Here is a 101,471-nt window from a genome sequence, read left to right on the forward strand (position 1 = left end):
CTTTTAAATCTGGCCTCCTACTCCCCTTTAAAAATGCCCCTCCCTCCCCTTAAGGTAGTTTGGCCGCCTTCCTTTCCCCTCCCCTTTGAACTCAGGGTCCTGTTCACCTTTAATTCTCCCCTCCCCTTTAAACCCTGGGCTCCTGCCCCTCTTTAACCCTGTGCTGCCCTGTCTTGTCCCCAGGGCCAGGCGTAAGGGACCGGAGCCCGTGGTGGAGGTCGTCTGCGTCTCCCACATCATCCGCTCCACCCGGATCTGAGCCCCGCACAAGGGGGGCAGCTCCGGCCCCCCAGCCCCCGCTCTGCTGGGACACATGGGACCCCCCTACAGGCCGGTGCCGCCCCTCGGGGTGGAGGTCAATGGCCTGCGGGGTGGGGCGTGGAGCTGGCGCCTGCCACAATGGAGATGGGTACAACCCTAAGGGGGTTGTGGACTGGTGTCAACCCCGCCATGGCGCAAGGTGGGCCTTGCACGCGCCCCCACCGCGGAGAAGAAGCGGTGCGACCCCCCACCCAAAGGTGAGGCTGCGGAGGGGCACCTCCCAGCCCCGGGGTGCATCTGGCACGACTCAACCTGGCTCTCGGGCAGGGCCTGGGCATTAACACCCTCCCTTCGCGGAGGAAGAAGGAACGATTCTTCCCCCCGCCGAAATGGGGGCTGGAGTTACACTGTACAAACCTCTGCACCCTGAAGTGTGGGGGGCTCTGGACTTGAACCGGCCGCTGGAGGGGTGCGGAGCGGCACAACTCTCGCCCCCGTGCAGCCAGAGGCTGGCGGCTGGCGCCCTCAGGGAAAACCCGGCATATCCCCCCTTCCTCCACACTGCAGCCGTGATGTGGCTGGCTCGGGGTGGAGCGCCGGGGGTACTTCCATGCACCCTCGCTCCCTCCAGTTCTGCTGCTGCCTTTTGTAAATAAAGTTGTATTTAAAACAAAAAAACCAACAGCTCTCCAAACCCTGGATGGTGCCTCCCTGTTCTTGCCTCCCCCTGGGTCGCCCTGGCTGCATGGCAGGGTGTAGGGCTCAGGAGCTGCATCGTGCACGGCTGGGCCTGGGGCCCCCCATGCTCCTGTGGGCTTCCTATGTGTGTGTTGTCATGGGGGGAGAGGGGGGCCGAGGCCCCTGGGATCAATGCAGACCCCAACCATCCCTGGGCTGGTGGTGACCCCGATGGTAATCCCTGAACCCCCAACCCCAATCAGCTCAGGGCCAGCCCCTGCTGGTGGGTTGGCATGGAGGAAAGGAAGCAGCTGGGGAAGCCAGGGGGTCGCGTGGAGGCACAGCTGGGCAGGGTGCACCCTGGCCGTCAGGCCCCGCTGCCATGTCCCTGTGGTTCTTGCCCGGGTCCAGTGAACCGCTGAACATCCGTGGGGAAGTCCCTTTCCTGGACACATGCATCAGCCCCTTGCTGGGCAAAGAGAGCTCGCAGGGGCGTGGGAAAGGGGTGAAACACGGCTTGTTAGAGCATCCATCCGATCATTGATTGTCACCGTGGTAAGACTACCAGGCCCGACCAAGTGAAAGGTTGTTCCTGCTGGGTGCTGTGCACGCACGCAGTGAGAAAAATCAGGGGCCCTCAACCTGGGTGCAGCCAGGGACAGAGATGAGAGCCCTGCCCCACCCCAGCCACCCGGGTATAAACACCGCAGCCTCCCATGGCACACACAGAGAATTGAGCTTCTCGCCCCGAACGCAAGACAGCCATGCGGGCACCTAGGTCCAGGCCCTGCGCTGCATCTGGTCCTCCTGCTGGGGCAGGGGCTCCTCCCTGGGGACCCAACATGGCTCGTCCTGAGGCTCTGGGGTTTCATCCTGCCCAGCCTCCTTCAGGGGCATGGCCACAGGACGGGGTTGTGACTGTTCCAGCCAGGATTTAAGATATTCCCACAATGCCCCAGTGGGCACCATCTTGTCCAATGATATATCCTCAACCTTCACATGCATGGGGACCTGGGGACAAGGCAAATGTGTCACTTGGGGAGCCAGGAACTGGGACAGGCAGCGGTGGGAGGAACCATGCTCAAGACACATGAAGATGGGGACGGTACCTGGAGCTTCTCATCCTCCACCGGCCTCGGGTGGCCATCCTAGAGGACAGCCCGGTTGTCCTCTGTCCTGTATTGATACGAAACCAGATGTAATTGATGTCCTCTTGAAGAGAAAAATAGTACTTATAAAGGCTTCCAGCTTTGTATCAATAGAGGACAGAGTAGCAGAAAACTGGAATGTCCTCTATGACGGCCACCCCACTGTCATTGTCAGCGAAATGGGTCGGCATCTGGCTGGGGTCATCTGGCCCCAGCGCTCTTCCCCGCCCTGGCAGGGGGTCGGACTCAATGATCCGTTGAGGTCCCTTCCAAGCCCAGCATCTATGAAAAGTTTTGGGTTATTTTGGGCGAGCGTTTCTGGAAACAAGCGCCTCCGCCAGCGATGCCTGGGGAAAGCCCAAACATTTCCATGCCCAAAGGGAATTTGCCCTCCAGCGCGGCGGGGGATCCTCGGGGAAATGAGAAGGCGGGTGTCACCAGAGACATTCAGCACCTTCGATCTCCTCGCTCTCGCCTACAGCCCTGGGCCGAGCGGTTCGCCCACAACCTTCCCTGCGCTGATCCCCCTCCTGAGCGCTGGGAGCCAGCCCTGCCCGGGGTCTCTTCCTCCTGGAGACGAGTCGGAGCAAGGGCTTGAGAGCGAAAGGAGTTGCTCCCAAGATACACCTGGTGTTGGCCAAGCAAGGCAGTGGGGGCAGCTGGGTCCCACCGGGGGCATCGGCTGTGGGGTGGCTGGGGGTCTGTGTGCTCTGGGGACAGCAAAAAGGTGCAGCCACATGACTGTAGGACACTGAGGGGTTTGGGGCTGTGGAGCCTGGCAGGGAAAGTGGGGGCAAGGAGCTGTGGCCCATGTGGATGCTGCTGGGGGGTGCTCTGGGGCTGTGGGGGAGTGTGGAGGAGCCAGGCTGGAGAGCCAGGATGGGCCCTACGGGGCTGAGAGCCAGGCAGGGTCCTGCTGGGACAGGGCAGTGCACTGGGGGTGTGGGTCGCACGTGGCTGGGCGGTGCGAGGGGGTGTTGTGCAGCTGGGTGGGAAGCCACATGGGGCTGGTGGCACCCAGGGACTATGGGGGCAGTTCTCGGAGCCGGCCCACTCCCCGCACCCTGTGTCTGGGCTGGGTGGGGGTGTGGAGATGGGAAAGTGGGTTGTGGTCCTGCCTCTGCCTTCACAAGATAGTGTGTGTTGTCTCCTTTCCCACAGACACCCCAGGGGACAAGACATTGCCAACGGGCCCAGCATGGTAGTGGTGGGAGAGCGAGAGCTGGGCAGAGGTCTCCCCTGGCAGCAACCATGGCTGTTGAGCTGGGACCAGTGCAGCCCTTGGGCCCCGTTTCCAGCACTAGCACCAGCCTTGGTGACCCCACAGCTGCCAGCGCTGGCACAAGGCGATGACCCCCCCACCCCAGAGATGCGGTGCCGGCGCTTCCAGGGCTTCCTCTACCAGTACGCCAAGGGGACACGGGGTTGCAGCCGCCTGCGGGAGCTGTGCCAGCGCTGGCTGGAGCCCCAGTGCCGCAGCAAGGATCAGATGCTGGAGCTGGCGGTGCTGGGGCAGTTCCTGGCCATCCTGCCCCGGGAGACGTGGAGCTGGCAGCGGGGATGCAGCTGGAGACCTGTGCCGAGGCAGTGACCCTGGCCGAAGGGTTTCAGCTGGGGCAGGAGGAGGAGGAGAAGCTCCAGGTGAGAGCATTTTACCCTGATCTTTCATGCTGCCATCCCCGTCTTCACATGTCTGGGGACTGTTCCCTCTTACTCTGGGGTCTTCCTGTTCCTGGTTCCCCAGTGACATATTTGGCTTGCCCCAGGTCACGGTACGTGTGTAGATCAAGGGGGTGTCTTCAGACAAGATGGGGCCCACTGAGGCATTGTGGAAATCTGTTGATTCCTGGCTGGAGCAACCACCGGCCCATCCTACGGACATGCCCCAGGAGGAGGCGGTATGGGATACAACACCAGAGCCCCTGGATGAGCTGCTTCATGTCCCCAGAGAGGCGGACATACCCCAGCAGGAGTCGGGTAATGGGCTGCATACAAAGCAGGGCCTGCATTTGGGTGCCTGAGCTGTTATTCTGCACTGGGGATGAGAGACTCAAATATCACTCCTTCCTGGATCCCGAGTGACAGCTCATATCTTTACTAGTGCGTGGCTCGGGTGGGACAGGGCGCTGATCTCTGCTACTTAACAGCACTCAAATTGAGGGCCCCTGACCTTTCTCACGGCATGTGTGCAGCACCCAGCAGGAAGCTCCTTCTCCTTGGTTTGGCCATGTCGTGCCACCACGGGAGCAATTCGTGACTGCGTTTCAATTGCCCCACTCCCGTGCCCCTGTAGCCCTCGGTGCTCCAGAATGGGCTTGTGTAGGCGTCTGGAGAACTGGGTTTACCCAGTGACTTCCCTGGTTCACGTATGGTTAAGAGGCCTCCTTCCTGCCGCAGGTTCCCCTTACATGGAGGAAACTTGGGGTTCATTGGCACATGACAGCTCCTTAGGCGTGTGCCCTGAACAAGACTCTTCCCCAGGGGCACGTAAGGAGCAGCTGTTCTGGTCTTTCCAGTTATGAGAGGCCCCATCATGGGAATAGCAGGGCTCTTCCTCTGCCAGCGCCACCAGGTTTCACATGTGGATTCCCTTCCCCACCCCGCAGGGATGCTGAGCAAGGCTGAGCAGCGGGTTCCCAAGGAAGGTCGTGCCAACCTGAGCCTCTGAGGACTTCCCCAGGGAGACTGAGGGAGAGGGGCTTTCTGAAACCTCAGCCAGGCCAACTGCAGAAGAGGCGGGGCAGACATCCCAAGCAGAGGGAGAGCATGGAGGTGAGCAAGGGACCATGTGGAGTTGGGTGTGGGAGTGCAGCTGAGACTAGAAGGAGTGCGGGGATGAATTTGAGGAGCCTGGAGCCTAGAAGACAAACAAGCAGACGGTTCGCAGGAGCTCATCTAGTCCAACCCCCTGCTCAAAGGACCATCCTCAACTAAATGGCTCCAGCTAGGGCTTAAAAGCCTCTAAGGATGGCGATCCTACCACCTCCTAGTGAGAGAGTTTTTCCTAATATCCAACCTAACCTTCCCTTGCTGCATCCTGGTGCATCTGCCCATGCAGACAGCCCCAAATCATTTGGGTTCCTGTCCATGTCTGACTGTCTAGCACACAGACTTCCACCTTCCCCAACCAGGGGGAGCAGATGGGGGGGTCAATCTCCACAAGGCCAACAACGGGTGTTGCAGTGACTGGGACCCTAACGAGCCACTGACCCCATCACTGGGAGGTGCTGAGTGCCACTAAACACTGAGAGACCAGCAGCTGGCTGGAACCCCCCGCCCCCACCCCCCCTTTACTGGGCTAAGCACCAGGGCAGGGCAATCACCCAGAGAGGAAACTGCTTCCACCCATGGCCAGCCCTCACCAGCAGATCGCCCCATCACTGCAGCCCCTTAACAGGGCTTCTTTAGGGAACAAACTACCCCGTTACACGTCTCTGGAGCAGAGTGGCAACCCTTGTCAGCAAGGAGCTGCAAGGCTCCCTGGGCAGGCCTCCCTCCCCAGTACTGGCTGTTTTAGCTGGCATAGGTGGTAGAGCCCCCAGACAGCCGCCCTGGGCGAGTCTCCCCTCTCAACTAGGCGTTTGCTCCCCTGGGTTGGTGTCCAGTGGCTGCGGTTGTGAACCGTTTTGGATTTCAGTTCAATTTAATATAGTTCACATTTCCTTCCAAGCCATGTTTTTGTTTCCATTCCCCCTGCAATAAGCCCCATTTAGTTCAACATTTTTTTTTGAGACTAGGGAAGATTCTGCACATTAGAACAACCCGTTAAAATGTACTTTCCCAGGTTTTTAGGTGGGGGCTCATGCCAAGTTTAGAAAGTTGGTTTCAAACCCCTAAATTTGAACCCAGCCAGTAGTTACTGCCAGTAGTATAAGGGCACACCTCTGGTCAAACTGTTAAAATCCGGCACAGCGTGGAGCCAGCTTTAAGCTTCCCTCTTATTCCCTCCTCCCTTTCCCTTACTGTCAACTGCATTAATCAAAGGAGGGCTCTGAACTTTTTTTTTTGTGAAGAATGAAATAAAATGAAGGTATTAAATATATGGGGTTTCTGTTTCTTGCACTTTTCCTTCGCCGTCACGGGTCAAGGGAGAGACTTTTGCTCATCTGCTTTTTATTTCTAGCATACCCTTAGTGCTGTTGAAATCATCTGAAGTAAATCCTTTTAATGACATTACTAATACTAGCACTTTTAGTGGTGTGAATACCGACATATGAGTCACAAGATAAATCCAGACATTTCAAATAGGAATCCACAGTATCAAAAAAAGATCCCGACCTTTCTGAGATCCTTGCGTGGAGACAGCTGTTCTAATGTTTTTGCACAGTTAAACAGTGAGCGAAAGCTAAGAGCCAACATTACTGTCAAAAAGGACCTTGGCTGTGTCTACACGAAATGCTTTACTGTGCAGTAGAGCTGAGTGCTGCCTAGTAAGCAACACCACACACGTGCTAACCCTTACCGCACAGTAATTTCCTCTATTTGGCAGTTAATTTGCTACCTGCAAATGCAAGTAGCAAATTAACTGCTGAGTAATTACTGCACAAGTTGGCAAGTGTAGACGGCTGACCAGGAGTAAATTTGCTCCCCATCAGCTGGGCAGTAGGGGTCGGAGATTGCTCCCTGCCCCCAGGAGTTGCCTGCTACCAGAGTGGGCTGGAGTCAACGTCCCCCTGCCCCAGCAGTGTCCCCACTCCGTGATCATGGAGTAGAGGCTGGGAGCTTGTTCCCATCGCCACCTCCAAGATCAGCGAGCAGAGGCTGGGAGCTTTCTTCCCAGGGAGAGTTCCCTGCACAGCCTGGAGCTGTCCTGGTCAGGGGCAGGTCCCAGCTCTGCAGATTTTTCTCAGCCCTGTGCCCCAATTGGGCAATGGGCTGATGTTGGTGTTGCTACCAAGCCTGTCTGTCCTGCTCCAAAAACAGGTAGGGCCAGCAAAGTGTTTTAAACGGCCCATAGCTGGGACAATTTGGTCGCTCTTTGACTTTGATTCCCTAAGATCTTGAGTGTTGGGAGAAGATGCCAGTGGATAAGTTTACCTGGGGCTGAAAGGTGAGCAAAAGAGGTCGCCAGCTGATAAAGCATTCAGTAACATCTGGATTATTCTGAAAAGACAGCAATGTTCCTATTTGAGTGTGAGGCTTAGGGTCGAGCGGAAGGCCACGCCAGCTGTTGCCTGACCAGTCTTCCTCAAGGGGCCTCTTCCCTTCTTGACTGATTTGGGATGACATCTGTGGGCATGGCTAAAAAGCAAGGGAGCTTTCTGGCAGGTGAAGCCAGGAGAAAAGGCTGCTCTGGCTCAGTCCCCATGTGGGATGACAAACAGTGATGGAAGACCTTCAAAAATAACTAGTGGTGTATTTGAAGTCACCCAAGGCAGGCAGGGGTAAATGCAGGCATCCCCTTGGATACTAGGGCACGCCTTCTGGACTCCTGCCACAATGTTCAGCCCTGTGACATAATGAAGTTTTTACAACCTAAGACCCTGCCCCCTGCACCTGGAAACAGGAGGCCCTGTGGACTACCTCCAAGTCTTCAGTCCTCGCGGGAACCTGAATTCCTGCTCTCAGTGGGAATCAGCCGTGCGCCCTCCCAGGTCAAAACCTGGGACTTTCAAAGGCACAAAGAAGGAACAAAGGTAGAGGGAAGGTTTCCCCTCCTCTGAAGCTGGGGGCACAGCCCTCTTCGTTGGGTTTTTAAAGTGCATTTTAATAGCCCTTGCTGCAGCAGGACACTGGCAGCCCTCATCCCCCTGCTTTACCTGGGGCAGTCTCGGGTCCTTCCCGTCTTTGGGCGCTATGTCTTGTACTCCTGCAGCAGGGTTGATTGTGTAACTGTAGGAACAGGTTACACAGGGACTTGTCCAGGGTGTTTGAACAGGGATGTTCCTGCTTCAGGCAGGGGCTTGAACTATATGTGACTTCTGGAGGGCCCGACCAGCCCACCGCTCCGTGAGTCTGTGACCCCAGGACTCAGGGTCTTTAGCAACATCTCGAGATAACCAACACTTCCATTACTGATCTTCAGTACAATGAGGATCGTTGTATGTGCCCCAGGTCACTTGATTCCTTCTGTGAAGTGTATGAAATGGTTGGACTCGCCGCCACGTTCACAAAAACCAAGACCCCCTAAACAACTCCACACAAACCAGCCAGCCGCTCCTCCACATATTCAAATGAAAGGGAAATCTTTGGGAAATGTGGAACAATTCCTCTGCCTGAGTATCCACCTTTCCCAAAAAGTAAATCTAGGCCGTGTCTACATGAGACGCTGACTGTGCAATAGCGTCACACGGCAGGAAGCGAGGCGCTCAGTCATGAGCTACTGCGCAGTCAGCACCACGAAACAGCCGTTCCTCAACAGGACTGCGCAGTAACTCCGGTTACTACACGGTTATTTAGTACTTGTTTATACAAATGCTAAATGACTGCTCAGTAATGACCGCGCAGTCAGCATCTCATGCAGACATGGCTGTAGATGGTACAGTACTATGTAATGCTGGCTAAACACCGCAAGTGCTGCCTTTGGCTGTCTCTGAAACTGTCTTCAGTGATCATGAGATCAGGCCCAAACCAAACTTTTCCTCTACAAGGGTGTTGTAACCCCTACCTTCCTGTATGGAAATGAGTCTTGCACCATCTCTCAGTACCCAAGCATTGGTGGTTCAATGGTAGCATTCCTGCTTGCCATGCAGGAGATCTGGGTTCGATTCCCAGCCAATGCAGCTTCTCTAGGTGTTCAGTTGGGGTCCTACATGTCAAGACTTCTTTACTGTACTCTTGGCCCTTGTTTCACATGCTGTACACAGCTGAGGGAGTTGGCTGATAAGACTACAGAGCCACTGGACATCACTTTTGAAAACTAATGGTGATCAGGAGAGGTCCTGGATGATTGGGAAAGAGCAAACATAGTGCCCATGTTTAAGAAAGGAAAAAGGATAATCCAGGGAACTACAGACCAGTCGGCCTCCTCCGTTCCTAGAAAAATCATGAAGCAGATCTTTAAAGACTCCACACTTGGAGGTGGAAAAGGTGATTAGGAACAGTCAGCATGGATTCACCAACGGCAAGAAATGCCTGACCAACCTGATGACAGACAAGGTTCATAGATTTCATAGACATTAGGGCTGGAAGGGACCTCGGAAGATCATCGAGTCCAGCCCCCTGCCCAAAGGGCAGGAAGTCAGCTGGGGTCATAGGATCCCAGCAAGATGAGCATCCAGTTTGCTCTTGAAGGTATTCAATGTGGGCACTTGAACCACCTCCGATGGCAGGCTGTTCCAGACCTTGGGGGCTCGGACAGGAAAGAAATTCTTCTTTATGTCCAGCCGGAAACGGTCTTGCAGTAGTTTATGACTGTTCGACCTAGTCGTCATCCCTTGGGGCGCTCTGGAGAACAAACGTTCCCCCAGATACTGGTGAACATCCCTGATAAACTTGTAGGTGGCCATCAGATCACCCCTGAGCCTGCGCTTTTCCAGGCTGAAGATCCTCATGGCTCTCAGCCTGTCATCGTAGGGTCTGCTTCCCTGACCTCTGATCATGCGCGTGGCTCTTCTCTGCACTCTCTCAAGCTTCTCCACATCCTTTTTGAATTGTGGAGCCCAAAACTGGATGCAGTACTTCAGCTGCGGCCTCACCAAGGCCGAGTACAAGGGGAGAATGACGTCCCGGGATCTGCTTGAGAAGCATCTATGGATGCAAGCCAGCGTTTTGGTTGCTTTACTAGCCGCCGCATCGCATTGCAGGCTCATGTTCATCTTGTGGTCAATGATGACCGCCAAGTCTCTTTCTTCCATAGTGCTAGCCAGCATAGCACTGCCGAGCCTATAAGGATGCTGCGGGTTTTTCTTCCCAAGGTGGAGAACCTTGCATTTATCGGTGTTGAACACCATCAGATTCTCGTCCGCCCACTTGCTGAGCTTGTCCAGGTCAGCCTGGATCATCCACCTGTCTTCTGGTGTGGATGCTTTGCCCCAAGGTTCCTTGGGTGAATCTGATATCTTTTATTAGACCAACCCAAATAGCTAGAAAGTAATTATAAAGCAAGCTTTTGGGTTCAAAAACCCTTCGTTAGGCAAAGGAAGTGTCAGCAGTCAGTGTGTGCTCTTCCTGGATGGGATGAACAGTAAAGAAGCCAGCGGCTGGGCTGGTACGCACACAAGACAGGCAGTCAGTGACAATGTAGATTGAGGAGCCAATGGGTGAGAAACAGGCTGGGGTGGGGAGAGAAAGAGAGAAGGGGGATGAAAGTGGAGAGATACCTGGGGAGTCAGATGTCAGGCAGGTTGTAATGTGTCATAAATCCAATGTCTATGTTCAGTCCATGATCTCTAGTATCCAGGAGGTTGATGAAATGGAGCTCGTAGGCTCGTCTCTGGGAAGTGTTGTGTAAGTTTCCTTTGAGGATCAGGACTGAGAGATTGGAGAAAGAGTGGTTTTCTTGTGAGAAAGGTGCCCCACCGGTAATTGGGTATTTCTGTCTTTGCTAGATGTCCGGTGTGCGTTCATTCTGGTGCGCAGTTGTTGTTTGGTCTCCATTGGATTCCAATGCACCAAATGCCCCGATGGAAAATACATAGGAGAGACCAGTCCTGATCCTCAAGGGAAACTTACACAACACTTCCCAGAGACGAGCCTACGAACTCCACTTCATCAACCTCTTGGATACTAAAAATCATGGACTACATATAGACATTGGATTTATGACACATTATCTGACTCCCCAGGTATCTCTCCACTTTCATCCCCCTTCTCTCTCTTCCCCACCCCCCACCAGCCTGTCTCTCACCCACTGACTCCTCAATCTACATTTTCACTGACTACCTGTCTTGTGTGCACACCAGCCCAGCCGCTGGCTTCTTTACTGTTCATCCCATCCAGGAAGAGCACACACCGACTGCTGAAACTTCCTTAGCCTGACGAAGGGTTTTTGAACCCAAAAGCTTGCTTTATAATTACTTTCCAACTATTTGGGTTGGTCTAATAAAAGATATCAAATTCACCCAAGGAACCTTGTCTGCCTATGTCCTCAGACCAACAAGGCTACAACCTACACCCCTGACCAACCTGATTGCCTTCTATGATGAGATGACTGGCTCTGTGGACATGGGGAGACCGGTGCACGTGGTCTAGCCTTGATTTTAGCAAGGCTTTCGATACTGTCTCCTACAACACTCTTGCAGGCAAGCTACGGAAGTATGGGCTGGATGTAAAGTGGATGGGAAACTAGCTGGAGCATCAGGATCAGAGCATATTAATCAGTGGCTCAATGTCTACTTGGCAGCCGGTATCAAGTAGAGCACCCCAGGGGTCGGTCCTCGGGTCAGTTTTGTTCAATGTCTTCATCAACAGCCTGAAAGATGGCACAGAGTATTACGACCTGGCCAGTGGCACCTTTGGAAGTTATAGCAATGACCTTTGGGGTTACCAGCCTCGGGTCCTTCGCTGGGTGTGTGGGATGTTTGTCTCTGGCTTTTCAGCTACTCAAGCAAAAAGTCCACGGCTGCCCCCGTCTCCCCAGAGATACAACATGAACACACACTTTGTCGTTGTTTGTTCACTACTTGTGTAACTTTCTCACCCCAAATTGTCCAATCCCCTGGCGCTGTGCCAAGCGCTCTTTATCTGGTGCACCAGTCCTATCCTACTTTTGGTTATCTTTCCTTATAGGGAAAGCGTTATATATTCCTCACCTACAGCACTCCAGTTACAGCACTTACCTCTTCCAATGCATCAAAAGATGCTTTGTTCAGCTGTATTGCTTCGTTCTGGGAAGGCCTGGCCTATGGCTAAAAGCCTTATCATAACTAACTTTGCCCACTACAAGGCTGAGGGAACTGGGCTTATTTAGTCTGGAGAGGAGAAGACTGAAGGGGATTTAATAGCAGCCTTCAACTCCCTGAAGTGGGGTTTGAAAGAGGACGGAGCTGGGCTGTTCTCAGTGGGGGCAGATGCCAGAACAAGGAGCAATGGGCTCCAGGTGCAGCAAGGGGAGTTGAGGTTGGATATTAGGAAGAAGTTTCTCACTAGGAGGGTAGTAAAACACAGTAACAGGTTACCCGGAGAGGTGGTGGGCTCTCCATCCCTGGAGGTTTTTAAGACCTGGTCTGACTAGACAAAGCCTGGATGATGTAGGGGCTGGGCCTGCTCTGAGCAGGGGGATGGACTAGATGTGACCGCCTGAGGTCCCTTCCACCCTCATTGTCTGTGATTCTATGATTTTGTGAAACACCTGAAAGTTTTGGAAAGTTACCATCAATGATGCCTTTGGAAAAATCCTCCATCGAAACTGGAAAGACAGGTGAATAATTGCCAGCATTCTGGCTGAAGCAAACGCCAGCAGTAGTGAAGCCATGTTTCTGTGGTAGTGTTATGCACCAGGGCACGGGCAGTGTAGGATAGTGGCTAGTTACCCTGAAGCATGGGGGCAATTCAGAGCAGCTGCTCAGAGAGCTAGGGTCCAAAGGGGTCCGGTATCAGAACTGGAACCAGTAGCTGTAGCTGAAGTCAGGACGAGCCAGGGTAAGCTGCTGAAGCTGGAGAAAAGCTTGGGCGGGGGCAGGCATTTGGCACCCCCCCGCTTGAGCCCCTCCACAAACCCACCCACAGACCGCACATCCCCCTGCTACCCCTCACCCCCCGCCGCCACTCCTCACACCCCCCACCCCCACGTCCCTACCTACCCGTGACAGCATCCAGGTCCCAATCCTTGCTGCACTTCTGCTTGCCCCAGCATGGTAAGGGTTCGCGCCCCGCGTGCAGGGGCCGCAGGAGCGCCACAGAGACACTCTGGCCAGTCACCCAGAGCCATGGGAGGGCAACGAGCCAGGAAGCCCAGTGCTGGGTCTAGGCTCAATCACTTTCTGATGCTGGGAATGTTTGCTTTCTGGTGAGAAGTGAAAAAAAAAAAAAGGCACTGCTAGGATTTGAACCCAGGATCCCCTGCTTACTAGGCAGGTGCTTTAACCAACTAAGCCACAGTGCCCTCCAGAGAAGTGCTGCTACCCACCCCAGTCCTGTGAATGGGCGCAGCAGCAGGTCTTTGCACACACGACCCAAACCCAGCCCTTGGGTTACCTCTCTGTTTTCCACCCAGTCCGGCCTGGCCGTTTCACACCCGCTCCCAGCTCAGCCCCGCTGCCTTCTCTTTAGTGAGAGGGCTGCTACTTCTAGTCAACCCCCGCAGAGACCACAAACCCTGCACAGCTCTGCTCACCACGCGGGGTTTTTTAGGAGAGGGTTTCCTTTATCAGCGCAGTCGTGTCTGGCTGCTGCCCATGCGAGCTTCTGCTTCCCTGCGTGGGTGAGTCTCCAAAACAGGTCCCTGCCCTGCCTGCCTTCCCACCAGCACAGGCCAGGAGCGGCCTTTCCAGGTAGCCTGTTGGAGGTGTGCAACCGCGTGAGGAAAGTCCAGGAGGATTGCACATGCGCGTGTGCACACACACTGATGCACACGTGCACAGGGAGGCAAAAACCACTGCGCGTGCACACAGGGGAGCACAGGCACAGGCACACGGGCACGCGCGCACACACGTGAAGGCAGAAAGCCACATGCAAAGCATTGCACGTGCGCGTGTGCACGCACACTCTGATGCACGTATGCAGAGGGAGGCAGAAACAAGTGTATACACACTCATACACACACGCACACACACCGGACAGAGAGAACTGCGTGCACGCGCACACGTGCATAGACACGGGCAGGGGGGACAGAAACAAGCGCGCGCATCGCTGCCCCCACGGCCAGGAGCGGGTTAAACGCAGCAGCGGACTCCCGCGGGGCGACCACAGAGTCGCGGTCCTCCAGGGCCGCCAGAGCGACCGCAGCGCTTGCCTCGCCCTTACCCGGGAAGCCCGGGCAGCTGCAGGGTTGCGCGGTGACGTCAGAGCGCGGCCGCGCTGCCCGGCTCAGGGGCAGGCGTCCAGGCCGGGCGGAAGTGGCGTCAGGCGGGGCTGGACCGGGCTCCCTCGTGTGTGGGCGCGGCGATGGCTGCAGCGGGCCTGGCTCAGGTAGGGCCGGCGGGACCCCTCCCGCAGCCCCGGGCCCACGCCACGGGGGAGCCCAGGGCAGCACCTGGCCCGCTGCAAGACCCCGCAGGTGTTGGGGGGGGGTGCACCCCCAGGGCGTCACTTCCTGCCCCAGCCGGGCACGGGGCTGGTGCCCGCCCTTGCCCCCATGCCCCGGCTGCCCCGTCGTGGGGGGGGGCACCTGGAGGCAGGGGGACTCGCTACGCCCCGCTTGTGTGTGCAGCTCCGGGAGGCGTTCGAGGACGTGGCGCTGCGCTTCACCCGCACGGAGTGGGAGCTGCTGGGAGACGGAGACAAGGGGCTTTACCGGGACCAGATGCTGAGGAATTACCGCGCCCTCGTTTCCCTGGGTAAAGCCCCGCGCGCCGCCTCTGCCCCGAGCTCAGGAACGTCCCCGTCCTCTCCCCGCCGCCTGCCCCTTCCCCCCAGCAGACTTACCAGCCGGACGCTGCTCTCCCAGCTGCCAGGCTTGCATAGCATCTCCCTTTTCCTTCCTGTCGCCACACCTCTCTCTGCCTTCCCTGGGAGTTTTACATCCTTTATGTACGTCCCAGTCCCCCGTGATTCCTGTGCGATACGCCCCTCCTTCCACGTAGGTGGATGATAAGGAGCGTCACCTATGGAAGGCTTCTATCTGGAGCGCCCGCCCCTTGATGCTAAATGTTCACCTTCCCTTTTCCTTCAAGCCCCCCTTAGATTGCTTGAGTCCGTTGGATCCGTTCCCCAAATCCCGTTCCATCAGCGGATGGAGAGAAAGCAAGGATTACCACCATTGATGCGCTTGCTTACGCAGGGTATGGAGGTCCCGCGCCAGACTTAATCAGCCGCATTGAGCGAGGGGAGGTGGAGCTCTGGGTCTGTGATGATGAGGACCCTGCGTGGACTGAGGGCCTGCCCCCAGGTGAGTTCCAGGCAGTTCTGACACGTGTTGGACGTTTGCTAGTGAAATTTCTTTAGACTTGTCCCCAGATGCCATCATCAGACTGCAGAGAGGTTGCCTGGAAGCCCTAGGGGTGAGCCCTCAGCAGCCTCATGGGTGAATGTTCACAGCTGAGCATGGCAAGGAACTTGAGTGGGTTGGGGAGTGCTCAGTGCTGTCTTTCCCAGGATCTAACACGGCTGTGGTATAGACCTACTCTTAGCAGGCCTTGTGCTTCCTTAGAGCAGATGACTTTGGTCTCCCTTCAGTCCTAGATCGGAGGGCTACTTCAGTCCTGTGCTAGCACATCTGCCCCACGCGTGACTCCCACGAGAGACAGCACAGACTTAGCTGTTACATCTCTGAATGCTCCCTACTCAGATGGGGCTTGGATTTGAGACCAGAACTATTGGGAATCTGGGTATGACATTGAGTATCCAAGCAGCAAGGCTTTGCCCTGCCGTGGGACCCATCTCAGAACAGAGGAGTGGAAATGTTTTCTCCTTTTGCCACCCAGCAGGTACCGGGAAACAGAGCAGAGCTGAGCAGCAGCCTCCTAAGGAAGGGCCTGCAAACCTGGAGCTGCCTCCAGCCAGAAGCCAGCCCCTCATGCAGTGCGGAGAGAGAACAGTCAAATCCCAACAGAGTCCTGTGTTCAGGGAAGGATCCAAGGCACAGGGAAATGTGAGCCAGCAGGACAGCATGCACAGAGGGGAGCCAATGTATCAAGGTGGCGAGAGCTTCACAGTGCACGGAGGGACCAACGGGATTGAGACAGCCCATCCCAGCGCTGAGGGCAGAAAGAGCTTCTGGTATGAACACAGCCTCATTGAGCACCAGAGAATACACTTGGGGGAGCGCCCCCACCTCTGCCCTGAGTGTGGAAAGAGCTTCACCCGCCTGAACGGCCTCCATGTCCACCAGCGCCTGCACACTGGGGAGCAGCTATACCAGTGCCCTGAGTGTGGGAAGCGCTTCACCCGCTCAGACCACCTCCGAGTCCACCAGCGGGTCCACACTGGGGAGAAGCCATATCAATGTATCATATGCAGGAAGGCCTTCAGGCACAGTTCCACTCTCTCCCATCACCAACATGTCCACACTGGGGAAAAGCCGCATCAGTGTGCCAGGTGCGGGAAGTGCTTTGCCCGCCTGGACCTCCTCCAAGACCACCAGCGCCTCCACACTGGGGAGAAGCCGTACCAGTGCTCTGCCTGTGGGAAGAGCTTCAGGCACAACTCTTCTCTCTCCCAGCACCAGCATGTCCATACTGGGGAGAAACCATACCGCTGTGTTGAGTGTGGGAAGGGATTTGTCCATGCGTCCAAGCTTCGAGTGCACCAACTTGTCCACACCGGAGAGAAACCACACCACTGTGGCCAGTGTGGGAAGAGCTTTGCCTTCCCATCCAAGCTCCGCGACCACCAGCTCGTCCACACTGGAGAGAAACCTTACCACTGTGTCCAGTGTGGAAAGAGCTTTGCCTTCCCGTCCAAGCTCCGTGATCACCAGCGCGTGCACACCAGGGAGAGGCCTTCCCGCTGCGCCCTGTGCAGGAAGAGTTTTGCTGGGCAACATCATCTCCATGCCCACTGGTGTGACCCCTCTGGGGACAAGTCATCCCTGTGCACCAGTGGGAAGAACTTGCCATGCGCAACCCAGCTCCAAGCCCACCAGTGCCTCCATGCCAAGGGGATGCCATGCCCCTGTGCTGATGGTGGGAGGACCTTTCCCCACCCATCCGTGCTCCGTGTCCACCAGCACACGGGGAGAAAACTGCACCACTGCCCAGAATGTGGGAAGAGCTTTAATTACCCATCCAAGCTCCGTGTTCATCTTCGTGTCCACACTGGTGAAAAGCCACACCACTGCACTGACTGTGGGAAGAGTTTCAGGCAGAGCTCTATTCTCACCAGGCACCAGCAAACCCACAGACCAGCCCCTCGCCATTGATACTGGTCCGTTCCTGCTAGCTCTCATCTCCCAGCTTCTCCCCACGGCCTGTGACCTCAAGGGGGGGGCGGGGGGGGTCTGGTTGCACCTGGCCTGAAATGCCCCCACAACCCCTTCTCCAGGCACAGCAGTGGGGATGGGAATGTTCTCTCAATGGTGTCTTAAACGGGTTGTCGTGGAGTAACAGGCTGCAGCAGGGATGGAGGAGACGGGTGAGCTTGGGGCTGCCCTGCAGGGACACTGGTTTCTCCCAGGTCAGTTGCCCTGTTGGCAACATCCGGGGACACTGGAGGTTTGAAAGAGAGTATGAACCAAAGAGACTTTATTCCCTGCCACTTGGATGGTCCAGCCATCTGTACTGCTAGTTGTGCTAGTAATGCTGAATGAAATGTTTCCTTCTGTCTGTGTCCTGATGCTGTGGTCTATTCACACCCCTGTGAATGGGTGGTAGCATTCACTCATTAGCTGTGGTGGTAGCATTTGGAGTGGGTGTCATGGGGTTACAATCTGTGTGAACCTTCTCACCCGACTAACTTGAGCACAAGATGCATGGCGGGGGGGAAAGGGGCTGGGAAAGCTGCATTCGGGCTAAGAGGAGGGGCGGGGAACTGTCCCTGGGGAGAGCTGTGTTCTGCCAGGGACTGACCGTCTGTCAGCAAACACCCTACCTGGTTCCAGCTCCTTTGGATGAGTCGTTTCCCCCCACACCGTCCCAGGTCCTTTGTGCTAACTGGCCGCTCGTCTGCTCTCAGCAGGGTTTATATGCGTGTGTGCACTGCTCCCTCTGAAGGCGACAAGGACAGTAGTTGTTGCAGTCAGCCTTCGGTTCCTTTTCAGAAGGAGAAGTCTGGGAGGGTGCCACGTGACCCCATTACCACTATCCATCCCTACTGACCTCACTATATCCCTGGATGAAAGGGATCTCCCCCTGGTCCTCCAAGGGATCCAGGAATTTGACCTGTGCACAGATGCAAGAGACCGCTCGTGGCAGTCCTGTTCCACGGTCCTATATGGGAATTCCTGGGAACACCTGCCATGCTTCATCTTATGCCTTTGATCCAGAGAAAGCAGGGGAGGCAGCAGCTGCTGTGAAGTCCTCTGCAGCTCTAAGTTTACAAGCTCTTCCTCAGCTCTGCTCAGGGTCCCTGCACCTGCCGGGTAGGGTGGAGAATGCACAGGTTAGCACTGGTGCTACTGGCACGGGGAAAGCCCTGCTTTCAGCTGTACCGGCCTGTTACTAGGGTGGCCAGAAGCCTCCACATGTGGGAGAGCAGGAAGAAGGAAGACTCCAATTCCCCCAGTTCCTGCTAATGGACATCCACAAGCACAAAGCTGGAGATGAGCCCCAAGAACTCTGTAGGCAGGGACAGAGAGGAAGATTCTCGCCCCAAATGCAGGACAGTCGCTCCGGCCCCCAGACCCAGGCCCTGCCCTGTACCTGGTTCCTTACCTGAGTCCTGCTGCAGCAGGGGGTCCTCCCTGGGGACCCAAAGGGGCTCGCCGTCAGGCTCTGTGGTTTCATCCTTCAGGGGCATGGCCACATGAAGGGGCTGTGGCCGTGCCAGGCAGGATTTGAGATGTTCCCACAGTGCCACAGTGGGTACCATCTTGTCCCATGACATTTCCTCAACCTTGACACGCACGGGGACCTGGGGACAAGGCAAATGTGTTACAGTGACCAGGGACTGGGAGAGAGCCGGGGGAGGGAGCGTTCCCAGACACATGGAGATGGGGACGGTGCCTGGAGCTTCTCCTCCTCCGCTCGCCCCGCACGAAACCCCTCAGCCAGGACCACCGGCTCGGCGCAGGGCTCCCGCTGCACGCCCGCTCCCAGCTCCGCATCTCCCGGGGCAGGACGGCCAGGAACTGCCCCAGCACCGCCAGCTCCAGGATGCGCTCCTTGCTGCGGCGCTGGGGCTCCAGCCAGCGCTGGCACAGCTCCCGCAGGCGGGTGCAACCCCGCGGCCCCTCGCCCTCCTGGGAGCAGCACCCGGGACGTGCGGGCACCAAGTCTCTGCTGGGGGGGTCGTGCCCGGTGCTGGTGCCAGCCGGGGGGGGCACAGGTGGTGCTGGCCCCAGCTCAGCAGCCCAGGGGCCTCTGAGTCCCACCCTGTGTGCGGGGAAGGGGAAAGCGCCAGCTGTGCCCTGCCAGGGGAGAGCCGGACCAGCCCCGCCCTGGGTCCTGCCGGCCCGCTCCGGAAGGCCCGCGGGCCGTGCCCGGCTCGTCCCCTCCGTGCAGCGGGCGGAGCCGGGGCCGGGGCCGCCCCGCACGCTGCGCCGCGATCCCGCGTGCCGGGGGCGGGCAGAGGCAAGGGCCAGGCCGGGGCCGTCGGTGTCGGGGCAGCGCTGCGCAAGCTGGCAGCGGGCTGGAGGCCACGGCTTGAAATCCGGCACCCGGGCAGGGCCCTCGTCCGCCCGCCAGCCCCGGAGCCGGCGCACCGCCCGGAGGAGCCGCGTCCTGCCCGGGTGGGTCATGGTGCAGCGGTGTGGGTCCTGCGCCTGCTCCCGCGCCCCGGCTCCGCTCCCGGGATGGGAGGATGCTGTTCGCCGGGCAGGGGAGAAGGAGTCAGGAGGGAGCAGGAGGGGTCCCGGCGGGGTGCCCCAGACCAGCTCTCACAGCTCGGTCTCACCGTGCCCACCCCGGTGCCCAGGCAGTGCCACGCACAGGTTGCGAGGGGCCAGCGGCTGCCTGAGCCAGAGGGAAAACCCATGCAGGGACAACCTACGGGGCCGCGATGTTCACCCAGCCCCACGCGTGACGTCCGTGGAAGGGTCCCGCTCGTTCCAGATGCCGCGGGCCCTTACCTAGAGCACAGCGGCGTTGGGGCTTGCGGTGCTGCTGCGAGCAGCATCGGTACATTTGGGTCCCGCTGAGCACAGGGAGAGCAGAGCTGGGCCTTTCGTCCCAGGCAGATGCTGGCGCAGGGGGACCGGGGTGGGATGAATGTCGCTGCCTGGGGCTGGTCTGCCGACAGCAGTGCCTGGCTCGAGGGCACTGCACGCTCTCCCGTCACTCCCTATTGCTCCCTGTCTCTTGTGCCCCAGCGAAATTACTGTCTGATTTCCCCCCTCCTCCTGTGCTGCCTCTCCCTGCACTCTGCCCTCTTCCCCAGCTCACCAGCGGGCAGGGGCGATGTCTCCTTTGCAGGGAGCTGTGGTCGGAGGGAGCTGTGTACAGGCTCTGGGGTTGTGGAGGAGCCAGGCTGGAGGGCCGGGAGGGGCCCTACGGAGCTGAGAGCCAGGCAGGGTGCTGCTGGGACCGGGCAGTGCACTGGGGGGTTCACATGCAGCTGGGCGGTGCAAGGGGGTGTTGTGCAGCTGGGTTGGCAGTGCCCTTGCAGTGGGACGTCCCTGTGGGGGCCCCACGGGAGCTGTTCCCACTCCCCACACCCTGTGTCTGGGCTGGGTGGGAGCGTGGAGATGGGAAAGTGGGTCGTGGGCCTGCTTCTCCAGTCACAGGATAATAAAGTGTGTCGTCTCCTTCCCTGCAGACACACCAGAGGCATGACACCGCCACCGGGCCCTGTGCGTTAGTGGTGGGAGAGCGAGAGCTGGGAAGAGGTCTCCCTTGGCAGAGACTATGGCTGTTGAGCTGGCACCAGCCTCAGCGACCCCACAGCTGCCAGAGCTGGCAATAGGGAATAACCTCCCCACCCCAGAAATGTGGCGCCAGCTTTTCCGGGGCTTCCGCTACCGGGAGGGCGAGGGGCCGCGGGGGGTGTGCAGCCGCCTGCGGGAGCTGTGCCAGCGCTGGCTGGAGCCCCAGCACCGCAGCAAGGAGCAGATGCTGGAGCTGGTGGTGCTGGAGCAGTTCCTGGCCATCCTGCCCCGGGAGATGCGGAGCTGGGAGTGGGGGCGCGGCGTGGAGACCTGCGCCGAGGCCGTGACCCTGGCCGAGGGGTTTCAGCCGGGGCAGGAGGAGGACGAGAAGGTCCAGGTGAGAGCATTTCATACTGAACCTCGATGTCGCAGTCCCCATTCCCATGTGTCTGGGGGCTGTTCCCTCCCACCCCAGTCTCCCAGGCCCTGGTTCCCCAGTGACATATTTGGCTTGCCTCAGGTCACAGTGCAGGTGAAGATCGAGGAGGTGTCCTCAGACAAGAGGGTGTCCGCTGGGGCAGTGTGGGCACCTGTTGATTCTTGGCTGGAGCATCCCCAGCCCCATCATGTGGACGTGCTTCAGGAGGAGGCAGGACAGGGTGCAACCCCTCAGCCCCTGGATGAGCTGCTTCATGTCCCCAAAGAAGAGCACATACCCCAGCAAGACTCAGGTGATGTACCGCCTGGATCTTGATACCTGAGCAGCTGCCTAACACCGGGGATGCGAGACTTGAATCTCAGCCCCTGCCTAGCTCTAGAGTGACCGGGATTGAATCTGTCTGAGTGCATGGTGTGGTGGGGTGGTCTCTGTTATTGGGGGCACTGGCTTTTCTCACTGCATGTGTGCAGCACCCAGCAGAAGGGCCCTGTCTCGGTTGGGCCTTGCAGTGCCCCCCCGGGAATGATCCATAATTATGTTCCAGTTGTCCCCCTCTCATGCCCCCGTCATCCTCTGTACTCAACACTGGGCTAGTGCAGGTATTGGGGGAACTGGGTTTGCCCAGTGACTTTCCTGGTTTGTGTACACTTAACAAGAGGCCTCTCTCCTGCTGCAGATTCCCCTTACACAGAGGAGACTTGGGACCTGTCGGCACATGAAAACTCCCTGGGCTCGTTCCCTGCACAAGCGTCTTCCCTAGGGGCAGGTAGGGAGCAGCTTTCCAATAGCAGGAGGCCCCATCACATGGGAAAAGCAGCACTGCCAGGTCTAACCTGTGGATTCCCTTTCCCACCCCGCAGATGCAGGGATCCCGAGCGAGGCTGAGAAGCAGCTTCCCGAGGCAGATCCTGCCAACCTGGAGATGCAGAGGATTCCCCCAGGGAGACCGGGGGAGAGAGGATCCCTGACATCTGAGCCAGGCCTACTACAGAAGGTGCAAGGCCAGCCTCCAAAGTTGAGGGAGAGCATGGAGGTAAGCGTGAAACTGGCTTCGTTTGAGTATGGGAGTGCAGCTGGGGCAGAGCCGAGGAGGAGCCAGGAGTGCGGGGAAGAATTTGGGGAGTGCAGAGAGTAGAAGCCAAGTAAGCAAGACTGCATCCCCGCTGAGCCAGCTGTGACGGCCTCTGGCATAGCAGGAGCTCGCTCTGCAGGGCAGATAGCCAGGAATGCTGGCACTGGAAAGCCTGGCGGAGCCAGGGTTCGCAGCCTCTAGAAGTACAGCCTTAAAGACTGATTAAAATAGATTGTATGAAGACTGTAAAAACCAAGGAAAAGCCCCTCTGGGTACTCGGTGACACCAGCCAGCACCAGGGAGCACAGAGCAGTGGACACTACAGCTGAGTCTGATGCATCTAGGATTGCAGAGCCAGCCGTCTCTGCAGCTGGTCCCAGCAGGGTCCCTCCAAGTCACCCAAGGCCGGATCAGCCTCAAGGGCGGGTTGTTTGCTAGGAGCGAGCAATGTTTCGGGTGGCTAGAGGGAAAGTCAGCGTTGGCACTGATGCATCTAGGAATGCAGGGCGCAGAGAGGATGGCTGCACCATCTCTCCAGAGGAGACTGGCTAAAGCGGATAAATGAACTCCTCTTTCGGCAGAGCAGTAGCCACATCGCGTCAGCTGAGTACCGGGGAAGTTTGCATCCCTACCTGGCATGGCTAAGTTTGCAGATCTTTGTAGGACAGAGCAAAGGTCAGGGATGCTTGGGCTGGAGGAGACGAGAGCAAGGGATGCTGATGTAACGCTTGTGACTGCAGCTCCGGGAGGCCTTCGAGGCTGTGGCTGTGTACTTCACGCGGAAGGAGTGGGAGCTGCTGGGAGATGAAGACAAGGTGCTTTACCGGGACCAGATGCTGAGGAATTTCCATGCCCTCGTTTCCCTGGGTAAAGCTCTGGTTCTTGCTTCTCCGTGGAGCCATGCGAGCTCTGAAGTTTATTGTCTTCTCCGTTTTTCAACAGTCATGACCTTTTGGCGGGTGGTTTAAATCTGCTTCCTCTGCACTGCTCTGTCAGTGATCAGGCCTCTCTCCTGTTTCATGAGATATATATCCTCCTTCATTTGATGCAGTTGCCTTCATTTGAGTCGTCCCCATTATTGTAACTCCTGGTGCTTCCATATTAGCAGTTTCTTGGCTCTTCCCCAATTTGTCTAACCCTGGGTACTCCCCTATTCGGTAGTTCCTTTGCAAGATGATCTCCCTTAGGGTCGCCAGGGGACGGCAATCCTAGTTTAAAGCCCTGGGCATGCTCCGATTGTTACAAGTGTTTGGACGGGACACATGAAGCAGGAGAGGGAGGAGATCAGAATAGTTCCCCAAGGAACACCTCTGAGTGAATCTGTATACAGATGCTGGGAGCCGGGTCGAACGAGTGTGCTTCCTCTTCCCCGTAAAGCACTGGGTTTGGGGGTTTTTCTCCACATCCATCAGCAGCCTGTATCTTTGCCCACCATCAACGGTGCTACTATGAGTTCTGCGTCCTGTGTATCCTCCTGAATGGCCCACGCCTTATTTCATATGACGATGCTTCCAGTGACTGGCCCACTATCTATTCCTGGTTTCTGCCTGTCATGCCATTTTTTGAATCCTAAAAGTCCACTTATGTCCTCCTTTGCATCCCTAGTAGAGTGTTTGAATCCATCAGGTCTGTTCCCAGACTCCAAGCTGGTCCCAGATAGAGAGCAGCCAAAGATCACCACCCTTTCTACGCTTCCCCCAACAGGCTATCGAGGTCCCACACCAGACTTAATCTGCCACATCCGGCGAGGGGAGGTGGAGCTGTGGGTCTGCGAAGAGGAGAAACTTGGAGAAAACCCCTGGTCTGGCAGCTTGTGTCAAAGTGAGCATCGATACGTCCCCTGTCCCTACCGCAGCACAGCACCGCTCGATGCCCAGAGAGACGGGGAGTGCTCAGACCCGGGAAACCTGTCCTGAGCCGCGTCCACGAGTTCCAGTCAAAAAATGGCTGAGCCTGATCGGTGTTGTCCAGGCACACGTGTGTTCCCACTTCATGCAAGTCAGTGATGTTCAGCTAGGAAACGGTCCCCTTTTTCCTCCCGTACTTGGGTGCTGGGACATGAAAACCCTCTTCACCCCTTTAGCAATGTCTCCTATCATCTTTCTCTCTTGAGACGGAGCCCTGGGCCCTTTGCTGGAGGGCTGTCTTACAGGAGACATATAATGGTCAGGGTCAGCAGGGAGTCAAGGAGTCAGATAATGCTTGGGCCAAAGCTTAGCCTGCTGTCTCAATTTTACATACATCTTAGGGCCACCTGCAATTATACAATTGTACATTAATTATAATATAATAGTGCATATAATAATTATACACTAATTATACAATTTTACATATGTAGCGGGGACACCTGGAATACCTTGGGCTGCAATTTCCCTCTCCACTCAGCAATGTTCAAGTTGACACCCCAGCCCTATAATGCCGTGTGGCAGGGCAGGATCTGGCTTGAATCTCCCCATGGCACCTGTCATCATTGGCAGATGCCCCGGGGTTTATTAAGGATTGGACTAGAGAGAGACAGGAGCTCTGCTGTCCACTGCTGCTGATCCTATTGCTCAGTTTGAATGGGAAGTCCCATCCTCCCCTCTGCAAGGGCCAGGAGTAGAAAGGTTAGGTTTAATCAGTGCCTCAGGCTGTATCCTGGCTGCCGGGTGTGGGTGCAGTCCAGAAACTTTCCTGTTCGGGAGGCGATCAACAGCTCAGTGTTTCCACCAGAATTGCCCGTTTTCTGCTCCATCTTTCAGACAGATGTTAAAGCCATGAGATCTGAGACACCGTGCTCACTTGCACCTGGAGCTCTTGTTCTCCTGGAGTAACTTAAGGCCCGGCCGTACTCTGGGGCACATCCCAGCACGGGCAGGTAGCAGGGCTTTCCCTTTCCGAGTTGGACAGGGACTAATTCCTGGGCTCCCTTTTTCTCCCAGCAGATGCTGAGACATTAGCCAGAGCTGAGCCGTGGCTTCCTAACAAAACGTCTGCAAACCCAAAGCCCTTTCCAGCCAGAAACCAGCTACCCACTCAGCCAAGACAGACCAGCGAAGAGAGCCAAAGGAGCCCTGTATGCAAGGACAGATTCAAAAAGCAGAGCGACCTGAGGAGCTGCAAGGGCAGGGCTCACAGGTGGGAAGGGTGTTATATATGCCGAGAGTGTGGGGAGAGCTTTGGGGACAAAGAGGAGCTCAGGGCACACGGGCGAACCCACAGGAGGGAGAAGACCTACCCGTGCGCTGAGTGCGGGAAGAGCTTCCAGCACAGGTACAGTCTCCGCAGGCACCAGAGACTGCACTCGGGGGAGCGCCCCCACCTCTGCCCCAAGTGCGGGGAGAGTTTTGTCTCCCTGAGCGATGTCCGACGTCACCAGCGTGTGCACCGGGGGGAGAAGCCCTACTGCTGCGCCCAGTGCAGGAAGAGCTTCACCCGGTGGGATCGGCTCCAGGGTCACGGGCGCGTGCACACGGGGGAGAAGCCGTTTTCCTGCTCCCATTGTGGAAAGCGCTTCACCGAGAGCTCAACGCTCACGCAGCACCTCCGCGTGCACACAGGGGAGAGGCCGTTTTCCTGCACCCAGTGTGGGAAGAGCTTCACTCACAGCTCCACGCTCAAGCGGCACCGGCGCCTGCACACGGGGGAGAAACTGTTCTTTTGCACCCAGTGCGGGAAGAGCTTCACCGACAGCTCAAAACTCACAAGCCACCTCCGCGTGCACACGGGGGAGAAGCCCTTCTCCTGCTCCCAGTGTGGGAAGAGCTTCACCACGGGCTCAACGCTGACACAGCACCAGCGCGTGCACACGGGGGAGAAGCCCTTCTCCTGCCCCCAGTGTGGGAAGAGCTTCGCCCACAACTCCACCCTCACAAAGCACCTGCGCGTGCACACGGGGGAGAAACCGTACGGCTGCGTGGAGTGTGGGAAGTGTTTCCGGCAGAGCGCCGCCCTGACCAAGCACCTGAGAACTCACAGGGACCGGATCCTGCTGCTCGGACAATGGGAACCCAGCCGCAGGGACCACCCCGCTTCCTAATCCTGACCTGAACTGGATGCGCCTCTTCACTGACCCCCCATGGAGCCTCTATTTCAGGTTGCTGTGACCCCAGCCTGGAGGCCTGTGCTGCTTCTCCATCACAGACTCTGGTGGGCCTCTTATCCAGGCCCCCCAGCCTTTCCCCAGTCTATGCAGCGCTTCTGCAATCCAGGCGTCGCTGCAGGTTTTTGCCAAGATGAGCGCGGTGGCTCCTGTGTCTTTGAGAACAAGGTCCTGGGCCACAGCAGCACCAGCTGCTTCCAGAGTCCCACCCCAGCGAGCTCCAGTTGGCTCTGCTCCTTCATACGGGAAGGATTGCCACCCGCAGGCAAGTGTGGCAAGGCAGGTCACGTCCCCAGTGCCAGCCACCATATAGTGGTCAGCTGGAACGGTGCCGGCAGAGCCCATGCCAGCAGCAGGCTCAGGTCTCTTTGGGGTCCAGACTACCCCTGTCCTCCAGATCCCAGTTGTGTCCGTCCCTCCCCAAGCCGTTTTCCCCTGGATCCCTGCTCCTGGATGCACCATCCATAGAGACAGCCCTCAACTACCATAGTTCCTGTTGTATCCCCCAAGGATCCTTCCAGAGGAGAGCAGCCCTCGCTCCATAACCGAAGTGCGGACAGCCAGGACTGCTAAAGCACCTTGCAGGCTCCCTCCCCGCTTGGTTAAAGTTGACCCGTTCCTTCCCAGGGTAGAACAGCATACAAACACAGCGGGGAAACCGAGGCATGCCCCATGATGAGAGAAGTGGTAGAGTCGGGCGTATACTGCGAGGTGCATGGCGTGTGCAGGGCCAGGAGGGTGGTGCTGAGCTGCTGCCTGGTGGGGACGTCCCCCTGTAAGAGGGGAGCTGATGCACGGTGAGGACAGGGAAGCGATGGGGAAGGCCAGGGTCACCCACATCAGGGAGTGCCCCGGCTGCTGCTTCGCCCCCACCACTAGTGCTGCAGACAAATGCGAGAGATCGGAAATCTGCCCCATGGCCTCCCTGCCCTTCACCCTCCCATGGCACAGCACAGGGGGGCCCGGGCCAGGCACTACTACTACCACTAACTGAACAGAGAGGAGGGCAGAGCCTGTTGCCATTGCTACATCCCACCATTTTTTAACCTTTCCTTGATTTCTCCCAACCACATCAAGCCCTGTTCACCGGACTGCTTCCAGGCCAGCTTTCCATCCAGGCCATGGCATGGCCCAGCCTGCTCATGCCTGGTACCTGCCCACAGTCGGGGCACCATGCTCACCTGGTCTCACCCGCCATGAAAAGGAGCAGAAGCTGTGCAGGAGAAGGGACCTGCGAGTGTCAGGTCTCAAGGAATATCAGAAATGGTTACACCACCTGGGTTTTTAAGGTGACTCCGGATCTCCCAGTGGGGCTATGGGAAATGCTGAGAGCCAATTGGCAATCCTGGCTAGAAAGCCTGAAGCACGTTACTCTCCACGTACTTCTTAAGTGACTAAATCTGACTTTTCACTCTGAAAATCTACCAATTTTACAATTAACTCACCTTGAGTGCTTTTTAATAACCCAAGTGGCATCAGGGCAGTGTCTTTCATTGCCCCCCTCCTTTACCTGTAGCAGATTTGGGTGTTTTTTGGCCAATGTGTCTTGTATTTGTGTTACAGGGTTGGTCATATAGTTTTCGAAACAGGTTAGTCGGGGACTTGTATGGGATGGTTTGGATAGGGCTGACTGTCTCAAACAGGGAGTTTAATTACATGACCCATGGAGGTCCATTTCAGCCCTACTTTCCTTTTGCTTTTCCATGGGTTGGTATTGAACATGGTGTCTGTGTGGCCGGGGGAGGCACTTACTGAGTTTTGGTGAGTTGTTGCAGGCTGGGTCGGCAGTCCCCTCCCCTCCGCCCCCCCACACCAGCTCACCAAAACTCCCTAAGTGGCCCTCTGGCCCAAAAACTTGCCCACCCTGATCTAAGAGCAGAGGTGAGTGGACAGAAGTTAGAGGGAACTGAACCTTTGTTCCCCCCTTCTCCACGTACCTTCTCCCCTGTCCTGAGTCCGCGTCATGCGGCCAAGCTGATGACACTGTGTTCCCGTGTGCCACTTCGGGCCATGTGGGTGCAGCTGGTGTGGCTCCTGCCTGACCCAGCCACGTGCCGGGGACTCGGGGGCGGCTAGAAGCCGTGCCAGGGTTGGGCAGGAGCTGCTCCAGGGATGGCAGGAGCTGTGCCAGCTGCTCCAGCTGTGCCCATGTAGCACAACCCAAAGTGGTGTGTGGGAACACAGTGTCGCATCACATTAGGTGTGCCCAGGCCCTGGCCCAGCAGAGCCCTCTTCCCCCTGCTCGCCCTCCCCACCAGCAGGGAGAACCTTACTTGAGCTTCAACTCATTAGGGGCTGGGCCCTGGTCTGTGAACGACCGCAGGGTCAGAGCCGCACACTGGGCAGAAGCCCAGCTCAGTGCCCCCTGCCTCAGAGCGTGCACCGGGCACTGGGGAGGGATGTAGCTGCCGCTGCTGCATGGGCACGTTCATGGACCTTTGCTCCAAGCTCGCCCCCCTGCTTCAGCACCAAACATCGGGCTTTGATGCCCCACGTCCATGGAGACAGGTCATAATGGTAATCTGGAAACTGGCAAATCCTGACAGCATTCAGTGCTTGGCCAACCAATTTGGTGTAGCGAACACACGGGCAACGCGTGCCATGCACAAAGCGGGGGAGGCAATTCTGCAGCAGCTGGGGCCTCGGATGCTTTGGCACAGGGATCCAGGTGTGGTGACTGCTGCCTTCAAACAGCTGGAGTTCCTGAACTGTGTGCAGGCCATTGATGGGACCCACATCCCCATTCTGTCCTGCCCTCACCGTGCCTCAGCTTACGTCAGCAGGAAAGGCTTCTTCTCCATCATCCTTCAGGCTGCTGTGGCCCAACAGGGCTGGTTCACCCTTATAAATGTTGGGTGGGCAGGATGAGTGTTTAGAAACTCTGGGTTCCCCTGGTGCTCCCACCATGGAGCTGGCTGACCTGTCCATTCTCCCTGATCATCAGGACTCCAACCCTCCTGCTTCTTCCATGGCTCATGAAACCGTACGCTGGAAGACTGGACCCCTGGAAGGAGAACTTCAACTATCGACTAAGCATCTGCCACATGGAGGTCAAGCATGTCTTTGGGTGACTGAAGGCATGCTGGAGGGCCCTAGGGGTCCACCTTGAGATCTGGCTGCAAAATGTTCCCACCTTTGTGGCTGCAGCTTGCATCTGGCATATGAGCAAGTTAAGCGGGGAAGCTTTTCCAGACACCAGGGTGCTGGGTGCTGATGCCTCCAGGCAGCCTCTTGAACCAAATGCACATGGTGGCTCTGGTGAAGGGGGACCCCCAGTCAAGCACCATGGACAGTCCTACCATGAGGCCACTCTTATCAGGGAGGCCTTGGAGGAGGGTGTTGCTTTGCAGGAGGGGCAAGACAGCCAGTGGGACTAAGCATTGAAATGTTCACTCTCAATAAACGCCCTTCATTTCAGTGGTGCAGTGTATGTTCCCTGAGTGATTCAGGGGGTCAGGGAGGGGGGTTTCTGGGGAGCTGTAGTTGCGGGGAGGGGAACGAGGCCTTGGGGGCTGGCCTGCTCTGGTACGGGCAGAAGGCATGGGGCAGTGGCCAGCGCGCTCATTGAGGCATTCCTATCTGGGGCTTGTGGGGAGGCTGTCCTTCCAGATACCCCATGGAAGATTTCCGAATTGTTGGCATTGTGCTTGCAGTTCATGCCTCAAAGCAACCACCCCACAATGCGCTATGGGAGGAGGGGGTGGGAGGGTGTATCTGTTGGGAAAGAAGTCAGGCCGATAGTGAGGCCCTTCAGTGCAAGGGCACTTCAGTGCAAAAGGCACACAACTGTCCACTCGTTTCCTCCCCCTCCGCAACCCACCTAGCTGCACATGCAGGCTGGAGGGAAGTGTACAGGGAACTTGTGAGGAACATTTGGGACCTTGAGCTGGAGAGGGCACGTGGGCTGGAAGTGCACAAGGAGCTCAGTGCAGACACGTAAAAAAAAGTGCAAACTTTATTTGTTCCCAATAAGCATAAACAAAGCCACGCACGTGCAAGCTGCAAACTATGGTGCAACCTGCCAAATAAAACCATGGCATAGCCAGGGGGCTGGCTACCCCTTCCCCTGCTACTTGGGAGAACTGTGGCACGCTGGCTGCACCTCCCCTGAGCCTGATGTGAGAGGCTGATCGGAGCTTGAGCTGCACCTGCGTGGCAGAGTTTTCTGACTGCACTGCTGGGGAACTGAGTCAGGTCTTCATCAAAGCTTAGCAGCCATCTTTTGATGGCGCTCCCCGGGGTGCAAGCACCTGGGATGCCAGTGGTGTTCCCTGCCCGTCATGGGAAGGCAAGCGCTGCTCCTTTGCACGTGCCTCTCAGACCCATGCTTCCTGCTTGCCATCCTGTCATCCTGGGGGGTGATAGTATCGCAGATGTAATGTAGGAAGGCATGCACCCAGCATGCCTGTGGAGCATCCCTATAGTCGCAGCAACCACTTGGGGCAATTGCCAGCCAGGGATGGAAGGCAGAAATGGGGGGACATGGCAAGACTCCATGGCAGCTCAGGCCAGCTGGAGGCTAGGACCAATGCCTGTGATCAGAGGGAAGGTGATAGGCCAGACTTGCTGTCTGGGTGCAATAGCATTCCTCCATGGCAGAAGCTATCCTCTCTGTAGCCACGACCGTGGCAGCAGCCACCACAGGCACTGCATTCGCTACCTGAGCTACAGCCGTGGCCTTGGCAGTAGCTGCCTTCTCAACAGTTGTGGCTGTTCTATTGGTGGCAATGGCCGCATCAACCAGAAAGGACTCCCACGCATCTACAGCATCAGACGACCAGGATGTTACCTGCTCCTCCCCAGCCTCAGAAGACTGCTGAAGAGCCTGTAGAGCGGGTGCTGTCTCTTCCTGCCTGACCCCATAGGAAGAAAGCCAATGCTCAGCAGTCTCTGCTCGGCGTGCAGATGAATCTCCAATGTCATCAAGGAGTTGATCGCGGTACTCTCTCCGTCACCTGTGGCTATGGGATATCCTCTGGGCTGAAGTGTCCACTTGAGGCCATGTGGCACCATCTGCGCTGCTAGATGCAGAGGCCTCTCTCACCTGTATGATTTCCTGGGGATTGAGACAAGAAAAAGAAAGAAGCAATGGCATGGAGACAGTTTCCAAAGGTCTGGCTCAACCCTATGTGCTGGCCACATGTGTATTCAGCCCTTCAATCAGTCCCCCACAAATGGGACAGGTGCCCCGACATCAGTGCATTCACATCAGGATTTCAAAACACTACAAGTTTTAAGACAGTATGAGGGGTAAATTCTGCTTGCCTTGCTCTGCCCAGGCACATTCATGGGAACAGCAAGACCAGAGTGCAACTCCACCATGGTAAGTGCCCTCCTGGCTACCAACTCTACCCAAGCTGCTCCAGGGGGTCTGAAGGCTGGCCTGCTACGTCACAGGACACCGGCTGGTCTGCGACACGAGGCCAGAGATGCAGGGTGAGTAGAAACAAGTCTGAGACTGGATTAGGCTTTTCCACCCTGGGACTGCTAGGAAATAGAGCTGCAGCTTCTCTCTTCACCACAGCCCAAGCAGCAGAGGCATGTTTCTGACTATTGTCAAGCCCATCCTGAAACCCTTGCAGCCCCAGGGAACAGGGAAGACTGGTGCCCAGCCCTAGACATCCCCAAGACCTGGCCTGGTTCGGCAGAGGCCTGGGCTCTGAGTGAGCAGCCGCCTCGGTCAAATTCAGTAATCAGCACTAAGGGCAAAGGGCAGGGACGGTGGGGGAGGTTCATGGTTGCACAAGCTTGGGGGCCAGAGCAGCGCAAGGTAGGATTCACAAGCAGCGCTTGCTATGAAGGGGATGTTTGGCCAGGTAGGGGGATGACCTCTGAATGAAATAATTTACCCTTGAACAGGCCTGGCTGGCAGTCCATATAATGCATGGGCGTGCTACTGATTGACACCACTCATGCACTGGACACATCACAAAGCCTTCGTCCTCCTGGTTAAGTGCTGCAGTGGGGGTCAATCAATCAGCACGGCCTGTAATCCCAGCTCCTAGCTAGCCCTGGCATGCAAAGGTGAACACCCGCAAGTTAGGATGCCAAGACATCCCAAGATGAGACCCCATCCCAAAGCCCAAGCCCACCCCCAAGATCCCATCTGTCACCCTCCAATGCCCCCAAACACCACACCAGGCCAACACCATGCATCCTCTCCCCCACCCAAGCCCCGACTTACCGAAGAGGTTTCCTACAGGGTGCTCAATTTCTGGGACCTCTGACTTGCAACCATCCTGTCCTGGGGCCACCTCCTGGGTCTCCTGCGTTCCAGGTTCAGCGATGGGGCTCAGGATCAGGGCCATGGAGGACACCAGGTCCTCACAACTTCGCTGGTGGGCAGAAGATGGCTGCTGAGAGGAGGCTGCCTCACCGCTGTCCCCCTCTTGCTGGTCACAGCAGACGGGGCCCAAAACTGTGCACTGGACTGTATGGTGAGAAGCCACAGCATGATCCCTCTCAAGGATGTCTGCAATCTCTTTGTGGAAGGGGATCGTGTTCTTGGCTGCCCCAGGCATCCTATTGGCATCCCTGCCTCTCACATAGAGGGATTTCAGGGACTTTATCTTGGTCCTGACCTGGAGCCAGTCCCGCTGATGTCCCCGTGCCACCATCTGCGCCGCAATCCTCTCACAAACAGCCTGATTCTGCCGGGTTCCTTTAGTCCCCTTTGCTGCAGCTGCAATGGCTCTCCTCATCTCTCCCCATATCGCGATCAGGTCCAGCACCTCACCACGGCTCCAATTAGGTGCCCGCTTGACAGAGTCCAGGGCGGGCATCTTTTGGCTCATGCTGGCTGAGTGAGCTGGAGGTTGATGGAGGAAAAGCTTATATTTGTAAGCTGGCTAGCTGGTATGTGCTCTACAGGCTGTTTGCATGGGGTTGTACCCTGATGGGGGGAAGGTGACACCCCTGGGAGCTGGCTTGGTTTGAGAACTGCTCCCTGGGCAAGAGAGTTCAGGGAATGCAAAAGCTGGTCCACACAGACGTAAGGGGGTGGAGAGGCATCACTGTATCTCAGGATACTGGAGGACTTCAACTTGGATGGATCATCTCTAGGGAGCAGCCACAATTTAATGGATCAGGAGCTGAGTAGTGCGGATCAGACATAATCCTGCACTAGAGTGGCCTAATTGAGCCTCATAATGAGTGCTTAAAACATTTGAAGGTGTTAATGAGAGAAAAATACAGGGGTTAAGAGCTCCAGGAGCTACCCAAAATGACTGGGTAGCAAAGCCCTTACAAAGATAAGCCATTCTGTCAGCCCTTGCCCTCAAAGACCCCTTTTGGGATGGGAGAATGCGCAGCTAATGAACCAGGCTTGAAATTTACTCTCTCTTCTGGAAGAAGCAGAGCTCTGCTTCCTACCTGCTTGCACTGAAGGGCCAGATCCAGGGAATGAGCCCACAGAGCTGTCCTCTGCCAAGCAGTCCCAGGCATCAGAGAAATCTGCACCGTGACAAAGACTCTGGGGTTAAACTGCACGTGGACTCTAGGTCTCAGGCTTGTGGCACTGGAGGCCTCAGACATGTAGCAGAAAGAGGGAGATTCCTGTGCAGACCAGGAGGGATTAATATCCCCAGAGCAGAGCACAGCATCCCACCTGCATCTGGGACCCAGGTAATGGGTGGAAATCCCCAGTCACTCTACAGTCCAATCCCAATGGGATCCCTGAGCTCCGGACCACCAAGACCATTGCTAAGGGACAATACAATACCACTGAGTCACGGTATCACCTCTTACGCTGCACACTGAAGGTCCACTTTCCGTTCCATGGTTCCCCAAGGATACCAGATTTGTACTAAATATTGAGAGGTGAGGTAAGGCTTTGGCCCTACCACTGCATTACTTCCCTGGGATTAGAGATGACCCCCTGTAAAGAGATCACCTGAAAAGGTTGTGGCAGGAACCTCCAAGTTCATTTTTCCCTCCAGTTAACCACAGATATTACCCTGTCGTCACCTGCCTCATCCTGATTGAAATTTAGCCCAACAATACATGCTCCACATTGTGCAATGAACTGACTAAATGTAGTTTCCTTTGAGATGGCCAACATGTAGCTATAGCATGATAACAAGCTCAAACTATAAAGTTACACCTTGACAAGGCGTTCTAACTTTTGCCTGATTGCAAAGATGGGAATAGGGATGGCCCATGAATGAATGAAAACATTTACCCTTGAACAGGCCTGGCTGGCAGTCCATATAATGCATGGGCGTGCCACTGATTGACACCACTCATGCACTGGGCACATCACAATGCCTTCGTCCTCCTGGTTAAGTGCTGCAGTGGGGGTCAATCAATCAGCACGGCCTGTAATCCCAGCTCCTAGCTATCCCAGAGTGCAAAGGTGATCACCAGCAAGCTAGGACCCCAAGACACCCCAAGATAAAACCCCATCCCAAAGCCCCAAGCCCACCCCCAAGATCCTATCCATAACCCTCAAAGCCCCCAAACACCATACCAGGCCAACACGAGAGACACTCTCCCTAACCTAAAACCACAGCTTACCAGAGAGGTTTCCTGCAGGATGCTCAATTTCTGGGACCTCTGACTTGCAACCATCCTGTCCTGGGGCCACCTCCTGAGTCTCCTGTGTTCCAGGTTCAGCGATGGGGCTCAGGATCAGGGCCACGGAGGACACCAGATCCTCAGACCTTTCCTGGAGGGCAGCAGGAAGCTGCTGGGAGGAGGCTGCTTCACCGCTGTCCCCCTCTTGCTGGTCACAGCAGAAAGGGCCCAAGGCTGTGCACTGGACTGTGTAGCGAGGAGCCACAGCGCGATCCCTCTCAAGGATGTCTGCAAGCTCTTTGTGGAAGGGGATCGTGTTCTTGGCTGCCCCAGGCACCTTATTGGCATCCCTGCCCTTCACATAAAGGGATTTCAGGGACTTTATCTTGGTCCTGACCTGGAGCCAGTCCCGCTGATGCCCCCGTGCCACCATCTGCGCTGCAATCCTCTCACAAATGGCCTGTTTCTGACGGTTTCCTTTAGATCCCTTTCCTGCAGTTGCAATGGCTCTCCTCATCTCTCCCCATGCCGTGATCAGGTCCAGCACCTCACCACGGCTCCAATTAGGTGCCCGCCTGACGGAGTCCAGGGCTGGCATCTTTTCACTCATGCTGCCTGAGGTCAAAGAAGGAAACGTTTAAGCGTGCTGGTTCGTATGTGCTCTGCGGACTGTTTGCATGGGGCTCCATCCTTTAGGGGTAGGAAGGTCACAGCCCCGTGGGGTGGGCAGGGGGATTGGCTCGGTTTCAGAACTACCCACTGGGCAGTAGATTTCAGGGGTGGGATTTTTGTCCACACAGAAGAGGGGAGTGGGAGAAGAGCTACTTCATCCTGGGATACTGGACTCAAACTTGGGTGAATCACCCGCAGGAAGTGACCACAGCTTAATGGACCAGGAGCTGGGTAGTGCAGACCAGAGATAATCCTACCCTGGAGTGACCTAAATTTGAGCCACATAATGAGTGCTCGATAATGCAGCCGCTTGAAGGTGTTAGTGTGCGGACAATCCAGGAGCTAAAAGCTCCAGGGGCCACCCACAATTACCACATAACAAGGCCCTTACAGAGATAAGCCATTCTGCCAGCCCTCATCCCTCAAGAACACCTTTTGGGATGGGAGAACGTGCAGCTAATGAACCAGGCTTGAAATCTGCTCTATCTTCTGAAAGAAACAGAGCTCAGCTTCCTACCTGCTTGCACTGACGGGCCAGATCCGGGGAATGAGCCCACAGAGCTGTCCTCTGCCAACGAGTCCCAGGCATCAGAGAAATCTGCACCATGACAAAGACCTTGGGGTTAAACTGCACATGGACTCTAGGTCTCTGGGCTTGTGGCCCTGAAGGCCCCAGAGATGCAGAAGAAAGAGAGAGATTCTGGTGCAAACCAGGGTTTCTATCCCCCACAAAAGGGCATCCCACTTGCATCAGGGACCCAGGTAATGGGTAGAAAAGTCCCAGTCTCTCTAGAGTCCAATCCAATGGGCTCCCAGATCCCCTGACTGCCAAAGCAAGTGCTAAGGGATAAAACCATGCCCTTGAAGGGGTATCAGCAATCACATTCCTGACTGAAGGTGCATGTTCCAGTCCATGGTTCCCAAAGATACCAGACATGTACTGAATATTGCGATGTGAGGTGAGGCTTTGGTTCTACCACTGCATGACTTTCCTGGGGATGGAGATAACCCCCTGTAAAGAGAACACCTGCAAAGGTGGTATCCCTAGCACAGGGATGGGCAAAATGCAGCCCGCGGGCTGGATGCAGCCCACCAGGCCATTCTATCCAGCCCACAGGGCCCCTAAAAAGTTTAGTAATTTAATATTTATCTGACCCTGGCTGCCTGTCATGCAGCACTTGATGGCTTGCCAAAACTCAGTAAGCGGCCCTCTGCCCAAAATAATTGTCCGCCCCTGCTCTAGCAGGAACCTCCAAGCACATTTTTCCTCCAGTTAACCATGGTATTGTCCTGCCCACACCTGCCCCATCCTGATCCAAATGTAGGCCACCATTACATGTTACAGGCATTATGCAATGAGCTGATTTACTGTGTATATAGCTTGAGAGCAGCTACAGATGTAAAGTAATTATTACACAATAAAAAGCTCCACCCAATTATTAAGCTACTCTTCAAAACTCTGTTCTAACTTTATGGCTGACTGTGAAGATGGGGATGAGCCTGGCCCCCGAATGAAATCTTTTACCCTTGAATAGGCCTGGCTGGATGGACATCGGGGGAATGGATGTGCCACTGCTTGCCAAATCATGGATTGGGGACATCAGAATGCCTTCACACTCCTGGCTAAATGCTGGCGTAAAGAACAACCAACCAGCATCGCCTGTAATCCCAGCTCCTAGCTAGCCCAGTGTGTAAAGGTGCGCACCCCCAGGCTCGGGTCCCCAAAAAACCCATCCCAAGCCACCCCCATGCTGCCATCCAGCACCCTCCAAAGCTACAAAACAGCACACCAGGCCAACACCAGCCACCCTCTCCCCCATCCAAACCCCAGCTTACCAAAGAGGTTTCCTGCAGGGTGCTCGATTTCTGAGACCTCTGACTTGCAACCATCCTGTCCGGGGGCCACCTCCTGGGTCTCCTGCGTTCCAGGTTCAGCGATGGGGCTCAGGACCAGGGCCACAGAGGACACCGGGTCCTCACAACTTTCCTGGGGGGCAGCAGGCAGCTGCTGGGAGGAGGCTGCTTCACCACTGTCCCCTTCTTGCTGGTCACAGCAGACGGGGCCCAAGGCTGTGTGCTGGACTGTATGGCAAGGAGCCACAATATGATCCCCCTCAAGGATGTCTGCAAGCTCTTTGTGGAAGGGGACTGCGTTCTTGGCTGCCCCAGGCACCCTCTTGGCATCCCTGCCCCTCACATAGAGGGATTTCAGGGACTTTATCTTGGTCCTGACCTGGAGCCAGTCCCGCTGATGCCCCCATGCCACCATCTGCGCCGCAATCCTCTCACAAACAGCCTGTTTCTGACGGTTTCCCTTAGTTCCCTTCGCTGCAGTTGCAATGGTTCTCCTCATCTCTCCCCATATCGCGATCAGGTCCAGCACCTCACCATGGCTCCAATTGGGTGCCCGCTTGATGGGGTCCAGAAGGGGCATCCTTTGGTTCACGCTGTCTAAGTAATCTGGAGGTCAATGGAGGAAAAGTCTAGGCTCACTTGCTGCCTAGCTCTGCAGGCTGTTTGCACGGGGTTGCACCCATGAGTGGTGGGAAGGTCACAACCCTGGGGGCAGGATGGGAGTTGACTTGGTGCCAGCTCTGCCCCCGGGCAGTAGAATGCAGGGGGTGGAATGTCCACACAAAAGAGGAGGGTTGGAAGAGGGGCACTGCACCTTGGGATACTGGAGGACTCAAACTCATATCTGGGGAGGGGCCACACCTTAATGGAACAGGAGCTGGGTTGTGCAGAACAGAGTTAATTCTGCCCTGGAGTGGCCTAACTTTGAACCACATTATGAGTGCCTACAACCACTTGAAGGTGTTAAGGTGCAGACAATCCAAGAGCTAAGAGCTCCAGGAGCAACCCAAAATTACCATGCAAGAAGGCCCTTACAGAGAAAAGCCATTCCAGGTCAGCCCTCATCCCTCAAGGACACCTTTTGGGATGGGAGACTGCGCAGAGAATGAGCCAGGCTTGAAGTGCGCTCTCCCTTCTGGAAGAAGCACAGCTCTGTTTCCTACCTGCTTGTACTGAAGGCTCCGGTCCAGGGAATGAGCCCACAGAGCTGTCGTCTGCCAAGGAGTCCCAGGCATCAGAGAAATCTGCAACATGACAAAGACCTTGGGGTTAAACTGCACGTGGACTCTAGGTCTCAGGGCTTGTGACACTGGAGGCCCCAGAGATGCAGCAAAAAGAGGAAGATTCTGGTGCAGACCAGGAGGGGTTCACATCCCCCAGAGCAGAGCAGAGCAGAGCAGAGCATCCCACCTGTGCCTGGGAACCAGGTAATGGGAAGGAAAGCCCCAGCCCCTGCACAGTCAATTCCCCACAGGCTTCCAGAGTCCCTGACAACCAACACAATTGCTAAAGGGTAATACAATGCCATGAAGCGGTGGTATGACGTCTTACATTGATGACTGAGGGTGGACATTCCAGTCCTTGGTTCCCCAGGGATACCAGATTTGTACTGAATATTGAGATGTCAGGTGAGTCTTTGGTCGTACCATAGCTGACTTCCTAGGGGTTGGGTGGAGCGGCTCCCCCAAAAATACAGACCCCATCTTCAAAGGGGGCTGTGGTCGCCTCCAAAACCATTTTTCAATCCAGTTAACCCAGGGTATCGCTCAAGCCTCAGCTGCCCTACGCCGAGGGAAACTCAGGCCACTACTACACGTTAAAGGCATCATGCAAATAACCGGTTAACTGCGCATTTACCTTGAGAGCAGGTACACTTGGAAAGCACTTATAACACAATACAAAGTTCCAACCACCTTTAAAATTGCACTTCAAAAGCTGTTCTAACTTTCTAGCTGGTTGCAAGGATGGGAATCGGGATGGCCCGTGAATTTAACCTTGAATAGGCCTGGGTGGCTGGCCATGGAAAGCATGCGCATGCTACGGATCGACAACACTCATGCGCTGGGCACATCTCAATGTCTTTGTCCTCCTGGCTAACTGCTGGGGTAGGGAGGCCATCAATCAATGTGGCCTCTAACTCCAGCTCCTAGCTAGCCCAGTTTGCAGAGGTGCCCACCCCTAAGTTAGGGCCCCACAACACTGCAAGCTAAGGCCCCATCTCAAAGCCCCAAGCCTAGCCACAAGCCCCCATCCATCATCCTCCAAAGCCACCAAACACACCAGGCAAAAACCAGCCACCTTTTACCCCATCCAAACCCCGACTTACCAGAGAGGTTTCCTGCAGGATGCCCAATTTCTGGGACCTCTGACTTGCAACCATCCTGTCCCGGGGCCACCTCCTGGGTCTCCCGCGTTCCAGGTTCAGCGATGGGGCTCAGGATCAGGGCCACGGAGGACACCAGGTCCTCACAACTTTCTTGGGGGGCAACAGGCGGCTGCTGGGAGGAGGCTGCCTCACCTCTGTCCCCCTCTTGCTGGTCACAGCAGAAAGGGCCCAAGGCTGTGCGCTGGACTGTATAGCGAGGAGCCACAGCGTGATCCCTCTCAAGGATGTCTGCAAGCTCTTTGTGGAAGGGGATCGTATTCTTGGCTGCCCCAGGCACCCTCTTGGCACCCCTGCCCCTCACGTAGAGGGATTTCAGGGACTTTATCTTTGTCCTGACCTGGAGCCAGTCCCGCTGATGTCCCCGTGCCACCATCTGTGCCGCAATCATCTCACAAACCGCCTGTTTCTGCCGGTTTCCTTTAGTCCCCTTTCCTGCAGCTGCAATGGTCCTCCTCATTTCTCCCCATATCGCGATCAGGTCCAGCACCTCACCACGGCTCCAATTAGGTGCCCGCCTGACGGAGTCCAGGGTGGGTATCTTTTGACTCACGCTGCCTGAGTGAGCTGGAGGTGAAAGAAGGAAACATTTCAGCTTGCTAGTTCCTTTGTGCTCTGCGGGCTGTTTGCACGGGGTTCCATCTCTTAGGGGTAGGAAGGTCACAACCCTGCAGGCTGCGGGGTGGGGAGGGAGTAGGCTTAGTTTCAAAAATGCCCCCTGGGCAGTAGAATGAAAGGACAGGGTAATCACGTCAACACAGAGTTGAAAAGTTTGTCCACACACAGGTTTTTCCACACAGAAGGGGGTGGGGGGAGGTGGGAAGTGGCCACAGCTTAATGGACCAGGAGCTGGGTAGTGCAGAACAGAGATAATCCTACCCTGGAGTGGCCTAAGTTTGAGCCACATGATGAGCGCTTACAGCCACTTGAAGGTGATAGTATATGGACAATCCAGGGGCTAAGAGCTCCAGGGGCCACCCAAAATGACTGTGTAACAAGGGCCCGACAGAAATAAGCCATTCTGTCAGCCCTCATCCCTCAAGAACATCTTTTGGGAGAACGTGCAGCTAATGAAACCCGCTTAAAATGAGCAATCTCTTCTGCAAGAAGCAGAGCTCAGCTTCCTACCTGCTTGCACTGAGGGGCCAGATCCAGGGAATGAGCCCACAGAGCTGTCCTCTGCAAAGGAGTTGCAGATTTCTCTGATGCCTGGAACACGACAAAGACCTTGAGGTTAAACTGCACATAAACTCTAGGTCCCAGCGCTTGTCACGATGAAGGCCGCAGAGATCAGCAGAAAGAGGGAGATTCTGGTGCAAACCAGAAAGGGTTTATATCATGCAGAGCAGAGCAGAGCAGAGCAGAGCATCCCTCCTGACCCTGGGAGCCAGATAATGGGTGGAAAAGCCCCAGTCCCTCCAGAGTCCAATCCCCACTGGCTCCCAGACTTCCTGATCACCAAGACAACTGCTAATGGATTACACCATGTCTCTGAGTGTAGTATCACATCTTACATTGCTGGCTGCAGGTGGACAGTCCAGCCCATGGTTCCCTGTGGAGACCAGATTTCTACCAAATGTCAGGTGAGGTACAGCCATACCACTGTACGACTTCCCTGTGGGGGAGGGACTGACCCCCATGAAGAGATAACCTAAAACAGTGGCTATGGCACCCTAGCAGCTGCCTCCATGCCCATCTTTCACTCCACTTAACCTAGGATATTGCCCTAGCCTCCCCTGCCATATCCTGACCGAAACCTAAGCCACCACTACGTGTTACAGGCATCATCCAACTAACTGGTTAAATGCACAATTCCCTTGATACCGGGTACACGTTCAAAGTATTATTTCACAATAAAAACTCCAACCAGGTATAACTTACACCTTGAAAATGTCTTCTAAAATCACTGGTTGCAAAGATGGGGATGGCCCATGAATGAAAACATTTACCATTGAATAGACTTGGCTGGCTCAGCATGAAATGCAGGGGCATCACTCATGCCCCGGGCACATCACAATTCCTATCTTCCTGGGCAGTGCTGGTGTAGGGGGGGCAATCAATCAGCATTGCGGCTAAACCTAGGTCCTAGTTAGCCCAGTTTGCAAAGGTCCCACCCCCAAGCTAAGGCCCCAAACACTGCAATAAAGGACCCCACCCCCAAGCTCCCATCTATCACCCTCCAGAGCACCCAAACACCACACCAGGTGAACACCAGCCACCCTCTCCCCCATCCAAACCCCAACTTACCAGAGAGGTTTCCTGCAGGGTGCTCAATTTCTGGGACCTCTGACTTGCAACCATCCTGTCCGGGGGCCACCTCCTGCGTTCCAGGTTCAGCGATGGGGCTCAGGGCCACGGAGGACACCAGGTCCTCACAACTTTCTTGGGGGGCACCAGGCGGCTGCTGGGAGGAGGCTGCCTCACCGCTGTCCCCTTCTTCCTGGTCATAGCAGACAGGACCCGAGGCTGTGCACCGGACCGTATGGTAAGGAGCCACAATGTGATCCCTCTCAAGGATGTCTGCAAGCTCTTTGTGGAAGGGGATCGTGTTCTTGGCTGCCCCAGGCACCCTACTGGCATCCTTGCCCCTCACATAGAGGGATTTCAGGGACTTTATCTTGGTCCTGACCTGGAGCCAGTCCCGCTGATGTCCCCGTGCCATCATCTGCGCCGCAATCCTCTCACAAACGGCCTGTTTCTGACGGTTTCCTTTAGTCCCCTTTGCTGCAGTTGCAATGGCTCTCCTCACCTCTCCCCATATCGTGATGAGGTCCAGCACCTCACTGTGGCTCCAATTGGGTGCCCGCCTGACGGAGTCCAGGGGGGGCATCCTTTGGCTCATACCGGCTGAGAGAGCTGCAGGACAATAGAGAAAAAATTTATGCTCGCTAGCTATTACATGCTCAGCCAGCTGTTTGCGTGTGGTTGCATCGCTGAGCAACATGAAGGACATGGGAGGGGGAGTTGGCCAGGTTTCAGATCTGCCTTCTGGGCAGTAGGGTTCAGGGGGTGCAAAGTTTGTCCACGCAGAAGAGAAGGCTGGAGAGAGGCACTGCATCCTGGGTACCGGTGACTCCAGCAGCCACCCAAAATTACCAGGTACCAAGCCCCCACCAGAGAAAAGCCAATCTATGTCAGCCCTCATCCCTCAAGGACACCTTTTGGGACGGGAGAATATACAGCTAGTGAGCAAGGCTGGAAATGAGCTCTCCCTTCTGGAAGAAGCAAAGCTCTGCTCCCTACCTGCTTGCACTGAAGGGTCAGGTCCAGGGAAGGAGCCCACAGAGCTGTCCTCTGCCAAAGGGTCCCAGGCGTCAGAGAAATCTGCAACATGACAAAGACCTCGGGGTTAAACAGCACAAGGACACTAGATCTCAGTGCTTGTGACACTGAAGGCCCCAGAGACGCAACAGAAAGAGGGAGATTATTGTGCAAACCAGAAGGGGTTTATATCCCCCAGTGCAGAGGAACCCACCTGCCCCTAGGAACCAGGTAACGGGTGGGAAAGCCCCAGTCTCTCTATAACCTAACCCCACCTGGCTCCCAGAGCTCCTGACCACCGAGACAATTGTTAAGGGATAATCCCATGTCCTTGAGCAGGAGTATAACCTATTTACACTGGTGACTGGAGATGGATATACCCATCCATGGTTCCCCAGGGTTATTTTATTTGGACTGAAAATTGAGATATCAGGCCATACTACTGCATGAGTCTCCGGGGCGTGGAGCTGACCCCTTATAATGAGACCAGCTACACAGGGGGCTGTGGCAGCCCTATTAGCCACCTCCAAACCCTGTTAACCTAGGGTGCCACCCTGACCTCAACTGCCATATCCTGATGGAAATGTGGGCCGCCTCTATAGGTTACAGGCATTGTGCAACTAGCTAATGTACAAATACCCGGAGACCAGCTACACATGCAAAGCACTTATCTCATGATAAAAAGCTGCAACCAGCTATAAAGGCAAACTTTGAAAATGTATTCTAACTTTATAGCTGGTTGGGAGGGTGGGAATGACCCACGAATGAAATCATTTACCCACAAAATCAAAGAATCATAGAAAACTGGGATTGGAAGGGACCTCAGGATGTCATCTATTCCAACCCCTGCTCAAAGAAGGACCATCCCTGACTATACCACCACACCAAGGCTTTGTCTAGCCAGTTCTTAAAAACCTCAAAAAGGCTGAATAGGCCTGGCTGGCTGGCCCCGTAACGTATGGATGTGCCACCGACTGACATTTCTCCGGCACTGGGCACATCACAATGCCTTCATCCTTCTAGTCACTGGATGGTGTGGTGGGGCAATCAATTAGCATGGCCTGAAATCCCAGCACCTAGATAGCCCAGCATGCAGACATTCCCACCCCCATCTAGGTCCCCAAGACACCCAAGCTAAGACCCCCATCTTAAAGCCCCAAGCTGCCATCCAGCACCCTTCAAAGCCCCCAAACAAACCAGTCCAACACCAGCCACCCTCTCTCCCACCCAAACTCCAATTTACCAGAGAGGTTTCCTGCAGGGTGCTCAATTTCTGTGACTTCTGACTTGCAACCATTCAGTCCTGGGGCCACCTCCTGGGTCTCCTGCATTCCAGGTTCAGCGATGGGGCTCAGGATCAGGGCCACGGAGGACCCCAGATACTCACAACTGTCTTGGGGGGCAGCAGGCGGCTGCTGGGAGGAGGCTGCTTCACCGCTGTCCCCCTCTTGCTGGTCCGAGGCTGTGCACTGGACTGTATAGCGAGGAGCCACAGCGTGATCCCTCTCAAGGATGTCTGCAAGCTCTTTGTGGAAGGGGATCGTGTTCTTGGCTGCCCCAGGCACCCTCTTGGCATCCCTGCCCCTCACGTAGAGGGATTTCAGGGACTTTATCTTGGTCCTGACCTGGAGCCAGTCCCGCTGATGCCCTCGTGCCACCATCTGTGCCGCAATCCTCTCACAAATGGCCTGATTCTGCCGGTTTCCTTTAGTCCCCTTCGCTGCAGTTGCAACCGTCCTCCTCACTTCTCCCCATATCACAATGAGGTCCAGGACCTCACCACGGCTCCAATTAGGTGCCCGCTTGGTGGGATCCAGGGGGGACATCCTTTGGCTCATGCTGCCTGATAGAGCTGAAGGTTGAAGGAGGAAAAGTTTATGTTCATTAGCTGGCTAGCTGGTATGTGCTCTACAGGCTGTTTGCATGGGGCTGCATCCCCAAGGGGTGGGAAGGTCACACTCCTGGGGGGGCAGGAAAGGAAGTTGGCTTGGTTTCTGAGCTGCCTGCTGGGCAGTAGGGTTCAGGAGATGGAAAGTTTGTCCACAGAGAAGAGGAGGGTGGGAGAGGTACCACTGCATGCTGGGATACTGAAAGAGTCCAACTTGGGTGGATCATCTTTGTGGAGTATCCACGCCTTAACAGAACAGGAGCTGGATAGAGATAATTCTGCCATGGAGTGGCCCATGTTTGAGCCTCATGAGTGTTTAAAATCACTTGAAAGTGTTAGTATGTGGACAATCCAGGGTTAAGAGTCCAGGGGCCACCCAAAATGACCATGTACCAAGGCCCTTCTATGCAGAAATGCCAATCTATGTCAGCTCTCATCCCACAAGGGCACCTTTTGGGATGGAAGAACATGCAGCTAATGAGCTAGGCTGCAAATGAGCTTTCTATTCTGGAAGAAGCAGAGCTCTGCTTCCTACCTGCTTGCACTGAAGAGCCAGGTCCAGGGAATGAGCCCACAGAGCTGTCCTCTGCCAAGGAGTCCCAGGAATCAGATAAATCTGCACCATGACAAAGACCTTGAGGTTAAACTGCACGTGGACTCTAGGTCTCTGGGCTTGTAACACTGAAGGCCCCCAAGATGCAGCAGAAAACGGGAGATTCTGGTGCAAACCAGGAGGGGTTTATATCCTCCAGAACAGAGCACAGCAGCCCACCTGCATCTGGAACCCAGGTAATGGGTGGAAAACCCCCGGTCTATGTCCAATCAGAGCTCCTGACCACCAAAACACTTGCAAAGAGATAATACCATGCCCTTCTGGGAGGGGGGAAGTATCAGCAATCACGTCCCTGACTGAAGGTGGACGTTCCAGTCAGTGGCTCCCCAAGGATACCAGAATTGTAAGGAATATTGAGATGTCAGGTGAGGCTTTGGCCCTACCACTGCACAAATTTCCTGGGGGTGGAGCTGACCCCCAGAAAGAGACCACCCGCAAAGGGGGCTGTGGCACCCCCAGCAGCCACTTCCAAGCCCATTTTTTGCTCCACTTAACCCAAGGTATTGCTCTGTCCTCACCTACCCTATCCTGATGGAAACTTAAGACACCTCTACACGTACAAGGCATCATTGAATTCACTAGTTCATTGCTCAATTCTCTAGAGACAGGTACTGCAAAGGTACTTATCGTGTAATGAAAAGCTCCAACCGGATATGAATTACACCTCAAAAATGTGTTCTAACTATATCAGTAATTGCTAATAGCTTTAACTTGCTTGCGCAGCAGTGTCTCTCTGGTGGCTGGGACCCTCATCACCCATGGACTCCCAGCCATAGGGATGCACCTTGCCCAGTTGGGGCTGCATGCACTCAGCCCCAACAGCTACAGACTCTGGGTCCCAGCAGCAACCCACAGCTTCCAGGACCCAGCCTCCCACAGCTGGGGACGCTGGGTCTGCGCAGCATGACTCCTGGAGCTGGGACCCAGCTGGTCCCAGCAGCCGCACGGTGTGACTACAATCTCGCAGCCCCTGGGGGGCATGAAATATTGCAACAACTAAATCTCCTCTGGGCTTTCCTGCACCTCAGGGCCTGGGGGAATCACCACATCTTTGTTTCCCAGCCACAGTGTTGCGTGAAGTGCCCCCATGTCTTCAAGCCCCTCAGCTGTGGGGGGCTGCCGAGCACAGGGTCTTACTCCTTGCCAGTGCAGCCTGCACCATCAAGAAGGTGCAATGGGATCCCATGAGTTATCTCTCAATCGCACCTCCTGCCACACGCGTGGTATGGCAGGAGGCACTATTGAGTGAATCGCACATTAGATCCCATTGTACCCTTGCCTCCATGTGTAGAGGGGCCTTCATGGAAATTTTGGAGGCTGCATTCAGATTACTGAAGTAAGAGCTTAGGTGCCCCACTCATCGGGTCACCTCACTCTGGCCCGGTCCTCTAACTCTTTCTCTGAACGTGGCATCTTTGTCCCTAATTGGCCTCAGACAACCTGCTCCCGCAGTCTATACCTCTGAAGCCCCCTCAATTGTCAGTCCCTATGTGGGACTCTCTCTCTAACCAACCCCTCTCCCCAACTATCTGTCCCTATCCAGGTCTCACTCATGAGAACCCAGTCCAGCAGCCAGGCCAGGCTTATAGAGTCTGGGTCACTTTGCCTCTCCCTCACCAGGAGGGCCCAGGTGTTCCTCTTTTGCCTTTAGTAGGTTTATTGCTCTGCAACCCACAACCTGCAGACCTCTAACAGGTACCTGCAACACTGCAGCCTTAGGGCACTGCCTCCCTCCAAGTAACAGGGGTTGAGTTCTCTGCTCCACCCTCCCACTGAGACCGAAACCCATGCCAAGGTACCTGAGGCTCAGTGTCCACAGGAAGGTAATAGGAAGCATTGCTGAATGGATGAATTTGGATTTCATGCCCCTTTTTCAGGGAAGAGGAAAGGAAGAGTTGCCTGTGCCCACGTCACTGAATTGCAAGGAGTTTAGACACACACCAGCCTGGATTAGCACTGATTAGGGTAAGCTTTTAGAGGTCAGTCATTCAACTGGAGCTCAGGGCTCATTTCCAAGGTACCAGCTCCCCTTGTCATTCTGGTACTGAGCAATGCTATGGAGATGGGGGAGGGGGGGTTGACAGCACTCACCTGGGGACAGGTTCTTAGACCACGCGGTTTCTCCAGGGTCCTTATCATCACAGACCCAGAGCTCCACCTCCCCTCGCTGGATGCGGCAGATCAAGTCTGGTGTGGGACCTTGATATCCTGCGTGGTGTAATGCAAAGACAGGTGATTATGTCTGGCTACTCTCCATACAGTGTCCAGTTGGGATTTGGGGAACAGATCCAATGGAATCAAACATTTTAAGGGACCCTGAAGGAACAGAGACGGTGGACATATAGCACCAAGGAGACACCACTGCAAGCAGAAGCCACCAAAAAGGTGATGGTTTTTGTCACCCAGGCAAAGTGGAAGTATATCACATGGACTATAAAGCATCAACCACCCGAGTATATAAAGGGTATAAAACTCTTTGTAGTACTACAGAAGATGAATACAGGTGCAGTGACCTGTGATGTTTTAGGAAGACAAAAAAGAAAGCTCTCATTTATTTGCCAGTACCAAAAGTACGAGAGAGAGAGAGAATGGACATGTATAGATAGATATGACTTGTGTGATTATCAGGGCACAGAACTGGAAATAGAGTTATTCTCTATGAAGTTTGGAGTGACCGCTCTTGGAAGTGAAGAGCCAATGATAGTTGGATGACAATGAAACCTCGTATGGGAGAGAAAAAGCAATTCGCATCAATAGGGTAGGGAAGATGACTTTAAAATAAGTGTAGAGGCAACTATATGCTGACCCGCGCTACAGTCTGAGGGACCAAGGTAGTTCCAAGAGACTTGTCCCAGCAAAATTAAGTAGTCCAAAACGAGGATTTATATGAAGACTTTACTAAAGCCTTTACGTTATAATGTGTAAATACAGAATTTTCTCAAACTACTGTTATTCCAATTCCAACCAAAAAGATCTTTTTAAATTTTGACGAAAAGAAATGATTTCCAAATAGGCTATGGAACGAAGGGAAAAAATGGTTATGCATAAAACAAGATGGTTATACGTCTAAAAGAAATAAAGACTTCAATTCCCGGGGGAAAAGAAAAAAAGTTACATATTTCCTGAAGTCTAAGATTAAAAACAAAAAACCAAACCCACCAACAAGCAGACAGTCTGTTAAGGCCATCTACTTTACCCGAGTTACTGAGACTACATTGAGAAACCAGGGGTATCTAGTATCTGCAGATGGGTTCCTCTACCTGAACTAGATTTTGAAGGAAAAACAGACAGACCCGCATTTTCATTAGGCAATTAATGATATGAAGTGGCCTTAATGTTACTATCAAAAGCAGGCCTTCTATGTTCTGTTCTGTTAATTTGCAATTAAACTAAGTACAACCAGGTGAGAGTGAACTTAAACCCTTTCATTTCTGTTTTTTCATGTCCTTGTAACCCATCTCTCCTTTATCCTGGTTCTACACATTTCGCATGCTCCTTAAATCATTTCCCTTCGTCAAACTGCTTGATGTTCCTTGACCTCGCTATTTGTAGTCTACTCTTATCAAGCAACCAAATGATTCCTCAAGTCTACAAACAGCACTCTCTCCATCCAAGGGGAGATAACAGGAGTGGCTATGAATGCAAGATTCGTAAATACTGCAATTTGGATGATGCAGTCCATCTCACTGATAGATATTGAAAAAAAAGACAGGGTGACACACATTTTTAGTGGGCAAAAGCCCACAGTGTGGAACTGGTCAACACAGGTTTCCAGAAAAAAAATGGGCATACAAAAAAGAGGGTCAGTTCAATACGAGTAGACTTCACAATGACTAGAAGTGGAAGAACGGAAGGGAGTAGTATAGGGGGTCCAGCTTTTGTTGAACTCTTATCAGACCTGTCAACCTTTAATGACAATGTTATAATTATATGGAGGAGGAGCTAAAGCCAGCATTAAAGGTAGGTGGCTCTAGAGTCAACATTAAATGCAGGCCGAGCTAAAGTGACAAGCACATAATTAATAGCCTATAATTTCACCATTTTACTGTGATAGAATCATAGAAAATGAGGGTTGACGGGACCTCAGGTGGTCACATCTAATCCGACCCCCTGCTCCAAGGACCAGCCCCAACAAGAACCTCCCAGCCAAGACTTTGTCAAACTGGGTCTTAAAAACCTCCAAGGATGGAGATGCCACCACCTCTCTGGGGAGCCTGTTCCAGTGTTTTACTGCTCTCCTAGTGAGAAAACTCTTCCTAATATCCAACCTAAACTTCTCTTGCTGCAACCTGAGCCCATTGCTCCTTGCTCTGTCATCTGCCGGCACGGAGGACAGTCCAGCTCCATCCTCTTTGGACCCACCCTGCAGGGAGCTGAAGGCTGCTATTATATCCCCCTCAGTCTTCTCTTCTGCAGACTAAATAAAACCCAGTTTCTTCAGCCTCTCAAGTCATGTTCCCCAGCCACCCAACCATTTTTGTTGCCCTCTCCAAATTGTCCACATCCTTTCTGTAATGGGGGACCCGGAACTGGACACAGGACTCTGGATGTGGCCTCATCGGTGCTGAATAGAGGGGAAGAATCACTTCCCTTGACCTGCTGGCAATGCTCCTACCAATGCAGCCCAGGATGCCGTTGGCCTTCTTTGCAACAAGGGCACACTGCTGGTTCATGTTCAGTTTCTTGTCCACTGTCACTCCCAGGTCCTTTTCTGCAGAGCTGCTGCCCAGCCACTCAGCCCCTAGCCTGTCCCAGTGCATAGGATTGCTCTAAGCACAGGACTTTGCACTTGTCCTTGTTGAACCTCATGAAATTTCTTTTGGCCCAATCTCCAATTCATCTAGGTCGCTCTGAATCCTAGCTCTACCCTCTAGCGTATCTACTACTCCCTGCAGCTTGGTGTCATCTGCAGAGTTGCTGAGGGTGCGCTCTGTGTCATCTTCCAGCTCATTGAAGACGTTGAACAAAGCCGGTTCCAGGACCGACCCCTGGGGCACTCCCCTTGATACCAGTTGCCAACTAGACATGAAGCACTTCAGCCTTTTCTGCATCATCTGTCACCAGGTTGCCTCCCCCATTCAGTAAGGGACCCACACTTTCCCTGATCATCCTCTTGTTGTTGACATACTTGTAGAAACCCTTCTTGTTACCCTTCACATCCCTTGCTAGCTACAACTCCAACTGTGCTTTGATAGAAAGATGGCCACATTTTTATAGGAGTTATTTTAAACTGATGGCTGCAATATTGCATTAAATAACATTCTTTTGTGCATTTCCCATGCAGTCAGAGCCATCTTATCAGGACTGAGAACACTTTTTGGGTACGGCCAGACTGGGTTCTCACCTCCACCACAGCAAATCAGATTTGAGAACCCATCCAGGGTCCATGCCCTAGCCTCCTGTGGTACCCCAGATGCAGAGGCTGGACTTGTGGTCATGAAGCCTGCAGTGCTCTCCCATCTTCTGGTTGGCAGTTCCAGCCTGCCAACCCATAAGTTATGAACGGATCCCTGTTTGAAAGCACCATTTTGTGAAATCAGGTGAAACAAATCAAGATGCCCACAAGTTTTTCCTTAGCAGCATTTGTCCATCACCCCTTGTTGAGAAAGAACTACCTTAGTGACAGCACGAGGAAGGAGGGGGAAGTCATTGAGGGCAACAGTCCTCTGGCCCAGCCATAGCTGGACACATCAGAATCCAAGTATAAGAGCAAGGTCCCAGCTCCTAGAGCAGGATTTGAGGCATCAGAAGAAAAATGAAGCTCTGAAATCATTGTCACCAAGTCCATTATGAACTTAGGAAGTAAAAATCTAAGTGAGGTGAGGAGTGGCGGAAGTGGTAACAGCGTGTGCATGTGCATGTGTGTGCATACATGCACATGTGCACATGCCCGATTTTTAAAAGTAATGTTAGTTTTGACTGAATTTATCTTGCTTGAAATTTGCTGACAAAAGAGATACTCTTGTAACACGCATCTGGAACAGAATCCAGGATTTTTCTGCTCCAACATGGGATATACGAATCAAGCACCCCGAGACTGGGAAGCAGATGAGGAATTTGCCTGCTTAAGATCATTAGGTAGGCAGACAATTATCCTGGGGTCCATGTTGGGAAAGGGGGGCAGGGCTGGCAGGGGTGAACCTCAAGGTGTAAGGATGAGTAGGGGACCCCTGGGGGAGGCAGCACAATATACAACCATTGCTGCAATCAAACAGAGTTGCCAAATTAAGACTCCTTTTTTCAACTGATAATCTGCAAACTTATTATTGGCAACCATGTTTTCCCTCCTGTGGTTGGTGTTAAATCCTTGTATTTGAACCCTGCCCTTGTCCAGGGCCTGGCAGAAGGGTTACATTTCCATTATGTAGAACATGTGTCAGTAAAAAAAAAAGGGTTGTCAGTAAAAAGTTGCATATTGTTCTTGGGTTGGCAACCCTGAACGAATGGTTCTGTTTTTAGCTATGCAGTCAATATAACAGTGCCTAGCTAGGGGTTGGTTGTCATTTAAAAAGGAATTTAGAAAGCATCCCTTGGTCAAATTTAATTTGAGAACTAGATAAACAGGTTTATCTAGCTGGTGCTACTGGGATGTACGAGGGAAATTCTTCATTAATACATAGTATATTTTCAAGACATTCAGTGAAACTAGTGCTTCGGCCTAGATGTAGCAACATGGGAAGACAAAGAAGGCTTTCATTATTAACTTTTTTTTTAATAGCTGTAAGCTGTTCTTCCAGCTCCTACAGAGTAAATTGAAAGCAGGTCATTGAGGGAGGGGGAGGAACGGTGAGGGTTGCCAAAATATGGACTGGACTTCCAAGGGAGGTGGTGCTTTGCCCTACCTTGGAGGTGTTCAAGAGGTGGTTAGATAAGCACCTGGCTGGGGTCACTTGACCCCAGCGTTCTTTCCTGCCCAGAGCAGGGGGTCGGACTCGATGATCGAATGGGTCCCTTCCAACCCTAAAAATCTATGAACAAAGGCAAAAATGACTGGGCAGCTGAAATAATCATTAGGATAATCTAACAGTAGGGGGTGTTATAAAAATGAGGCTGGCATGTGTCGCTGTAAGCCGGTTGACTAGACTGCTGGGTTCTGCATGAGTTGTGCAACCCGTCCTTTGCCAATAAAATAGTCTTCGAGCAGCAAACAAATGGACAAGTAAAATAAAACCCTTCTGTTCCCGGCACTAAGAGGGGAGTCCTTTGGCTCTGGCCCCAGCACAGCTTGCCTCCTGCTTGTGAACTGTTCGCTCACCATTTCTTGCGTTTCTGCTCTATCCCCAGGGCCAGCGGGGCACTCCCTCATTATCCAAATCCCTGACACCTGGGGTCTCTCAACAGAGCTGATGGCTGCCTCTTAAAAAGGGTAGACCACCTTATTACAGTGTCTTTTGCCAGTCCTAAGTGACTAATTTACTTTTTTCCTAGTTAAATCTAATCTAACCAAGATGGGAGGCTAAAGTTAAATAATGTTATAAGACACGTTTTATTTTAAAACTCTAATTATTTTTTTTAGGGATAGCATTACATATCCAGGCAGGCTTCAGGTTTTTTTTTTTTAAACAAATGTATGTTTGTATTCTTAACTTTCTGATTATGTGTTTTTACTAACTGTAGTTTATATTTAAGTGTAGACACTATTATACATATCTGATGAACCTGAAGAAGAAATAGTCATTATGAACAACATTATGAAATAGTCATTATGAACACTTGCTTTATTTAAATTCAGCAATTGGCATAATGCTTGAAACAGTATTTTTTTTCGGTGTCCTTAAATAGTTTAAACAGGGCTGGCGGAAAGCAAAAAGATATTGAACCAGTGAGCTTTTATTTTGTGGTTCAAGGTAGTTTAAACCCCACCCCTCCATCAGCACATGTCTAGGTAAGTCTGTGTCTAGCTTTAGAGTCTGCTAAAAGACCCTGCTTATCCTACAATGCTGTAAAAACAAGAGAACACACCATGGCAGAACATGAATACATTAAAAAAAAACCCAAAACGGTCAGCAAAGAAGTCTCTGTTACCAGTGCAGACTGACAAACATACATGACCTGGTAATTAAACCTAATACATACACTGTTTTAACTATCGGTACGGGTGCACCGATAGAGATTTTTTGGGCTGATACCGATAGCCGATTTTTAACGAGCCGTATCTGCCGATACCGATCCGATTGCCAATGTGCAGCCCGGCAGCTTGGAGAGCAGCGTCCGGCTGGTGAATCTATTGCGAGGGAAGCAGTGGGGGGGGACAGAAGGGGCGTGGGGGCAGATCGAGGCCCCCACAGTGAGGAAGGGAATGGAGCAGGGGCAGGGGCTTCACAGCTGGGGCGAGATGCAAGATGGAGCCACGAGCAGCTCATCCAGGGGGCACAGGGGGGGCAGCTCCTCCCACTACATGCACCCTGGGAGGACACAGGGAGCGTGTGCCCTTGGATCTGTGCATGGGGCGAGGGTGGCTAGAGCCTGGGGCAGCACTGGGCTCTTCCCAGCAGCGGACTGGGCCGGGCTATGCTTGGGGCAGTAGTGCTGGGAAGTGGGGCATGGGGGGGGCTGGAGCCACCCCAGAATTCACTGTAGCCCCCCACCCAGCATCGCCATCGCCACCTGTCCCAAGCACAGCCCAGCCCAGCCCCCTGCTGGGAGGAGCCCAGCACTGCCCTGGCCCCAGCCCACAGCAGCAGCCCACCCTTGCCCTGCACAGATCCAGTAAAAACACGACCTTTCACAAGCCCAAAACACATGTCTCAGGGACTATGAATAAAAATCCAAAGCCTGAAAAGACATACGTTGTAGAAAACTGTAACCTTACAACACTAGACAAGAGTGGGGTACAACAACCACAAAACGCACTACACTGAAACACCGAGCCGCTACGTTAAAGCTGAAGAACAAGGAAGAAAGACTATACAACTCCCTCTGGTTTCTCTGAGATCCGGGATCTGGGCATAAAACACAACTGATCACAAATCCAAAACAGATGTGTGTGAAAAAAAGAGACCTAAAGTTGCGTGCACACGTTTTATAACCTTGTGTAGGGCTGTGATAGATTTTCCTATAGAAGCGTTACTAGAATCTGTCTTAATAAGCTGTTGGGGATGTATGAAAACTCAGTCAGTCAACTACCTTTTCTTACAAAAATGGAGATGCTCTTGAGAGCTGGGAAATCCCCAAAAGGAGTTTATTACTTTAATACTGCAACCATCATTTAAAAAATTCTACAAACCGTTATCATGGTAATGTTATCAAATTATAGGCTACTAATTATTTATCACTTTAGCTCTGCCTACATTTAAGTCTGATGTCATCATTAAAGTCTGACAGGTCAGATAAGAGCTTGACACAAGCTGCAACCTTATAGTACTGATGTGGAAGGTTAATATCTTATGAGAATAAAGAGGGCCAATACAGTTCCCTACTTCCTGACTTCAGGCTTTCCCAAAGAAATAATACAGCATGGGAATCCTAGGGGAAAAGATGAAATGGTGAAAGGGTTTTTTCAAAACTGGAAGCCAAGGCTTCGTAATAAAATCAATTTACAGCCTTGTTATAACAATAAAGAGCTTGAGGCAGAAACCGTTTTGGAATACAGGGAAAGAGGTTGTACTTATGACATCTGAAAATGCATTAGGATTAGGTGATACCAAGTCAAGTAAAGAAAACCAGTGGGAAACCTGGTGGTGAAATATTGAGCTTTACTGAGCTACTGAAGAAAAGAGAGGGCTTCAATAAATAGAAAAAAACGATTTTGATCAAGTTGTTTATGGAAAAAAAAGACAAACGCTGTAAAAAGGAGAGTAATAAGAGAAGCAGCATTAAGCAACAGACTGAACTGAACATAACAGAAGACAGGATGAGAGAAGAATTGGTACATTGGCTAAAAATCCACTCGTCATGAACAAAGGACTTGGATAGAAATGTCTCCAATATTATTGGTGATGGGAAGAAGGGATTAACAGTGCAGCTAAAATAAATCCTTCACATCCAAAAGACAAAGTTTGAAAATCTTCTGATTTTTACCCCATCGAGGGATTGATTTCACTAGCTGAGGGTCACAACTCAGAACAGGCATCCCGTTGGGGTCCAAAATGTGAACAGCACTAAAAGAGGAGGCCATCAGTTGTTTAAACCATAGCGGATGTGACGGACTGTACTTGTAGTACTGATTCAACTTTGCAGTTATTGCCAAGAGCAGTTCTTGTCTCTGCTGGTTTTCACCTCGACAGTTTGCAATCTGTTGTGATGCCATGTCTTTGACTCAACTTATCAAATCCATCAGCTTGTTGTGAGCATGGTGGATCACAGCCTGCCGGCCTTCAAACCACGTTAGAAGATCTGGATCGCATTTCAGCCACAAATGTCGCCCGATCTTCAACATCGTCCCTCTTAAGAGATGAGTTTAAGCAAGTACTGCAAGTCACGTGTGATTTCCAGCTCCCTGCTCACAAGTTGCCAGTAGCACCTCATATTCCTGACATGGTAATGAACCACATGAAACCATTAATTTTACCTTGTAAGCGCTGGCTCTGGTTGAAGTAGCAGCATCACCTGTAGATCCCCACATTGATTGGTGACAGACTCCCTGTACCAGAGCTTACAGCCCAGACAATGTTTAAAGGATTTTTTAAAGGAGAAAACCAGGCTATCCACATTAGAAAACTGCGTGCACCAGATGTCACTTGCTAAAGACAGGATTGCATTGGGTTGCATTCCTTGGAGCACGTCGGAGAAAGCTTTGCACATAGACCTGACACTGTCAGACAGAAATGCTGAGATCGTGCTACAATCTAAGCCATAGTTTACAAAAACCTTCTCTGCAGCTTGCGCTTTTGTAGAAAAATGGACAGATGTGAGGCGAACTGGCTCTGCTTGGAAAAGAGGCAGGTCACAGTCTGTCCAGCTACCAGGTACAAATAAAACGTGCAGGACAGTTATCTTGAGGATCTGTGGCTTCATCTACTGCAAGAATGAATCAAGATGGATTCATATTCTGCCAGTGCAGCCTTTGTAGACTCTACATGTGAAGCAATCATGGCTGGTAGATCATTTTGGCGAAGCTTGTTCACACGTGGAAAACATCCACCATTTGGCACGTTTGTCTTCAGGTACTCCCCTAATTTAGAGCTGTCGATTTTCTGCAAAGGGATGTTTGTGGCCAAGCGCCACAACTGGTGCAGATGTAGCCTCTCTTCTTATCACACTGTTTTCAGTGGCTATCTTAAATATCGAGGACATAGTTGTCTTGTCTCTTGCTCTGTCCTTCAGCCCCCGAAGCAGCCTTTCAATGCTCTTTTTCCTTGCCACATCTCGGGTCACATTGCAAGATGAACTGAACAATTTTGCCACCATCTGCCCGTAAGGTACCTTCAGTGTACTGCCTTACACGATCCATAACCGAAATGATCTTAGCTTTATGGGAGTTCCTCCTAGAGGTGCACCGATATGTTGGTCACGTATCGGATCAGCACAGATAAAAGGAAAATTAACGTTATTGGCTATCAGCAAATATAATGTATCTTCTGGCCAGGAGCACAGCTGGGCAGCATGGAGTGCAGTGCCCTGCAGGTAAGTATGTGGAGGGGAAGAAGTGTAGGGGAGGAAAGAGGTGTAGGGGGGACAGACTGAGGCCCCACAGGGAAGGAGGGAGCAGGGCGGAGGCTGGGGTGAGTGAAGCCTTGGAGCAGGTCATGGGATGTTCGGAGCCCAGGTGGCTTGTCCAGGGGTGCCAGGGGGCTCCCGCCACTGCATGCACCTCGGGAGAAGCCCAGGGGCATGTGCCCCCCCAGATCTGTGCGTGGAGCAGAGGCGGGTTGCCCGCTGCAGCCTGGGCTCTGTGTTCTGCTGCTGCTGCCCCGGGAGCCAGCTCTGGGAGCCGGTGGCAGGTGCAGAGCCCAGCCTGCAACGGGCAGCACAAAATTGTGGTTTTCTCAGGGCCCGACACATGATAAGTTAAAAGAATTGCTGTACATTATTTCCTCTACAAATATGTAGCAACTCCAGCCTTAGGCAACCCCTGTGTATTATTCATGTTTGCATTTTGTTTATATTTTTCCCTGAATAAAAAGTTTTAAAAAAGAGGGGAAAAAAGTTAAAATAAAAAATATTGAAGCTAGACCTAAGAAGCCTGCAAAAATCAGCAATGGTCAGTTTGGTTTTAGAAAAAACTAAGATTACTTTTTTTACAAAAAATAAAGAGAAGAATAAACTACTAGATACAAACTTTGTAGCTCTACAAAAAGCGTTTGAGCAGGTCTCAAGGGAAAAACTTCAGTGAAGCTGGAAGAAGAAAGCAACAGCAAAGTACATCTGATTACCAACAGTAATCGAGGGCTAATAGTGTGCCCTTGATGCCAAGAAGGCTAATGGCATACTGGGCTGCACTGGTAGGAGTGTTGCCAGCTGGTCAAGGGAAGTGATTATTTCCCTCTACTTGGCGCTGGTGAGGTCACATCTGGAGTCCTGTGTTCAGTTCTGCCCCCCCTACAGAAAGGATGTGGACAAATTGGAGAGAGTCCAGCAAAGGGTAATGAAAATGGTGAGGGGGCTGGGGGACGTGACTTGCAAGGGCAAGTTTAGGGAACTAGACTTGTTTATTCTAGAGAAGAGGAGACTGAGAGGGGATTGAATAGCAGCCTTCAACTCCCTGAAGGGGGGTTCAAAAGAGGATAGAGCTGGACAGCTCTCAGTAGTGAAAAATGAGAGAACAAGGAGCAACGGGCTCCAGTTACAGCAGGAGAAGTTTAGGTTAGATATTGGGAAGAATTTTCTCACCAGGAAGGTAGTAAAACCCTGGAGCAGGTTACCCAGAGAGGTGGTGGCACCTCCATCCTTGGAGGTTTTTAAGACCTGATTCGACAAAGCCTTGGCTGGGACGATCTAGTTGGGGGTGGTCCTGCTTTGAGCAGGGGTGAAAAAGATGACCTCCCGAGGTCCCTTCCAGGCCTAATATTCTATGATTTCGATGATTAAGTGAAATACATGTGCATCAAGCCTCCATGCTAGTCAGAACTAAGACCTGTAATGAACTTCCCTTGGAAATTATTTCGCCCATCGGGGCTCTGCGTTCAGCCCGCTTCTCTTCATCACAGTGATCGGTCTCAATGCAAAAACACTTGGATCCTCTGCACTGTGGATTATATGATGTTTGCAAGCAACCTCCCAAACTCCAGAGAGATTTTAGAAGGGCAAGAAAACTTTATCAACGAGGCAGAGTGAGCTTTAGAGAACAGGTCTTAAAGTAAATACAGCAAAGACAGCAAAAGACACATCTCTGTGGAAATGGAGAGGTTAGAAAAGCGAACTGGCAGAAACTTAGAGCAAATGGTTCAAAGCATTTGAGTTCTGCTGTGCACAACAATGTCTCCAGAGAATGACTGGAGGAAATGGAAGAGCCAGGTGTTAAAGCAGATGCTGGCAAGACCTTCATGGACTTATGCAGAGTAGTAACCAAAGAGAATCGAGTCGATTAGATGCCACTGAAACGTAAAGGCTAGGATAGTTAAATGTCGGGACAAGATACAATAAGAAAGAGAGGATGTAAGACCACTCCCCAAGGTTAGGGTACTTGGTGAATATTTATGAACAAGGGGCTGGAGGTGGCAGGGGCAGGCTGGGAGGGCAGAGGGAAATTGGCTTGCAAAATAATTGCTGAATATAGAAGCAGCAGGAGTTGGACCGAGAGGAAGACCCAAGAGAAGGGCAGCGGATGAAATAAAGGAGGATATGGAAATGCCAAGCAGAACGCAGGCCTGATCAGTGACAGAACGTAATCGTCATGAGGGGAAAAGACTGTAAAGGAAAAAGAGGAAGATGACATTTCTCTGCTCACATAACTATGTGAAAGCAACACAACTTTACCCAGGGAAACAAGGGTGTGGTAATTCCTCAGCATCTGGTCCCGGTAAAGCACCTTGTCTCCATCTCCCAGCAGCTCCCACTCCTTCCGCGTGAAATACAGCGCCACGTCCTCAAAGGCCTCCCGGAGCTGCTGCAGACACAAATGACCCAGTCAGCCCCTCCTGCTCCAACCTCAACCAGACCCCACAGCTGCAATCCTTTTGCTGCGCTACAAAGACGGGCAGCTGGGCTGTGCTGGGCTTGGACGTGGAACTTCCCGTCTCTCAGCCGACACCACTGCTCCAGCAAAGCTCTGCAACAGAGGAGTGTTTGCTTGTGGCCCAGACCGTCTGGGGAAGTGCTGCAGCTGTTCCCTCCACTGGTATAGGTTGTATCTACCCTTGGAAGCACAGACTCCGTAGTGCAAGAGGCCTGCAGCTCACCTGGGGAAGCGGTTTTCCTAGCAGCACCTCCTGCCTGGGAGGGGCGACCTGGGAATCGATGCTTCACCAGCAGGCACCTCCATAGGAAACGCCGCAGCCTTGCAAGCCAGTGTCGGGCATCTCCCTTTGCTCCCCACATGGCACCGAGGTGGGAAGCTCTAAAATCCTGAGGGATTTGCTGCCCCCACGCAACAGAGAGGGACACGCTGAGGTCCTACCTGAGTCGGGGCTGCTGCAGCCATCTCTGCTGTATCCTGCCGAGAAGACAGCGACAGAAAGGAGGAACGTGGATTCTCAGTGGCCTGGGATGGATCGGCGCAGGACTCAGCGGGGGAAAAAAACCCAACAACCTGGAAAGGAGAATGCAGCACTTCAACGGGATGCACTGAAACGACAATGCTACAGTCCCCGGACCCACAGTGTCCCCATCCAGGGCCACAAGCAGGTGGTGGGGAGTCCTGAGCACCCCTCACCCCTTTCTGCTGCACGGGGCGCGTCACTGCACTCCTCTCCCAGCTCCTCCGGTCTCAGCAGCTCAGTCCGAATCGCAACCGCGAGCCTGCGAGAGAAGGAAACGGTGAGGGACAGTGCAAGGGACCGGGATCACACCCAGGAAAGCACAACAGTCGCAAGCCACGACTCCGTTCCCCTGCCCCGCGGCCCCAGAGACGGTTCTCTCACAGCAACGGCTGGGAATCCGGCCCTGAGCCGCATCCAGCTCCCCCACGCCGAGGCAGAGCGCCTGCCTCAAACCCCAAGGGGCGTTCGGCGGGCCCGGGGACCTCGCAGGGCGCGTCGGCGTGCTCCCCGCTGCCCTGGCGCCTGCCTGACCGGACCCCACCAACCCCTCTCCGTCCGAGCAAACGTCTCGTCCTTCTCCCCATAAAACGAAACCCCCGAGAAGTGCTGGGGCAAGGTGGGCCCCCCCCCCCTTGTCTCTTGCCTTCAAATGCCCTTTTCCTCAAACCGCAAAGCCCTTCGCGGCACCTCGCGCAGCCGGATGCTGCTGTAGGTGCGTCCCAGTGTACCTGCACGGCGTATACACCTATAGCCCATATAGATGTATCTAGAGATATAGAGATTTCTCATATCTATGTATCGTGTATAGATATAGAGCTATCATGTACATATATTTATCCATAATATATGTATATTATGTCTATGCATGTGCTCACACACGCTCGAACGCCTGCACTCGTGCGCACGTACACACACACACACACCTCGCGCGCCTGTGCGTGCACCATCTTACACACACACACGAGTGCACAAGGGCGTGTGGGGGGGTATGTAGGTGTGTGTGGGGGGGGGAGCCTGGTCACGTGGGGGTGGGAGCACTCGCGTGTGCACACACGCACAAACTCATTCATGCCCTCACTTGCTCTCACTTACACACGTACGCACACCCCCTTGCACTCTCATGCACGCACACATGCCAGCATGCTTCTGCACGCCTGCACACGCACTCGTGCGCACACGGGCGCTCTCGCCCGCACTCGTGCCCTCTTCATGCACGCGCACTCTCTTGCACACGCACACACGCTCACCCCGCAGCAGGCAGCGCACACGGCGCAGACCAGACCGCACTGCCCGGCACCGACCCCCGGCCGCCGCCCCGCCCCGCCCCGCTCTGCCAGGCCCCGCCCACCGCCGTGCTGACGTCACCTCCGAGCAAGGGCGACCCCTCCCCCGCGCACTTTCCGCTCCCGCTCTGGTGGCCCGGGAGGACCGCGACTCTGTGGTCGCTCCGGCCCGCCCGCAGGGCGCATGCGCAGGCGGCCGCGGCCTGCGCGCCGCTGAGCGCTCTCGGGCCACGTGTCCACACACGCGCGAATATCCCAGCAGCCCTTCCCCCACACCCCCTACACAAAATGCAGCCCCCCCCAAACACGCCTATATAAACACCCCCCTACATGCACACATATACGCACCCTACAAAAACCCACACACCCCCCTACATGCCCCTGCACACACACCTATACACGGGCACACACAGCCCAGTTACACGCACACCCCTACATCCACCTGCACACACATCCTACGCATACACCCCCCCGTGCACACCTACAAACGCACCCCCGGTGCACGTGCGCACCCTAAACACGCCTACCCCCAGGCCTTTGCACACGTGGCCGCTGTAAATGTCTTGAGCGACTCACCAGTGAACGGCGGTCGTGACAGATCGTGTCGTGAGACAGCTGTTTCTATCGACCCTGGACTAGCGGTGCACTGACAGATTTGGGGGCGACACCGACAGCCGAGGGAGGCCCCTGCGGTGAGGGAGGGCGTGGGGCAGGGGTTGGGCAGGCGCTGGAGGCACGGGACAGACCTGCAGCTTGTCCAGGGGGAGGGGCAGCTCCTGCCACTGCGTGCACCCCAAGAGGGCATGGGGCAGGGCAGGGGGGGGGATGCCTCCGGATCTGCATGGGGCGGGCTGCAGCTGCGGGCTGGGGCCAGGGCTGCCTCAGGCTTTTCCCGGTGCGTGGGGGGCGCCTATCCCAGCCCCACTCCCTCCCTCACCGTGGGGGGCACCGAGCTGTCCTCCCCCCATGCCCCTTCCCTCCTTCCTCCCCCTCCCCCTGAACAGACTTCCCAGCTGGACGCAGCTCTCCAAGCTGCTGGGCCGTGCTCCTTACCACCTACGTCCTGCACTGAGGCTGTGCACATGCACGGGCCATTTATTGGCCAAATTATCAGCTACATCAGGCCAATTTCTGATACAATTAATTTTCTTTATATTGGGCCCGATCCGATATCGGACCGATGTATCAGTGCACCTCTAACCTAAACCTCCCTTGCTGCACCCAGCCCGTTGCTCCTTGTTCTGGCACCACTGAGACCAGTCCGGCTCCATCCTCTTTGCAACCCCCCTGCAGGGAGTTGACGGCTGCTATTCAAACCCCACCTCACTCTTTTCTTCGCCAGACTAAATAAGCCCAGTTTCCTCAGCCTCTCCTCACAAGTCACATGCCCCAGCCCCTGAACCATTTTTGTTGCCCTCCGCCCGACTCTCTCCAATTTGTCCACATCCTTCCTGTAGTGGGGGGCCCACAACTGGGCACGGGACTGCAGATGTGGCCTCGCCAGTGCTGAATAGAGGGGAAGAGTCACTGCCCTCCATCTGCTGGCACCGCTCCTACCAGTGCAGCCCAGGATGCTGCTAGCCTTCTTGGCAACAAGGGCATGCTGGTGGCTCCTGTTCAGCTGCCCTCCAGAGTCCCAGAATGCACTTCTTTGCATTGTTTAGGGCATCTCTTGCTGGATGCAAAGTCAGTTGCCTAAGGGGCGCTAATCAAGATCAAAACCCTAGGAGAAAGGGGCATCCCCGACGCCCCTCAAAGAAATGGGTGAGGTGTGGCCTGCTTCGAGGGTGTGCGGGGGGTGCAGGTGGCTGTGAGGAGAGGGGCAGGGGAGGTGGGAGGGACAGACGGACTTGCGCTGCTTGGAGCCAAGAATTGTCCCTTTGCCATCCCAACAAGCCGGGAGCTGTCCCATCGGCCCTTCCCACGTGGCGCGTGGGGCTAGGATTCGACCCAGGGAAAGGGTGGAGGGAGGTGCTGCCACCATTCACCCCTCCCCCTGCCTCCATTTCCACCCAAGCCCTTCACCCTCCTTGCCTCAGTTTCCCCATGCCTTATTTTGTCCCCAGGAAGCCCTCCAGCTCCCTGAGCCTCACGTTCCCCATGAGTCCTGCAGCTTCCGGGCCTGGATTCCCCTGGACCTCAGGTTCCCCCTGCCTCAGTTCCTGCCGTCCGGCCAGCCCGTGTCTGATTCCCCCTCAGCCTGCTTACCTATGAGTCCTGCAAGCCCCATGCCTCAGTTTCCCCCAAAGAAACCCCCAGCTTTCTGAGCCCGTTCCCTCCCTCCAGCCCCTGCTCCTCAGTTGCCCCCAACAAGCCCTGTAGCCCTCGCGTCTCCGTTTCCCAGAGCCGTCCAGGCCCCGAAGCCTGTTTCCCAACATGCCCCAGCTTCCTCCTACTTGCTTGCCCCCCACGAGCCCTCTGGGCCCCCATGCCTCAGTTTCCCCCAAACCCGCCAGCCCCTGTGCCTCAGTTTCCCTGCTGACCCCGCCAGCTCCCCACGCCTGAGCGTGGCAGTGGGTCGGAGGGGGGCTGGCAGAGAAGCAGGGAGGACGGGGTCGTGACTGCCCCTTCCCAGTGGCTAAGCCCCGAGAAAGAGAAGCGGTGCATGGGCTGGGGGGGTCGTGTCGTGTCGTGTCGTGTCGTGTCTCCCGGGCTAGACGACGGTGGGCGGGGGCAGCGGGGCAGGACGCGGGGAGGCGGCCGGGGAAAGCCCCAGCCGCGTGGCCGGCAACAGTGTAGCGAGGGGAGGGGAGGGGAGGGGAGGGGAGGCGCTACTCGACTCAAGTCTGCAGCGCTCGGCAGGGCCGGGATCGAGGGGCTGCAGCTGCGGGACACGAGCCGGGCCGGGCGGGGATCCGCCGGGCAGGGCCATTCCCTTCCGGCCGCGCCCGGGCCCGGCCCCGTCTGCACGCACCGCGGGGCCAGCCCGCCCGTGCCGGGAAGCGGGGACGGTCCTTGTCCTTGTCCCTGTCCCTGTCACTGTCAGTGTCAGGGCCCCCCATCGCGTGCGACCTGGCCGCGGGCATGCCCCGGCCCGGGCGATCGGAAAGGAAGAGCCCCTGATCGCCGACGGGATCCCGGCTGCACCCACCTGTCTTAAGGAGACAGAGGATTCCCCCTCCACCCCAGTGCTCCTTTGGCCCCTTGGTTACGTGGCCATCCGAGCCCCGGCTGCGCTGGGCTTGCAGGGTTTGACTGCAATCAAATCTATCTAGCCGGGAACCCTGGCTTTGAGCGTTGCTTTCTGCAAAAAAAAAAAGTGCGTTCTTGTGGTTTGAGATCCGGGACTCGTTTCACCTCTCGACGCGTCGCGCTTTTAGAGAGAGGTAAGGCGCACGCTGACTTGCGGAGGGAGGAGAGAGGGCTGATGAGTAGGTAGTCGGGTCTGTTATCTCTCATCTCCATGTACGGCTGGGAACAGGGCTGTGAGCTCTGGAGACGCGAATCCGCAGTTTGAGAAGTGAAAGGAAGCTTCGTGGGACCTTCTAGACCAGGGGTCGGCAACCCCCGGCACGCGTGCCGAGCACGGCGCGCGAGGGCATTTTGCTCGGCATGCCACCGCCAGCCGGGCTCTGGGCAGCTGCTGCCAGCCACGAAGCCCAGCTGCTCCCAGCAGGTGGCTGCAAGCCCTGCTGCAAGGCAGGATGATATCTTTGAGCTGTCACAGATCTTAAATTAAGACTATCTTTATATAAGGGGTTTTCTGTTTGTTTTTTTAAATCTTAAAAATGGATTACATCAAAAAAATCTGATCTAAATAAAATCCATTTTTTCCTTTTTTTTTTCAAATCATTGATTTTTATCCACCCTGGGGCTTGGGCCTACAACTAGGATGCCTGCCATGGCTTTGGAAGTATCTGAAACCCCAGGCTGATGAGTCTGGGAGGCAGGATGCTTGCTGATGGTAGCTTCACGTGGATCCGAACGATTGAGTTCTGCTCATTTAATAGGTCTCAGAATGGATTTGGCTAATTTGACCTGGAACGCAAAACTTAAAAACAAAATCTGTGCTGTCTTTTTTGCTGCAGACGGCTCAAGAGCCTGGAAGCTGGTAACAGGTGCCGTGCAAGAGTGCAAGAGCCCAGGGTAGGGTGAGGCTTCCCCCGGCGGAGACCATGGCTGCTGCGTTGGAGCCCGTGGCCGCTGTGGGCCTTCCTTCCGCAGCGCTGGTGCAGGGTGAGGTGAAGATGGAGGAGCGGGACGCAGCAGGTCTCCAGGCAGGAGCTGAGGGGACAGGACAAGTCCATTGTGTCCTCCAGGCTGGGACTGGGGAGCTGTCCCTGAGATGGTCAGCACCACAGCAAGTCAAACAGCAATTGCAGGAGGAGCCAGTTCAGTGCCAGGAGATCCAGGGGGAGGAGGCAATGCAGCCTGTGCAGTCCCCATCTGGGGCCACACAGCTGGCACCAGGGGATGTCCTCCCCACCCCAGAGACCTGGCGCCAGCACTTCCGGAGCCTCCACTACCAGGAGGGTGAGGGGCCGCGGGGGGTTTGCAGCCGCCTGTGGGAGCTGTGCCGGCGCTGGCTGGAGCCCCAGCGCCACAGCAAGGAGCAGATCCTGGAGCTGGTGGTGCTGGAGCAGTTCCTGGCCATCCTGCCCCGGGAGATGCGGAGCTGGCAGTGGGGACATGGTGTGGAGACCTGCGCTGAAGCAGTGGCCCTAGCTGAAGGGTTTCACTTGGGGCACGCAGAGAACGAGAGGCTCCAGGTGAGAGCATTTATTTCACCCATGTCATCCATGCGTCTGTCCACACCTCCATGTGGCGGGAGATGTTCCTTCCCATCCCCATCTCTCTTAGGTCCCAGCTCTCCAGTAAAATATTTATCTTGGCTCCAGGTCACAGTGAGTGTGAACGTCAAAGAGGTGTCCTCAGGCACGATGCAGCCCACTGGGGACTTTCAGGGACTTGTTGATTCCTGCCTGGAGCATCCTCTGGAGGAGGCAGGACAGAGGGAAACTCCAGGGACTGGGGACAAGTCAGCTCTTGTCCCCAAAGAGGAGGAGCCCCTGCCCCACCAGGAGTCAGGTGAGGTTTCAGATGCAGGCCCAGGTGTGGGTCTGGGTACCTGAGTGGCTGTTCTGCGCTCAGGTGGAGAGGCTGAAATCTGTCTGCCCCTGCCCATGACAGGGCTGCAATATTTGTAACCACGTGGCTGGGGTGGGACAGGGCTCTGATCTCTGTTCCTGGGCAGCACCGGACTGAGGGCGCCTGATCTTTCTCACTGCCTATGTGCAGCACCCAGCAGAAAGATGCACTCACCCCTTTCTCTTGCCCCCGTGAGCCCTCGGTGCCCAATAAGGGGTTGGTGCAGGTGTCGGAGAAATGAAATTCCCCAGTGACATCCGGCTGGTTCACATACAGCTAATCTCAGGCTGCAGATTCCCCCAAAACAGAAGAGACCGGGGAGTTGTCAGCAAATGGAAGTTGCACAGCCTGGTGCCCCAAAAAGGCTCTTCCCCGGGAGCAGGTAGAGGGCTCCTCTTTCGGGTTCTAGTCTTTCCAGCAGCAGGAGGCACAGTCTATTCGTGGAGAAATCTCTCCGCCGGGACATTTTGATGGGGTCAGGGCTCCAACAGATTGGCTTTTCCTGTTCTCCCAGTGTCCCTGGATGCCTCCTGTGCACCCTGGAAAAGACTGGCCTCTTCCCCTCTCCTTGAAATGTGGATTCCAGCACAACACCAACATCCCTCAAGCTTTTTCCCAGGGAGTGATGTCCCTGCAGGCTCTAACGTGGCACGGTGATCGCCACCCTGACCTGGGACAGAGTTATCGGGGCTCATCTCTAGCTTTGTGCCTATGGGGGTCTATTAGCAAGAGCTGTGGGATTTTTAGTCTTCCTTCTCTTCCCCTCTTCTGCACACTGGATCTACTGGCTGCCTTCATCGCAGGCCAATACAGGAGAATAGCAGGGCTTTCCCCGTGCCAGCAACACCAGGACTAACCTGTGGATTTTCTTCCCCACGCAACAGGTGCAGGGACCCTGGACAGAGCTGATCAGCAGCCTCCTGAGGAAGAGCCTGTAAACTGGGAGCTGCAGAGGACTTCCCCAGGGAGGCTGGGAGAGAGGGGCTCCCTGACACCTGATCTGGGCCAAGTGCAGAAGAGGCAGAGCAGGCCTCCGAAGCAGGGGGAGAGCACGGAGGTGAGCAGGGCACCAGCTCCAGTTGGGTGTGGGTGCAGAGCTGGGGCAGAGCCCAGGACGAGTCAGAGGTGCTGTAAAGAGTCTGGGGAGCAGAGAGACCGGAGGAATGACAAGCCTCTGGTGTAGGAGGCTGCAAACACAGGGACATTATCAGGAGCTCGCTCGCTAGTGCGGATAGCCAGGGGTGCTAGTACTGGAAGAGACCACGGAGCCAGGGCTCTCTACCACTAAAAGTGCTGCCTCAGCTGTCTTGAAGGACTGAGCAAATAGAGCATGAATTAAGGCAGACACGTTGCACCCACATCACGTGGGGAATTTTGTACCCCTAAGCTTGCAACTAGTTGTAGTACCAGATAGGGCTGTGGGGGCAGAAGAAAGATGGGCCAGGAGGTACTAATGAGTGTAACACTTGTGACTGCAGCTCCTGGAGGTCTTTGAGGCCGTGGCTGTGTACTTCACACGGAAGGAGTGGGAGCTGCTGGGAGATGAAGACAAGGAGCTTTACCGGGACCAGATGCTGAGGAATTTCCATGCCCTCGTTTCCCTGGGTAAAGCTCTGTTTCTTGCTTCCCCCTGGAGCCATGCGAGCTCCAAGGTTTTGTTGCCTTCTCCCTGGTTTTCAGCAGTCTCATCCTCATGACCTTTTGGCTGGTGGTTTAAATCCACTTCCTCCCCACTGCTCTGTCAGTGATCAGGCCTCTCTCGCGTTTCCTGTTGACACGTTCTCCTTCATTTGATCCAGCCGCCTTCACGTGAGTCTTCCCCGTCCTTGCAGCTCCTGGTGCTTCTGTCTTCAGCAGTTCCTTGTCAACAGGATCTCCCTGTGCATGGTCATATAATCTCCAATTCATTGTGCATAAAAATCGGCTATTCCTTGGGGAATTACTCTGTTTTCCCCTCTCTTGCGCAGTGTGTCCTATCCAAACACATTGAACAATCAGCATGCTCAGTTCAAATCTCCTTTCTCCTCCTTTGGTTATGACCCAGCAGAAGGTAATGGAAGTCTTATCAGCCTCTACTGCTATGGGGCATGGGATGTGCATGTCCTCAACTCCTCTGGTGACATAGGTACAGGTGATAAAATCCAGGAGTCACTTGAAGCCTCTGTCCTCATTCCTTCCTACCATCTTCATTTCCATAGACTACAGACTAGGGCTTTGCTTTATTTACCTGGAGGCCTGTGCTCTCCAGCTCACTCTGACGTTCCCAAGTGTTTTCCTAAAATCCCTCTACGTATCAGCCACCCTTCACTGTGCTGAAAAGAAGTGGGCTGGGGCAGGGTCTAGCGAAAACTAGCTTTCATCTCCAGAAGATCTCTAACACAAGGACTTGTTCCGGCTTGCGTGGAGCCTTGAGTTACTTACCTTTTACTAGGTCAATTTGCTTTTGTGGTGCTTTCTTGTTCCCTCCATTTCCCCAAAGGACTTTCTTGGGGAAGCGCTCAAATGCTTTTCTAGGTCAACCAAGACCATATAGAGCTTTTGATTCTTTTCTGTCATTTTATGGGAAATGGCTGAGTTTTGGGGTTTTTTTGTACTTGTCTAAACAGATCCTGGTTATCACTCATTTTAGTGGTCATCTCGATTTGAGCCGCAAAAACTTTTTCCTTACATTTTTCACTGAGTGGCTAAGTCACTGTTCTCTTGTCATTGGGACATTGGTATTTACTGCCTTTCTCTTTGAAGAAGAGATGTGATATATTAGTCACCATTCACCCCAGTCCCTTACCCTGTTCGGTTTCCTAGACGAAATACCATAATTCCCGTACCATTAGTCTCCTAACATTTCACAACCTGGTTATACAACTCTCCTATTTGCCTATTTTTTTCAATTAACTACTACTCTCCTAATATGCTCTGCACACTCCTCTGGAAGTCCAACTTAAATTTATAGTGTCTACAGATGCAAATGTCTTTTGGGTAATTCTCCTTTCAATACAATCTCATAATATGCCTTTCAGGTAGGAAGGACCTGTTCGAGACCACGTGTTAATCCTCTTTTCTAGCACTAGCAGCAATGGGTCCAGAATCCAAGTCATTCGTTTATACATGGTGGATTTTAGCCAGCTTATAAATGGTGTGCGCATTCACTCTATGGTTCAGTCTCTCATGCAAGTAATTCAGTGCTGCTTCTCTGACTGCTCCCCTTTTATACAGCTCTTGTCTTTTCTGCATACTGTCTCTAGCGGGTTATGGAATAGAGAAGATCCCACACAACTTACTGATTTGTTTGATGCACTGGGTGGGGAAATTTTCAGCTAATTGCATGATTTCACAATGGTTTCACACTTAATTTATACAACACAATTTTATTTTAAGAAATACCATAAACATCAAAAACACGATAACTATATATATAAGGAACAATACTCTAAATGCACTTCTTTAAAACAATTACAATTACAACTAACTCTATAATTTGAAGCAGAAAAGTTATTACTATATTATAGTTACAATCCTAGAATTCTAAGAAGCCAAACACCTAAATATGGTTTCATTCCTCAGTAGTACAATTTAATGGGCTGGCCTCAGTAGTACGATTCAATGGGTTGGCCTCAGCAGTGATAGGAACATGTCCCACTTGGGCGCTCCACAGCTTCAGTGTGAACTAACAGATTCGTGTTCACGGAGAGGGTGGTTCGGGTGATCAGTCTGATCCGGCCTACACTTGCGATTCTTCCTTCGTTGTTCTGCAGGTGAAGAGGTTACCTCCAAATTGGGACTGTAGGTTACAGGTTTTATTGGGTGAGTTGCCATCTTGGGCCCGTCCTACCCAAACCTGTCACTACTCCCAAATTTGGGCTCGGATCTTACTCAACAGGTTTTTTGCTAGGTGGTCAGTTTGTCTTCCGCAACGGAATTTGTCCACTGACTATTCAGTTTATCTTAAATTTTGCTTTGGAAGATTTTCCATACCGCTGCGGTGACCTTTCTTTTACAACCCCTTTTCAAAAGGCTCCTAGGGTTTTGATCTCTCGCAATGTTTGCTTAAGGGTCTTTTTTCCGGTCCTTACGATAACTTGTTAAAGGTCTCTAGAGATAAGATGGAGGAGCCAAGACTTTAAGTCCGTTCGTTGTAAGGCCAGGTAAAACAAGCAACGAACCTAGATAAGAAGATGAACCTTGCCGTTTGTTTAAACTGGCTAATGGGCATTCAAACTATTACATTCAATATGATTCGTACAACTTGGTCCAAATCCAGCTTTGCCACTTCTTGAAGCCTTCTCTTTCCTTCAGTACCTCAGGAAACCTATATAGTCCTCCATGAGATTTGCTACCTGGTTTTCTGTATGTGACACCTAATCCTACTTCAGCATCTATACGTGCAGCTTCCTTCCACGCGTCCCAAAGTGCATTTGCAGCAAGCTTTTTATTATTTAGAAGACTGTTGGTTGACATTACTATGTTGCTCAGGCATTCTCTTATAAGCAGGGAATGCGGGTTTTCCATTTCCTGCAGAAAAATGTGGATTTTCCCACTCGAAGGAGAAAGATGCAGATTTTCCCCTTTAGCAGAGAAAAACACAGATTTTTCCCCACTTGAAGCAAGAAGCCATGGGTTTCTCCTTTTGCAAAGAGCTCTCTGCAGGCTGCAAGCTTGCAAAAAAGAGCAGGACACCCTAAGCCCTGTCTGGAGATGGAGGAAGAGGTGAGGGAGGGGGCCTGGGACCTGCAAATCTGGGTCAACCAGGGCTTGGCTCAGGCTTACTTGCCCTCCTGAAGCCTTTGGGGTAAGTAAAGCTTGCAGGGGGCTATATGCCCCTCTCCCCCAGCCCTGCAGGTAGGCCGGGTCTTTTACCTTGCGTGCCTGGCAGTGTTGAAGAGCTGGGGCACTTACCTTGCTGCCCACTCCCAGCTGCAGCGCAGCACTGCAGCTCTAGGGATGCTGCGGTGTGCAGGGCACTGCTGCTCTAGCGCTGGGCGAACACCCTGTCCCGTAATGGGAACCATGGCAGGTGCCAGTTTGCTGCTCCACCCAATCCCCTGCAAAAAGAGCGCTCTGTGCCCGATGCCTGCAGCTCCCAGCTGCTGCCGCTGCCCCCAGAGCCGGCAGGGTTGAAGTGAGCAGCAGGAAGATGGCAGGCAGTGCATGGCGCCTCTTGGCCCCTTGCATCTCTCTGGCTTTTGGGGGGCACAGAGAGAGCACAGGGCACTTAGCTCTGGCCTGTGCCCACCCCCAACCCTTGGCTTATGCTGGGGCCAGGGAGGCTGCCCCACTGGGCTGGGACACTGTGTGCCATGTGGTGCTGGCTGCCACAAGGGCACTGGCGACATGTAGGGGGTGCATGCGGGTGCACGTGCACCCTCTGAGCGTGGCAGTGCACCCTCTACAAAAAGGTGCTCGCCACTCCCGCTGCCAATGCTGCTGGCGGTGTCTGCGGGAGCTCATCGCTTACTGCCGCCACACTCCCACCGCCATTGCCGTGCCCCCCAGCGGCCAGGGGCACGAGGGCTTGCCACCCCGTTCCTTGCTGGCTCCCAGAGCCAAGTGCGTGCTGCCTCCTGCCTTGCCCAGGGAGCCTGCCAATGCCAGCCCCTGTCCACCCAGCCCGACTGACGGGCCACACCACACTTCCCTGCCATTGTACCTCCTTTTAAGTCATGAAATGGGATTCAGGACTAGCGTATAAAGGACTGACACAACAACTCATTCAATGAATGACAGAAAGGCTTGACTTACTACAAGTATTCATGGTTAAATGAGCCTAAAGCAGAGCACAGTCCAGTATATTTAGCTGTAAAAGAGATCGTATCTCACCAATGCAGGCGAAGAGGCGACTCAGTCTTGTCAGCTTCTCAAGGCGTGGATTCGTTCAGCAGCAGATCCGCCAGGCGCAGTAGGAGTTCTTGTCAAAATGATTTCTCATTCTTGAAGTGCGTCCTGTTGGCTGTTTTGCTCCTCTTTTATACCCAGCGAGTTCAAAGCATTCTTGTAGTTGTTTCAATCAAGAGAGAATCCCAAGCAGTGATTAAAGGGAAAATCCTGTTAATCAAACTGTTCATTATTGGCTATCAGACAGTCCTGATTTGGATTGAATGACCTTTTTCAGTAACAGGAGATTATCCATTTCTACTAAGTTGGAACATATCAAGAAATGATTAACACTCAAGAAAAACACAACGCCCATGTGGAGAATGGCTCTTCCTACACAGAGACATGAGTTAATTGCAAAGAAATATTTACTGTACTAATTAATCAAGGATAGCCATTTCACCCAGTTACATACCAGACAAATAGGAGCTTGCTTAAAATCAGCATGAATATAGGTAAGATGCACTGGAAGTGATACCTCATTATGTCTTTTGAGAAAGTCCAGCTGCAGACTGCTATCTTCTTGCACTATGCAGTTGTCATCAGTATTTTGCATTTTCACTTTTGTGAGCAGGCCCAGCTCAGCTTGAGTTTCACAGCCGTCACCTCGGAGCCCGGCTCCCTCTGTGGCAGAGTGATGGACAGGGCTGAGAGGATGGGGATTAGCCAAGGGGCGCATGTGACAAGCCAGGGCTTTGTTGGGGATTGGATTGGCTTGGCTTCCCCCGTCCCCCATCACCATTATCAGTCCTGAGGTTTGACTCATTCAGGGGAATCAGCCCCGTCACTGAGGGAGGCAGACATCTTCCCAGGAGTGTTTCTACAATACAGCCAGGCAGGGTGGTGGGAGCAGCTCCCTGGAGGTGGGGATGGCGGGGGCTGTGGCTTGGGAGTGAAGGCGCAGGGCAAAGGCATATCAGGGCTGTTCAGCGCCACAAAGCAATGGTGGGAGGAACATCTGCAGCTGGACCCGCATCCTGGTGAGCAAGGGAAGCAGCGGGAGCTCTGATTTTCCGTGATAAAAAAAACAAAATCAAATGCCAAAATATATAAGTATTCAGAATGTATTTATTATAATGATTGTGGCACTGGTAGGCTTCCAGACTGTTTAAAAACTGTAATTATATCAGTAAAATATTTAGATAGATAGATAGATAGATAGATAGATAGATAGATAGATAGATAGATAGATAGATAGATAGATAGATAGATAGATAGATAAGGGCATATCTATCTATTATATATATAAAATAGCATTTCATTGTAATCATGGAAAAACATGGAATTTGGGTGTTTTAAATCAGAGAATATGTCATTTTTACACAGAGATAACCCTGCTTATGAACTAATTTCTGCTATTTCATGTCTCAGTTCTCTTTCTCTCTCATATCTCTGGGGGTGGCCCAAAGTCACCAAGTAGTACGCTGCTTTGGGCCACGAGGCTCTCACAAGATACCGCACTTTCACTGTGGTTATATCTCTCTTTCTAGTCACTGTGCAATGTATTTGTCTTGGAGGGCCCTCTCTTTTGGATGCGATTCTAGTTTTGGGAAACTCTGCAGATCATTTCCACATTATGGGATTGCACATGCTGGGAAATGTGTCTCCTTTTTTTCTTCTTTTCTCCATATCCATGACTCCCATGAACTTTATCTTAAACCCTTCAGTATCTGCCAACTTGTGAAAGCATCTCTGCCCAAAGATCATCCTCCCATTGGATTGCTTTAGTCGGATCTATAGTTCTTATAAAATCATCCTTTCCTGTGCTCTGCTGATGACAAATTACCCTCTCTCCCAGGAAAAAGAATTATTGTCAGACATTTGTCATGGGTTCTTTTCACTCCCACAAGTCCTGGCTTTAGACCTTCACTGAGAATAAACTCATTTCCACTCCTTCGCCTGGAATTACACTAAGATAAGTGTTATCCATCCATAAGTGTGTCTGATGTCTCTTAATTTTGGTACCTTGAAAACAGTAAAAGCTGTTTCTTTCTGCTTTCTACTACATCACAGATCACTGTCTCTCCACCCCTGTCCGTCATGACTTTTGTACCCTTTTTATACTTCAGAGAGGTGGGTGCTATGTTTCCTGTGACCAACTCCCCCTCCACCACCTGGGTGACAAGACCCATCATCTATTGAAGGCTTCTCCCTGCAGTGCCTTCTCTTTCGTCCCAAATATCCACCCTCCCTTTCCCTTTGAGGCCCTAGTACAAGGGGTGGGGGCAAAGTCTGGCCCATGGGCTGGATCAGGCCCACGAGAGTCTCCATTTCCCAGCAGCCCCTGTGGTGGCAGCTCCTTCTGGCTGCCACCACTGGACCCAGCCCCACTTCCCAGGCATCCTGTCCCATCCACCCTGCACCCACTGCCGGGTGCAGGACCTGCATGAGCAGGGGACGCGGTCAGGCTGCCGGGATGGTGCCGCAGCCAGGAGTGAGATGGGCGGGTAGGGCCGAGGAGATCCCGGGATCTCGGGGTGCTGGGGTTGGGGCAGAACTGTGATCCGCTGCCTGCACGGCCCTGTGATGAGTGCAGGCAGGGGTGTGCGGGCAGCAGATCCTGGCTCTGCCCCGGCTCTGGCCCTGTGCTGTCACCACCACATGATCCTGGCCCCACAGAGCAGCTCCCCATCCAGCCACACACCCTGCCTGCATCGCTCCCGGCTGGCCTTCATGGAGACCCTGCGAGTGCAGGGCTGTGACCATGTGGGACCAGGGTAGAGCCCCAGCTCTGCAACCCCACTTGTCACGGCCCCACTGCTCCCAGGGTCTCCATGAAGACCAGCTGGGGCAGGGACTGCTGGAAAATAGAGTCCAGCCAACAGCCAGATCCACCGTTTTGCCCATGCCTGCCCTAGTCGAAACCTTGAGTTTATTGGATCCATTTCCAATCCCCATCAGTTATTCTTCTTTGACTGCCAAATCACAAACGCACTTTAACTACTGCCCCAAACAGGATATGGAGGTCCCACACCTAACTTAATCTGCCGCATCCAGCAAGGAGAGTTGGAGCTCTGGGTCTGTGAGGATGAGGACCATGGGGAAATCTCCAGGACAGAGGACCTGTCACCAGGTGAGTTGTGTCTATCCCCTCTACCTAGTTCCCTTCAGAAATTCTCGATACCCAGAGTGACAGGGGGCTTAGAAGCTGCTGACCGCTCCTGTGCTGCCGTTCCAGGTTGCTAACCTCAAAGAGTTTATGCTATAATGTGTCCAGGCAGGTGTTCTTCCCACCCCCTGAAATTCAAAGCTGTGGAGACAAGCAACTCTTCCTTTCTTCTCTCCCTAATTACAGGTGTTAGGGAAGTTGAGATTAACACGCTTTCCTGTTTGCAGGGGGCGGGAGGGGGGGAATGAATACCCCCGAGTTTGCACCAGAGTCTTACCTTTGCTGTTTTATCCCTGGGGCCTTGAGTGTCACAAACCCTGAGACTCAGCACAGAGTCCACGTGCAGGTTAATGCCAAGGGATACATGTACACGCCATGATATTTGCCCTTTCATGCACTGCAACTGCATGTCTGTTTGCACGAGCGGGATTTCCCAAAGTTTTAAAACTCTTTTTGGCGTGTTAAAGTAAAACTGCTCGGATGTAGTTTAGTTTGGCTCGCCGTGAATTAAAGCGTTGCATCTATGGATTCGTTGCATGCAAACACAAAGACACTCAAAGTCGTGTAACTACCCTCTTTTTCCATCAGTAGGTGTTACGCTACTTTTGTAGTTCAGGCCTTTGTCCACTAGATGCCACTTTGGATTGCTGCTCCTAATTTTCTTTTTGGCCCCTGTTCACCCTGCTGTCCTGTACTGCTGCCCGCCTCCCCTGCTGTGTGCAGGCTGGGCAGTGTGGGGGTTGCCAGGTGGGGGGAGGCACCTGGGGGTTGGGATCCATGGTGTGGGTGGGTCGCACAGTAGGATGGGGATCCCAGGGTCCCAAGGAATCGTAATCCACCTCTGCCCCCCACCCCCCCGCCATCTGCCATGCTGTCGCTGCTCAGCTTGGGGATTCCCTGGGGTTCGCCCTTCTCTGCTGTTTCACATGAGGATACAAAAGACGGGAGGAAAATCATCCATTCTCTTTTATAGATAGAACCTTTCATTTGTTTCACCCTTTTATTTTGTTCGTTAGTAAACACACGAGCGGCACGGTTACATTTGTAGAAATCCAAGCAGAGAACTATGCACAGTTGAACAACTAGCAGCTACATTGATTGAGGCCACCAACTCCCCCTGCTGCAGGACATTCAGCAGACAGGGGACCCCAACCCCATTTGGGCAGCTTGGGGCAGGCACCCCTGCAAGGCAGACATCCAGCGGAGACAGCCAGCACACAGGTGCACAGATGCCGGCCTGGAAATGTTGCACACACTGCATGCTTCACAGACATTTCTGAAAGATTATTTGTACTGATTACTCTCATTATTTCTACTCTACTAATTATTCAAACGATTATTTCTAATGATTGCTATGAAAGAGGGCAGACACCCACCCACCAGACGCTGACACTGAGCAGGCAGGAGACCCCAGAGTTTGTGCCAGGCACCCAAGGAAGCACTCACAAAATAGCACAAGCAGTATTTGATATGCAGATTATTAACATTTCTTTAAATCCGAATATTGTTCGACATTGAGATTTACATAACTTAATAGCTTAGTCACAACCAGCATGGGATAGTTATAATATTGTAACTTGAGCAACAAAGACTTTTCATAGACGTTAGGGTCAGAAGGGACCTCAATAGATCGAGTCTGAGTCCAACTTATTTTTGTAATTGAAAATTTGAAATGTATGGTGGTCAAATGCTAAATGTTTGGGATCGGTGATAGTCAGGTTTTGACTTTCGGAGTCACCGGTATTTTTATGAAGTGTTGCGTTGTATTTTTCTGTGTTTGCTTACGGTTTTGCTTGTGTGTGACTTGTGTTTTTGCGTCTGTGCCTCATACATTCTGATCAAGCACTAGTCGGTCTTTTCAACAGCACCTTCACGCTGCAAGTATTTCTCGTTGCATTTTGATATTTGCATCGCTGTGTTTGTGTGATTGTGTTTTGTGTATTGGTTTTCTGGGGTCTCATGCTTGTGAGTTTGCATGCTTTGTTTGCTTGTGTTTGTGTCTTTGTGCGCTTTGTGAATGCTTGTTTCATAGCGTGCATAGACATCGGGGCTGGAAGGGACCTTGTGAGATCATCTGGTCCAGCGCCCCCGCCCAGGGGCAGGAAGTCAGCTGATTTATAGTACGAGTTGCTTGATCAGAATGTATGAAAAGGTGGGACCTCAAGTAGAAACAGGCTAGATGCAAACATTGCTCTGCACTGGCATTTGCATAAGTTCATAGCTTCTGTACAACTCGGCTGGAAGAGCGACAGCACCGTAACGCAACGGAGGGAGGCACCAACCACAAAGCCCTGATAGGCAGAGCACATACTGTACGCTTCACAGACATTTCAGATAGTCTTTTTCTAAAGATTACAATCGCTCTGATTATTTCTAATCATTAGTCTATCCATTATTTCTAAGGATCACTAGGAAAGAGGGCAGTCACCCCCCGCCCCCCCCAGACGCTGACACCGAGCAGGCATTAGAAAGAGGGCAGTCACCCACCCCACCGGGCACTGACACCGAGCAGGCCGTCCCAGTGCAGATTCCTGGGACATGGAGGCCACCTGGGACTTGTCCATGGGCTCGTTCCCTGCGTTGGACCTCTCCCTGGAAGCAGCTAGGAAGCACAGCCCCGCTCCTTCCAGAAGAGAGAGCAGCTATAAATCCTCCCCTCCCAGAACATTGCTTGGAGGTGTCGGGAATCAGAGCAGCGGCCGGTCAGCTGCTTGCTGACTCCCGGAGCCGGGCCGTAAACAGGCGGGTAGTGATGGATGGGGTGAAATTAATCAGGCACAGACGCGTGTTGGTTACAGGAGATTGTTTACTTACGCCGCCCGGATAGTGACGTGCCGCGCAGGCAGAAGACTTGCGTTGTTTACATTCGAGTGTCTTAGATTATAATCGACCGTGAGCATGACGAACGAGATACCGTAAACGACAGTACGGGCCTGCAGGAGGGTTGGGGGTACGTCCGGGAGCCGCGCTGACGGAAGAGATTGATGACTGATCAAGTCACCAATTTACTCTGATGCTTGTGTTCAGAGGTCTTCGATTTAGGCGGAAGTTGTTAAACTATTTATAGACAGAGGTAACTAACGGAGGTGTCCAATGATGGGCTGCTAGGTGGAATCTTTAATTATCTGGCAAGCAGCAGTTCTTTGTGCTCTCAGGTTGCTATCAGGTTACAAGGTAGTGGGTCAGGTTTTTTGTCTGATACGTGAGAGGGGTCTGAGCTTGTTTCTTGACCAATTGCAGGGATTTATGACAGGGCTATTCCCTTTTACTCTGACCAATCATAAATCACGCTTAAGTTTCGTTTCTTGGTTGTGACGTGGGCATAAATTTAAGTTTCTTGCTTGGATTTTTTTTCTTAGGAACTTCTGGACAGAGATTTCTTTAACCCTTAATTGACTGTTGTGTGCATCACTTGCTAATGACATGGGCACTGATTAATTTGGTTGTGACAGGAGGGATGAGGAATGAAACATGTTGGCTTTTTCTACCAAATAAAAACAGCACTCGTGTGCCACAGAAGCAGCTGGTTCAATGGGAGGCACTGCTCCCCACAGACCTATGATTGCCGACAAGCCCCAGAAATCCACTGTGAGGCTGTTTAGCCTTGTACCCCGAGTAATGCTGCTCTCAGGACTGGCAGAGAGCAAGGGTGAGTGCTGGGGAGCAGTCTCACCAATGCACTTTGGCTTCTGCAACATGTCAGTCCGGTCAGGTGGAGGCTCGGCATCATCTCCCGAGCTTGCCGGTGCTGAAGAACAGTGTTTCTCAACCTTTTAAGTAGCAAGTACCCCCTAACTTCTGAAAATTTTACTAAGTACCCCAACACTCACTTTACAGGGGATTTTATACTTACAGACTAATGTGTGCCATATGTCAGAAGCAGGGCTGTGCATATAAGGCCGTGATATGACTGATGTCTGGTCTGATCTGATGTAGGTAGGGTTGCCACCTTTTACACCAGGGGTGCACCTGGGCTAGAGGTGATGTTGGCCAAAGGTAGGAGGGCTGGACCCAGTGCCGCGTGAAGTGTGAAGCGCCAAATTATTACTGGGGAATTTAAAGTGCTGCGCAGTGTGTGGCAGACCAAATTTTTTGCCATAGTTTTGACAGGAAAAGAGGGTGAGAGAGAGAGAAAGCATTGGGGTACCCGCGTACCCCCTGCCTGTGTCTCACATACCCCCAAGGGTATGCATACCACAGGTTGAGACACTGTTCTGTAGAAGAAAGTGGCCATTAGACTCATTCTTCCTTTAAGCAGATGCCTCTAGTCTCAATCTCAGCCTGCTAGAGCACAAAGCCATTTGGGTCCTGTCCTAATCCACGTGTACCACATCTGTTTCTCCCATCAAGGTGGTTGGGCTGACAGCTGGGACAGAAATCTGGCTCTGAAGTCCACTGAGTAGGGAAATGTGCACGGCACATGGATCTGGCCCTCCCTCACACCCAGCGTTTGGGGTTTTGGAAGGAAGACCTTGTTTTCTTAAGGAAACACAAGTGCTGAGGTCCAGTCCTGCTTGAAGGCCTAGCCCAGCAGGAGGAATAGCAGCGCTTGGACTAATGTCAGGAACTAATTTGGAGTTTCTCTTCCCCATGCAGGAGGTGCCTGCCTTCTGAGCAGAGCTGAGGAACAGCGTCCCGAGGAAGGGCCAGCAAACGTGGAGCCACCACAGACTTCCCCAGGGACTTTGGGTGAGATGGGCTCCCTGAGACCTGAGAAGGACCAATGGCAAAAGGGTCAGGAGAGGCTTCAAAAACAGGAGAATATAGCAGTGAACCAGGTACCATCTCCAATGGGGTGTGAGATTGGAGAAGAGACAACAGCCAGAAAGAGCCCTGAGTTCAGGGGACAATTTGTGGAGTTGAGAGGCCTGAAGAGCCTGGATCACAGCAAGATCCATTCTGGAGAGCTTCCCCACCGCTTCATCAAATGTGCAAAGAGCTCTGTGTGCAGCCTGGACCTGGTCAAGCACCAACATGTGCACAGGGAAAAGCGTCAGTACCAGTGCATCACGTGTGGTAAGACCTTCACCGAGTTCTTCTCCTTGGCTCAGCACCGGCACGTCCACTTGGGGAGGAAGACACGTCGTTGCACCAAGTGCAGGAAGAACTTCATCTGCTGGCAAGACCTGTCCCGACACCGGTGTGTGCAGCGGGGGGAGCAGCCACACCACTGCACGAAGTATGGGAAGCGCTTCAGGCGGCCCTCTGACCTGGCCCAGCACAGGTGCCTGCACACAAGAGAAAAGACACATCAGTACTCTCCGTGTGGTAACATCTTTATCCGCTCGTCCATCCTGGCCAAACACCAGCTCATCCAGACAGGGCAGACGCCTTGTTCTGATTCTGGGAAGAGCTTTACCCGCCCTTCCCACCTGGCACGGCACCACCTTGTGCACACAGGGGAGAACCTATATCCGTGCCCTGAGTGTGGGAAGAGCTTCACCCAATCCTCCAGGCTGGCCCAGCACCAGCGCATCCACACAGGGGAGAAGACACTTGGGTGCCCTGAATGTGGGAAGTCCTTCAGCCGCTCCTCCAGCTTGGCCCGACACCAGCTTATCCACACAGGGGAGAAGAGACATCAGTGCTCTGTGTGCGGGAAGAGCTTCACCCAGTCCTCCACCCTCGTTCAGCACCAGCGCGTCCACACCGGGGAGAAACCACATCGGTGTTCTGAGTGTGGGAAGAGCTTCACCCAGTCCTCTAGCCTGAGCCGGCACCAGGACCTCCACAGAGAAAAGGCACATCAGTGTTTGGTATGTGGGAAAAGTTTTACCCACTCCTGCCACCTGGCCCGGCACCAGCGCATCCACACAGGGGAGAAGCCATATCGGTGCTCTGGGTGCGGGAAGAGCTTCATCCTGTCCTCTAGCTTGGCTCGGCACCAGCGCCGCCAGACAGGGAAGGCAGACCAGTGTCTAGTGTGTGGGGAAAGATTTACTCTTTCCTGCCACCTGGCTGAGCACCAGCGCATCCACATACGGAAAACCTCACATCAGTGCACTGAGTGTGGGAAGAGCTTCACCGAATCCTCCAGCCTGGCCCAGCACCAGCGCATCCACAGAGCGGAGAGGCCACATCATTGCCCCGAGTGTGGGAAGAGATTTACCCAAGCCTCCCACCTGGCCCGGCACCAGCTTACCCATACAGCAGAAAAGCCACATCAGTGCTCAGAGTGTGGAAAGAGCTTCACCCAGCCCTACAGCCTGTCCCAGCACCAGCGCATCCACACAGCGGAGAAGCCCTATCAGTGCTCTGAGTGTGGGAAGGGCTTCACCCAGTCCTCCCACCTGGCCCGGCACCAGCGCATCCACACAGCGGAGAAGCCCTATCAGTGCTCTGAGTGTGGGAGGAGCTTCACCCAGTCCTCCCACCTGGCCCGACACCAGCGCATCCATTCCCGGGAGCATCCATAATTCTGGCAGCAAAGCAGGAAGGGCTTGCACATGTCTACATATTTAGCACCCACCTATGGCTGTATTCAGGCAAACAGCCTCATGCTGGGGGACTGCAGAAAACGTTCACCCAGCCTTCGGCCCTTGTAGGGCACTGCAACGCCCAAAGGACCCAGGGGGTGGCCTCTGGGAGGTTTGATTGGTGGGCTGGGGCTAGGAGGTAACACCTGAGGCCAGCCCAGATGCATGCAGAACCTGTGAGGAGACTATCTTTGCATCAGCCCTGGAGCCTGTGCATTCCCCATCATTTACTAAAAGCAGGCAGTGGTCCCAAGGGGAGAACGAGTTCCTTCAAAATAGGGTGTCCTCTCCAAGACAACTGGCTTCAAATGACACTCAAGAACTGTCACCTCCCAGCTTCATCCTCCCTCCTGTTCCCAGGCTTCTGGTATGTGAGGCTCTTGAGTTGCAGGAAGGAGGACATTCATGGCTGGGGAAGCATTCCCTGCCCTCCACCCTGAACTCACCTTTCCTCACCGCCACCCAAACCCTCTCCCAGTCACACTCAGGCCCATTAGGTGTCTGCAAGACACTGCTCTTGCCACCCCCTGAGCCTAGTTTAGCAGATTTTGCTTTTCAGCCTGTCTTCAAAACTGTGCAGCACTGGGTGCCTGCTGCTCCCCCTGCCCTCCTTTCTTTCGCTGCATTCTCTATAATGTGTTCTCTGCTCAAACAGACCCAGAACTGGTGGCCCTGAGGACTGGGGCAGTCGCCCACAGCCCTCTCCTTCGTCTCCCCTTGCCCCATCTGCACTTCCCTTGGTGCAGGGACAGTCTGAGACGAGAGGCCTAGCATCTGCTAGGCAGATGCTTCTGGCTGGGGCTTGGGGTAGAGGGGCTGGATGGGGGCATGGGGCTGAGTTCTGCTGCTGGCTCCCCCTGGGTCCTACTGCCCCTGGCTCCTGCCATCTTTGACAGGCAGCCAGGAGATTAAAACTAATTTTCTAAATGTTTTAGGAGCCTTGCGGGCTGGATAAAATGGCCTGGCAGGCCGGATGCAGCCCACAGGTCATATTTTGCCTGCCTCTGTGCTAGTGGGTTACTCCAAGAGGTTAATAACTCATCATTGCGCATGCTCCTTTATTCATTGCCTCTGTAACTGTCCTCTGCTGGTCTCTCCCAACATATAAAACTGTGGTCACTTTGTCTGTATGACAGCACTTAAAAAAAATAACCTCGTAACTTTTTTTCAATGAGTCTTTGTTTTTTGGCCAGAGGGCTGGTTCGTCTTGTTGATGGAGGCAGCTGCAGAAAGGAGAGGGAACGGGACTTGGTTTGACACGTTTGGAGGCGCCTGTTTCATGCCTCCCACGTGTGGGCACAGTTCACCCCATTTCAGAGGCCTTTTCCCATGTGCTCCCCTGGTTTCCTCGGGCTCCCCCCTCTGTGGCCCTGCCTGCCGCATCCTGCTGGGACAAGCAGACAGGGGAGGCCACCCTGGGCATGGAGACCTTTGGGGACGGCATCTTGCCTGTGTCCTGCCCTCGCCCCAGGGCTGCAGGTCTGCAGCAATGACATGGCCCCACTTGCACTTCCGGGTTGTGACTTGGAACAGTCAATGCGATTGTCACAGGTGCACCTGGGGCTGCTTCCACTTCCCGGTCTCTGGAAGGCCCGCGCCTCTATGGTCTCCTCCATCTCTTCTGGTGGTCCTGGAGGACCACGACTCTGCGTTTCCGCTGCGTCTGTTCTGGGCGCTCTGGAGAACCACGGCTCTATGGTCTGGGGCTGTGGGGTGGGAGTGAGGGGCACTGGAAGGGGCACCATCAGCCGGGACCAGGTGGGGCAGTGGGCACTGGAGGGGCACTCCAGGGTGCAGCCCACCCCCAGGCCCTGTGTCAGCGCAGGGCAGGACCCCCACAAAGTGCCAGGTGTGGGGCTGGCTGAGGGGTGGTGGGTCGTGGTCTGCCCCCCCCCCCCAAATCACTCGATAAAATCCTGTCGTCTCCCCCCCACAGGCAGGAGCCTGGACGCTGCCATGTGCGCTTGAGGCCAGAGCGCGCGGGCCCAGGCTACCGAGATGGAGCTGGCTGCCCAGTGCAGCCTTCGGCCGTAACAGAGGAGCGGGACCCAGCCGGCTCCAAGCCCTGGGCAGGGGAAGTCCCTCACGTTGTCCCCACAGGTGCAGGCAGAGCATCCCTGACACGGGCGACACCGCAACGGGTCAAGCAGGAGCGGTCATTAGGAAGAGATGGGTTGGTGCAGGTCTTGAGGGAGAATGGATTTTCTCTGTGACTTCTGGCTGGTTACTGCTCAGTTAATCCCTGGCCTTTGCTCCGACTCGGAGTCCCCTGACACAGAGGGGACCTGGGACTCATCAGCTGATGAAAGCCCCACCGGCTGCTTCACAACGCGAGCCCCTTCCCCAGGAGCACGTAAGGATCAGTGGCTCTGCCCTCCCCAGCAGCATCTCTCAGCCGAAAGCTGGTGCCTGCTTGATGGGGATTGATGTCCCAACACTTCAGCTTGTCCTGTTTTCCCAGCTGTGACAAACCCATCCATGTCCCTGCTTATTCGGCCGGCCTTGGCTCCCGGGGTCTCTGCCCGTGTGGACAGTTCTGAAAGACCGGGCATATTCCACAGCTGGGTCCTCAGTGACATCCAGCCAGACCCCACCACCGCTCTCACGAGTCACCAAAATCTTCCAGGAAGTTCTGGTCTCCCTGAGACACCTGCACCCTGTCTGGTGAAAGAGCCACGACTCTGTTGCCTTCTCTGTAGAGGAGCTGATTTCCTCTATTCCAGACAGACAATGCCTTGGGCACCTCACTTGATTATCTTCCCGTTACACCATGAGATTATGAATGCCTGTGCCTATCAAACACCATAACACAGCTAACAACACGACAGAAACTGAGCCTAGCTTCACACTAGTTAGAGAGAGGAGTCAACCTAATTTGGGAGAATATCCCCACATGCCACATGAGGCCCCCAGCACACATTACACTTAAGATGCGATTAGGTAGTTAATCACATCTTAAGTTGCGACTTGGCCAGGTACTAGTGCAACAAATAGCGTGAGGAAGGATGGAATAAGTCACATTATTATACAAATCGTTTAACGATTTTTTGCGACAGGATCTGATGTGGGATAGGAACCCATCACACCTTCACTTGCCTGTCTGCTGGGGCCACAGTAAACCCCAAAGGCAGCTCAATTTTGGAGTGAATCCATGACACCCCTAGAAACCCCTGTCCAACTGCAGAGCCCTTGGCCTGATGGCAAAGCGGGATGTGACCTTGGACATGGAGGGACCTGTGGCATTGAGGCAACCCCACTCCCATACCTAGAAATACACTGCTACTGCTACTGGCCATTTCCAGGTTATATGCATCCTTGAGTTTGCAGCATTGGGCATTTTTCTAACGCCCTCTGCATGGACCTACCCAGCTCAGCAGGCTTTCCTCATCGTGCTTCTCTCTTTGCACGTCGTCTTCATGCTGTCCTTGGCAGTGTTTTCACTTGGACAGAACTTGCGGTGGCTTTGCTCAGCTTCAACTAACTAGTGGCTTTTTAGCAAGTTCGATGGCTATGCAAGGTCTCGTGGGAGCAGACACTGGCGGTTTCTGTGGTTACCCTACGCTCTGCTGCTATGATCAAAGCCCGAGTCCCAGTTACTCCTCTGTTCTGCCCACCATGAGCCCTGTGTGCCCAAGAATGGTCTGGTGTGGGAGTGCAGGCAATGGGTTTTCCTAGTGACTTTGGGCTGGTTTTTATTCACAGTTAACCCCAGGCCTCTGTCCTGCTGCAGATTCCCCCGCCGCAGAGGAGACCTGGGACTCGTTGGCAGATGAAAGCTCCTTGTTCCCCAGTGAAGACCCTTCAGTAGGGACAGGTAAGAAATGGTGATTCTACCCTTTCCAGCAGCAGGAAGCACTGCCGATCAGCAGGAAACTCTTGTCTGCTTGAATGTTTTGTTGGGGATTGATTCAGCACGTTGCCTGTTCTCCTGGCGTCCCCCTAGAAACAGCCCTCATCCCCTGGAGCAAGTGGCCCTGTTTGTTGCCTCCTCTACAACATACATCTTGACGTAGCACCAGGTTTCCTGTTGTGTCTCCTGCAGGGAGTAATGTCCACGTTTGCCGCTCTGAGCAAGGGCAGAGTCACGGGCTCATCTCCAGCTTCTTGGCTGCGGAGGTCCATTAGAAGGGCCCTGCTACACATTCAAATGGAAGCTGGAAAGAAACCAGCTATAGAGTTGTTACACATTTTCAAGCACTAGCTTGGTAGCTGGTTGGTTCTCTTGATAGCTGGGGAGTCATTTTTATCACGTGATAAAGACTTTGCATGTGTGGCTGGTGTAAATTTATTGTGCAATCCACCACTTAATGGTGTGATAATTACTTTGCTCTTGTGGCTGGTCTTAATTTGTGTATTAGCTGATCTAAATTTATTGTTTGGTTCAGTTGGGTAATATATGTAAAGTCTAGCAGGGCCCTTAGAAGATCTGTGGGATTTTGACTTTGCATCTCTTTTTCTCCCCCATATACTGAGGCCTTGGAGGCTGACTTAGGCACATGCCAGCACAGGGGCGTAGCAGGGCTCTGCCTTTGCTGGTGGCACTGGGGCTAGCCTGTGTCATCATCGCTGTCCTTGTCGAGTGTTATTGATGTGCCGTCAATGTTGAAGGCTCCTGCCACACGTTACATATATTACACAGCTTACTGGTCAATCACGCAATAAATTTATACCGGCCACATGTACAAAGTAATTATCATGCCATAAAAATGTCCATTAAACTATTAAAAGAACCAAACACCTATGAAGTTAGTGCTTGAACAAGTGTTAGTGCTTGAACCAAACCAGTAAGTTGAACAAGCAACTTTATAGCTGGTTTCAATCCAGATTCAATCTGAACGTGTGACAGGGTCCAAAGTCTCAAAGACTAGTGCCAGCAAAAAGTCACCAAAAAATCCCAACACAAGTCTTGTCTTAAAGAACGACCACAGGCTCAGTTTGGTGGCAAAGGTATGTCCAGGTTTAATGTCTAGAAGACGTGGCCTTAACACAGTCAGATAAGGTGTCGACGTGCTTATGCCCGTGACAAGGCATTGGCACCATGCAGGTCCTCTGGGTCAACACAAAGTTCCCTTTATTTCTAATCCTGGTTTTATACAGTGTTCAAAATACACTACATGTTACATTCCCCCAATATCTTGAGCCATCCTGTACCATGGGCTTGCTCCACATCTGGACCTAGGGGTTCCCATTCCAGCCTTATCCGGGTACTGAACTATTCTCCACCTTGTACAGCCATCTCCCCCTCGAGCATCTGGCCACATGCGAAGTTTTGCTTGTGCTAGGAGTTCAGGCATCAGTCGGATTCGCTGGCCAGGCCTACCCTGGCCAATGCTTTAGCAAAGTCTTTGCACGAGCAGTATCGATGATCAATGTGCCAGTGAGGCCTGCAGCCGGTGGATGCTCTTTGAGTGCAAGGACCCTGAGCACAACTGAGGAGCAGTCACCTGAAGAAGGGCCTGTAGACCTGGAGCTGCTGAGGCCACCCCCAGGAAGATCTGGAGAGAGGGGCCAAGCCAAGTGCATGAGAAGCAGGGTAGGTGCCCACAGCAGAGAGAGACCATGGCTGTAAGCAAGGGACAGGCTACAGTGGGGTGTGGGTGTGCAGGCAGGGCAAAGCCCAGCAAGAGGTGAGGGTGCGGGGAAGAGCCAGAGGAGCTGAGACCTGAAGATCCACAAGACGCTTTACCAGCAAGACAGACTGCATTGAAACCAAGCCAACAGGGAGTGCCTCAGGGGTGGGGGGGAACAGAAGCTTGCTGCCAAGTACAGACAGCCTGGGAGGCAGGGACTAGAAATGCCGCTCCCAGCATCTGCAGGTCCAGTGCTCCCTGCCTCTGGAAGCACTGCCTCGGCTTCCTCTAAGGCTGGGGTGGGCAATTATTTGAGCTGGAGGTCCATGCCGGGTAGGATTACCATACACCCAGGGTTTCTGAAGGTGTGCTCTGTGTGCAGAGCCCCCAGCGGCAGGCAGGTGAGAGAGGGGGAACGTGCGAGTGCGCTGTATGGGCAGCGGAGCTGGCGGGGCAGGGGGCTGTGGGTGGGGAGTGCGGGGTTTCAGCATGGTCTGGGGGACGGGGTACAGTGGGTCAGACATATCGCTGCTTCCTCCACAATCAGATACCCCTTCCCCCTCTCCTTCCCTGCTCCCCTCCCCCACAGATGTCCTTTTTGAAACTGGAAATATGGTAACCCTAATGCAGGGAGTTTTGGGGAGCTGTTGTGGGCTGGGTGAAGACCCCCTGTCCCCCCAGCCGCAGCGGCTCCCCAAAACTCCCTACACGGCAGATTAGTAAACTAGAGATGTAAAGACTGTTTAAAACATAATTTGTTTAATCTCCTCTAATTATATTAGTTAAATAGTTAACCAGCTCGGACACAGGTGCTGCTGGGAGCTGACTCTTGGGGCCCTTTTGAAGGAGGTGGTGGCAAGCCCTGCCAGACAGCACAGCCCTGGCGAAGCCCCATGCTGGGAGGTAGGGAGCAGCTGTAAAGGAGCAGCTAATTGCTTAATTGATCAGCCATTAGGGTGCCTGCTGTTTTCCTCTTGAAGGCATAGGCTATGGGTACTAGTCCCCCTTGCCCTCCCTCCCGCCTGTCCTGCTGCGCTCTGGCTCCTGCTGGGGCACTGCACGACTTCCCCCTTCCCTGCCAGACTGCACCACTCCCCTGTGCTAAGCAATAACTGGTAAGCCAACCAGTGATCACTGGGTTTATCGGTTAAACGATTCATCTTTTTCACCTGTCACATCCCTAGTCTACACCATTCTGGGACCTCTTCGGGCAGGGCGCACTTGGCCAGGCAGATGGGATGGGGCCAAGGTCAGCAGGGGTTGGGGCCAGGCTCATGGGGCAACGACAGCACAGGGCTGGGGCCAGAGCAGAGCTGCTCCCCATATGACAGACTGTGCCTGGCCCAACCTGGGAGGGGGACAGAGTCTGCACCCGTGACCTGGACAGACACGTGCAGGCAGCCCGAGTACAGCACGTCTGTCTTGCAGCGCAGCCCAGCAGCACGGGGTGGCCTAATCCAGTTACGATCCATCACGGGTGCCCTGCACGGCCGAGCCGCGCTGCTCCACAGTCCCACTGTATTGGGGCTACCCCACAATCCTGGCCCTGGCCCCAGGCTCAGCCCCAGTCACCTGTCTCGCTCCTGGATGCCAATCCCTATGCTCCCGTAGCCCATCTCATCCCATCTACACCTGCCCACAACCCCATCTCATCCCCCGGCTGAGCCTGCCCTGCCTGTGGGGGTCCCGAGCCAGTCTCCATGAAGATGCCTGCTCTGTCCAGCACCCCCAGCAGCGGATGTGGGATGAACGAGCTGAGATGCTCAGGCAGCAGGGCCAGGGTCGGGTCCAGCAGCAGAGGTAACGCCGGCAGCGACAGCTGAAAGGAGCCAGCAGGGCTGCTGGGAGTCACAAAGGTGAAGCAAAAGGACCTCCATGCCTTTTTGTTGCACCACCAATACCTAAAATTCGTGGTCGCTACGATGCCAGTAATAGATTGCGCCACTTGCTCGTGGCAGACGTCTGTTTGATGGGAGGAGAGCTTCCTGCACCCTTCAGCTGCCCCGACCAGCTGCCCCGGAGGCTCGAGAGGCCGAGTCCTGCAAACCCTGTGAAGTTCCAGGCGGGGTCGGGCCCCTGGAGCTCCTGCGCGGCTTTCTCTTCTTTGAGCTGTGCCCTCGGGAATCTCGGGGTGCATCTCAGTAAATGCAGAAAGCTAGGTTTCCCCCTCACATCGCTTTCTAGCATCGTCATCACCATGGACCACAGTTTGCTTTGCCCTTCTACGAAGTTTTCTCATTCTGCTAGAGTTTTGCTTCACGTTGGGAAGTCTCTTTGCAAAACTCGCATGACCCACGGGGCAGATGATTTCAGATCTTTGGTGACACCCGTCCCTGCGATGTGAAAGGGAGGTTGAGTACAGAGCCCTGGTGAAAACCAGTTTTCACTTCGTAAAGGTCTTTATTACAGATGCTTGCTCTGACTTATGTGGAGGAGGATGGACATACCTTTAGTAGTCAGGTGTCCTTTTCTTCTTCCTCAGCCCCTTCATCTCTCAATACTTCAAAAATGCTCCTAATGCCACTATTCTGCTTGCTCTCCTAACGCTTCATCTCCTAATGCTTCCACAGGTTGAGTGTATGAACCTTTTTTTCCCTACTCTCCTTCCCTCTGCACTGCCGGCTGGAACTGCAACTTCATTTACAGCGCCGATGGCTGCAAATGTTCTCTGGGACAGTCTCTTCGTAGTCAAATCTCAAACACAAGCTTTGTTTCAGATTACATGTTAATCTTCTTTTCTCGTCAGTAATAGCATTGGTTACAACGTTATCCAATGTTTTTGTTTAATTATTGTGGATTTAAGCCAGCTTATCAATTATCTTTCTCAACTTCTCTAGCGTTCAGGTTTCTGGACGAGCCTTTCAGTGATACGTCTCTCACATCTGCCATTTTCTAGCTCTCGTCTTTTCTGCATAAATGACTTGGTCCACATCCACTTTAGTCTCTTACTGAAGACTTCTCTATTTACTTCAGTGCTTCATGAGGCCTCCATTTCCCACCTGGTGTTTCTTATGTGATTGATTTTCACTTAATGCACCTTTAGCAGCTGTAAGTAAAGCTTCCTTCCCTGAATCCCAAAGCGAATCTGCATTTAGCTCTCTATAAGATTGTTAGTTAATTTGCTACAGAGCCTGAGCTTTCTGTTTAAACTACCTTCCACCGTTTCTTTCCCTGACGTTCTCTTTCTGTATTTTATTTTTTGAGAACTCGGCAAGTATGATACCGTGGGGGGACCATGTTTCTCTCGCAAGGTGTCAGTCTTTATATCTGTTGGTTCTAGTCATTGTACAACCTGCCTTTTTGCATGAACATCTCTTCTGGAGGTAACATTACCATTTTTTTCCTGAGAAATTGGGTTGACCAGTGCCATACCGCAGGCATTATCATTCTGAAAAAATGCCTCCTTCCTTATCTATATCTCTAATGCGAGCACATGCATCTATGCATCTCTCTCTGTACATACATGTGCGCCTGTGCATCACCTTCTGTAAGGATTCACCCACTGAATTAAAAGGCTGCTGTCGTTGCCCCAACAAACATCATCCTCTTCTACGCGGTGCCAAAATGAATTACTTTCTTTCCCATATATAAGCTTTCATTGTCATCAATCAGTCATGGGCTCTTCACTTCCAAGAATCATTATGGCAAGCCTTTATTGAGAATAAATGGTCAGCTGGATAGATGGGTATGAGTGTGTTCACTCTTTTCAAATCAATATTTCAAAACTCTATAAAAGTATTCTCTTCCTTCCTCCTTGCACATCACAGACCACTGCCCACCTTCCTCGGTGCCACTGGGAGCTTTTTACCCTTTATATACCTCTGAGGGATCATGCTTCATACAACCACCATTGTACTCACTTGGGTAACTGAGGCCATGATCTATTGAAGGTTTCTTCCTATAGTCGTTTGCTATGCCAAATGTTCTCCTTTCTCTTTTCTTTTGAGTCCTCGTTAGAATGCTTTCTTGATTTTGAGGCACAAATCTGGTATCTCTGGGGTACCGTGAACTTAAATTTCCATCTTCCCTTAGCAATGCAAGAGTTGATAGCTTAGCCCAAGGTGGCCGTACTTCTGTTATGCCCTCTGGCAGGGCATGGTCTTGTTTGAATTGCCCCATGGCAGCTATCAGAGTTGGAAGAAACCCTTGGGGGTTATTAAGGCTTGGGCTATAGAGAGGCTGTGCTCTGCGCCCCACTCTGCTAGTCCCGTCGCTTAGTTGGAACTGAAACCCTGCTCCTCCTCTCTGTAACAGTCAGGAATAAAGGCAGTGTTTAATCAATAGCTCCAGCTGTATGAAAAGCTTACTAGGTGCACTTAGGATTCACCATCTTTCATGCTTGGGGAGATAGAAGCACCTCCTTGTTTCCACCAGAATTTCCCACTGGGGCACAAGGGCTACGAACTGTGAGACCTGAGCCCTAAAGTCCACGTGGAATTGGACCCCTTGTTCTGACAGTGTAATTGAGGCCCAGCCATACTCTGGGGTTGTCCCAGCACAGGGAAATAGAAGATCTTTTCCTTTGCCAGTTGGACAGGGACTAATTTCTGGGCTCCTGTCTCCACCCAGCAGATGCTGAGACAGTGGGCAGAGCAGAGCAGCAGCAGCAGCCTCCTGAGGCACGGCCCGCCAACCTGAAGCTGTTTCAGACCGGAAACCAACTCCCCACCCAACAGAGACAGAGAACAATGGAGACCCAAAAGAGCATGGAAGGATTTGAAAGGCAGAGACTCCTGAAGAGCCGCAAGCGCATGGTTCCCAGGGGGCAGGGGCTGCATATATACGGAGATGAACATGGTTTCTTTTCGCACACAGCCCAGCCAACGGGACGCTGCCAGCAGTCCCCAACGTGAGCAGTGGCGGGGCAAGAGCACGGACCCCAAGCTGCTGCGAGGCCTCCCCCAGCAGAGAAAACGGCTGCCAGGCTGGTTCCAGTGCAGCCCCCAGGCCTTCCACTCCCAGCGCGGGTGGAAACAGGAGCAGGACCCAGCAGGCACTGATCCCAGAGTTGGAGCCAAGGGGCGAGGAAAGTCCCGTTTGTTGGCCAGGCTGGGACCACTGGCGCTGCACACTACAGCACTCAAGCCCCACCCTGGCATTCTTGCCAGTAGGCCATCCTGCCCTCCCTGGTGCCTAATGGGGCAGTAGGTGAGGGGGCAGGAGGTTTCTGTGGCCCACTATAACCCCAATGGTAATGGAGGATGTTAGTAGGATACTGGGGAGGAACATCCTGCTGGGGATACCCACCTGCGCAGGGCATGGTGGAGTTTCAAGGGGTTGGGGAGTCCTGTGCAGCCCCTACTGAGCCTCCTATTGCCCCAACGGGTGCAACTATTACAGCAGGAGATTTTAGCAACAGGCTAACAGACGCACTTGTCCCCATATCTCCCAGTGAGGACTCAGACTGTGATGGACAAGGAATAAATTTGCCACTGAATGAAGAGTTTCCTTTGGGTGTAGACACACGTATCAGCCAGCCTCACTCCCACCAGGGGTTACAACGGCAGAGCAGGGGCATGTATGCCTGCTAAACTGGGATAACCTGGCAGCCTCAGTTCTGTCCATTAAATGTCAGCCCCGCCAGGAGAGGGGCAAGGCCAGAGGCAGATCCAGTGGGGGGCAGTCGCACCCAACCCTTTGTTTTAAAGTTTGGGTGGAGCAGGCATCAAAGTCCACGGGTCGTTATCGTCTCGCTGATTCCTGCTAATCTTGCCCCCTGCCACAGGTGTTAGCGACTCTCTCCTTTATAATGGCCTGGATTTTCCACTTCTCAGACTATCCCTTCTAAAATTTTGCTGTTTGCCGTTGCTGGCAAAGTCTCCCTTCTGTTTCACGGCTGTTCTTAGCTCTAGCCAAGAACCTGAACTCAGATGTGGCAATATTAACTCGGGTATAAAAATGACTGCCAGTTTAATACTTAATACTTCAATACTGATAATAACTTAATAATTTAATACTTAATACTTCAAAAAGTTTTATGAATCAGAATAAAAGACATGTATTTGACTAGAATGATTAAAGGACTAATGACATCATACGTTTGGACTATAAATTTGCCTAGCTGCATTTTTTTTAAAGCTTACCACATCATCTAGAAAATCAGTGCGTATTTCCAACACTTCCAGGAAAAAACAAAAGTATCTTCAAAAGAGTAAGATGGTCCTCGCATATTGGTAAAGCATTTGGTTTCTCTAACTGGAGAAAAATGTGTTGTGCTACGTGTGATGTGCTGCACCATCTGCACCTGCCTTTTCACAATGCTAAATCCGTCTGTGCTGAAGAGCCACTCCCTAGTGACCCGGCTTGCCTCAATTCACGTCCATGTGCCCTCATGGACTCCGACCCCAGATTTTCTAATGGCTCCTCACACCTGCCCATGAGAGTCCTGCTGCCTTCCCAGCCCGTGCACGGGCTTGAAGACAGGGGAGTTTTGCAGCCATTCCCTCGCACAGCTGTCCCCGCATCCCACGCACTCATGGTGTGCCCCTAGTTGATTCAGGGAGCACTGGGGAGCCTCTTACCTCCTGCCTTTGGTCCAGGTCATTCTGGCTTGTTCACCCCTCCTGAAACACACAAAAAAAGCAGTAACGAAATGCTCATCAACTTACAAAACTTCACGCTGGCGGGGGAAAACACAAGGGGTGATGCACAGGAGACAGCAGAGTCCCCAGGAGCACAGCTGTGCAGATGTTCATAGCACCTCCCCACGCGGGCACAATGATCACACGCCAGCCTCTTCCAACGGGGATGGCACGAAGGACAAGAACTTACTGCTGCACGTTTCCAACCGCCGCACGAGCTCGTCCTGGTACTTGGTTGAAGAGCTCGGTCCCCCCAACACCGCTCTGCTGTCAGGTCTCGCTGGTGGATGCTGTCAGATAAGTCAAACGCTGTGTTACTTGCTGGCCTCTGAAAAGTGCCAGCATCAAAACTGAGAGGGGCAAATAAGGCCACTGCAATGGGGCAGATTTCCGGCGCAAAGAGGAGGCAAGCACTAAACTCTTAGGACCTCTCCTGGGAGAGCTCTGCCACAAAGCAACCATTATTATCATCTTACTGAGAGAGGAACTTGGGGTCCTGTTCCTTTTCCCTTCTCCGGGGGCACGATAACCGGCTGCGTACAGGCCCAGCCGTGTCCCTCGGTGCCTGCAGTGAAATGCACTGCGACACGGCATTAGAAGGAGACGGGGGTGATGCGAACCAGCATCGTGCAGCAGTCACAGCTGCTCCTGCCTTCGCCTTTACAAAAAGTTCCCAGCACAATAAACCACCCTGGGGCATGGAAGACACCAGCGCAAGTCGGTCTGGAGACGCTGTGCAGACCAAAAGTAGCAGCAAGCGGTTACTATAAGGTAATACCAGGGTAGGTGACAAGAAAGACTAACCAACGCCGGCCATTGCGGGCTGCTGTATAGAGATGCACGATTCTTGTCTGGAGTCTGGGGGGGTGGGGAAAAAAGGGGGATCATTAAAATGAAATACTGAAGAGCTACTTTCGGTTATTGCAAAGGAAAGGAACATTCCCAGCCAGCTTAGAGAGAACAATTGAGAAAAAAAACCATAGCATCATTCAAGCAACATCAAATTAAATAACACTGCAATAAAATTCAATCTAAGGTACCGTGCAAAGATGATCCAGCCCAGGAGACAAAAGGCAGATTTGTGCTTTCTAATCACATTGGCGAGTGCTGGAATGGAGGACTGGAAACGCCATTTTTTGATAAAAGACTTAAAACCTTTTCCAGTGACTCAAGGAGATGCCAGACTCTCCAGTTCTCAACTTCCCTTGCTCTTTCCTGGCCAGGACTCAGAGGTGTCCCTGCCTGAGAAGGCAAACATGAAGTTACCAGCTGAAATGTGAAGTCCAAAGCGGTGCCTTGAAGCTCCACTCCTTTATTAAGGGGCAACCGAAGACTGCCCGGTAACTCAGCAGGTCATGTCCCTAAACAAGTGCTGCATTAGGGAAGGGTGGAAAGACCCGGGACCCATTTGGGAAGAACGTCTCTGCAGAAGCTTTGGGATTTCAGTTCCAACTCTTTGATAAAATACTCACGTGAAAAGACCTGGTGTCTAAAAAGCCCCTGCTCCTGGCTCAAGACGAGCCCTTTGTCACCCAGGAGGCAATGATCTTAGGTCACACGGGTGCAAATGTACCTTCCCTTATAAGAGCGAGTGCTCTGGGAAGGCCCCTGCTTTCTCCTGCCAAATGGCCCAGCGCTGCGTGAGTCAGTGAGAACGGGGCAGGGGCTGCGGGAGGAGGAGACGCCGTCTCGAGTGTGCGCCAGGGCAGGCTCTGGCACTGGGCTGCTGCAGCTACAGCAACAACCACGCTGGGAGAAGAGGAGGGCAGCCATGGGCAGGGGGCAGGGGATGCAAGTCCTTCCCATGCACTTCCCCAGGAGGAACAGCACAGCCAGGAGGTTGCTCTCCAAGGGGGATTTGAACTGGTTTATAATTTGCCAAACTGCGCTTACCCCAGCAATGGCTCTGCTCCACCAGAGCAGGGGAGATTGTGCCCATTAAAGCAAGGGGAACTTGCAGCAGTTCAAGCCACGGACTGTCCCATTTCCCCTCCTCCCTACCTCAGCAGAAATGCAGGGACCCCTGGCCTGATGTGCCGAGACACCTCCTCCGTGCTGGATCCGGTGCCTGCGCTTGATTTCTTTGGCCGCTGAGGTTTGCTGGGATGTCTCCAATGACACACACGGGCACGGCATTAGTGACTGAACTCAAAAGCAAGACAATTAAACCAACAACAGGCACTAGTCGCGCTAAGCTCCCGATTGACAACCTTAGCATCTCTGTGTGAGACTGAGGAATTATACAATGGTCCCTAGGCAGGAGCTGAGCATCAGAAGTGACTGGAAACAGCAGTCCACACCCAACAACCCATGTAACTTCACCTGTGGAGAGAGGAGCCGGGGAAAGTTCAGCATAAGACCTTGGTTTCACTCATGAGCATCGCTCAGGACTAAGGAAATCCCTGGGACGTGTCTCCAGGAGGGACAGCTCGCCATTCCCAGGGCTAAGATCACTGCCAAATATGCACCGTGCAGGCTGCCAGGATTTCCTGAGGCCAAGCTCAAGTCAACAAATACATCACATCTGTTGGCCTCCTCCACTTCATGGGGATGAATTCTCTCCTGACTCCACATCCTATCAATTATGAAATGAGATGCCCTCAGGTTTGCCTCTTTTCTTGCTTCTTATCTCCAAAGAAGTTTGGCAGGGCTGGAGCTGGGGCTTTGTGTCACCTCCTGTGACGTACACCGATTTCCCAAAACGGACTAATTGATCACCGAACAGCTGCAAAAAATGCAGTGACAGGGGGTCAGTCAATGGGGAAACACCTCTGCATCTGCTAAAGCCAGTAGACTGCAACAAGCCCTGCTTGTTCCTCACTCGCAACCGCAGCATCCCAGTGCCTGTCACAAAGCGTCCCACGCCTGAGCTCAGTTTGCTCTCTCCGGAGCAGCGGGGAAGGTCTCTAGGACATGACAAGCTGCATGTGCATTAATCCCAATGCACCACCTGGTGCATAGGGGTGCATAAAGAGCAGGTGGGATTTAGTTGAGACTTCAAGCACTGGGATCTACGGTCTCTCCTAGCCCAACACGCAAGGAAGAGCAGAAGTGTCTGCACGTAAACTTCCAGGTGTGCCCTGTGTAGTGGGCAACGCGAGTTATGGTAGGGCTTTTAGCCGTAGTCCAGCCCTTCCCAAGAACTAAGCAACAAAATTGAACGGAGCGCCTTCTGTGCCCCTGGGAGACAAGAGTGCTGTGATGGAGCACTAGGCGAGCAAGGCACACCACCGTCCCTATCAGGAAGGTGGCTGGCACAGTGCCAGGGGATCAGACAATTTGGGATGAGAAAAAAGTTACAAAAGAGATGGACAGACAAAGGAACCCGTGCGTTCTGTGTTGCCCCCCTGGGGAGACACGAGCAACTTGCTGTTTGAACAACCGGGAATCCCAAAACTAACATCCCACACACCCCGCGGAAGAGCCGAGGCTGGGACCGCGGAAGGCCACTTGTCAGGCTGGATTACAAGGAAGAATACAAGGGATTACTAATAGAGTTCACTTGATACCAAATTGGACAAGGGCCACGTCAATCCTTGGGGGTCTTTGGCAAACAGCATCCTAGGGGCAACACCCCAGGCTCCACCCAACCTTGGTACCCTTCCCTTGGCAATACAGGGGGGCCTCTGCACTCCAGCTTCCAGAAAGGAGGGTGCCGTACCCCACTCAGTTGCCAGCAGCAACAGGAAAGGCAATGGTTTCTTCAGCCAAGGGGTTGAATACAAACTTTCTACCTCAACCATGAGTTTCACGTTCACCGTCTTCACTGAGTGAGATTCCCTGGAGCATCCTGCTGGTGGCTGTCCGTGACATCCCAGGGCTGGGATCTGGAGTCACTGGGCCTGAAAAGTAAGAGCATGGTGCTAGTTCATGGACTGTGACAGCACAGCACTTACAATGGTAGAAAACGAGGGTTGAAGGGACCTCAGGAGGTCACATCTAGTCCGACCCCCTGCTCCAACCAGGACCAAGTCAAGTCGTTCCTGAGGCCACTACAGCTGTTGGGGCACCTCAGATGCTGCAACAACCCTCTGTGTTTGGCTAGCTTCATGCACTCTGGCAGTTGAAACCCCATCCAGTCCTTAATCTTGGTCCCCAGCAATTCTTGGTCTACCTCTTTTTCTCTTTCCCCCCACTGCGCTCTGCATTATGCTGTTGGCAAGAGCATCCAGCCTTCTCGTGATGCGTCCAAACCATTGCAGCTTCCTTCATCGCACGACCTCCAACCACGGTTCATACGTTCCAATTTCTTGACTGATCTGCTCCTTGACAGACGCATTGGTCTGGTGCTCAGTGAACAAGGCCAAAGCAGGACCAGCCCCAACTAGATCATCCCAGCCAAGGCTTTGTCTAGCCAGGTCTTCAAAACCTCCAAGGATGGAGACTGCACCACCTCTCTGGGCAACCTGCTCCAGGGTTTTATTACTCTCCTAAAGTTTTCCCTATTTCTCTTGCTGAAACGTGAGCCCATTGCTCCTTGCTCTGTCATCTGCCACCACTGAGAATGGTCCGGCTCCATCCTCTTTCCATCCTCCAGATGCAGCCTCACTAGTGCCGAGTAGAGGGGAAGAATCACTGCCCTCGATCTGCTGGCACCGCTTCTACTAATGCAGCCCAGGATGCTGTTAGCCTTGTTGGCACCAAGGGCACACTGCTGGCTCCTGTTCAGCTTCTTGTCCCTTGTCACCCCCAGGTCCTTTTCTGCAGAGCTGATGCTCAGGAAGATGCAACTTCCTGGTGATTGCTGGGATTGGGGTTGGGGCAGAGGGAGAACATCTCCCACTAATCCAGCTCGTGATGCTCCTAATCGAGGACCACTGCAGCCCAAGGCAGGAATAATCGGGTGCTCTTTTCTTGGGGACATCTCTGGGGGGATTTCACAGTTCAGATTCAACAGAGCACTTGGACAAGGACAATCCTCTGCATGCGCTGGGATTAGTTCATAGCAACACTCCAGCATGACATGGGGATATTGGGACTTGGGAGGGGGGGGGATGGAGAATTGACTGCATTTTGCAAGCCAACACACAAAGCAATTCTCTCCAAGAGGACTCTGATCCTGCAGCTCTGGCCACGGGGCTGTGTCCCACTGATGCCAGGGGGATCCCAACCAAAGGAAAAGCCATAGACTGGGCCTGGTCACTAATCATCTCAGTGCCTTTGACCATTGTGCCGAAACCCCAAAACTCCCAGGCGGGAGTGTAGCTAACAACTTCTGGGCCATCAGGAAAAGCCCCCAGAAATATGGGAAGCTGTGTGCACACTGAAACCACCCAGCCACCTTCACCCTCCGTGCTGGGGTGCTGCATCAAGAACAGGGGTGCTTAGTTGATGGACTCAGCGCCAGGATATATGAGCTCTCCCCATCTAACACACCACGACCAGCAGAGTTGTAGAGGCCAGGACGGGAATTCAGGAGACAGTCTGCACTTCAGACATAGGCAATGGTATCTGTCTCGCTTGGGTACCTGCGTGGCCTCCACTACCACGGTGCTTGAATACTTCTCCGTCTTTGCTGTCTTGGCCCCCGGAGCATCGTTCCCATTTCCCAGAAAAGGGAACTGAGGCAGACAACAAGATCTTTGGTGGCCTAAACCTGCCGACGAGCGCCCGGGAAGGAACGGCTCAGATCCTGGGGCAGGCGCTACAACAGAGCCGAGCAGGGAAGACCGCACAGCAGAGGACGAGGCAGAGGACACAAAAGCTGTCATGACGTTAGCGTGCTGCTAATCAAATAACGTGGAAAGTGAGTTAAATTGTCTCAAGCTTGACGACGTATTAACAATTTAAAAAAAGCCTTCGAGGGCTAAAGGAGGAAGGGCAAGTACACGCTGCGGAGGCAGTAGGTCCTGGCAGGGATGCTGGCGAGTCGGCATCCCCCAGCCCCTCCTGCCGGCACACTCCAAGCCCGCACATGTGCCAGGAGGGCCCTGTCTCCTGGGAGCGTGCCCCATGATGCCGGTGGGATTGCCCCTGGATTCAGAGCGGTGGTCAGTCTCCACATCTATTCCCCCAACTCCAGGGCATCTGCCGTCCGATATCTCGCTCTGCTGGAGGCCGAACAGGCAAGAGAACACAACGAACGTCCTCAAGAGCCCCCACGTTCCCTTGCTCTTCAATCTGCTCCATAAAAAATGCTTTTAAGCACAGCGAATGTTATTCCTGGCAGACCTTTCCCGAATTTGCCTTCTCAAATGCTGCTAACCGAGGACTCTTACTGGGCTACGCAAGCATATCTGAAAGCAGGGCGATCTTCCCACACTTGCCAAGTCTAAATACAACTACAGGAAACCACACGCTTCCCACCGGCAAGGCCAGCACTCGCCTGTCCGCGCGACAAAGCCTCCAAGCCCCACCTGCCGCTGCAGACCCCCGGCTGCGCAGAACCGGTCTAACCATTAGGTGAACTAGATGGTGGCCTCGGGCACCAACATTTGGTGATGATACGCAGAACGTAGCAGGAACATCGTTCTTAATGACAGCCCTGGCCGGCATACCGCGGGCAACGTCGTCCTCAAAGATGAGCCCTGCTCCTAGATCAGCTTCCAGCTCCTGACACAGCCTTCTTAGCCTTCCTTCTCCCTCCCAAGCAGGGGCGGGGTAGGGTGCATGGGGGTGCACGCGCAGCCGGCCAGCGGGGCGCCAGGAGGGGCACGTGCCCCGCCAGCTCGAGAGGCTTGCTGTGGGCGGGCTCCCGGCACGAGGAGGATCAGAGTCGGACCAATCGGCGCACAGAGGAGCGCGAACCCCTTTCCCCGTGAGCCAATCAGAGTGCGGAGAAGGAGGGCGGGCTCCTCCACCCGCCTGCCCTGGCAGAGGCCAATCAAAGCGAAGAAGGGCGGTGCGGCGCTGACCCCCGCCCATGCGGCCACTCCACCCAATCACCGCAGACCTCCGGGCGGCCAATGAAAACGCGAGCTTCCGATCCGGCCCTGCCGCGCTTCCAGGGCGGAGGAGCGGAAGTGCGGTGAATCGTGTCCGGCCCGGAGCCACGTGTTTCCCTTTGGCTGCCAAGAGCAGGGGCCGGCGGCACGCGGCAGAGTCTCCAGGCTGCCAAACCTCGCTTGCGCCGCGGCCGGGCTCAAGCAGCCGCAGGCTCGGGCACCGCAAGGCCGCAGCCGCCGCCGCAGAACTACAGTTCCCAGCGTGCACCCTGCCGGAAGCGCGTGTGAGCTTGTGAAGACGCCCGTTTCCGAGGCGACCGGCCACGCCGGAACTACCAGCGTTTGCCCGCGGCCCGTCGTGGCACGGGGCTCCTGCGGCGCATGCGTGCGAGCACTGCTGCGTATCCCCCCTCCGGCCTGGTCCCGCACGCGCAGTACAGCACCGCTCTGGCCGGCCACTATGCATGGAATAACGCATGCGCAGCAACCAGCGGAGGGTGGGGTCCTAGTGCGCGCTGGGTTGGAGGCTACAGCTAGTCCATTTCCAACTACGTCATCCCATCCAGGCTTTAAACCCCTGCCAGGATGCAGATTCCACCCCCTCCCTGGGGAGCCTGGCCTGGTGCTTTCCCCCCCACTCCTAGAGAGATTTTTTCCTAATACCCAACCTCAATGTTCCTTGCTGCAACTTGAGCCCAGTGCTCCTTTTCTGGCAGTGCTTTTTGAGGCC

The 101,471-nt window shown here is 53.6% G+C and overlaps 4 protein-coding genes, 2 long non-coding RNA genes and 2 other non-coding genes across 24 annotated transcripts; 3 read left to right on the forward strand and 5 right to left on the reverse strand.

The window, feature by feature from the left end:
• Nucleotides 1-8,738: 8,738 nt before the first annotated feature.
• Nucleotides 8,739-8,809, forward strand: TRNAG-GCC (transfer RNA glycine (anticodon GCC)). Its single transcript has one exon. It is a non-coding gene; the product is annotated as a tRNA-Gly (tRNA).
• Nucleotides 8,810-12,997: 4,188 nt separating this feature from the next.
• On the reverse strand, nt 12,998-13,071 carry TRNAT-AGU (transfer RNA threonine (anticodon AGU)). Its single transcript has one exon. It is a non-coding gene; the product is annotated as a tRNA-Thr (tRNA).
• A 1,031-nt stretch (nt 13,072-14,102) lies between these two features.
• On the forward strand, nt 14,103-29,535 carry LOC102576194 (zinc finger protein 850). Its single transcript, XM_059719043.1, has 10 exons — nt 14,103-14,464; nt 14,908-15,015; nt 15,551-16,983; nt 20,495-20,923; nt 21,047-21,257; nt 21,642-21,731; nt 21,826-21,998; nt 22,778-22,904; nt 23,742-23,858; nt 24,959-29,535. Exons 1-10 carry the CDS (start codon nt 14,263-14,265, stop codon nt 26,053-26,055), a joined length of 3,987 nt encoding a protein of 1,328 aa, XP_059575026.1. The 5' UTR covers nt 14,103-14,262; the 3' UTR covers nt 26,056-29,535.
• Nucleotides 16,985-19,238, reverse strand: LOC109285709 (uncharacterized). The gene is made up of 3 exons (XR_002093549.2): nt 18,437-19,238; nt 17,882-18,137; nt 16,985-17,770 (listed from the first exon to the last, which is right to left on the reverse strand). It is a non-coding gene; the product is annotated as an uncharacterized LOC109285709 (long non-coding RNA).
• A 520-nt stretch (nt 29,536-30,055) lies between the features above and the next one.
• LOC102575965 (uncharacterized) lies at nt 30,056-61,207 on the reverse strand. Of its 6 annotated transcripts, none has more exons than XM_019497540.2 (18): nt 61,130-61,207; nt 60,056-60,141; nt 59,801-59,932; nt 59,161-59,287; nt 47,395-47,511; nt 45,226-45,306; nt 44,046-44,654; nt 42,785-42,865; nt 41,789-42,397; nt 40,670-40,750; nt 39,485-40,108; nt 38,322-38,402; nt 37,141-37,764; nt 35,822-35,902; nt 34,633-35,247; nt 33,490-33,570; nt 32,303-32,926; nt 30,056-31,174 (listed from the first exon to the last, which is right to left on the reverse strand). In XM_019497540.2, exons 3-18 carry the CDS (start codon nt 59,822-59,824, stop codon nt 31,140-31,142), a joined length of 4,494 nt encoding a protein of 1,497 aa, XP_019353085.1. In that variant the 5' UTR covers nt 59,825-59,932; nt 60,056-60,141; nt 61,130-61,207; the 3' UTR covers nt 30,056-31,139. The 6 variants fall into 6 exon arrangements, with proteins under 6 accessions (XP_019353085.1, XP_019353083.1, XP_019353087.1 ...); XM_019497538.2 differs by having other exon boundaries at nt 59,161-59,290; XM_019497542.2 differs by lacking the exon at nt 45,226-45,306 and having other exon boundaries at nt 59,161-59,290.
• A 261-nt stretch (nt 61,208-61,468) lies between these two features.
• Nucleotides 61,469-82,877, forward strand: LOC102575447 (zinc finger protein 135). Of its 2 annotated transcripts, none has more exons than XM_059718697.1 (7): nt 61,469-61,857; nt 65,194-65,874; nt 66,004-66,193; nt 67,138-67,310; nt 67,732-67,858; nt 75,078-75,194; nt 79,827-82,877. In XM_059718697.1, exons 2-7 carry the CDS (start codon nt 65,281-65,283, stop codon nt 81,644-81,646), a joined length of 3,021 nt encoding a protein of 1,006 aa, XP_059574680.1. In that variant the 5' UTR covers nt 61,469-61,857; nt 65,194-65,280; the 3' UTR covers nt 81,647-82,877. The 2 variants fall into 2 exon arrangements, with proteins under 2 accessions (XP_059574680.1, XP_019353092.2); XM_019497547.2 differs by lacking the exon at nt 61,469-61,857 and adding an exon at nt 63,941-64,491.
• On the reverse strand, nt 69,603-79,830 carry LOC132245795 (uncharacterized). Its single transcript, XR_009457504.1, has 2 exons — nt 78,045-79,830; nt 69,603-76,506 (listed from the first exon to the last, which is right to left on the reverse strand). It is a non-coding gene; the product is annotated as an uncharacterized LOC132245795 (long non-coding RNA).
• LOC132245794 (uncharacterized) lies at nt 80,374-101,226 on the reverse strand. 11 transcript variants are annotated; one of them, XM_059718703.1, is made up of 7 exons: nt 97,972-101,226; nt 97,592-97,699; nt 95,859-96,582; nt 94,898-95,099; nt 94,048-94,147; nt 93,798-93,839; nt 86,611-91,521 (listed from the first exon to the last, which is right to left on the reverse strand). In XM_059718703.1, the coding sequence occupies exon 1, from the start codon at nt 101,217-101,219 to the stop codon at nt 100,080-100,082; it is 1,140 nt and encodes a 379-aa protein (XP_059574686.1). In that variant the 5' UTR covers nt 101,220-101,226; the 3' UTR covers nt 86,611-91,521; nt 93,798-93,839; nt 94,048-94,147; nt 94,898-95,099; nt 95,859-96,582; nt 97,592-97,699; nt 97,972-100,079. The 11 variants fall into 11 exon arrangements, with proteins under 11 accessions (XP_059574691.1, XP_059574692.1, XP_059574686.1 ...); XM_059718704.1 differs by adding an exon at nt 94,662-94,715 and having other exon boundaries at nt 97,592-101,226; XM_059718712.1 differs by having other exon boundaries at nt 86,612-91,521; nt 95,859-96,179; nt 100,355-101,226.
• Between the last annotated feature and the right edge of the window lie 245 nt (nt 101,227-101,471).

Source organism: Alligator mississippiensis, chromosome 15, assembly GCF_030867095.1.
Source record: "Alligator mississippiensis isolate rAllMis1 chromosome 15, rAllMis1, whole genome shotgun sequence".
NCBI classification, from domain to species: domain Eukaryota; kingdom Metazoa; phylum Chordata; order Crocodylia; family Alligatoridae; genus Alligator; species Alligator mississippiensis.

Excerpts from the sequence above, each read along its gene's own strand:
- LOC102576194 (XM_059719043.1), top strand. The coding sequence starts at position 14,263 with ATGCCCCGGCTGCCCCGTCGTGGGGGGGGGCACCTGGAGGCAGGGGGA. Across the intron at positions 21,732-21,825 it reads AGCGTCTTCCCTAGGGGCAG|ATGCAGGGATCCCGAGCGAG; the intron begins GTAGGGAGCAGC and ends CCCACCCCGCAG. Across the intron at positions 23,859-24,958 it reads GTCTGGCAGCTTGTGTCAAA|CAGATGCTGAGACATTAGCC; the intron begins GTGAGCATCGAT and ends TTTTTCTCCCAG.
- LOC102575965 (XM_019497538.2), bottom strand. The coding sequence starts at position 59,824 with ATGGCTGCAGCAGCCCCGACTCAG. Across the intron at positions 35,903-37,140 it reads CCCTGCAGGAAACCTCTTTG|ATTTCTCTGATGCCTGGGAC; the intron begins GTAAGCTGGGGT and ends GTCATGGTGCAG. Across the intron at positions 35,248-35,821 it reads TGGCCCGTCAGTGCAAGCAG|GCAGCATGAGTGAAAAGATG; the intron begins GTAGGAAGCTGA and ends CTTTGACCTCAG.
- LOC102575447 (XM_059718697.1), top strand. The coding sequence starts at position 65,281 with ATGGCTGCTGCGTTGGAGCCCGTGGCCGCTGTGGGCCTTCCTTCCGCA. Across the intron at positions 67,311-67,731 it reads AGCAGGGGGAGAGCACGGAG|CTCCTGGAGGTCTTTGAGGC; the intron begins GTGAGCAGGGCA and ends TTGTGACTGCAG. Across the intron at positions 75,195-79,826 it reads GACAGAGGACCTGTCACCAG|GAGGTGCCTGCCTTCTGAGC; the intron begins GTGAGTTGTGTC and ends TTCCCCATGCAG.
- LOC132245794 (XM_059718708.1), bottom strand. The coding sequence starts at position 101,219 with ATGCGTTATTCCATGCATAGTGGCCGGCCAGAGCGGTGCTGTACTGCG.